The sequence below is a fragment of the Pistacia vera genome, unplaced genomic scaffold (assembly GCF_008641045.1).
Source record: "Pistacia vera cultivar Batoury unplaced genomic scaffold, PisVer_v2 Contig344, whole genome shotgun sequence".
NCBI lineage: Eukaryota > Viridiplantae > Streptophyta > Magnoliopsida > Sapindales > Anacardiaceae > Pistacia > Pistacia vera.
In genome coordinates, this window is record NW_022196162.1 from 2,501,353 (window position 1) to 2,644,600 (window position 143,248).

The following is a 143,248-nucleotide window of genomic DNA, read 5'->3' on the forward strand; positions in this document are numbered from 1 at the left end:
TCAACTTCATCATCACCATTGCATTCACCGGCACTTTCTCTTCAAAAGCCCCAACATCCTAACTGTCAATTGTTCGCCGATCATCCTCCCAAATCCTAGGGTTTTGGGTGAATAGGAAAAATATAAACCCAGCCTGTTGAAGCTTTCGGGTCCTAGTTGAACCGGTTAAACCGATCGGGCTGAGTCGGGTTTTAAAACATTGGCAGTAACACACCAGGGGGAGCGGGGTTAGGATGTTGGGCTCAAGCGGGGAGGGCATGTGACTGCAGTAGCATGCGGTTGGCGTCGCGCAACAAGGTGCCCCCTAGTGTCTTCGGGTGCGCGATGTCGTGCTGTGAGCCGCCAAGTGCGAGTTCATGCAAAAGGCAAGCACAACAATGCTTGGAAATGGGGCTTTCCACGGCTGGAACGAGGGGCATGGCCCACTAAGGGATGGGCGGCGGTCAAGTGAGGGTAGGGTTTGACTGGGAGGGGGCAAGAGGCAAGGAGCACTAGGAAAATGGTTAGAAGTGGTTGGAATGTAATGTTCTCTTTCTCTAGCTAGTATACTTGTAATTTGTAAATATACAGTAAAACTCACTAAATATATCTAGATATATATAAGAAAATATACACGTAGATAAGGATAAAATAGAGGGCCCATACTAATTTTTCTTTATATACAAAATTGTACATTAAGTAACACAATTACTCAAAAAAATAAACTCGACAGTATTGCAAGGCCCTTCCGCTTCTTGATGCTCCATCCAATCGCATCTTATCTACTACCTATAAAAACATTGGAAACAACGGGGTGAGCACTAATTGCTCAGTAAGTAAACCTGCTATGCTACCCTTCTATCTCCGTTGCTCTTATTCTGATTTTCTTTCCTTACATCAAACTTTTATATTCTTCTCTGCTCTTTCCATAACTCTAGTTTCTCACTACTCAGGATAGTAGAAATAATATCATGCATATGCACAAATGCATAGGATGTGCATTTTCTTTTCTCTGTTTTTCTTTCTTTCTTTCTTTCTATTCTTTCTTTCTTTCTATTCTTTCTATTCTTTCTTTCTATTCTTTCTTTCTTTCTGTTCTTTCTATTCTTTTCTTTCTTTCTTTCTATTCTTTCTATTCTTTTTTGTCGATCGGACTCGGTTGAGGCATGGATTCGAAACCCTGACCGTGTGAGTGAGTACAGTTCTTATCTACATGCACTTCTAACGGACTGTACAAATTCTTCTTTCTTATTCTAAGGCCGCTCACTAAAGGCGGTGTGCTTGTAGGTATGCTCTGATGGGTACAGTCCTCATCCACATGCACTTCTAACGGACTGTACAACTTCTTCTTTCTATTCTGAGGCCGTTCACTGAAGGCGGCGTGCATGTGGGGCTATTCTATTTCTCTGTCACTCACAGGTTCCTTTCTCTTCTCTTCTTTAAAAGTGTTCTTTATTAGTTCTCTTTTCTTTCTTTTTGTTCTTTAATGATCTTTAATGCTCTTCTAAGTATGTATGCATGTAGATGGGCTCATGCTTATTATTCTTTCTAAATTCACATGTTTAAATGCAAAAATGCAATATGGCATGTGAACATGTCATTCCCTACCATCTACAAACTCATATCAAAATAACACGTAAGCATATTCATGCATGCACTTCTCTTTGACATTTCATCAAACACTTTGTATGCACACACAAACTCTAATTTGGCTACACTTCCGTATCTTTCTTAAGCCACCAAAACTTGGAGCAAAACTTCTTGAAATCATCATCAAACCTGGCCAGGAATTACACTTCACAAATTCTACTCTAATTCTTCCATAATTCATCCAAACTCTCATCAAACACCACGTACACAAACACCACTTCTCATGGTGGAATTCTAACCATCATTCAACATCAATTCCATCAACAATTCTCATACAAACACATACATTCATAAAAGAAGTTTTCTACACCATATTGCTCCAATCATAACTAGGGTTGGATTTACTTACCTTATATGTGAACAATCCAAACAATTTAGTCTTCCTTTGATACAACCCTCTTTCTCTTAAACCCTATGAATACAAATCATAAGAATTCAACACTTTAAAAATTAAATCTCACATCTTAGTGCAAGAATCTTACCTAGAGATACTTGGGATTGAAAACTCACCCAAAGCGAACCAAGATCTATGAATTTCCTTGACAAGTGATTGAAGAAATTTGAGAGAACTTGGGTGAAAAGTGGCATGAATGGAAGGGGGAGAATGGCTAGGGTTTTATGCTTGAACCCTTAATATAACATATTCTTACTTATAGCTTCCCATTTTACCCTTGCACTTTCTATGAAATTCCATCTATATCCCTTAGTCAATTACCATAATATCCTTATTCCATTGCATTCTCCATGAAAATCTATCTCTTTTCACTCCCCACACTTTCAACTAATTATAGGTGGAATGACCATTTTGCCCTTGCGCAAGTTTTCCCCTGAATTTCACTAAAATTTTCCAGGAAGTTCTTCGCCCCGACGAAGCATGCATTTTTTGCCATGAATTTGGACAGAGAGTACATTGCCACGGCGAAGTTTGCAAAATTTTCCCCAAGCTAATTTCATGCATCCATCTTGGAATAAACACTACAACTAAGGGAAATAAGATTACGTACCTCGATGTGGGTGTTACATGGAATGTGGCTGGTGGTCAGGGATTTTAAAACAATGGACAAGGGTCTATTGGCCCGAAGAAGGCTTCGGTTCCCAGTCTAACCAATCAAAACGGCTGAGCCGAGTTTTAAAATAGTGCTTCAACCTCCAGCCACTTTTTTGGTTAACATTTTTGACATTGTTCGACATCCATACCTAGATTTTGTCAAAACCACCCATTTTTAACATCTCAAATAACGTAGAAGTTAATAAACTATAACAGCAACAAATCATCCAAAATAAAAACTTATTTAACATGTCTCCTAAACATACATGCCACTTATTCAAAATTTTAGATTTCGAACAACTTTCAAGTAACAAAACTTACCAGTTACCTCTTCTCCAATAATTTAACAATTCCGTTAAAAAATAGTTCCTTACGATCAGAAACACAATTCTTCCCTTGGAATTATAGACTAGAACCTTGGGTGTTGCGTTAAGGTTTAGGATTTCTCATTAGGAGCAATTTCATTCGAAAAATTTGTGTAAAATGAGATTGTGCTATTTCTTGACGCCAAGTTGCGAGTTCATGCAAAAGGCAAGCACAACAATGCTTGGAAATGGGGCTTTCCACGGCTGGAACGAGGGGCATGGCCCACTAAGGGATGGGCGGCGGTCAGTGAGGTTAGGTTTGACTGGGAGGGGGCAAGAGCAAGGACACTAGAAAATGGTTAGAAGTGGTTGGAATGTAATGTTCTCTTTCTCTAGCTAGTATACTTGTAAATATACAGTAAAACTCACTAATATATCTAGATATATATAAGAAAATATACACGTAGATAAGGATAAAATAGAGGGCCATACTAATTTCTTATACCAAATTGTCACATGTAAGTAAACGCTGATTTTATCATTATAACCCTCATATATTAAGGTTAATATGATAATTTCACACACACTATCTTTAAACAAGAAAAATTATATAAAATGGCACTATTTTTAGTAGGGAATTGAAAAGTTGAAAACTATCACTTTTTTAAAACCTTTTCAAGAAATAGCACAATCACATTATACCAAGGTTTTGAAACTCGACCAGTCAAGGGATTGAGTCTCGGTTTGCCTGGTCCGACCAGTTAAACCAGTGGTATGACCAAATTTTGAAATCTTGCAAACACACCCCTAAAAATTGAAGCAGTCCCAACAGGTTTAAAATCTATCAAATAGACCCCTACAGTCTAACCCTAAATTGATTTTTCCAGTCAAATTCAAGCTGATTTCAGCGGCCAAAATTTAATCTGACACCACCACCTAAACCATCGTCCTCCACTCTATAAAACCGTTCTAAGTCTGAAACTTGGTAGCCCCTCGTTCACCAGCCATGACTCGCGAACAACATCGCAATTAGGTTGATTTTTTCGGCCAAATTCTGACTGATTCCTGTATCCAAAATTCAATTCGACACCACCACCTGAACCATCAACCTCCACTCCCCAAGACCCATCTAACAGTGGCACTTGGTAGCCCCCCGTTCGTCAACTGTGACTCGTGTATTGGGTTGATTTTTCCGATCAAATTTTGGCTGATTCCAACGTCCAAAATCTGACACCACCCTTTGAACCACCGGCCTCCACTCTACAAAAGCCCTCTAACCCCGACACTTGATAGCTCCTCATTCGTCGGCAATCAGATTAGGGATTTGGTGAATAGTTAAAAATGGTAACTCAATCTCAAGAGGGTGTCGGTCATCAGTTGGACCGATGCGACAAACCGATCCAGTCCGATTTTCAAAACCTTGCAATATACACAAATTCAAAGGACAAAACTTCTCAAATATAAAAAAACCTTAATCATTCACTCATCTTCTCCTAACCCAACCTAACCATTCCCTTCATTAAAGACTTTGAAAACGCAACCTATAAACCAATTTTGCTATTCGATTTGGTCTTGGATTTCAATTGATTTGACTTGCATTTTATGGAGTTGTTGGTTTAGGATGTGAGATTGGGTTAATTGTTGTTTGATGGTGCGAATTTGGGTGGTTTTAATGGTTTTCAATTGTGAAAAATGATATTGAGAACCTATGTGTTTTGGCCGATAGGGGCTATTTTGTTGGTCTGAATGATTGTGCCAGCCAAAAAGTGCAAGTCATTTTGGAGAAAGAGAACGGGGGTTTTGTTCGGCCATGATTGGTTCTATCCAAACAGCTGAATCTGGCTGAATGACATGGTTTCGGCTATATTAAGCCATTTTAGTATGAAAGTGTATAATTGGCCGAATCTGTCTAATACCATTCTGTTTTGTCTGAAATTAACTAACACTGGTCAATAAGGGGTATCAGCCGAAAGGCCCGAAACCCATCTTCAACCTAATGTTTTTAAACTTGGCTCGCCCCTTGACCTAGTCAAGGGGTCAGTTCTCGGGTTGACTGGTCCAACTAGTTAGACTAACCCATCAAACCGATGTATCCAATAGTTTGAAATCTAGCAAACACACCCCATGATCTAGCCAAATGCAAGTTGACGATCGACTGGTTGGTGGCAGTAACCAATGTTTATAAATCCGGCAAAGTTATCGGGTCCCAGATTGACTGGTTTAACTGGTTTGACCAAAATTCAGCAAATACACCCCTAAAAATTATAGTTAAGTCCCTATAGGTTTGAAATTTAGCAAACACACCCCAAATACAAATCGACCGAAGACTGGTTGGCGGCGGCGACACCCCAAATGCAACCCCAATCGTCCCTTGAGCTCATTCCCCTTAAAATATACCCAATATCTGGCTGAAATAGGTTCGATTTTGGCCAAATCTCACCGACTAGTAATTTCGGCATTCCAGGCCAGATCTCATCAACGTCGTCATCGAAAACCCTCCCCATCACCCAGAAATTACTCCCTTCTTCCTCCCGATCAAAACCCACGTCACCCCACCCCCATTAGCCTTGCCAATCGGCAGCAAAAGCCAATTATTGTCATTGTAGTTTTGTTCGATTTTCGATCGATTTACTCACCGGAAATCAACTTCATCATCACCATTGCATTCACCAGCACTTTCTCTTCAAAAGCCCCAACATCCCAGCTGTCAATTGTTCACTGATCATCCTCCCAAATCCTAGGGTTTTGGGTGAATAGAAAAAATATAAACTCGGCCTGTTGAAGCTTCCAGGTCCCAGTTGAACCGGTTAAACCGATCGGGCTAAGCCGGATTTTAAAAAATTGGCAGTAACACACCAGGGGGAGCGGGGTTAGGATGTTGGGCTCAAGCGGGGAGAGCATGCGACTACAGTAGCATGCGGTTGGCGTCGCGCCATAAAGGCACAACAAGGTGCCCCCTAGTGTCTTTGGGTGCGCGGTGTCGTGCTGTGAGCTACCAGGTGCGAGTTCATGCAAAAGGCAGGCACAACAATGCTTGGAAATGGGGCTTTCCACGGCTGGAACAAGGGGCACAGCCCACTAAGGGATGGGCGGCGGTCAGGTGAGGGTAGGGGTTGAATGGGAGGGGGCAAGAGGCAAGGAGCACTAGGAAAATGGTTAGAAGTGGTTAGAATGTAATGTTCTCTTTCTCTAGCTAGTATACTTGTAATTTGTAAATATACAGTAAAACTCACTAAATATATCTAGATATATATAAGAAAATATACATATAGATGAGGATAAAATAGAGGGCCCATACTAATTTTTCTTTATATACAAAATTGTACATTAAGTAAACCACAAATTACTCAAAAAAATAAACTCGACAGTGGCAAGCCCTTCCGCTTCTTGATGCTCCATCCGACGCATCTATCTACTACATGCAAAAACATTGGAAACAACGGGGTGAGCACTAATTGCTCAATAAGTAAACCCTATGCTACCCTTCTATCTCCGTTGCTCTTATTCTGATTTCTTTCTTACATCAAATTTTATATTCTTTTGCTCTTTCATAACTCTAGTTTCTCACAACTCAGGATAGTGAAAAAATATCATGCATATGCACAAAGCATAGGATGTGCATTTCTTCTTTTTTTTTTTTTTTTTTTTTTTTTTGTTGTTTTCTGTTTCTTTTCTCTGTTTTTCTTTCTTTCTTTCTTTCTTTTCTAGTCTTTCTTTCTGTTCTTTCTTTCTATTCTTTCTTTCTTTCTATTCTTTCTATTCTTTTCTTTCTTTCTATTCTTTCTATTCTTTCTTTCTTTCTATTCTTGTTTGTTGATCGGACTCGGTTGAAGCATGGATTCGGAACACTGACTGTGTGAGTGAGTACAGTTCTCATCTACATACACTTCTAACGGACTGTACAAATTCTTCTTTCTTATTCTAAGGCCGCTCACTAAAGGCGGTGTGCCTTTAGGTATGCTCTGATGGGTACAGTCCTCATCCACATGCACTTCTAACGGATTGTACAACTTCTTCTTTCTATTCTGAGGCCACTCACTGAAGGCGGCGTGCATGTGGGGCTATTCTATTTCTCTGTCACTTATGGGTTCCCTTCTCTTCTCTTCTTTAAAAGTGTTCTTTATTAGTTCTCTTTTCTTTCTTTTTGTTCTTTAATGATCTTTAATGCTCTTCTAAGTATGTATGCATGTAGATGGGCTCATACTTATTATTCTTTCTAAATTCACATGTTTAGATGCAAAAATACAATATGGCATGTGAACATGTCATTCCCTACCATCTACAAACTCATATCAAAATAACACGTAAACATATTCATGCATGCACTTCTTTTTAACATTTCATCAAATATTTTGTATGCACACACAAACTCTAATTTGGCTACACTTCCATATCTTTCTTAAGCCACCAAAACTTGGAGCAAAACTTCTTGAAATCATCATCAAACCTGGCCAGGAATTACACTTCACAAATTATACTCTAATTCTTCCATAATTCATCCAAACTCTCATCAAATACCACATACACAAACACCACTTCTCATGGTGGAATTCTAACCATCATTCAATATCAATTCCATAAAAAATTCTCATACAAACACATACATGCATAAAAGAAGTTTTCTACACCATATTGCTCCAATCATAACTAGGGTTGGATTTACTTACCTTAGATGTGAGCAATCCAAACACTTTAGTCTTCATTTGATACAACCTTCTTTCTCTTAAACCTTATGAATACAAATCATAAGAATTCAACACTTTAAAAATTAAATCTCACATCTTAGTGCAAGAATCTTACCTAGAGATGCTTAGGATTGAAAACTCACCCAAAGTGAACCAAGATCTATGAATTTCCTTGAGAAGTGATTTAAGAAATTTGAGAGAACTTGGGTGGAAAGTGGCGTGAATGGAAGGGGAAGAATGGCTAGGGTTTTATGCTTGAACCCTTAATATAACATATTCTTACTTGTAGCTTCCCATTTTACCCTTGCACTTTCTATGAAATTCTATCTATGTCCCTTAGTCAATTACCATAATATCCTCATTCCATTGCATTCTCCATGAAAATCTATCTTTTTTCACTCCCCACACTTTCAACTAATTATAAGTGGAATGGCCATTTTGCCCTTGAGCAAGTTTTCCTCTGAATTTCACTAAAATTTTCCAGGAAGTTCTTCGCCTTGGCAAAGCATGCATTTTCTGCCATGAATTTGGGCAGAGAGTACATTGCCGCGGCGACAAAATCCCTTTGCCGCAGCGAAGTTTGCAAAATTTTCCCCAAGCTAATTTCATGCATCCATCTTGGAATAAACACTACAACTAAGGGAATGTGGTTGGTGGTCAGGTTAGGGATTTTAAAACAATGGACAAGGGTCTACTGGCCCGGAGAAGGCTTCAGTTCCCAGTCTAACCAATCAAAACGGTTGAGCCGAGTTTTAAAATAATGCTTCAACCTCCAACCACTTTTTTGGTTAACATTTCTGACATTGTTCGACATCAATACCTAGATTTTGTCAAAACCACCCATTTTTAACATCTCAAATAACGTATAAGTTAATAAACTATAACAGCAATAAATCATCCAAAATAAAAACTTATTTAACATGTCCCCTAGACATACGTGCCACTTATTCAAAATTTTAGATTTCGAACAACTTTCAAGTAACAAAACTTACCAGTTACCTCTTCTCCAATAATTTAACAATTCTGTTAAAAAATAGTTCCTTACGATCACAAACACAATTCTTCCCTTGGAATTATAAAGTAGAACCTTGGGTGTTGCGTTAAGGTTTAGGATTTCTCATTAGGAGCAATTTCATTCAAAAAATTTGTGTAAAATGAGATTGTGCTATTTCTTGATACACTTTCCAAAAAGTTTAAAAATATCTCTATTTTATTGTATAACTTGACTTGATCTGTTTTTGAATATTAAAACATTTTTTTAGTAAATTAATATTAGAAAACTCTTTTACATCTTATTAGACTATCTCCAACCACAAACACCAAATTGGTGTAAGTTTCATACCAAATTGGTGTGATTTTTAGTGTGAAATACTATTGCATCTCCAACCCATTGCACCAAATATTACACCAAAAAAAAAATTCCTTAGAATGTTCTCTTTCTTTTTCTTTCTATGTAATAATCAACAATTAATCTATTTTACTCTTTATTTTTGTATATATTAATTAAATATTGAGAATGATATTTTTATTAAATAATAATTACTTTGAAAATTATACTAATTTAATAAAATTAAGCATTTATTTAATCAAACAAATATTACATTTAATATAGAAAAACATTACATCTAATATAAAATGATACAAAAAAAAAAAAAGACAACAACAACATAAAAGTAAAATTTCATATTGATAGTAATTTAATTTTCTGAATTAGTATATTATTCCCACAAATGATCAATTAATGCATTTCGAAGAGCATGGTGAGTCTTTGTATTCTTGATTTGTTAATGTCGAGCAAGAAAATTTTAAAATTAGACATTTTCACCTACGACAATTTCAACTTCGAGAGTTGACGCTTCCATCTGATTCTTAATCGATGCATTAATATTAACCAAACAACTAACATACTTTTCATAAAATTTTACTCTTTTAAGCTCTACTTGTTGGCTAGGTGGGCCTGCATCCTACCATGGCGAAGGTTGGTGGGCTGAATCACCTCAAATCCTGAGCATTAAACAATATATCTAACTATTATAACCCTTCTATATCCAGGTTAATATGATAATCTCACTATGTGTAAATACTATATCGATATTTTGTAAATATAGTAATAATTATATGCCATAAATTAATAACATATGCGATGAAAGAAAATTAGGATGATAAGTGTGCAATGTTAACTTGTGTAATTAGCAATATTACTAAATGAGTTGAAGTACCTAACCGGCTAGTCCTTTTAAATTGTTGGTATTTGCATTTATGACTCCTCTAACATGTAAAAGCTACTTTGTATAACATGATTTAGCATATAAAATAAAACAAAAAACTTGTATCTTATGTCTTTAGTCTATTCAGATTTAAGATAAAAAGTACAAAAACAAACAACTAAAAGAATTATCTTGTCATGTAATTATAAAATGAATGTTTATATAGTGACATTTGATTGGATGGATGTTCACTAGTAAGATGATTTGAATTAGCTACCATATGACTTGAAATTTATATAAGAGTTTAACTCATATACTAATTGGAGTTGAAAGAGTGAAAGGAATTATGTATCATTATCAATGTGTCTCATCTTCGCTCCCTCTGTAGTTCTATAATTTGGTTGTTAAACATGTTGTGTGTTTCAACAGTGATTTTTTTTTTTAATTTATGTTCTAGTTTGTATAAACATGAATTTCTAAATTACATCAATGATTTAGATTTGGGTTTATGAGAAATTGGCGTTTGTGAATGGGTGGGTGTGATTCTGTGCTGACGTTAGATTTGAGTTTTAATCTTTCAACACATTCAACAAATAACAAGATCAGTTTAAATTGTTCTCCATCCACCTCAGAATATGTGTAATCACGCTCAAATTAGATATGGATTAAGTCAGTGATCATATTCCCAACATACTAAAGCTTAGTTTGGGATTGTTGTAGCTTTAAGTTTAATCAGTTTTTCCCAACTTTGAAAATAATCAGCTTTAGAAATATTTTTGTGTGTTTTGGTAAATGCTGCTTTTATAATTGCTGTGATTTTCAAAATCTATGATTGTTTGTTTGGTAAATTAGATTTTGAAATTGCTAGGTATAATGACCAAAAAAGATATTTTATTTTTTAAAATACTTTTGTAATTCTAAATTTGTAGTTTGATAAGTATTTAAAAATGTATTAAATTAATTAATTAATAATTTAAATATTGGATATGGCCGGCGGTGGTCAATTAACGGCTAACGTGATCGTTGATGGTGCGTTAATGCCACAACCGATCCCATCGGGATTGGAAACTCACGATCTATAGGAATCCAGTGATTTCACTAACTCCGATGTATATTTAGGTCGTAGAAGGCAACCAAATCTTTTGCCACCTTCTGCAGCCAAAATAAGCATTGGGATCCAGTGAAAACACTAGATTCTGGCATATCGAGAGTTTTCGATCTCGATAGGCCCTGTTGTTGCTTCAACATGCCAATATTGACTGACATTGACTAAAAAGTCAATAGCAATTGACCACCAACAATCCACTCCTATTTTTTTTAATTCATAAAGAAATTATGAAATTATTTATTTAATAAATTAAATGTTGATTTAAGTTTATTTTGTAATTTGAATAATTACGTATGGGTATATTTGACCTTTACAATATAAAATCACCTGTAGAAATAATCTTAATTGAATAATTTTTCAAATGTAAAGGGAGGTCAAGGCTGGTTTTTTTATACTTTGGGTGTGAGTGATCAAAACTGAAACTTGAGGGAGGTGTGGGATAATAATCCCTAACAATTTTATTGGTAGTATGCAGGACATTTGAAATTGAAGACTCATTAAATAGTTTTACAGTTTTGATGATGTTCATCATTCATTAGGGGAGAATAATACATTTTGGATGAGGGATTATTTCATTCGTTTATGAGAGATGATAAGTCTTAAATGTTAAAGCGGTTTTTTTAAACTACTGTATTAAATATCTTCTTATTTAGGAGATTTTATTCACATTTGTATAGGGATTTTGAAAATTTTAAGGGCCTCATTTGTATAATCTATGGATTCAAAATCTATGTATTTGATAAATTCTATTTTTTGGTTTCAATATAAAATCCATAGATTGTTGATTCAAATTTTCATGCACTCATATTTGGTCAAATGAATACAATCTATGAATTTGATAAATAATTTTCAACTTTATCCTCAATATCCAAAACCATCAAAAATTCAATTTTTGTTTAATTAAATACATATTAAATTATATTTGATAGAGAAATCCAATTATAATAAATTATTTTTTGTGATTCGGTAAAAAAAAAAAAAAAAGAAAAAGAATTCCAAGTTAATATAATATATTATCAACTATCTTCATTCATGATAATTTTAATAATTGAATAATTTCATATTAAAACATATAACATAATCATACTTATATAGAAAATTAGTGTCAATATAATGTATTAACATCATGCCGAAAAACATACGAAACTTGCTGGAACATTAGCAAGTTCCATCATAGCATATTAGTGTTACAAAGCACTAAGCATTACAAAATAATTAGTAACAAAAAAACATAGTCAATAAGTTCTTAGGGCATCTCCAACCCAACACCAAAACACCAAAATTGTGTGAAAAATGTGCTTCAACCCAACGCCAAATACTACACCAATTTGGTGTGTCATTGTTCATATACTATAAAATATATTTTATTTTCTTATTTTTGTTATTTGTATTTATGTTAATTTGATTATTAATTATGTTAATAATTATAATAATAAATTCATAATAATTATATAATTAAAAAAATAATGAAAAATAAAAAAATAATCGTAATGTTGATGCATCGATTGAGAATCAGATGGAAGCGTCAACTCCCGAAATTGAAATTGTTGTAGATGAAAATGTCCGATTTCAAAATTTTCGTGCTCGACATAGACAAATCAAGGATATAGAGGATCACCATGCTCTTCGAAATGCATCAATTGATCATTTGTGGGAAGAATATACTAATTCGGAAAATTAAATTACTATCAATATGAAATTTTATTTTGAGGAGTTGTTTTTTTTTTTTTTTTTTTGGGTGACATTTATATTAGATGTAATGTTTTTCTATTTAAAGTAATGTTTATTTGATTAAATAAATGCTTAATTTTATTAAATTAGTATAATTTTCACAGTAATTATTATTTATAAAATATCATTATTAATATTAATTAATATATCAAAAAATAATTAGTAAAATAGATTAATTGTTGATTATTAATAGAAAGAAAAAAAAAAGAATATTCTAAGAATATTCTTTTTGTGAATATTTGGTACAATGGTTGAAAAATGCAATAGTGAAATGCATCAAAAATCAACCAATTTGGTGTTTGTGGTTAGAGATGGTCTTAACCAAGTGTCCCCAATCTATATTTATGGGACCTATATTTTGCAAAAGGCTCGATATATGATGAGAACAAAAAGTCATCATCAATAAGAAGTAAAAAAAAAAAAAAAATCATCTGAGAAATTAAAATGATGAAAAAGTTTTTTCAAATAAAAATTGAAAATAATAATTAAGGAATGGAAACTCACAAGTAGATTATTTCTCTAGTATGCTCTGAAGATGTTGATGATGTAAATGGAAGAGCTCGAAAGAGAGAACACAAATATATTTCTTTTATTTAGGTAAAGATAATTATCTGATATTAAATTATTAACAAGGATAGTATTGAAAAGTTAAAATATTAATAAAACCCCAATTTTATTAAAATTGAAGTATAGTGGATTTTCCAAAATCCATAGATTTCAATTTTTTTTTTTTTTTTTTTTTTTTTATAAACCAAACAAGGATTATACCAAATCCATGAATTTAAGGAAATCATATATTTAAAATCCCTCTATCCAAACTAGGCTAAGGAGTTTTTCAATATTTTTGAATGTTTATTTCTCAAGTAATTTAAGAGGGATATGTAATTATATTAAAAAATTGGTAAAACGCTTGAAACTTAACATTATGGATGAAATTAATATTTTTTTTATGATAGCAAATATATTACTGTGTTATATATATATATATATATATATTTTTTTTTTTTTTTTACAAGAATGAATCTTAATACAACTCTATTTTCTTTGCAAAGCTAACTTCATACAGTAGATTGACAAGAAAAAAGAACTTTATAACAGATTATCACTCTTGGAGGGGGAGTCTCCACACATTATGCAAAATGTGAAAATTTTATAACCTCTCCTCACTTTCCAACTTCTGTGGGAGACAAACTGTGAACCAATCACATCAACAGCTAAATATGCAAAATGTGTCTCTCATTATTCATCAGATTCCTGAAATCATTCTATTCACGTATCTGAAACGACCCAGACCCACTAGAGAGAATCAACTTCTGTGGGAGACAAACTGTGAACCAATCACATCAACAGCTAAATATGCAAAAAATGTTTCTCATTATTCATCAGATTCCTGAAATCATTCTATTCACGTATCTGAAATGACCCGGACCCACTAGAGAGAATCAACTTAAGTTGCTGAAAAGAAGAAAAGATTGAACAGCAAAGCAACTATGGGGAGGATTCGATTGGTTGTATCAGATTTTATAATGTCTTTCTTGTGGATATGGTCAGGGGCTTTGATCAAGGTGTTTGTGCACAAGGGTTTGGGTTTGGGGCAAGAAACAAGTGGTGAGGTGATTAAAGGTGTTTTGGGGATTCTCCACATGTTTTTATTTGCATTCTTGACAAAACTTAGCAAAGGAGCTGCTTATAATCCTTTGACCGTTTTGGCTGCTGCTGCTTCCGGGGATTTCTCTCGCTTTCTCTTCAATGTTGGAGCTAGAATCCCTGCTCAGGTTAGCTCATTTTGTTATTGGAACAAGAAATGTTTTGTTTTGGGGTTGAATTCTGAGTTGGGTTCCAATCGTTTTAGTATAATTTTGGACTGAAATGCGAATAGCTTTACTTAATATGATCAAATGATAGATGTTTATTGAATTGGGTTTGAATTTCCATAGAACTTGCTGATCTATTTCAATTGAGTATTATTGGTTGATTAGTTAACTAGGGTGGGTCTCTAGTTCACTTAAAATATTTACTTCTCTTATATATATATATTATTGTTTTCTGGCTGATGTTAGATTCTGATCACTTGATTCAGCTTAACTGTGATTATGATTTGAACAAGTGTGATGTTATTGAATAGCAATTGGTTTTCATTTTGCGCAGTAAACTGGAGATGATTTGGCAGAATCTTTATCATTCTTTATTTTGGACTTCTGTTTGCTGAATAGGAATTTTATGTCAATGTCAAAGTTTTGATTCACACTTAATGTTATCATTTCATCACAATGTTCAGCTGTGTAGGATATAACATTCTAACAAGCAACAGGGGTGTCTTTAAGGTCAAAGTTTCGAAATTTGGATTTGCTCAAAGTATTGTTTTTATTATATATGTTGACTTTATGTCAATTTAAAAGGAAATGAATTTCCTTCTAACCCATTGCAGGCACTGTTTGTTTGAATGCTTTTTTTCAATCTGAAGAAATCCTTTAGCTTGTGGTTCTTGCAGTCCTGGAACATTAAGGAAAATAACCCTCGAATGATGGTTCTATGTTTGGCCTAATTAGGAATGATTTTTCCTGTGTAAATTGCCAGCAATTATCTGTGGCCTAAAACGGTTATATAACATTGACAAAACTTCTCTTTTGTTGTTTATTTATGTTGCTCTTCTTTAGTTTTCTCCAGGTAATTGGATGTATTACTGGAGTAAAGCTCATCATTGACACGTTCCCTGAAATCGGAGTCGGTCCTCGTTTGAATGTCGACATTCATCAAGGTGCATTGACGGAAGGATTACTAGCATTTGGAATAGTTACCATTTCACTTGGACTGGCATTAAAAATCCCAGGAAGTTCCTTGATGAAGACATGGATCTCAAGTGTCTCCAAGTGTGCTCTACATATTCTAGGCGCTGACCTGACCGGTGGATGTATGAATCCAGCTTCTGTGAGTAATCAAAACGGGTACTAAAAAATTTCGACATTCACAAAAATGATTGAATTAGTTAGTTTAAGATGTAAAATCTGCAGGTGATGGGATGGGCGTATGCTCGCGGAGATCATATAACCAAGGAGCATATACTTGTATATTGGCTCGCTCCAATGGAGGCAACTCTGCTGGCTGTGTGGACATTTAAGTTGGTAGTTCAGCCACTAATGGAGGATAATACAGACTTCAAGTCCGGAACAGAATGATGAAATTCATTTCCTTTTGTGTTGAAACTGGGATGGGTAAAATTGTTGGCTCTGGCCAAAGAAATTGTCAAGAGCCTATTATGGTAACTTATTAAAATTTAGAGTAAAATTTAGTTATAAATTATTGATATTGTAATCCAATGAATAGAGAGATAAATTGAAAGTAATTATTTTATTGCTATTTTTCAACGTTCATTACAATTGATTGTTACCTAGTATTGGGTGGAAGAGGAAAAGGAGGTGTTATGAGCTATTGAGTCCATCTAGGCATTAATAAGGGTGACAATTGAGACTCTTATCCAATTAGTAATTTCAAGTTTTAAAGGATTAGTTGCGGTGTGTATAAGATGATTCGAATACTTATGTGATAAAAAAATAAAATAAAATAAATACATAATTGATTATCCTCACTCGTTTCCTCTTTACTCACAATTCACTGGAGAGGGATCCTTTAAGAGCATTTTAAACTTGTATCATAAAAGTTTTTATTGTACAATAATTAAAGTTAAATTATTTGAAACAAGAAAACAATAATCATTTAATTTCTCGATCTCATTTTATAATATTCTTTTCGATATACATTTGTGAAGATTTTCAAATTTATTAATATATAGTTGATGCCAGAAACTATATAATAATACTTTTAAGTAATTTCAGTTCAAGACAAAATTGCAATATAGAACACAAAATGAATTGTCTTTTTTATTTCTTAAATCCATATAAAAGAAAATTCCACGCTTACGTATTGTTGCATTAATCAGAAGGAATAACGCGGCCGAGAAAAGAAAAGATAATGAAGAAAACAATTGTTGATTAAGGCGTAAAGAAAGTAAATTCAGTTCTAAAAAGAAGAGGAACTATGCGGGACCCTGCGTTAAATTAGCGTGTGGCGACCAAAGAATCCGACAACTGATCTGAAACTTCCATGAAACTACTTCTCTTATTCCGTGAACACAAACATTGTTATATCACTGAGGCCATGACCCAATTCACCGCTTGTTAAAAGAAAGAAAAGACTCAGAGAAACGTTAACATGGGTATGGCTAAGACTCGGTTGCTTGTATCCGATTTTATGATGTCTTTCCTGTGGGTATGGTCAGGGGCTTTGATCAAGATTTTTGTGCACAAAGGTTTGGGTTTGGGCCATGATCCGAGTAGTGAGATGATAAAGGGTGCTTTGTCAATTTTAAACATGTTTTTCTTTGCATTCTTGGCTAAGGTTACCAAAGGAGGGGCTTATAATCCTTTGACGGTTTTGGCTGATGCTGTTTCTGGGGACTTTCCTCGCTTTCTCTTTAATGTTGGGGCTAGAATCCCTGCTCAGGTAAAGTTAGCTGATTTGGTTATTTGATTGATTTTTTTTTTCCTTGTGTTTTGGGATTGAATTTTTGAATTTGGTTTTCCTTCTTTTTTTAGTTATTTGGTTATGTGTAGGGGGTTCTTTTGATTCAGATGGGAATAGTTTTAATTTATATGGTTAACAAATTTTCATTTTGTGGTCCAGTTAGTTTGATTGAATTGTGAACTGGGTTTGCACTTTTTGGCTGTTCAATCAGCATTTGATTTGTAATTTTCGTCTGGCTGATTGAAATGAAGTGGGTTTGCTTTTTATGGTGTTAGAAACAAGAAGAAAGTGAACTAAAGGTTTAGGTTTTTTCTAATCTTTGTTTCCATGTAATAATTATCCTCAAGAGAATAACAGGTTTGTTTTCCTAGGTCCCAATCGATTAAGTTTCTAATGTTTCATTATATTGAGATAATTTTTCCCAATGTTTCTCCCCCGAGAATTTGCAGGAACATTTGGTTAGAATTAGTATGTTTTTGGGTCCACTTTTGTTTATTTGTAGTTTGTAAAGCTAGGACTTGAATTGGAGTTTCAATAAGAAAAATTGTTTAATTGGTACTTTGATTGGTAATGTACATAGTTTACGTTTATCTTTTTAAATTTTGCTGTGCTGGTTGTTAAGCTAACTGGGGAGTGGGGTGGGCTCCAGTACAATTGAAATGTTGGTTGTTTGTTTTTCTGTTGCTTTATATTTTGGTGACTTGAATCTGATTACCAGTTTGTGCATGCATATCACTCTTGGATGGCAGTCAGCTTTAGTTTTCTGGAATTAATTCAACATGATTTGGAAAAAATTCATAAACATTCTTAATATTGGTTCTTTGTTTGTTACATGGGAATATTTATTAAAACATATAATAGGGTTTCAAGTTCTGTTATCTTGCTTGACACTTGAAATGGTAGAAGGACCTGCACTGGAGAGAGGTTATGCAAATTGATGTTTGATTGTGGTGGAGTCAATCTTGGTGGGATCAGTCTCAATGATTGAAAATTCAGATGATTTTTAGCTGAATAAGTTTCATTTTGTGACTATTTTTTTTAAGTAATACTACACCAACAATCCTTTCTCACAAACTTTCTCTTACAACCCTTATGTGGCAGCTCATAATTGATTAGCTTACAATTAATTAGTGGGACCCATATGGGACCCAGGTGGGACCCGTTGTGAATTGACCAATTGTGAGCTGTCACGTCAGGATTGTGAGATAAAATTTATGAGAGAGGGTTGTTGGTGTAGTATTATCCATTTTTTTTTTTTTTTTTAATCAATTTGGGCTATATTAATCTTTCTTCCCTTTCTCTCTCATTGATCTCCTTTGATCATTTGGGTTAACTATGTAATAAACAAGTAGTGGTTGTAGTTTGGTGTTTTGACATAATGAACTAAATAGGTTTGTATTTAAGTTGACTCATAGGATTTAATATCCATTTCTTTCTTAAAACAACCCAAGAACAAACCTTTAGCTTTGGTGCAGCATATCAGTCTTTTCCCTTGTTAGACCACCCATACACAAGGTCTATAAATCAAAGGGCAGGGGTAGGAATAGGCAATAAGGTGCAATGAGAGTGAGTTTGTTAGGAGTGTGGTGAGTTTGTTAGAGGCATGCCTCCGTTGTATCTGTAGCTCACAGCCCCGTCAATGGCCAAATTGGTTACCGTGGACTGAATTTTGGTACAACACGACATATCATAGATCAACCAAGATGACACCCTTCAAAGCCTTATATGGTCGTGACCCTCTGACCCTTCTTAAGTTAACCGATTATCCCTCCTAGGTGGATGATGTGAACCACCAGATCCGAGAGCGAAATGCCATCCTCTAGGAACTTAAACACAACCTAGAAGTGGCATAGGTTCACATGAAAGAACAGGCAGACCGCCACTGATGGGATATCCAGTTTTCTCCAGGTGATTATGTTTACCTTAGGCTCCAGCCCTACAAATTTAAATCCCTTGCCACACGGTTGAATGAAAAACTTAGCCCCCGGTTTTATGGACCTTTCCGAGTACTGGAAAAAATAGGTCAAGTGGCATACAAGCTGGAACTTCCCACTATAGCCCGTATTCATCCAGTTTTTCATGTGTCCCAGCTGAAGCATAGCCTGCATAGCTCAGTACCCGTTCAACCTTTGCCCTCTTTTCTCATGGACGACCTGGAACTTCTGGTTCAACTTGCAGAAGTCCTGGATGTGTGCACCCTTATGGATGGTTCCACAGAAGTTCTCATCCGATGGCACGATCTACCTGCTTTTGATGCCACCTGGGAATCCTATGATGTAATCAGCAGCCAATTTCCTCAATTCTACCTTGAGGACAAGGTGGCTCTTCAAGAGGAAGGGGGGGAGATGTATTTTTAGACCATCCATACACAAGGTCTATAAATCAAAGGGCAGGGGTAGGAATAGGCAGTAAGGTGCAATGAGGGTGAGTTTGTTAGGAGTGTGGTGAGTTTGTTATAAGAGAGGACACGTGGCTGACAAGTGGTTATAGAATAGAATAATTAGTATATAAAGAGGAGAGTGTTAGGTAGGTCTTTTTCATCAAGGAATATCTTCTTAGGACTGATTGGGAGGCCCCCAGCTCCTCGAACTGCTGAGAATCTGTCTATGAATGAATTTGTTTCTGTTAAGGGAAAACTCGATACTGATTAATACTATCTTCATTTTCTTCGTATTGTGCATATTCTCTGTTATTGTGTTGTGTTGCGGCTGTTGTTGATTTGTTTTACAGGATAGTTCCATCATCCCCTAACCTAGGTTGCACTTAATCATTTATGTTACTTTAAATTATTTTATGTTAAAAATTATTCTGAGGTTTAAGGCTCTTCAGTTCAATTGTTCTGATTTGGACCTATGCCCTGTTTCTTAAACTTGCAAAGGTTCCTCTTCTGTTTGCAGCAAGACATTTTTGACAAGTATTTTTGGAATCATAATATTAGATATCAATACGGTAGTCCAAGCAAATTGTCTCATTGTGGTGGATATTAGATTGCCCTCAAAATTTAGCCCAAATGGTCGGGAGTTAGAAAGGGATACAGCATGTTACATTCTTCCATTTAAGTAAACTAAAAAATTATCCAGCATTTATAGCCAATGTCCCTGATCATGTTTTGATAATTTGACAATCAATATTTTTGAGTTATGCTCACTGTTTATCATGAAATGAGAAATTTTATTTTTCTGTTCTATGGTAATTTAACATCCTAGCAAGCAGCAAGAGTATTTTCTTTTCCAGTTTTCTTTTGTTAGATATGTTTGGCAGCTTTATATAATTTAAATAAGCTTCACAACATGATATTTCTGAAATAAGTCTTATCAGATGTATTTTACTCAGGGAAAGACTAGAAACTATGAATTGTCTTCTCATTGATTGCAGCAAGGCTTCTGTTAATGAAATTTCTTGAGTTCAGCAATAAAAAGGAAATTAAAATTTGACCAATGGCTTCATGTTTAGCTTAATTCACTTGTTGAAGAATCTTTTGTTGGTAATGTGTTGGAAATGAATTGTGGCTTATAATTGTTGTCTATCATCAGTTTCTTGGTTTTTCGCTGTTAAAGATGTTGAGGGGTTCCCTTTAAAGTTGGTTTATTTGTCACTTGGCTGAGAGCCATTCTTTCTGCTACAGTTTTCTTTTTTGGTGGTTTATCTTCCCTTCACTCTTTTGGATATCTTGCATATTACTGATTTCTCTGTTTTTGTTTTGTCTTTTAAGTTTTCTACAGAAAGAAAATTCGGATCGAAATTAGATTCATGATGATTCTGTAAGAAAATTATTTTACTGAAACTGTCCGCCCTCTTATTTTCCAAGTTTTCGAATGATGTTCCAGATATAATAGTGAATATAACTGTTCCTCAGTTATAACATTCTTCCATCTTATTTTTGCTGATATGTATATTCTTTTTTTGTTCTCCAGGTATTTGGCTCTGTTACAGGGGTTAAGTTCATCATTTACACATTTCCTGAAATAGGACATGGCCCACGTTTGAATGTTGACATTCATCGGGGTGCACTGACGGAAGGGTTGTTGGCATTTGCAATCGTTACCATTTCTCTTGGGCTGGCCAGAAAACTTCCTGGGAGTCCGTTGATGAAGACCTGGATCTCAAGTGTCTCCAAGTTAACCCTTCATATTCTTGGCTCTGATCTGACCGGGGGATGTATGAACCCAGCCTCTGTAAGTAAACCACAGTCATTAATATATATATATCCAACAAAAATTTAAATGAGTGAAATTTATTGGATTGAAAATTTTCAAATCTTTTAGGTGATGGGATGGGCATATGCTCGCGGAGATCATATAACCAAGGAGCATATACTTGTATACTGGCTTGCTCCAATGGAGGCAACTCTGCTTGCCGTATGGACATTTAAGTTGGTAGTTCAACCGCTAACAGAAGAGAAAAAAGACTTGAAACCTAAATCAGAATGAAGGAAATCCACGTTCCTATTATGCTGTAATTATGTTGGTGTTGCTAATCTGTAAGCTTTGAAGAATGCAATTGTAGGTTAATCTGTATGAAATTTACTCCATTTTGCATATGAAATTCTTGGGGTCTATCAGTCTCTAATGTATTGTTCCTCTAATCTAATGTATGCTCTCTGTTTCTTGCCAATCCTATATCTCCATTCATTAAGCCTAAAGATCTATATTATATGTTAAAAATTAATCCATGACAAAATTACAATAGCTCGGCTAATTAAGTCTTAGATAAAGTAGCTGATTAGAAAGTGTTTAACTGGAGTTTGATTGTTTATTTAGTTTGAAGATGATAGCATATTTGGTTCTAGTTAAGTAGAAACAGCTAGACTTGTAAGACAGTATGTTAGAAACCATATTGGCAAACTATCAGACGGCATGAACATGATGAGAAAAGCCAAGAAACAATTGCTAGATGAATAGAAATAAGTTGTTCTGTTGTTACAAGAAAAAAACAAAGGGAAACTCTAAATAACCATTTTTCCTCAGTTCATACTAGAATTCTTCAGTTGTTGACAGCAGAACTCAAGCTCAAGTGCTCAACATGATATTAGAGGATTTTGACTCCTACAAAATTATCAATATACAAGCTGTGTCTCAAACTCAGCAAAATCGACAGATCCAGACTCAACAGGTGGCATTAGATATGCAGCCAAGAGCTCAGAAGCCAATGCTGCAATAAGTGGAATCCTCTTCAAGTTCTTCACCAATGCAATGTCATCGCTCTCCCCGACTGCAATAATCTTCTGGTTAATCTCCACCATCCGGTCCAATTTCCTCTTGAACTCTGGGTTCTCAACATCCAGCACTGCTGGGAAGATTCTCGCTGTTGTGCGGTTTGTCTGCACAGAAGGAATTTAATATAAATAACTTCAATCTTTGTTAGTACATGCAAGAATCTAAGATATGATTTCTTTCATTGATCTGTGCATAGTGATTAGAGGCCTTATGATGTTCTTCATTCAGATGCAAAATTAAGAAGTCAACATATTTATCACTGGCAATGTGCTGCCTGTAAAAACTGCAGACCACCATGTCTCCATATATGTAAAAAGTGAAATGATAATGTAGCTACAGACTCACCTCAATGAGGACATGCATGTCAAATTCTTTGGTGTTGAGCCCAATGCCTTCATAAAAAGCAGTCCGCTGGCAGTCATTGAGGTACATTGTCACGTATACCTGCAGAATACCATTTGAATTTATGAGACTCAGACAAATTTATGGGCATACTGCATATGGAGAAGAGAAAACAAAATTTACAACTGCAGATTTATCAGAAACTAATGTACAAACATTAGCATGCAATTGTAAGATCCACATCAAATTGCATACATAGAATAATCAAGTTTATAAAGCAAGAAATATTACCGAGAGGCAGAAAAATCGTGACCACAACTTTGCCTTCCAGTCATTGAGGAATTGGGGCTGTGCCTTGAGCAGTGCAGAGAAGAAATCACCATGACGGTTCTCATCCTGGCACCAGTTCTCGAAATACTTGAAAATGGGATAACATTGGTATTCAGGATTCTCCTTGAGATGTCTGTATATGGTAATGTACCTCCAATATCCAATTTTTTCAGACAAATATGTTGCATAGAAAATGAACTTTGGCTTGAAGAAAGTGTATTTCCTAGCCTTTGTAAGAAATCCCAAGTCCAATGCGAAATTGAAATCAGACAAACCCTTGTTTAGAAACCTGCAATCAATAAAACAAGAAGAAATTTTATGAGCAGCAGAATCATCACACAAGTAAATATACATACTAGAAAGATTTGCAGTTGCATGCTTACCCGGCATGCCTGGCTTCATCCCTGGACATAAGGGAGAAAATCTCAGCTACCACTGGATTGGTTTTCTGTATCATCAAACCTCAATAATTAATTAAACTAGAAACGCTGTCCTATAGAAAACATCTAATTGCCTCATAAATTAGGATATGCTCCCACCCCACCCCACCCCACCCCACCACACACCACACACCACCCACACCCCCACCCCCCACACACACCCACCACACCCCCCCCCCCCCCCCCCACCCCCCCCCACCCCCCCCCCCCCCCCCCCCCCCCCCCCCCCGGGGGAGGAAACAAAAAAAAAAAAAAAAAGGGTCATGCAAAAGAAAGGAAAGCATAATTTCGGACTATTCAGCCAAAATTTATTATTTTTTTTAAAAGAAAAATGAAAACAAACATTACATTGTACTTCGACAAGCAAATTAAAACAATCCACACACTTAAATAAACCCAGGAGCTAAGCTCAATTTCAATCAAATAAATGCTCTTACCTACAATTTAGAGATACTCATCACTATTCAAATTGAACCAAAATAAACACTATAGAAATAACAAGAGATGATATGCTTTCAATTAAACTAATAAGCATTCATAGCAAGAAAGAAAACCCATAAAATTGTCAAATTTAAGGTTAATTAACATGAGATAGAACAAAATTCGATTGATGACAATGAGATAAACCTTGAGTCTCCTTCCAAGCTCTTTGTAAAGAAGGAAGCCAGAGAATTCAGCAGTGCAAGACCTCTCCAAGAACTCAACAAAAATCTGCCTGAGGGGCCCTTGCATCTTATCAGCAGCTTCCTTGAACTCCTTGTTTCTCACAAAGTGAGTCTGGTTATAATCAGTCTTGAATTCTTGAAGCAGCGCCACAAACTCATCCTGGTTCAAGTTCTTGTTAATTTCAGTGTTGAAAAGGGTCTCCATCTCATCAAAATCCGTGGTGTAAAACCTCGGCGTCAAAAGGGTCTCTTTGATAGCAGTTTTGGCCGCTTTTTTGCCGGGCTTTTTGGCAGTTGCTGGCTGTGAAGTGGCTGACATTGTGACGGTGCTGAACTTCGGGCGCAACGAACATGTTTTTCTTGGGTTGCCAAACTTGGGAGTAGATGTTTTGGTGGTGTTGAACTTGGAAATGGGTTTAACGAGAGCCATTTCAGCTGCCATTTTCGGACCAAAATTTAGTTTCAGGAAGTGGGGAGTGAGGTTTAAGGGGAAACGAGATAAGCAGCGGGAAGTTATAATTGATTGAAAGTTGGATTGAATATCCAAGGAAATCTAAGAGCTAAGTGGGTGTTTGACACGTGGAGGATGATTATCGGCTTGCTTGATTGCTTGGTTGGTTATGGTAGTGATAATGCTAGTTTGGACAGGAGTTTGTGGCCATACTTCTCTTACATCTGATTTTTCTTTTTGGGTAAATAGATGCCATTAGTTAATCAAGTTTGTGGTCTGAAAAATCCAAAGCCCATTTTTGAAAAGAAAAAAAAAAAATGTTTATAAAATTTAAGGCAAATGTTAAGGTGTTGTGCTACTAAATCTATAAAACAGGATTTGTAGAATAGCTTCTTACATTCATATTGACAGTCATATGGCAATATTCTAATTTTTAAAATTAGGTTATTTTATCTAAAGATAAAAACCAAAGAGAGATTCATCACATTGAAATCATAAATAAATAAAAAAACATATCAAAGATTATATATTTAATATGAATGTAATGATTTGTTAGAGAGCTTACAGTCATGGCAATAGTGGTCCAATAAAAATGGTTGTTTTAAACAAGTTCTATCCATTCCAATATCCACAACCTTGATAGCACCAATAAAATATCCAATCAAAATATTCCAATTGATATGATTCAATTTTGTTATTCATTGCTTATTCTTTTTTGGCAAGTTTAAAAGTTGGACTTACAAGAATAAAATTCAAGAAGAGATTACAAAGCTCCAAGAGATGAATAAGAAACTGAAACAAATAGAAGAAGAGATTACAGAACTTCAAGAATTGAAAAAAAAAAAAAAAAACTGCAATCCATTATCCAATAAAAAGAACTTTTTAAAACCTCCACTTATTTGATATTTTGAAGTGGCTGTGAATCCAGTGGCGATTTTGAACTGGGATTCATTCTTTCCAACTTAGAACACAAGCAAAACTCCATGAATGTACAAACTAAAGATGATGACAACTTTCTCTTGCATTTTTCATAAAGAAAAGAAGAGTAGACAGTCAAGAAAATTATAGCAGCAGAAAGGGAGACAAGAAAGAAATTACATATTGTAAATAAATGAATCCTACTATTTATCACAAGATGATAATTAGGAAAAATTACAGAGATCCTATGAATCTATCCAAATAAATATAAAACCTGAATCTGAATCTGATTCTTGAAAGAGAAATTGCAAACACAAGAGAATATCAATCTACAACTCGACTCAGCTATTTTACGCTGAGTGTTCGTTCCTGTTGAAAAAGGTTTTCGGCATTATTTGGAGATAACATTTACAAATTGCAAAACACATGAATTAAATGTTGGATACATCTCCTGTACTTTCCTAGTACAAATAAATTTGTTAAGCATAAACTCAAACCTCTATATTCGAAAAGCTTATGACCCCATACCAGAAAATATAGTGCAATTACTGAGAAAAAAAGACCAGCCTTCACATCTGTTCAATATTTTTCAAGCCAAGGAAGAGATTTCCCACAGCAAAACCTGTCATTAAGACATGTTTATGATAATGGAAATAAATTAGAAATTAGAAATCATTATAATTTGAAGTAAAAAGATAAAGAATATAGAGCAAATTGAAGAACAATGAATGTATAGATGAAGATTAATGAAATTAAATGACAACTCAGTGAAACATACTCATCTACACAATGATCTAACAGGTATTGTTATTGAGAAACCAATATCAATCATAGCTTTTAAACTCTAATACATTGCTTTACAACATGATCGTACTTAATTATTGGACTTCTGATGTGAACTCAAATGCACAAACAATGGATAAGAAAACAAATGAACTTAATTTAACTAGGGTAATACTACAGAGCCAGTCCAATAACAATACTGGGTCGATACAGTCTTAGGGTCTTAGATCGAAGGGCTCTCAATTTTTTGAAAAAATAGAAGGAAAAATAAACACAAGTGGGCATGAAAGAAGTGACAGTTTATTGTTTTCCAGAAAGCTTTTTCATCGGTTAATTTACAATTTTCCATTCATTTAATTTCAAGCCAATGCTATAAATGAAACATCTATGCAAGAGTACTACCTACTAAATCTTTTTCTATAGTGTACCAATAATGCAGATTGAAGCTGTAACTTTATGATCATTCATCAATGAATATGTTGAATTCCCTAGAACCAGTTCAAGTGGTCCAAAACAATTAAAACATTATAGATTAATATCCGAGGTTTAAGAGAAGCAAGATCATCACCTACATCAGGTTTCAAATGGATTTAGAAAGTCATCAGGTTTCTCCAGTGCATTAGCCTCATCTCCAACAGTTGAGATTTGAACAGATTCGGTCACTACATCAACATTGAAGCTTGTATTGGAGTCTCTCGCTCCATCATTAACAACAGGATCTTGCACAGATTCTATCACTCCATCCTCAATGATGCTAATTTGAACTGAATCTTTTACATCCTGGTTAACTGACAAGAATTCAAAAGCTGATCTTCCTCCTTCCTCTCTCATCTTAAAACTTTCTTCTAGATCATCAAGATCCAAATTTCTCAGAATTTCAGGAAGTGAATAACCACTGTCCTCAGCATGCTTAGATCCCATTTCAATGTCAATTTTCTCCTTTGAGCCACCAATACCATCAGCAAGATTTGGTGCCAAAGATCCCATCACTGTATGGTCATCTTCCTCCACAAATGATCGGAAATTGTTCTTTGAAGGTGGGATCTTGGAGAAGAAAACATCTCTTAGGTTTCTTACAGTCCCCAGGTGATATGGGTTCTCCTTCTTATCATACCGGTACCGGAAGTTCTCATAGGTAGTCTGTATTCACAGAATTTGGATAAATAGATTATACAAAAACTAGCCCAAGTTCAATAAAAGAACACAGAAAAGGAGAAGCAAATATATATGTTCTAACGATCCGTTTGGGATTGTCAAAAACACCTGACTGGAGTTTATCAACCAAAAATCTCCAACCAATTTTTACACTAGACAAATGCATTAGCAGTCCAGCATGTGTAATATAATGAAAATTCAATAAAAAGGAAGAATACAACGCTTGCTTATGAAATAAGTCGATATGTAAATTTTCAACAATAAAAGCTAAAAGATTATAATGAATTTATTAATGGACGACAAGAAATTAGCATGAACTTTTAAAAGCAATTAGAATGGACTGGCACAACCCTAAAAGCAATAAATACACATTTGTAAGAGGAAAATTGAGAAATATTGTCATGGTACAGCTGCAATGTTCTCGAAGCCTCAGACCATCACAAAATAGTGAATCATATAAATTCAAAATCACACATTCACATTTTGTACGTGGAAAGAAAAAAAAAAAAAAAAGGGAATAGAGAGGTTCACTGGATTACTTCTTTGATTTGATATTTTTCTTTATAAGATATTTTCATGCAACAAGTAAATATTTTAATTATTAAGAAGACTGTTTAAAACTTCCTTCAATAATTTTATAGAAGAAATATTTTTTTTTTCATTTATCATTAATTTCAAAGAACCTGAAACAATAAGACCACCAGAAGTTTATCCAAGTGTAATTGATTATAAAAAGAGATTTTAAAGATTTTAACGGTAATTAATGTGTAATGTTTAATTCAAAGTTTTTAGTGTAAATCCGTGCCATAAATTCAAAATAAGAGAATTAATAAACTGTTCTAATCAATTAAACAAAGACAAATACCTAATCAACTGAACAAAATCAGTTAATAATCAAGACTAAATTTATAGCAATAATTTAAACAATTTATTACTCTATTATATTTCCTTAGAAAAGGATCTGATACATCATAATCATGCTTTACCATCCCACAGATGTATTTTCATAAATCTTTCCAATATGATAGGCAGAATAAAAGAACTTGCTTCTATTGAATCAACATCATTAACTAAAGCAAAAGGATAAATTCTTAAGAGGTTCATTCAGGGCTATGCAAACACCACAATTTCCACCCAATGAAGAAATACAAGAAAAATCAATAAAGCTTCATGAGATTAAACGATACATTGCATGTTAAAGCAAATTACAAAGAAAAAGAAATACATCATAAATGAAATGATTGACTTCTCTATACGTTGGTGGACAAATTAACTTAAGAATAATAGAGAGAAAACGAAGAAAATGTGGCGGAGGGTCGTGCAATTCATTCAATTATTTACATATTCACATCTCACAGCATCAAATACACAGATACGGTATGAAGAATATTTCTATATTTTGATTGACAATTGATATCTCAAGTACCGTTGAAATAATTAATCATTACCGCTGAACCTCAAAGTTATTGATGAATGTATCCGTGTCATTGGAAAACAAGGAAAACGATGATACTTTTCTGTCAAGTTTTTTTTTTTTTTTTTTCTTTATGAACATTTCAAAAGGTAAGAAAGTTACCTGGTTTGTGCAAATTAGATAGAAATGAAAAACCGAGAGGCCACCAACAAACCAAACAGCAATGAAGCAGTAAGCTATGAGAAAATCTAACAGTATCTCTCTCTTCATAGCATTCAAAACGTTCTCATGGTCATCAAGAATGGTAACCCAAGAAAACACAGAGACATAAATGCACAAGATGGTTGATGTTGATATGAACATGAAGAAGAACCGATAATTGCGCTGCAATCAGATCAACATGTAAGATCAATGTTAGTTTCCAACAAGTATGAAATAATGCATGAAATGCTTGTATACCAGATTAAATTAACATATCTATTTTGCTGACTCATGGCATATAAAATAATTCAAATGAATCAATTTTAAAGTTCTGGTTTCTCTTTTGACATTCATTAGTTTTATGGTTTTGTTTCTCTACCCAACAACACGAGGTTATAATTGTAGGATCTACAATAATGGATTTCAAATTTTTGTTTCTTGTACAGATTATAGTCTATATCAGTTAAAAAAAAAAATGTCCTCATCTTTCAATCATGGGTTTAATATCAGTCTTTGACTATCAATAATATCAGTGCTCTTCCTCAAAGATTATTACTTGACCCGCCAGATGGACATTCAAGACAATTGTCCCTCTTAACATATTTCATTTAAAAAATTGCTTTGTGAAGGTACAAAAGGAGCACAGTAGCTTCACAATAAGCAGGAAACAATGCCAGCGAAGGAGCAATGTGCTAAAAGAATGCAGCTCAAGGAAACAGCTAAAAGTGTCAAAATAGAAAGACAGTACATGATCAACTCAAAAAAATAACCATCTTGATGATTTTACCATTCTGAAACACAAATGTGGCCCACTTTATGATGTAAATATCAAAATTGAATCATACCATTTGGAATTGTTATAGCTAGCTAAGTTGATTTAACCATTCAAATGATGCAAATCCTCAAATGACAGCAGATTCATTAAGTTACCCTATAATTCTTTTTGCTTTTTTTAATTTGAGGAGTAAAAGAAAGAACCAAAGGCCAAAGACAGAAGACCATAAGAATATAACAGATTTTTACACTGTTTAAACCCATATGAAGACACTATGGCAACTAGATGTACCGACCCTTTTAAGAAGGAGATCTACTTTGGTAGCAATTAGATCATTGAAGGACCAGTCAGGAGCATATCAATTTAACTAATATTGAAACAATAGCTAAGTTCAGGCCACAACAGTTCTTTAAGATAATTAAGGAATAAGAGGACGGTAGTGACAAAAAAAGGGAAACGATCCAGCCTGCTTCCAAGACAAAGAAAATAGTGATCAAAGCAAAGTACATTTTTACTTCCATTGCTCTACTATTAAATTGATGTTCTTACAATTATGGTTGATATCTGGGTCCATTAAAGCACAAACAATATAAAAGATAATATTTAATGTTTACCAGTTAGAATTTCTGAAATACAGAGATCTCAGTCCTATTGGTTAGCAGGCTTATTACAGTGGTAGTACGGCTTAATAATGTTAAAAATATTTTACGCAGTCAAAAAGTTGCATGCAAGAAAGTTAAACTTACAACTCCGATGCACTGACCAACCCATGGACAGTGGTGATCGAATCTCTGAACACAGTTGTTGCAGATAGAGCAATGAGAAGCACGGGGAGGACGATAAAGCAAACAAGTGTCACAATACTTCACTTTGACAGTGTGGCCATTTACAATCACATCTTTCGTTCTAGGCAATTTGAGATGAGGAGTTCTACCGTTGATCCATTCCATAGATGGGGTTGGGGCATCAAATGATTCATCTGCTTCAGGTGGCTTTGTATTTCTAGGAACTATCCCAGGATCTCTACCAGAGGTCATGGAAAGAAATAACAAATCCTGCAAATATTTAAATTGTCTCAAAAATTGAGCAAACCATTAACTAAATGGCCACTTGTGAAAGGCACAGAAATAAAATAGTTCGATAATGGTTCCTAAAACTGTTTTCATTCATGATACAATAGACTATGAGTGGCCTGAAAAGAAAAAATCAACTCATTTCATAGGCCATTTGGAGCATAAAAGAAGCATTTGATCTGCACACTCAGTACAAACAGTCTCAATGTCCTAGTTTGTTCACTCCCTTTTTCTGCATTCAGGTACACCAGATAACTGAAGGAAAATACATGAAGAAATGGATTCTGAAAATCTCAGGACTTCTCTCACACAAATGCCTATCACACTTTCAGAAATTCGGAAAGCTTTTTTCTTGTCTACAATGGAATATAATGGAGAGGGAAACTGAAATTTTTGAGACATTTTTGGTTAAAAAAAAAATTACCAGAACAGTAAGGATGGCTCCCACAATTAGTGCCGGATAACGATAACCACCATGACCGTCTTCTATCTTCTGATAGATTCTTATACAAAAACCAATTGCAGGGCCAGCAACAAGGATAGTTGACAGAAATAATGATGCAACATCAGGACCAAAGATCAACCTCCCACCGCAAAAAAATCTCTGTCAAAACCAAGATTAGAAACAATAAAGCTCTATTATTGCATGCGTGTCTTATACCTGTCGACAAATTCTAATAATATTCTATTCAAAAGGAAAAAAAAAAAAAAAAATCATTTAAAACTAGGTTATCTAATCTAAGAAAAGACAATTTTTTAAATAATTCTCAATCAAACAATTTCATAGATTGCCATAGTAGGAGTGTCAAAACTGATTTACTGTGCCTATTAAAAAGAATTATGAATCTGCAATGAAGTGACTCTTCAGTATATGATGGACCTGGGGTATCCAAATGGTATTTGTGTAAGACAGGAAATGGAAGGAAAGGGCAAAAGGGGTAAAGCATATGTGGACAGGTGTCTTGTTAGTTATTAGAATCCTGGTGTCAGAATAAAGGGGAGGAATAGCAGAGGCAGGGGATATCTTTTGTTTTTGTGCATGAAGAGAGTCTGGGAGGTGCTGGCCCTCGAAGAACAGCTGGCGATACTATTTTATTCCAAAACTGAATGTCATCTTCTCCATTTCTCTTATTAATCAAGTCTGAATATATTACTCTCTTTGATATTGTTGTTTGCTAGGTTGCTTGTTACCTTTGTTTGTATTTTGAGAAGGATATTATCGTGTTGAGTTACGGCTATTTAGTGTGATTGGCGTAGTGTTTCAGTTGAAATAGTAGGATTCCATCAGTATATCATGTCAAACATAGACTTCGGATGCAAGATGGTGCATGAAGTCCAAAATTCAAGTAGCCACCTTAATCATGTCAAACATTATTTCAAGAAAGACTAAGGACTCCCCACATTAATCATACCAAACATTATTTAAGGAAAGACTAAGGACTACCAGTATTAATTATATAAAGCATTATTTACAGATTATGGCTGATAAAAGTATACAGACAAGTTCTGTGCCAAACTCTATCAGAAGATTTAATTTTATGCAGGTGGTTACCAAATCTAGAACTATGTGTCCTTGTCTCTAAAGGGGGGAAGAAGAAAGAATATATTGGACAACAAATTTTCTTTTCATTTTTGGGATGTGGCAGCTACTTTGTTGTAATTCCAGGGTCTTCTACATGAATTCTAATATCTGCTCTAAGGCAAAATATTACTCAAAATAAATTCAATACTTTCTTTGCCTTCTTCTATCACCACAGCCCCAATAAATATTGTGTTGCACAAAAAAGATGAAGCAAATGATAATATAGCTCTTAGATGCACAGGCAATTTCATCAATTCTCTAAACCAAAGCAACTTCTATTACCTAAATTAATTTATTATTAAAAAAAAAATCTACGAAAATCAATGAACAGATAACTTATGAAACACTTTGATCAAATGGTAATCTAACAAAAAATCCTAGTAATTTCCAAATAAACCAAGAAGGCAAGAATCAGATGTACTCGCAAACAGGAAAATAGAAAAAGGCCAGTTTAATTAACAGAGTTGTACTGCTTATGCAAAGTGGAATTCAACACAGAAATGAGGAGTCCATAGTAATAGCAATCAGTAAGATCAAAATCAGCTTCAGTTGAACATTTCTGCAAGTCAAATGATCAAACTCAATAATCCAAAAAAAAAAACAAGATTAGGCATTAAATACCCATGATCAAAACCATAATCAAGCTTCATTTTTGACAAATACCCAATTCAGTAGATGATCAAAGAACTCCAAAACATGTTCCCAACACACAAGAGAGACAGAAAAAAAAGAAAGAAAAAGAAACTCACATTGCTTCCCTTCCAAACTTGATAGAGCCTCTTGGGTTTATCACTATTAGTATTATGACGATGACGATGATGATGATTGTGAAGAGTCTGGGCCATTGAACCCAGATGAGAAGTGAAGAGACCAAGCACAGAAGCAGAAACCACCAACCACCTCCTCTCTCTTTCTACAAAAATAGTAAACAATCCATATAGATGTCACACTCTGAATAATACACAATTGGAACACTTATGCAATTCCTTAAGAAATTTCAGCTTCTTTTTGTGGAATGAGAGAGACGGATCCTATCAAAACGACAACAACCACAACCACAACCACAACCACAACAATCTCTCTCTCTCACAAAGGATGTCAGTTAGTTCGGGCGGATGTTTCAATTTCTCCCGGGTCTGTAATCAACTCTTTTATTATTTTTATTGTTTTATTACATGAGCTGTGGCCATGTTGCACTCCCAATCCCAACTCAGTCCTAACTAACATGATGGGAAATTATCTCCATACCCATGCCAAAATTATAATTAAAAATACCCCCTTGTAAATATCATCAGGCCCCCTTATTGAGTGGTGGTTAGGGTGGTTTTAAAAGTCATGGATGTTAAGAGTAATTATATGGGGGTGAAGATGTAATTCATGGAACGTGCTGTCACAGTTTTTTATTGAAGTGAAGAAAGAAAGAAAGAAACAGTCATCCCCACGCGCTTCGTTTAAATAATAATATAATATCTTCAATGGGAACTGTTAACAGTTTTTATTTTTGGGTAAGTCAGTTGAACAAAGCGTTAGGTGATAATATAAATAGATTCTATATTAAATAAAATCATACAATATATAAGATGTAAATTATAGAATTTATCATCACTATAACAGAGAATTAAAGTATTAAAAAAGAAACATGGAAGGGAATCTTGAATGCAGAACAAATATTCGGACATCCTGGTTGTAATGGTTGTCTTGTCGTTTAGAATTAAAAAAATGTCCAATTATGACCAGCTTCCACGACGTTGGACACAATGTCCATTTCCAACTATTATCAAACAAATATTCTTCTCCAAATCTCTTCACACTTGCCACATTCTATTATTTTTTCTTCAATTTAATTAAATATTATTAGAGTAGAAGATGGTTTCAACCCGTAAAGACAAATGGAAGCTAATTAACATTGCTATTGTTGTTGAGAGGATCCATTATCATTGTCACTTGTCAGCCCAACACCAAAATAAAAAATGGGCTCACTATGCATTGTATAAATGCTCAACTAATTGCCAAATTTATTATCTAATACTACTTCTACTTTAGGATAATCGGGGTGTCCAGATCAGTTTACATGCGTCTTAATTAATTCTTAGGATTTATTGAATACCTGAGTATTTGGATAATTTTGCACGCATCTCAATTAATCTCTAAAATTTATTTAACACCTTATAAACCCAAAAGACTAGATAATTCATAATGTTATTTTAATATGTGACTTTAAAGTTTGAACCCAGAAACTTAAGAAAATGAGCAAATCTCTTTAACCGTCAAACCAACCTTTTGGAGTTAAAAAATACTACTACTTTGTGTTATGCACTCCTTAATATATTGATCCATGAAGTTGGGTCTTGTAGGCTCCAAAACTTTATACAGGAATTTAGAAAATATAAAGAAGAATATTAAAGTATGTTGTATTCACTTACTGGTATCATGTGAAAATGTGTAATTTAATAATAAACAATATGTAACATTTTAGGTTCTTTTGGAATGGCTTTTTCTAGTAGAAATTATCGCAACCGAATAGAGTACTTTTATTTCAAACTTGTTAAAGGTTTGGTTATAAAAATGTAATAGTAATTTATAGTCTTAACTAAATTACCAAGAAAAGCTTTAAAATATAAGATGAAAAAAGTAAAAAAATCTAAAATAATATGGAGATATTTCTGAAATTTCAACACATTAAATAAACTTATAAAGAGTTAATAGAAAAACGTTCAAATAAAATAGATTAATTATAATCCTATAAATACTTTTGAGATACAACCAAATAACCTAAAACAGTTCATCAAGTATTTATAATTTTAAATAAGCTTTTTCCGTCAAATAGGCTTGAATTGTTTGAATGCAAAAATTACGCTAAAGGACGGTAGGTTACACATAGTTTGAAATGGAAAAAATTTATTTAAGTATATGGTGATATTGTAAAATTATATAAATGCAATGAGCATAATATTGATATATATCAATAACTCATCAAACCTTATTGTGTTATGGTTTGAACCAAATTTAGCAACTCAATGTTATTTGCGTATGCAGTGGCTTATAAACATTAAGATACCTGACGTTCTTATATATTGTTCATCCCACGTCGGTATATACAAATTTACATAATCAAAGAAAAATAAATAAATAATAATAATCTAGTTTTTTTTCAGAAAGAACTACCCACTTTGCACTCAGCATTTAACATTAATCAACACTCCACCAATTCACATATGCACGCAGTTTACAATTCAAAGTTCCTGAAAGAAAAACCAAAAAACATAACATAAATAAAAGAATGAGGCAACCATTCTGTTAAATGTCTTATGCTATCCGATTTTCCCAAATTACAACATGCTGTAGATGATAATATCCTTACATTTTCTAAAATGCGATACAAAGTTCAACTCTGCAGGAATGGCTTTGGCAATCTGCTTCTCTTTGTTTACATCACTGAATATTTGTTTTTACTTCTCTACATCCACAATAAATTCACATTATTTATAAGCTTCTCAATTGCCAAACTACATTCTTGCATTCATCAAAATAACTCAAACCTGAAACAACATCATATTTACACATGACAATACAAGTTCCAAACGACGTTCTAGAAAATTAGATCTAACTTGTCGATCAACACATAAACTTTTTCGCAAAGGAATTATAAACTAACTTATATCAAATTCTTATATTATCTTGCTGAGAAAAGTTGGTAAATTTATCACTACATAATTCTTGCTCAACTTATTAATTATGGAATTTTTCAAGCAAAAGTGTACAGGAGAAAGACTACCTTCAACTCTGACGAATCAGTGATGTACTTGAAAGGGATCTAATTGGTCCTCTTATCAGTGGAGCAACGTTGTGAATATTTTGGTGCTCCATGATTAGGTGAGAAAAATGGATCAAAAGTTGCAGTACCATCTGCCTCCTTCTTCTTCAAATCACCATCAATACCATTGTAATCCAAATTCTGCAAAATATTTGGAACTTGGCTATCAAAATTCTTCCCAATACTCCCCATTTCTAGGTCAAATTTATCTTTTGGATTAATGAAGTCTCCACTAAATTCCGAATGAAAAGATCCCATTACTGGAACATCATCTTCTGTTGTCCATTCTCGGAAATCGATCATTGAAGGTGGGATCTTTGTGAAGAAAATTTCCTTAAGATTCTTTGCCATCCCTTTATTGAAGGGGTTTTCCTTCTTATCATACCGGTACCGAAAATTTTCATAAGTTGTCTGTGAAAAAATCAAATACCAGAAAAGAAGAACTAAGTCCAAGAGTAGAAGACTGCGGATTTAGTTAATGTGCATCAAAAATCTTGTGGGCATGTAACTTGAAACTAAACTAAACTAAACTTTGATTTAGCAGGATTCATTATGAAGAGGAAACACCATTTACAAAATAAAAATACAATTAACTATCATAAGAACAAAATTAGAGATAGATTGAAGAAGAAAGAATTCTTCTCTCCCTCCCTCTTACCTCCTTTAATCATTATTCATCCTCTTATACATCCAAATAATATATAACATAAACTAGATACCAAGACAGGTAAACAAAATATAGTTATGAACTTCATCTGCATAATTCATCAAAAGTAAAGTATAAACTCAAGAACCTTGGAATTCTGTGTATGTTTTTAAACAACAGGAGAAGTAATTTCAAGAGCCAACTCACCTGGTTGAAGCACATGAGATAAAAGTGAAAAACTGTAAGCCCACCGACGAACCAGACTGCTATAAAGCAATATACTATGAGAACAACTGATAGTATATCTTCAGACATGATCATCAACAAACTGCCCTCCTGACGTAGGACATTCATGCAAGAAAAGAAAAAGACATATATGCACAAGAATGTCGAGGACGATATAAAACAAATGAAGAATGGATAATTGCGCTGCAGTCATTTCAACAAGAAAAGAAAGATAGTTAGTATCTTCCAACAATCAAATCTAATAGTAGACTGATTTTAAATTCGTTTAATTTCATGAGAAATATAGACAATCAGTGAATGTAAATCAAAGCAAGAAGAGGTTGGGGGAAACACATACTAGTCCAATGCATTGTCCCACCCAAGGACAGTGGTGATCAAACTTCTGAACACAGTTGTTGCAGATTGAGCAATGAGAAACTCGAGGTGGACGATACAACAAACAAGTGTCGCAGAACTTAACTTTAATCGATATGCCATTAATCATTACATCCCTAGTCCGAGGCAATTTCAAATTAAGATCTTTGTTGTTAACCCACTCCGTTGATTGAGTAATTTTGTCTAACGATTCATCCAGTTCAGGTGGCTGTACATTCCTTGGGATTATCCCCGGATCCCTACCTGAGGTTAAGAAGAGAAAAGAAAAATCCTGCAAGCATTCAATAACGTCAGAAAACTTCCTTAAACCAATAAAAGATTAAACTTGATTTTCATAACACAAAACCCACCAAAATCGTAAGAAGAAAGGCTCCAACCAATACAGGATAGTGATAAACAGGATTTTCCCGGTTGATTAACAACAACATTTTCAAGCAAAACGCCATTGCAGGACCTCCAATCATAATTGATGTTAAAACTAAGGATGATGCATCTGGACCAAAAATAAATCTCCCACCACATAAAAATTTCTGAGATCACAGAAAACAAAAACAAACACAAACCCGTATAAATAAATCGTCTAAAAACAAAAATCTCATAACCAAACAGCATCAAATATATAGAAAATGGGAAAATTCAAAATGATTACATTGTTACCCTTCCAAAGCTTATAGAGCCTCTTGGTTTTGGGTTTGGGAAGAGACGTATCATCATTTTCACCGGAAAAAGAATCATGAACCTGGGCATTTTTCTTACTCATTTTGTCTGCAAAATCTTTACATGAAAATAACAAATGCAGAAAAGAGTAGCATCCACCTAATTCCTACAACACAAAATCAAAAACAAAAACATGAAATTTTCAATTAAAGCGAATGAAAAGATATCAAACGCTTTAATTTTCCAACTGTTTTGTTTTGTTTTGATTTCTTTTACATTTCTCTCCGACTATATTTAATCAAAACATAAAACATAAAAATTAAAAATTAGCTCTGTTCAGTATTCCTTACCAGCTCGATTCTCTAACCAATTTTTACATTGTAGCGAGATTTTCGCGGGAAAAACCAATAAAATATTAATATAATATACCTATCTGCCGTTGACACCAGTCTTCGACATTATATTCGTGACAGTTATTTCATAACAATTTCCCAATTATTAAACTAAGAACTCATTTTGTTGGTTTGGTTGAAATGAAATGAACGGAAAATTGTCAAGTAATTAACAGATAATTATGGAAAAGAAGCAATACTTTCTCCAGATCCATAAACAATCACTTCACTTCTTCCAATTACTTGATCATATAGCATCAAATGAAATATCAATCATACTTTTTCTTTAAGAGTAAACGACATGTTCCCACCCAAGGTTTAGCGAACTAGCAAGCTTCCACCTATAGTTTCATAAATTCCAGATTTCCACCCTTAAATTAACACCGTTTTGTTCATTTAACAGTCAAAGGATAAAAACGTCATTTAGTAAATTCCAGATTCCGATTCCATGCACTCTTTTTTCCTTCACCGTGGCTCTCTCTCCCTCTCTCTACACTTTCATATAAAGATTTGTTTGTGTAAGCACTGCGTGATTCATATAAAATTTAATGTTTTCTTTTGAAAAGGATGGGGTGTTTGCCATAAATGGAACAAAGAGGGAGAGAGAGCCGCGGCGCTCGCCCGCTGGGTGGTTTGCGTGGTTGGGCAATAGGGAGTTGGTTGGGGAAAAAGTCGAGCAGGTGGTGGGTGGGGTGCAGGTGGAGGGCGTCGGCGGCAGTCGGGCCTTCTTAATCCAAAAACCAAATCAACACAACAAACACTCCAACAATCAATTAAAATCACAACCCAAACTGAAAAATCAATCAAACTCCGGCATCCATAAAAAACCCAAAAAAATCAATATATGAATCCTGTCAATGATGTTGACCTGTTCTTATGATGTTTTCTTAACAGAGCATTCCAGCGGTGCCAAAAATTAGAGATAATTACAATCCGGCAACATGGATGTTAGAAGTCACTTCGGTATCTGTTGAAGCAACACTTGGTGTAGATTTTGCTCAAATATACAGGGGTTCTGCTTTATATGTGTGAGTTCTATTACTATAGTTATTGACTGTTGGTATATTGTACATTCTCTCTTTGGCTAGAGTTGTTCAATCAAAACCTTCGCTTATTAACAGTAACTGGTGCCTGGAAAAAGGCATGTTTTTTTCATAAAAAAGATTTTCCAAATGACATTTTTCTTGTACACCTTTTATAGGAATAATAAGAAGCTTGTAAAACGGTTGAGTGCTCCACCTCCTGGTTCAAGAGATCTGCATTTTCCTACATCCTTCGCGGAGAATGGATGGGGACAGTTCAAATCTTGCTTATGGAAGCAAAAACTTGTCCTATTGGAGAAGTCCTTCATATAATTTCAGTGCAGGTGGCGGTCGTCGGCGGCAGTTGGGCCCTCTCAATCTAAAAATCAAATCAACACAACAAACACTCCAATAATCAATTAAAATCACAACCCAAACTGCAAAATAAATCAAACTCCGACATCCATCAAAAACCCAAAAAATCCAGTCACTTGCGAAATCGGCAACAGTGGGGATGTTGGCAGCGGGGAGTGTGGTCGGCGGTAGCTACCAGACGTTGAGGAGATGAAGAAGGTCTAGTCTCAGTCATTTTTATGTTTTCTTTCAGGAGAGAGAATTTTCTTGGGGACTGGAAGACAAAGAAAAAATGGAAGACGGAACTGGCGGGGAGAGTAGAGAAAAGAGCAACATGTTCCGGTTGGTTGGGGATGAAGTTCGAAATCGTAATATAAGTGGGAGGGTAGTTTAGTAATAACTCCTTTTGAATCTGTATCAGAATCTAACCTCCGTTAACAATGTTAATATAAGGGTGGGAATTGGAATTTATGAAACGAGGGGTGGAAATTCATTTCGCTTAACCTTGGGTGGGAACATGTTATTTACTCTTTCTTTAAAACAATATATTTAATTAAGTAAATTATTTCAAGTCATATAAATTTTAATTTAATTAATTCAGTTAACCAATATTATTTTTATAATTTTATGTAACTATATAAAATTAAAAAAATATCATGTAAATCGTTTTATAAAATTTGATTATTATTTTATGTTTTTGTATAAATATTTTTATTTTATCTATAGTTAAACTTAATATATAAATCTTTCTTTAGAGAAAATACAACTAAGCGAGGATTCATTCATTGATTTTGCCTTAACAAAAATAACTATGTCCAAATTGAAGAACAATTCCATAACGTTTTCACGTAAACAGAACATTATAATTGCATCTATTATTGATGTAAACTCCAGAGTTGAACATTGCAAATTTCCAGCATGAACTAACTCTAATTAATCTAAAAACAATCAATCTAATTCTAAACTAAACACATATGAAATGAAGCCGATTTCCGGGTTTGTTGAATCTTTCATGAGCGCAACAAATCATATGAAGTGAATGAATGTGGAGAGACTACAACTTCCATATTCTTGTCAACATAGTTTAAAATAATTAATACTAAGTTTTAAAAGAAATAATCCAAGAATTTTAATAACAAATGAGTGATACCTTGTTTGGCTGGTTGAAGGAATTTTCATCCATCAATTTATCAGATGTGAGCAGAGTCTCTGTTGATCCAGATGAGTTTATGGATCCATCCACTGATATCTCAAGTTTTAATTCATCATCACTCCCGAAATTCACAACCTGCAGGTAAAATTTTCCACAACAATCAAACATGTCCAAACACATAATCTTCATTTCCAACAGCAACATATCTCAAGTCAAAAGGTTCAGGAAGTCCCATAGCGCTCGTTTAGAGCCCCATGTAGAGCTTTTGCAAACTCAAGACCATCAAGTGCTTCCTGCAGCAATGGAAACATATGGCATCAGTTATATATATGTTATTGCTTGTTGATGCGTGATTCTTACACCAACTAATCGACACGTGTGTAACGTTGATTGGTTAGGAGACACACGTGATTATGGATAGAAAATGTGAAATGAATGCAATAAAAGCTTTTTAAAGTGGTTCAGATGCTAAGGTAGCAAGTCCTACGTCCACTGATTTGTATTAGTAATGTGGGTCAAGTCGCAACAGCGGACTGACTTACAAATGATTAGGAAAAGTTTGCAAGAGAGAGAGAGAGTTCAAGTGTAAAAATGGCCGAATCCCCTTAATGAAGGGGTCTTCTCCCTTTTATAACCAGATGAGGGCGTGTGATCATCATTAAATCCATGGATTGGTGTGAGTGTCAGGATATAATCTGGCTTTACGTCCCATTGCCCCCTTCCCAAGCTGATTTCACATGATTTATTGCCGGGAAATGGACGCGTGGGAGCTCCATAGCGCTTGGCAGGCCTGACGTGTACCTATCTTTCCACGTCAGCCCTTGTTTTCCCAGGCATAACAGAAGTCCCCTAGTTTTCAAGGTTTGAGGATCGAACCTTGGAAACTAAGTCATGTCACGATTGGAGGTTCTGGTTATTTCGACCTGAACGGAAGAAGCTCGGGACACGGCCTTTTGCGAACACAACCTCGCATTCTGCCCAAACGACCTGACAGTCATCATCCTAGCGACCTAGATTCGTCGGACGTTTCTTATCGTGCCTTAGGGTTGGAGATTCAATGAACCTGTTTCCGCACTGTCAGGCGCTCTGCACGTGTCAAAGCGTCTGGCAGGCGCATTAAATGCGCTGTGTGTTGACCCAGCGTTGTTTTGACAGCATTAATTACACGACACATTTGAAACGATGACCATCATCACAGCATTGAATGCGACGTAGGGCGCATTTAATGCGGAGAGAGAGAGAGGGCTGTCCTTTCGATTCCGAGAGGTGGTAACCGTCGGTTCGCAGTCCATATAAAAGCCCAAACTTTTCAGATGAAGCCACCAAAATCCCTTCTGCCTCGAGCGACAAATTTTTGCAAACCGAAAGTTCTTCTTTTCCGATTGGCGCCTCTCAGATATCTGAAACAAGATCTGTTCTTGGTCATGCCCCCTAAAAGGTAAGGTCTTCTTCTTTCTTCCCCCCTCTTTTTTTTTTTTTTTTTGTTTGGTTGGTGGGCAATGGCGTTGGGTCTCCCGGTGTTTCACCAGAGACGCGACGCCGTCGTCGGATTCGAGCAGTGGATGGCAGCTCGGGTTACTGTTAGGGTTTAAGGGATTTGTCCCATGCCGCCGTGCGGGACATGCGATAGCTAAAATGACCTGTCTGTTGGTGTTGCAGACTCTGGAATGGAACCGTCAACGTCCAGACCCAAGGAAGCGGCCAGTTCGTCCTTGCGGGACGTTCCCGAGGACGCATCCCTTGATGTCTTCTCGGTTCTCACCCAAGAAGAGTTCAATAGGATAAAAAAACAGTTCGACGTCTGCGCAGAGGTGTTCCTCGACCACACTCGGTCGTCACGGCATCCTTCCGAAGGCCTCGCTGCGATCTCTGAAGAGATCTTCAAGGGTGGAGGGATGATTCCTTTCCATCCTTTCATCAGGTCGGTCCTGGATCACTTTGGGATCGCACCGATGCAGTTGACGACAAACGCGTATGTCATCGCCGTCGCGATGTACATCGCGTGCCGTGAAATGGCTTGGGCGAGCCAACGGCGGTGGAGCTCGGTATCGCCTACTATCTCAAAAAGACTAAGGACAAGGATTCCTATTACTTGTCCCGGCGACCTACCATCACCGAAGGGATACATAGCTATCCCAGCAACGCGGGGGCCTATAAGACAAAATTCTTTTTTTTCTGCTATGACGGCCACTGCCGTTTTCAGAAACCAAGTAGGTTCTTCTTCGCTAGGTTCATTGTCTGTTTGTTTGCTTTCTCATAACGACCTGCCTTCTTTTGCAGTTAACAAGATGACCAGCCAAGACCTGCTTGACGACCCAGACAGGCTCGTGTCTTTTGGAGTCCTTCCCAAGGAAAGCCGGGACGCGAGGAAGCTCGTGACAACCGCGAACTTGCGGAAGTACGGTTTCATCAGTAACAATGTGTCTTTGGAGCCCCTAGAAGGTAAGTTACACTGATTCCCTTCTGGTCGCAGAATAACTTTTGCTTACTAATGTACTTGCATGCAGCGACTATGCCTCCGAAAGAATCCAAGCAGCCTCACCGAGCACCGTTTGTCTTCCCTCGATCGAGGAGAGAGAGAGCGACCGAAGCTGCTCATCCCATTACAGCATAACCGGTGCGAACAGCCGTGCCTTCCCAGCCCCGTCCTGTGCAAGAAGCGACCAGGACATAACATGTCGCTCAGACACCACCTGCTCGCCCAAGGCGGAAGGCTCCAGCCCAGAGGTTGAAGAAGAGGAAGCAGATTCAGGTCGACGAGTCAGAGACCGAATCTGAGGAAAAACCCTTGAGGTCGCGACATGACTCAAGAAGGAGGTCGGGCAAGGAACCCGCAGACGAGACGATCACTGCCGACAAGGCGAAGGCACGCTAGTGTTGGACTCGTTGGGGAGCCTGCCCGAATACCTGCAGCCGATAGTCTATTCTTTGCTCGAGTGTGGGCTATCGGAGTTATATGATGAGTTCGTCGATACGGGCGACGACTTGATGACCACGTCGTTTCAACATCTAAGCAAGGTAAACGAACTGCTCTTAAAGCTTCTCCACCGTTTTTATTCTAATTCACTTCTTGCTCGCAGGCTTTGCTTGCGATGAGGATGTCTATGGAGAAGACTCAGCTAGGGGCCGCAAAGGGGGCAAGCGACCTAAAGGAGGAGGTCGCGAAGCTCAAACAGAACCTGGAGTCCGTCGAAGCGGAAAGAACGCAAGCATTCGAAGCGGCGAACAGGTACCTGAACCAAAAGGATGCCGCTCTACGAACAGTAGACTTCCAAAAGGCGGAGCTTGAGCGACGTGCGGAGGAAGTAAAGGAGCTTCAGAGGACAACTGCTAGGCTCTCCAAGGAGGTCGGAGAGAAGGACCAGGAGCTCCAGACGACCTCCATATGGGCTCAGCGAGCTGAACAAGAAAGGGAGGCTTCCGAAAAGGAAAGGCTTGCTCTGGAGGCCGAACTTCAGGAGAGTCGGGAAAGAATCGCTTCACTGACTGAAGAAATGCGTATCCAGTCAGAGGAGATCGAGGATAAGGACGCCGACTGGGCAATCGGGTCCATCTATGCCCTGCGACCGAAGAACCCAGATCTGGATATTTTCGACCTCCCAGAGGGGTGGCAAGAGACCTTGCGGATTCTGGCGGAGGGAGATGATCAGGCAGCAACGGCCACCCAAAGATTTGACCAGGCAGAGGGTTCTGGTCCTGCTTCGAAGGATCCCCCCGACTAGCCATAGTGCAATGAGTCTGACTCCATTAGAATAGGATCTTAATTTTTGTTGTGAATAAATAAAAATACATTTTGCTTTCAATTGTTGTTCGCTTTATCATATATAAGTGCATTTTACAATTCAGGTTACATAGGCGATATTACATGTGAATCGTTACAAGCGAACAGAATAAATGCGAACTGCTTAAGCGAACAGAATAAACTTTACAACAAAAAAGGGGGAACTAACAAAATCAAAAAACTGATCTATAATGAGAGCTGAGTTCGGGATTACTGATAGTATGGCTGGAGGTGCTCGGCATTCCAAGCTCAGGGTACTTTGGAACCGTTCAATCTTTTGAGATGGTAAGTCCTCGGTCTGATCACCTTGTCGACCCGGTACGGTCCTTCCCAGTTAGGTCCTAGTACCCCCGCACTTGGCTCCCTGCTTCCGAGGAGAACTTCTTTTAGCACAAGGTCTCCGACCTGGAAATCTCTTCGCTTGACCTTTGAATCGAAGAACCTTTTCGCACGTTGCTGGTAGGCTGCTATCCTTAGCGAAGCCTTGTTGCGGTGTTCTTCAACGAGATCAAGACTTGCCCTCATAAGTGCTTCGTTTTCAACCTCATCGTACAAGTCTCTCCGAAGAGAACCAGTTCCCACCTCCATGGGAATCATTGCTTCACAGCCATAGGCTAGCGAAAAGGGGGTTTCTGAGGTAGAGGTTCTTGGAGTTGTCCTGTACGCCCATAAGACTTCGGGGAGATCGTCAGCCCAATTTCCTTTGGCTGCCCCAAGCTTGGCCTTCAGAGTGTGCTTGATGGTCTTGTTGACAGCTTCAACTTGGCCATTCGCTTGCGGTCTGGCGACTGAGGCGAATTTTTTATGGATGCCCAGCTCGTCGCAGAACTGCTTGAACTCCTCATTATCAAATTGCTTTCCATTATCCGAGATGAGGGTGTGGGGAATTCCGTAGTGGCACACTATATTCTTGAAAACGAAGTCTTTCAGCTTTCTGGTCGTGATCGCGGCTAGCGGTTCAGCTTCTACCCATTTTGTGAAATAATCTACCGCGACCACAGCATATTTGACCCCTCCCTTTCCAACTAGCATGGGACCGATAAGGTCGATCCCCCACATGGAAAATGGCTAGGGGCTAGACATCGTTATCAGCTCGTGCGAGCAGGCTCGCGGAATGTTCGCGAACCGCTGACACTTATCACATTTCTTGACAAAATTGTGCGTATCTTCTTGGATTCGGGGCCAATAATATATCTGACGAACAACCTTGTTCGCAAGAGATCGAGCAGCTGTGTGATTTTCGCAGATCCCTTCGTGGATTTCCCTCATGATGTAGTCTGCTTCTTCACTGGTTACACATCGGAGGAGAGGGGCACTGAATCCTCTCCTGTACAGCTGGTCCCCGATGAGTGTGTAACGAGCAGATCTTGCTCGTAGGACCCTTGCCTCGACCTTGTCGCTTTGCAAGGTCCCGTCCTTGAGGTACTGGACAATGGGAATCATCCAGGAATCCTGTTGAGTCACATTTACGGCCTGTTCGGTTGAGCTGATAGTTGGAGCATCGACGAAACGAACAGGAATGTTATCTGGAGCCTCTGAATCCAACGATGAGGCTATCTTTGCTAGGGCGTCCGCTATAGAATTGCTCTCTTTGGGGATCTGAGTGATTTCAAAGTGCTTGAACGACCCGAGAGCGGTCTTAGCTTCTTTCAGGCAGCGGACCATGTTCTCTTCCTTGGCTTGGTATTCCCCTAAAATTTGGTTGATGACCAGCATAGAGTCGTTGTAAATGCTGATCGCGGTTGCACCCATTTCTTTGGCAAGTCGCAACCCGGCGAGCAAGGCTTCATACTCAGCCTCATTGTTGGTCGCCTTAAACCCGAACCGGAGAATACCATGAATTCGAGCCCCCTCGGGGCTTACAAGGAGAAGACCCGCACCGGCTCTTTTCCTGTTTGATGACCCGTCAACGTAGGGATTCCAGGTCGACAGGTTTTGAATACTTTCCTGCATGACTTTGCTAGGTTGTTGCTCGCTTGGGAGATAGGAAAATTCTGAGATGAAATCTGCAACGGCCTGCCCTTTAATGGTCGACCTGGGCTTGTACTTCAGGTCGAACTAGCTTAATTTTATGGCCCATTTGAGCAGTTTACCCGAGGCTTTTGGTTTCTGGAGGACCTGCCTTAGGGGATAATTAGTCATTACGTGGATCGTATGGGTGTAGAAGTAAGATCGCAGCTTTCTTGATGCGATCAGCAGAGCAAAGGCTAGTCGCTCCATTTCCAGATACCGCATTTCGGCATCCGACAGGCGCTTGCTCGCATAGTACATTGGCCATTGCGCCTTTTCCTCTTCCCGTACCAGAGCTGCACTGACCGCGAACTGAGATATGGACAGGTAGATGAGCAGGATTTCCTGTGGAAGAGGCTTAGAGAGGAGAGGTGGCTTCCCGATGTGTTCTTTTATACTCTGGAATGCCTGTTCGCATTCAGGAGTCCATTAGAATTTCTTATTGGCCTTCAAAACATTGAAAAATGGCAAGCAGCGGTCTATTAGCCTTGATATGAAGCGACTAAGTGTCACTATCCGCCCATTTAGACTCATGACCTGCTTCTTGCTGGTCGGGCTCTCCATATCGAGCAGAGCTTGGATCTTTTCGGGGCTTATTTCTATGCCCCGCTGATTAACCATATATCCCAGGAACTTTCCTGACGATACCCCGAACGAACACTTGAGAGGGTTCAGCTTCATTCTGTACAGTCGGAGGATGTCAAACATCTCAGTGAGATGTGCAATGTGTTCTGAGGCGGTCTGGGATTTGACCAGCATGTCGTCCACATAGACCTCCATTGTCCTTCCGATCTGGTCGGAGAACATTCGGTTAACCAACCTCTGATAGGTCGCGCCTACATTCTTGAGGCCGAAAGGCATAACTTTGTAACAGTACAGCCCCCGGTCCGTAATGAAGGACATATGCTCCTCATCTGGCCCATACATCGGGATTTGATTGTATCCCGAGTATGCATCCATGAAGCTTAACAGCTCGTGCCCCGAGGTGGCATCAATGAGCTGGTCGATTCTCGGCAGGGGGAAGCTGTCTTTCGGGCAGGCTTTGTTGAGGTCGCTGAAGTCAACGCAGGTCCGTCACTTGCCGTTTGGCTTCTTTATCAGGACCGGGTTGGCAACCCAGGTCGGGTAGAGAGCTTCTCAAATGGACCCATTTCTGAAAAGGTTTTCCACTTCTAATTTTAGTGCGGCGTACCGCTCTGGATCCATCGCCCTTCTTTTCTGGCGAACCGATTTGGCTTCACTGCTGACATTTAATGAGTGGCAAATAATGTCCGGGTTGATCCCAACCATATCTGCATGCGACCAGGCAAACACGTCAATGTTTTCCCTTAAGAAGCTTATCAGCTCGGAAGCGAGCTGAGGGCCGAGACAGCTTCCAATCTTCAACACCCGGCTCAGCTCTTTTGGATCAATTGAAATTTCGAACAGATCCTCAACCGGGCCACTGGGAGGGATTTTCTGGATTCACGGATCTATGTTATCCTCCGCTGGATCAGGCTGTGGTTCGATCCGGCTGATCGCCATAACCTGGCGAGGCACACATCGCATAATGCTCTTTCCCTTGCCTGCCATCGCACCGCTTTTACGAAGCATTCGCGAGATGCGCTCTACGATCCGCTCACTTCCCCTATCCCCGTTGGAGTGGGGAACTTCATCTTGAGGTGATATATAAAAGTGACTGCCTTGAAGCTTCTCAACAGAGGTCGCCCCAAGATTCCATTAAAGGCCGATGGGCAATCCACGACCAAAAATTCGGTAACCCTAGTCACCTCGTCGTAGTCGCCGAGCGTGATTGGTAGCTGGATCGTTCCTTTGGGGATCAGGTGATCCCCCGTAAAACGGTAAAGAGGCATCGAGGCTGGCTTCAGGTCGGCCTCGTCTAGGTTCATTCTATCGAAAGCGGCCTTGAACAGGATGTTCACAACGCTTTCGTTGTCCACAAGCATTCTGTAGACATTATGGCACCCTATCAAGGGCCTGATTACCAGGGCGTCCTCGTGGGGATGGTGCAAGCGAGCTGCTTCCTTCTCGCAGAAGGTGATCGGCTCCTCCTTTCGAGCCTTTTGCGGTCGCTGCGAAGTGTTCATTACCCTGATCAGGTCGTGATATGCTTCGTGAGCGTACCTTTCTTATGCACCTCGCGTGTTTCCCGCGAGGTGCGGACCTCCGAAGATTATGTTAACACTGTTGTACCCGCTGCGATTACGACGCTTTTTCTTCTGCTCCCCTTGGTTCTCTTTTGGAGAGTCATCAATATACTCTTTGAAGTGCCATTTCTTGATGAGCTCCTCGATTGCCTGCTTTAGAGCTCGGCATTCATCAGTGTGATGCCCGTTATCCCGATGGAAACGGTAGTATTTTTTGCTGTTTCTGGCCGTAGCAAATGTTTTCATGGGTTCCGGTTCACCGAGCAGGCTGGCCTCCTCGGATTTGTCAAGGATTGCAGATATGGACACGTTCAGCGGAGTGTATTGACTTCTGTCCCGGTCGCGACGAGGAACAGGAGCATAAGACTTCTTGTGCTCATAGCGGGGTTTCTTCCCTTTTCGCTGATCATCAATGTCTCCTTTGCGATCAGCTCTCCTATTTTCTCCCCGACCAGACATATTGCTCGAAGTGCCGTGATCGCGATGGTAGAGTGCCGCCAATGAATTCTCTATTCGGAGATACTTTTCTGCAAGGTTGTAAAATCTAGTGAGGGAAACATCGTCCTCAGCCTGCAGTTCTTTCCACAGGTCGGTTTGCAGGCGAACTCCAGCTATTATAAGTGTTCGGATGGACTCTTCTGGGGCATGAGCCACCTTGTTGAGTTCCCTGTGGAAACGGTCGATATAAGATTGCAGGGATTCGTCTCTTTCTTGTCTTATGTTGCTGAGGTAGCTCAAAGGCATCGAAAACTTTCGATTAGCTTGGAAATGCCGTAGGAATGTCGTGCTCATCTGAGGCCACGAACTGATCGATCCCGCTGGGAGCGACCTCAACCACCGCTTAGCGTGAGAAGTCAGCGTCACGGCCAAACAACGGCATTTTGCAAGATCCGAAACCTGGTGGAGCTCCATCAGGTCGTTGAACTCATATAAATGATCCTGCGGATCATGGTTCCCATCAAACGGCCGCATATCGGGCATTCTGAACCCCGGTGGGAGTGGAGCAGCTAGCACTTCGGGAGAGAAAGGGGATGCAGAAGTGACCTGGACCTGTTCGTTTTGCTGCTCGCTTAACCTGTCCAGAGCTCGCTGTAGCTCCTCAATTTGTGGTAACGGAGCCAATTGGGGATTGCTCTCACCCATGCGAGTCCGGCCTTCGCGATTACGGTTCAGGAAAGTCCAGAGGTCAGACTCCTCTTCGCCTCGGCCGGTATTTTCTGCAGCACTCGACACACGCTGACTAGAGGCGTGTGAAGGCGAAGGATTGTGCGGGGCGTTTTCACGACCCTCGCGGTGGTACGAACTGCCCCGCGAGGTGTGGGGACCACCCGCATGATAGCGATTAGGATCGTTCTGCTGGTGGTGACAGGAATCATCGCGCCCGGCACCTTTGCTTGGGTTCACCTGCGACGTGGCATGGGACAGCTCGGGATTCACTTTTTCGTCGAGTCTCAGCTTTGTCGGCACCCTGCTCGGGGCGCGGTTTGTGTTCACTGGTCCTTGGAAGCCCGTAGGCTTACTTTTTGCCACTTGCTTACCCTTACGCCTACGCGCTGCAGTGCTCGCGGCACGGGTTATTTCCCTTTGCCTCGCTTTCGCGCGACCTGCAGGCGTTTTTGGCGGTTGCACCGCCCCAGCTGTTGTAGATGACATTCCTTGGTCCAAACGGTCCAGCCTCTGGTTGACCGTCTGGAGAGTATTATCGAACCTCTCCAGGTAGCTTCTGATGGCGGGGTCAAGCTGCGAAGCTACCGAGATATCCCCCGCAACATTTTGTGAAACTGGAATTATCCTGGAAGGGGTATCCCCTTGGGTCAAAAGGACTCATTCAGTGCGCTGATTAGCTTGCTCAAGTTCAAATTGGCGGGCCGTTTGTTGCTGTAGGACCAGTAGGTTGAAGATTCTCCTGATGAAGGATGAATACTAAATCAGGCCCTCCTTCTAGCGCCAAACTGTTGATGCGTGATTCTTACACCAACTAATCGACACGTGTGTAACGTTGATTGGTCAAGAGACACACGTGATTATGGATAGAAAATGTGAAATGAATGCAATAAAAGCTTTTTAAAGTGGTTCGGATGCTAAGGTAGCAAGTCCTACGTCCACTGATTTGTATTAGTAATGTGGGTCAGGTCGCAACAGCGGACTAGCTTACAAATGATTAGGAAAAGTAAATACAAAGTTTGCAAGAGAGAGAGAGAGAGAGTTCAAGTGTAAAAATGGCCGAATCCCCTTAATGAAGGGATCTTCTCCCTTTTATAACCAGATGAGGGCGTGTGATCATCATTAAATCCATGAGTTGGTGTGAGTGTCAGGACATAATCCGGCTTTACGTCCCATTGCCCCCTTCCCAAGCTGATTTCACGCGATTTATTGCAGGGAAATGGACGCGTGGGAGCTCCATAGCGCTTGTCAGGCCTGACATGTACCTACCGTTCTGACGGGAGCAGGTCACACTGCACCACGTGACTTTCCACGTCAGCCCTTGTTTTCCCAAGCATAACATTGCTCAACCAACATATTTCAGTTACATATATGCTATCAATCATGTAAGTAATTGATATGAAGTGGCAAAGTGTAGCAGTTCAGGATGTTGATATTGCCAAAGTATGTTGAGAGAAGAGAAAAGAGGAAAAGATTTCTGTATAAATCTATATAGTGCTAATTTATACACTTTTTGTAATTGTAAAAATGGAAAACAATGAATACAATTAAATATAATTATTCAATCAATCACATAAATTATGGATTGATTGAATGAGATAATTGCTCCAGTATGAATCAAGGAATTTGTGCATTCCATATTTCGTCAAATCAAACAACAAAACTTGCAGACTTACTTGTACAAAAGGTTGGAGATCGTCGCTATGGGCGATTCCTATCAAAAAAGAAAAAAATAGAAAAAGAAATGTAACAATAAAGGCTAATAAGAGGATCATAAACAGTAAAGGTGATTACCCATGTTAAATACCCAGATTGGCAATGTACCAAGGTCTTCAGTTAGCTGAATAAAAGATTATTTTATTAGCTATATATCATAAAGAACATATAATGAACGTAAGAAGTAAATTAGTAAAATTAACTCAAGGAGGATGACCTACTTGAAGAAACTCAAAATAACCCATTCCATCATCAGTCTAATACTTCCATACATCACCATAATGCCCAGGCCTCTCCGCCCATGGTCCAACTGTTTCTTTCCACCGTAACGCATTTTTCATATAATCACCTTCAACAAAACACCCACCTGGAAATCTCATGAATCGTGGTTTCATATCTGCAAGCATTCTAGCAAGATCTTTTCTAAATCCATGTCCCTGTGTCTGTGGGCATGGATCGATCCATATGACCCCCTTTTGCGAAGTTGTCAATTGAAGTCTTGCTTTTGGATCTGTTTCTTTGGCTTCCAGAGAAGTCCCCATCTTGTCCAATTTGAAACGTCTGAAGCTACAGCACTGCAAGGAAAAGAAATTAAACTCTAAAACGCATGAATAAACAAAAATCTAAAGCATAGAAAATTATGGAAAATTATAATGCTTACATAATGTTAGTCGTGGCCAACGTTTGCGACCCATTTGAGCTTTTGTATGTTCTAAACGAAACAATAGAAAATAATAGTAAGATTGATTGAAAATAACATTAATCACACATAATAGGTAGATTTCTTACCATTCCCCAAAATCCTGGGTTATAAACACCAACTCCTCCTTCTGGACACGTATTATTGCCTTGACTATCACAAAGCACCTCCAATTTTAGTGCAATCTTATTTTTCTCGAAGCATGATGAATTATTAGTTGAAACTTGAAGAGATGATTCATCCCCAATAAGACCCCAAGGGGTAATATTTATGGATGTGTCTTGGCTTTCAGCTTGAAAACCTGAAATAAATTAAACCTCATCAAATCAAATAAAAACAGTTGTAATATATAATGAATAATGGCTAATATATTGAAAAATTAAATTAAATTAAATTTAAGAATAAGAAATTACCTCTATTGCTCACAAGCTCTGCCCACAATCCAACAGTACCAGCATGATTGATCTCCTAAAGAGAAAAAGGAAAAAAGAAAAAGACAATAATAACCAGCATCTACAGATAATTCTGCAGGTGTCTGATTTGCACCAGCGGCATCAACTCTAAACTGTCTGGCGGAGACACAACAAGCTCCAAGGAAAAAATAAAGCAGGAGAACACTGCGAGCCATTTTGCTAGAAGCCATAACCTGATTAATATGATAAGAGTACTAAGAAACCTCTTATCTATGGACTGGATAAACTACCGCTTTAGCTGGGTAAGTGTAACAAAATTAGAAAAGGGATCGCATGAGAAGTTTTTAAAACTGTTCATTTATGTAGTTATTATAATGATAGATAATTACAATTAATTGTGTCAGATATGTATGGTTAAATTACTATATTTTAATTGATGACATGCTATTATTTTGAATCAGATTACATTCCTTTCTATACACTAGGACGACAATTCATCTTAATTCTGAAGAAATCTACTGTTACTGCATGGGAAATGGGGAAAGTATATTGTTACTGCATGAGAAATATAAAATAGAATCTAACACTGTTAACGTTCTCCAGAGTCATGGAAGAAAATTTAGAATTTGACTATTATACTTAGATGCCATAAAAACCCATTCACCTGACAAAAAACCAATTTATCATCTGTAACTTTTAATGAGGCCAGTACCTTTTCTCAGAAAATTAGGTATATCAGTTATTGTTCAGCCAAAAAATAAATAAATATATTTATCTTTGAGGCTTCTGTGAAATTAATTGATTTCTTCTTGTACAACCTATATCTGGTTTAACCAATTATTGTGTTAGGATGTTTGACTTGGATCTATGAGAAATTCACCTTATTAGAACAGTTGTCATCTAAATAAATATTCTTCAAACGACTTAGTTGCAACCCAAGTCTCAATGCTACATGTGTCTTTAAGAATTTATTGGCTACATGAAGACACCATTGGCAAAACCAATTCAAGAAATCCCCATCTCATATTTGAGAAAGCAAAGAATCGCATTTGGTGGATTAAATCAATGCTTAAGAAAAAAAGAAACCTGGAAACAAATAGGAACAAGTATACATCCTTGCTTGAAACAATAGATTTTAAGCAGGAACTAAGAAAAGAAACAAGAGCATTTGTAGATAGATCTGGTGGCTTGAAACATAAGGCATGCAACAGATATTATTTACACTAACCGTAGGTATATAGAGTCATTGTGATTATTGCATACAAATACATTTATTCCTAATGTGTACATTTATTTCTTAAATAGAGGATCTTGAGAATGAATCAGTTTCTTCCATCTTGAGAGAGACTGATTCCTTTAACAAATCGAATGAAGTGAACGAATGTGGAGAGATAACAACATCCATGTCCTTGTCAGCGTTTTCAAGTAGTATGCGGTTCGGCACCACCTGCATAAACAGAGTTGAAACCAAAAAAAAATTAACACTGTTGACAGAAATAACTCAGCCTCTTGATAAATTTTATTCCTTAATAGTCTATTTGGTTTTGAAGAAGTCAATGCCACATTCAAAAATTATAGAAACGTACTAATACAAAACTAACCAGTACATAGAGAGATATATTGGCAATGCAAAACCAATTGTTGTGAGAAAATTAATCTAACTATTAGTGCAGACCAGAATGAAATCATTATATATGCGGTTTATATGAACCATAAGCAAGTATGATATTCTTTTATCCTCTGTGATATTAAGATATCAGTAAAACATCAGAGGAAGAACCTGGAATCTATTTAGTTGGACAGAACAATCTATTCTTATCAGTTGAATTTCTTCGGTTTTTCTGTTTCAGTAACATTTTCATTTTGCCTTTTCTAAAAGTAAGTGTCATGACCCTCATTGGCTACAAAACAAAACAATTTGTGCAATCAACACAACTGATCAGGATACGGCCATTTCTTCAAATCTTAGACTTAAGCCTTGTTAGTGAACTGTTCTAAATGTGCAAAGCACCCAAGTTCAGATAAAATCGAATTGATGTATGGATAAACAGATTCACATTAATTGATGCCAGCTCACCATCCACTCAAAACGGCTTATCATTTCCTTCATTAACCCTAAACCCGAAAGTACATAATAGATTAAAGGTAAAGGTAAAAATATAACCAGGACCAAATTTAGAAAGCAAATATATACCTTGTTCGGCTCCTTGAAAGAATTCTCATCCATCAAATTACTAGATGTGAGAACAGTCTTTGTTGATCCAGATAACTTAATGGAGTTTGGGTCTAACCCATCCACAGATATTTTGAGTTTTACAGAATTGTTCCCAAAGTTGACAACCTGCAAGTTATAATTTCCTGAAAATCAGAACTAATCCACAGGAATTAAATACAACTACATCCTCATTTTGGTGGAGGAATTTGGAGGTTGGGTAACTTAACAAAGATTAAGAAAAATACGGATTAACATCATTAAGAATCCTACACAGTTTGGTTAAAATGATGGAAATTGCCAACCAAGAAAAGAAAATGCAAATTCTTAAAACAAGCATGTTGAATGCAAGGTTTGATATCAAATGTGGTACTGATTGCTAATAACTTATCGGTATAACTTAATACAAGCAGTTTGTTACTGTTAAATAGAAGATACTACATGCACATGCAGAAGCCTCTAAAGAGTTCTGTAAACATTTTCGCAAAGAATATGACTAGATATGAAAAGGACACATATAGTGGATTTAATATAAATCATAAACTGAAGATTGTTAAACAGAACATAAATTGTAATAGAAAAGACCTTTATTGTCAAGTAATTTTTCTCATCCTCCGAGTTTTGCCAAGCAATTGCAGATGCAATAATTGAACTAGAGGAATTTGTTTGGAGAGTTGCATTTAGAAGAGTTGCACCACTTGACTCTCTAAAAAATTGTTGCACCCAATAGCTAGGAGTTCCATAGACATGAGAGGAGTTAAAGACAATCGCATCTGGATTCCACCTACGAAAGGGTTTTGCATTGTCAGAGTAACCCACAGAAGAAAAAGATAATTTTGTTATTTCTTACTCATAATTTAGAGATGAAAAAACGAATGTAGAAGTACCGCCTGTCATTGGAATTCACAAAAAGTGGTGCATAGCTTGCCATTGAAACAACATCACTGTAACAAAAGAAAGCAGTCATCAAAATATTGTCATCATTTTAATGAGCTTTCTGCAAAAGAGCTCCTCTTGGAAACGATGATAAGTTGTCAAACTTGTGAGGTAGATGTATGTTTCTAAAACAATCGTTCATGCAAAACAATTCCCAAAAGTAGGGGCCAAAAAGAGTCACACTAAGAGTTTTATGATTATTAGCACACCTGTTCTTTTCTAGACCAAGAAGGAACCCAGCTTCGGCAAGTGCTGCCAAAAGGCTTCCCGTGCCAGCATCTTTTCCAGTCACAGCATATTCACTAACAAAAGCCTACATAACATTGAATCACAATAAGATTCTCATGTATTAACCAAATCCAAATTCATTGGTCACAGAGAGGCAAACACCTTTGGACCATCGCGTGATGTATGGTCAAATTGATGAGCCATAGAGAACAAGCTACTGGCAGATGTATAAACCTAGTTAAGAATCAGAGAAAAAGGATAAGGTTAGTTCCATGTTATTGAATAAACCCAGACATCTATGTCATAATCCGAAAAAAAAAAAAAATTGTGAAATTAAAAGCAAAATCATTTGTTATATAAACATTGCATCAAGGATTTTACATGAAAATCATAGAATTCAGCAGGATGGTCCAACTGATGAGAAGATCCATCACAATTTGAAATCATTCCTATGTCTGGATAAGCAAGTTTTATAGCTTCATAAAACTTGAGGTAGTTTCCTGGCCAAAAACAAAACATAAAAACAATTAAAAACATAAAAACAATTAAAAACATAAAGATCATAAACAGTTTATTGAATCATATGAGAATGCATCACAGGCAAATAATTATAGAAATTGACAAAAGATCATTTAATGAACATAAAACATGATAATGGAAAGTAATCATTCAACTCAAAAGCTTTAGGTTACAGGTTAGTGGCCAACCATTGAATTAACAACCCTTGTTTGTATTGAAATTATTACCAACTTTCGTTCACATTAGGTATCTATAATTATTCAATCCATAAATACATTTTTCCTAATGTGATAATAGTATAGTTCAACCACCCATTATGATGACACACTTTTCAATGATTGATCAACTTGAAATTCAATGATTGTGAAGAGTAGAAATAAATAATAGAAAACAAAACAAATTAACTAGAAAAATATGCAAACCTCTATAGTTCTTTTTCCCACAATCTTCATTCCCAATAGCAACATATCTCAAGTCAAAAGGTTTAGGGTGTCCCATTGCTGCCCTTACAGATCCCCATGTAGAGTTTGGGTCACCTCTTGCAAACTCAATACCATCAAGGGCTTCCTGCAACCGAAACAAATAGTATAAAAAATGTCTTTTTAACCTAAAAATTTACAAGAATGATTGTAACAGAAAAAAGAGAGACTGAGAGAGAGAAAATAATTTATACCATATGAAAGGTGCTACTGAAATCAATTGCACATATTACGTTATAATTAATAAGTAATTATCTGAAATGGTTATTGCACTCAAAAAAAGAAAAGGGACTACTTTGTATGTCATATCATTTCTCCTCAACAAACTGGGATAGAAGGAGATTTAAAATTCCTAACATCAAACTAGAAACATTACTGGCACATCTCTACTCATGCATGTCCATTATCTGAATTAAATTGTAAAGAGCACATTCAAGTGAAATTTAGTCACACTCAAATCCTCAACCATGCATTAAAACCTAAAAATGAAGCAAGTCAAGATCAGTACTTTAAAAGATCCAAATATTACTTTATTTTCGTCATATTTTTTAACTGCATTATTTTTTTAAGAAAAAAAAGAAGCACCAATGGATGTAGTTTTTTGAGATTAATGTCATATTATGAGCACAAGATAAACCCTACGGGAAAAGAATATGAATGTTGTAATCCACCAACATGCCTTACTCTACCGTACACCAACCCACAGCTTGAAGAAACATTAAAGTCCATTCTCCATCAGAAATGAACAAGAACCCTTATGCAATGCAATTTGAGTTCATTGGTTGATTGCTAATGTCAAGTCACAAACACAACAGTTTATACTTATTTGTTATCTTATACTCACAAAACAGATGAGGTTATGTGGTATCAGATCAGCTTCTTTTGCATTTGTAGTAATTCAAATAAAAATATAGTTGTCATGCAACAATCAAGCAATTGCACACAAACCTGAACAAATGGTAGGACACTAGAAGTATCAACTTGATCTTGATGACTGATTCCTGTAAAAATTACAAAACACAAGAGAAAAGAAAATAAATCAATCAGTCTAATGGGAGGAAAAAAATAAGGTAGTTGGGAATTCAAGCATATGTATCATTACCATTGTTAAACACCCAAATCGGCAATGCACCAATGTCTTCAGATAACTACATGAACAAGTAATTTTATTATATTTTCTAGTTAAGCAACATGAAACTCTTTCGAGTTATAAGAGGTCAATAAAAACTTCATCTACAAAAAAAAGGACATAACACCTACTTGAAGAAACTCATAATAACCAATTCCATCATCTGTCCAATACATCCAAACATCACCAAAGTGTCCAGGCCTCTCCTCCCAGGGTCCGATACTCTCTTTCCAACGAAATGCATTTCTTAACCATTCACCTTCAACAAAACATCCACCTGTTGCAACATAATTGGAAAATACAGCATTATTAAAATTTCAACTTTTATGCTGAATTTCTGTGAATTTAACAAAAATAACTACAACACCTGAAAACACACATGAAATAATCCCAACTGAGCTGAGAACTATATACACAAATAAATTCTTAAATACCTGGAAATCTGAGGAATCGAGGTTTAATATCAACAAGCATTTGAACAAGCTCATTCCGAAAACCATGTCCCTGCACCAGGATAAAGATGCTGAAACTTATATACATGCAGAATGTAATTATTAAGTCATAGTAAGAAAAACTTTGAACACAGTACAAATAAAAGCAAATCTCTAAACATGTAGTGCTGCATTTGATTGTTTTCATATATTATTCAACTTCAAAAGAGACTAAAGGCGAATTAAAAGTTAGTTTGAAACCAATTTTATGCTTAATAATAACATTAAGGAACTCCAAGAAGAATTCACAACAGCATGTAGAACACAAGAACCATACAAGGACAGCATCAAGAAAAAGAACAGTTAAAAACCACAATTTGAAATCCAAAAACTGCACAAGCAACCAGGAAAAAGTAAATATAGTGGAAACAGTGAGCCAAAAAAGTAAAAGAAAATTCATTAACATCTCCATCTTGAGAAATTAATAGAATGTTCTCTGCAATCCCTCTCCTCCACAAATGCTGCGACAAAAATAAAGGAATCAAACACAAAAAAAATAGCTATCTAATTATTCCCAGATAATCCATTCCAACTAGCCAATAGTTCAATAACCACCATACCACAGTGAATTAAGGAAAACATCTACCAAAACCTCTTGTGTATGCTTGTGTTCAAATATTTTGTTGCTAACTTCCCTAGGTAATTAGCATTCATAAACATCAATTTCAAATCAACATAAGTTAGATAAGTTCTAGGCCATATGTCACATAACAAGACCAATTGTGGCCATCAGGTATAAAAGCCAATGGTTAATATAATATGGGAATGGTACTAAAAAAGGGAATAGCTAGGTTGAAAAATACATAATCCCCTCATAGAATCAAATGCGCAATCTGGATATATCAACCAAAATAAAAAGCCCCTATTATAAACTCTTCAGCAAATAGAGTTTAACATCTTTACAACATGAAGGGATTTGTACCCTAACTAGTTTATGAAGAAACTTTAAAGCCACTCCTGGTAAAGAGAACTCAAATGAAAGCAAAAAGCTCGTGACACATTGGAGCACAATAGCAGCAAAAGTTAAAAGGCAACAAGACAAGTTATACCTATCTATACCAAAGAAATGTTTTCTAGCATAAGTCTTTTCATTTAATGAGGCAAATGAGTCATTGGAAACAGAAAAGTAAAATTAGTACCTTGTGGGTGTCCAAAGGCATAGCTGATACTTGATCAATCCATATCACCCCTTTTTTGGTAGTTGTCAATTGCAGCCTTGCGTTATGATTTGTTTCTTTGGCTTCCAACGAACTTTCCACTTTTGTCCAGTTTGAAACATCAGAAGCAGAAGCTCTGCAAAGGAAAAAATATAAAATCTAAAGCTTGCATGGACAAGAGTCTATAGGAAAAAGAAAACCATTGTACTTACATGATTCTGGCATTAGCCAGCGTTTGCAACCCATCTAAGCTCGTCAGTGACAAAGATAGATTAACGGATCCCAAAGAACGGATATAAAAAACTATTTTGTAGGTCTTGCCTTGTTTGATATCCTGAAGGAAACAAAAAGAAAAAGAAGATAGAAGAAATCAGACCGAAGATTTATAAAATTACTTAGCAGAAATTAAGAGGAGAGGTTAGGAGTACTGTTTCCTAAACAACTAGAACTCAACTGACATAAAATAATGTTGACACTAGAATGTACAAAGAAAATGATTTTATTCCAACCATATGAAATATACAAAACATGAGAATACGAAAATAATATTTTTATACAATAGATGTCAATTCATTCTCACCATGCCCCAGAATCCTGGATTATAAACACCAACTCCTCCAGTTGGACAAACTTTACTACCTTGGCTATCACAAAGCACCTCCATTCGAAGTGCAATCTTGTTTCGCTCAAAGCATGAAGAGCGGTCCGTTGAAACAATTAGAGATGACTCATCCCCAATAATAGACCATGGATCAATATTTGAGGGAATATTTTGGCCCCCAGCTTCAAAACCTGAAATAAAAGCTTCAAGAGAATCCTCATACACAATATTTGAAAACAGTTTTGATATAATAAAAGGCTTAATAAGCATTATTTATATTATAACTCCAATAGACAATGGCTTCCTTATCGCTACTACAAAATTGATATACTTTCTTAAATCCCTTTTTCAATGAAATTTCCCAGCCTTTAATAATTTTAAAAATCACCAAGAAGATTAGACACAATTTTCTAATGAAATTCAAATAATGTTTATGGTATGCAAACAAGAGAAACTACAAACAGTGCAAAGATAATGTTGGTAAGCATCAAATCTGAGAATTTGATTAGTGTTCAACCAAATTGTTGACTGCTTTCAAAAACCCCAAATCACCATAAAAACCAAAAAGTAATGGGGTGGTTGCACAAATATAACCTCCAAACGTTTAACCAAGGTAATAATGGGTAAAACAAGGAACTGCTTGCATATAAGTGACACTAGGAATAAAACATCCATCAATCAACAATCAATTTCTACTGACACTCTGTTAAAAACCAAAATATGTTCACAATTCTTTGTGTAAATCTAAGGATATCAAGGTGTAATGATTAGCATGGAGAATTCTTTATAGACAAAAAACATATTCAAAATATAGATAGCACTAGAGCAGACCTGTAAACTATCTTTTTGGTTTACAATGATGAATCTCAAAGTTGCTTTATATCTCAAGTTATGAAATTTAAACTTAAAACATCAGAATGTACTAAGCAACCCTCCTCTTTTTCTTATGCACGAAAAATCGTCAATTAACCACATAACTTAAGCAGCCAAGCATTCAAACTATTACAGAAAAGTTATTCTTTTTTATCAATTTTCAGAAATAGAAAAAGATTGGAAAATGACCTCTGTTGCTCACAAGCTCTGCCCACAGCCCACCAGCACCTGCATGGTTGATCTCCTGAAGAAAGACAAAAATCAGAACAATGCTAACTCTAAGAACAACATCCCATCAACCATTGGAAAAGAATTCTAAATAAACTTTAGTTCAAAAATTAGTTCCTATCAAACTGACAATATTTTTAGCAGCATAATAAGGTAAAACCAAGAGGCATAGAGTTCATGTAAGCAATAAAGATATTATATGTTCAAAGCAGGCCACTGCAATTCCTCACTGAGTATATAATTTCGTGCCCACATGCTTATAAATACAGGCATACACATTAATGTGTAGCGTATGTGTGTCTTCTCACATAAAAAGATAAAAGATATAGCATTAAACCAAAATCAAGATGCACAAAAGTAAATATAAAAATAGGAAACAAGTTATAAATTCTAAGAGCAACTAAAAAACCAACTTTAAGTAAAAGTAATTTTTCCAGCAGGAAAAGCAATAACTAACCTCAAAGAATATTCCAAATAGTGTATCAGGTATTGGCCGCGTTTGCGAAGCATTTACAAACAGTCTTGCTGTCTGGTTTGCATCAACTCCAATTGCAAAACACTGGGACAGCAAACAAGTTCCAAGGAAGAAGCAGAGCAAAATAACACAATAAGGGACTTTGGTAGCAGCCATTACTCACCACATTCAATTGCAATGTTTTCACAACAGCCTAATAAAGCATGATAAAAATACAAATTCAGTTATCGTAATGACAAAACAGCTAATGCAGTTATATTTATCAATTACAAAGACAACCCCACAACCGAAAACAAAAGGAGAAAAAAAAATAATAATAATGTGATCAATCGCATAAAAAGCAGCATGCTCTGTTTATACTCACACAAACTGTTATAACCAAACAGAGAAAATATAAGACTGATGTCATCATCATAAAATTTGAAGTCAATAAGTCAAGTGTATTAAAAAAAAACATGAAAAATCAATCATTAATCACAATTAGAGTGTTTGATAGATAGTTAGAGAGCAACAAAAGAATCAATAAAACAAACCCAGATGAAAAACAACTATCAAAGTAGAAACAACCGAATAGAAAACGGTAAAACTAACAGAAATGGAACAAACCCAGAAGGAATAAACATGAAAGCAATGATTTTTGAATAAAAGTAAGAAATAATTATGAAGTATGAAGACAAAAGGTGAACCTAAATGATTGAAGTGTTGGTTTGCGGTGGTGTTGACTGGTGGGTAATTGACGAAGGAGGTTTTGAAGTTGGAGTTGGAGTGGATATAAGACAGATTAAACATTTATATATATAAGACCTCGTTTTGGATTGTTGCCTTGCTTGGAAGTAAACAGAAAACAATAATCTACTCCGACTTTGGCAGTGGATTACAAGGAACTTGTGACACTTGTGGACCCTTCGCTTACCATTCTTATCTACGTCAATACCACAACTATAAGCTCAGCTTTAGTTTACTGTTTTTACCACACATTTTCATATAAATTTCAAGATACAAAATTTTTGAAAATTATTCTGAAATATGTTTTTTCCGTTTTTCATGGTGATTATTCTTATCAACAGTGTAAGCAACTATTTTTGTTTTTCTTTTCAAAAGTATTTTCTAACAATTTTTTATATTTTAAATTCTTAAAAATAATATTTATTTTTTTATTTATCTTAATTCCAAATTATGAAATCGTATCATAATATAAATTAGTGAGCCACCGCTAGTTTTAGAAATATGACCTAGCCCCTGTTGGTTTCGAAAATGCGACCCTAGCCCCCGTGTGTTTAGCCTTATTTTTGCTATTTTCGGAAATGCCATCAATTCAACTTTCAAATTCATTAACAATTTTATTAATTTAACCTCTTAATATTGTTAACAAATTTTGGTAAAAATGTTATTTTTTTTCAAACTTAAATAGAATAATCTAGTGATCTGTTAAAACAGAGAGTTATGATTACATTTCTAAAACAAACCACAAAAAAAGGTCAAATACACAAGGTTTAAGGTCGAATTTCCAAAATTAATGGGAGTTTACTAGCAAAAAAACAAACATATGGGGGTTGAGTATCTAAACCTGATCTGTAGTTGTGGACGTAAAGATAAAAAATTGTTTCCAATAAACAAGGCTTTACAGGGTGAGTTCCTTTTTTGAATTAAAATATGGAAAAACAATTTGATAATTTACTTAAGAAAATAAAAAAAATTATATTTCAATTAAATGTAGGAGATATCAAAGATTCAAAGGTGATGATTGATCATAAGGACAAAGCAATAGGAAATTCTATATAAAGTTAATTTTATAATGGGCTCAAATAGAAATAGTTTTTGGTGAAGTGGTGCAACAATCTTTAGCTGAAAAGGATGGGGAAACGACTTACACCTACCCAAGGTTTGGCGAAACAATATTGGTACCTAAAAGGTTTCAAAACGATAAATAGGTACCTTCTATTAGTGAAAAGACTAGAATGCCCTTTGAGAAATATTAGTCTATTTTTTAATTACTTTTAAACCCCTTAAGTTTATTAATTCCATCAAATACCCCCACAAAAAAGTTTAAAAATTAACAAAAACACCCCCACCCACCCATATTTGCCAGATTTCGACGGCCACCAGCGGTGGTAGTCGGAATCTGTCACAACGGTCTACGCCACCACTAGAAATGGCCGGTAATTCACTGATCTGGCCTTTTCCGGCCAGATCTGGTGGTCAACGGTCGCAACACTCCATCTTTGGCCGTCAGCAACGACGGCCATTTCTTTGGCCGTCAGGTTCCGACCAGATCTGGCCTTTTCACGTTAAATCTGGCCTCTTCCAGCCATATCCATGGTGGATCTGGCCGGAAAAGACCAGATCTGTGAATTACCAGCCATTTACAGTAGTGGCGTAGACCGTGGTGACAGATTCCTGCTACCACCGGTGGTGGCCACCAGAATCTGGCAAGTATGGGTGGGTGAGGGTGTTTTTATTAATTTTTAAATTTTTTTCTGGGGCTATTTGATGGAATCAATAAACTTAAGGGGACTAAGAGTAATAAAAAAAATAAACTAATATTTCTCAAAGGGCATTCTAGTCTTTTCACTAACGAAAGGTACATGTTTGTCGTTTTGAAACCTTTTAGGTACCAATCGTCGATTTGCCAAACCTTGGGTAGGTATAAGTCGTTCGACCGAAAAGAATTAGGGTTTCTTATGTCATCGCAAGGGCAATAATCATTATGTATTGGAAAGTGATATTTTCTTTTCCGGAAGTTTAAAGCAACAATATTTCCAACTCTATTTGATTTTATTGGATAAACGTACAAATGCATGAATGAACATATTCTTTACGTGTTACTAAATTTTCCCAACCAATTTAGCATAACAATACAGCAAAACAAAAAAAGTAATGGAGTTGAGTGCAAGCATGGCTATATATCATTATCACCTTCTTAAAGATTGTCCAAAAACAAGCGGTATTTGTATACAATTTGTGGACCAATAATACCAAAATAACGTGGATTCCTCTTTTGTGTTGCATCGCCTCCACTCCAAGGCATAGAAAAGCAGAAAATGAAGAGGTTTCTTTTCTTTATTTACGTATAATATATTTGTACGATTCATTCACTTGCAAGTTATAAATATAGCTAAAATTGCAAGCTTTTAGATTTTGTGCTGCAATTCCTGAATTGTTATGTTTCCATTGAATAACAAAAGATAATTAAGGTTTAATGATCCCTAAAATCATTCAATTATTGTCATAAAATAATGGTAGCTTATATTATATATTAAAGTCGATAAAATATTATGTATTTCTGCATAATTCATTATAAGAAAAAATTTATTGTGTCAGAGGTGGAGAATAGGGACATAGCCTGAAAATCATATTAGGGGGACCGTAACAAAAGTTTAAATTTTTGAAGTAAAACCAAGTGATTTGATTAAATTTTTTTAACGTTTCAATCAACAAAAATGGCGCTCTTAATAGGTTTAGAAAATGAGAAGGGAGAAGAGTTTGAGTTGATAAGAAAATAGAAAAGAAATTAATGTGATGTTTCGGGCATTGTATATATAATTTATGAGGATGTCGTTGTTAATCTTGTAATTGAGTCCTATGTGTGGATTGGTAGATTTTCAATGATTTGGTGAATAGTAATAGGGGTGGTGGGTTCGAGTACATATCCAAATCCATTGAACCAAACTGGAACTAGAATCGGAACCTCTGATCGTTTTTCGGTTCCTAAATTACTGTAACCGAACATGTAACCCCCCACTTGAGTACGTATTTAAGATTTGATGAATGTGGTCGAATGTTATCGATTTATCCTTAGTTGAGTCTCCATATGTTAATATTGTTTGGTTTATCCTTGGATGAAAAGGTGTCTTGGTTTGGTTGAGTGTTTTTCTTGAAGGTTTGTATGACTTGGCGAAATTTTAGGGTTACAGTCTTTGCCGGGGCGAAGAAGATTTGTCGCCGCGCGATGAGGGAGTGCTTCAACCCGGGTGGCCTCTGTGATTTTTCGCCGAGGCGAAGAAATAGCTTCGCCGCGGCGAGACCCGGCTAAATGTCCCCCTTGAGTTTTTGAGATTTCTTTCTTTTGAGACTCAATGACCATTCTACCCTTTTTTAGCGGGAAAGTGGGGAGTGAATTGTGAAATTCATGGAGAATAGTTGATTGGGGTTGTGTTTGCAAAGAATGAAAGGTCTTAAATGGAATTTCAAGAGAGATGAAGCGTATTTTGAGAAAGAGTGAGAAATATGTGATATAAGGGTTGCTTTAGAAACCCTTTCATTTTGTTTTCTCACCACCGCTCTTTCATCCCTTATTTATCTCAATTTTCATCCCAAGATTCCAGGATCTTTGAAGAGCTTTTGACTAGAATTGTTACAAATTGATCCTAAGCACTAAAAGGTGAGAATCCTTACTCTAGAAGCAAATTTTTATTTGTTGAAAGAGTGGGATCCTTATTAAGTTTTTGTATTGAAGGTTAAAGAAAGTGTCAAGCCATCAAGAGTGAGAGTTTAAGTGGTTCTACTTGTGTCCAAGGTAAGTAAATTCACCAAGTTGTGATTTACTTGATGAATGATGTATAGGAGTTTAGATCTATGCTTGATGCTTGATTTCTATGTTTAAAATGGTTGATATTTAAGGTTGTTATAAGAAAGATTTCCACCATGAGAGTGTTGTGTTGTTAAAGTTGGGAAGAAGTGAATAGAATTAGAAGGATTTGAGAAGATTATTTGAAGTACTTTTCCTTGCAGGTTGTATGATGTTTTAAAGGAGTTGAACTCCTGCTTGGGAGATTAAGAAAGAAGTATAATTGAGTTAGAATAGAGTTTAGTTATGCACACTGTGTTGTTTGATGAATGTCTAAAAGAAGCATGAGTAGAAGTAGAGAACCTTACTTATGCAACATACATAATTGCATGTCCTGAATGCATATAAGGAGATTTTAGGCATGAGTCATCCATATGCATATGTTTAATTGAGTAATCACATGAAAAAGAAATATGAGAAATGAGAAAGAAACACTCTAGGAATAGAGATAAAGAAAAAGATAAATTCTCTTAAGTAAGAGAAAGAAAAGAACTAGCACTAGAAGATAAAATGATTCTTAAGTGCATAGAAAAGAAAAGAAACTAGGTTTCGATGGGGACTCGTGAGTATAGAGTTACCCTCATGTAAACCGTTAGGAGAAAGAACGATCTCCGCCATGAAGAGCGAAATGCATGTAAATCCTATGAGAAGGAGCGATCTCGCCATGAGAGCGGAATGCATGTGATCCGTTATGAGAAAGACGACTCCGCCTGAAGAGCGGAATACATGTAAACCACTATAAGAGAGAGAGAGAGCGGTTCCCGCCATGAGAAAGCGGAATGAGATTGAGGAAAAAAAAATAAAAAAAATGAGAATTTGAATTAGAAATTTGATAAGAATACAAAGAGAATTGTGAGTAATGCACGGGGATGATAGCGTAGAGACTGTTTTACTTACTGGCATCTTTGTGCTCACTCCGTTGTTTTCTTTGTGTACAGAAATAGGTAGGACTTGGTCGGATGGACGTCGGCAAGCGGGGAGACTTGGCTACACTGTCCCTTGTTTCGTTTTGTTTTGAAAGTCCTTGTACATATGGTTTTTGTTTTGTAGAAGGTTATTATTAGTAAAGAAAATTTTTGGGCCCAACCTGTTTTTGATAAATATGCTATCTTTTTATTAATCGATATTACGAATTGGTAGAAGAAAGTAGTTGTTACTTTTGGTTACGACTTTGGTAGAAAGAAAGTAGTTGTTACAGAACATGAGTTTCAGTTCCAGTTCCCCATACCCAATAAAATTTTCATACACCCCTATTAGTTACAAAAATAACAAATAAACCCTATAAAATTACAAATACACCCCCATCTCACAACGAATCTTTACCGTCAGATTATAATGTACCAATCACTATGAAAAAACTTTTTTATATTGAAGCAAAGGCCAAACCAAAACCCTAAGCGCCACCACAAACAACAAGTCAAAATCTCTCATTTTTCCTCTTATCACAAGGTAGCCCTAAAACCTGTCTCTCTTTTTGTTCCTTCTTCTCCTTTAGTCTAAAGACTATCTCTTTATGATTCAAAGGCTAAATGAAACCGTAAGCATCGCTACAAACAAACAAGCCAAGTTCTCTCATTTCTTCTCTTATCTTTTTCGTCCCCACACAAAACCCTGGCCAAGGTAACCCTAAAACCCTTCTCTCTATATGTTCCATTCTTCTCCTTTATTCTAAAGACTATCTCTTTATTATTCATTTATTCTTTGTACTTTGATTTTTTTTTTTTTTTTTTTTTTTTTGGTATGAATAATGAAGATTTTTTTTTTCTTATAAATAGTTTAGCAAGTTGTCACCTTAATTTGTGGTGGAGGAAAATTAAGAATCTTGAATGACTTGGTCCCATGCTTTTTAGCAAACATTATTCAAGGGGAAATAAGGCGATAAACCACAAATTAAGAAATAACTCCCATTTCCAACTTTTATACCCAAATCTCAGTTCCGAATCCGTTTCCCAAGTTGGTTTAGGTTCCATGAACCGTGGAATTGGTACCGAAACTGCAAATACCGGTTCCACCTAATAGGGAATTGGAGCCCACCCTATGAGGACCGATTCAGGGTAGGAATCAATCGTAACCCTGAAAACCCATCGGTTCTGATTCTACCCTACTAAATTCTTGCACACCCCTAAATAGTAGTCAATGGGTGTGATTTCTCATTTTTATTTAGGAAATTCCCATGAGAAAATAAATAAAAGGATAAAGAAATAAATAGTTCTTGGTTAACATAATAAGTTAGCAAAAAATTTGCTAGCAAGCAAATAGAAACGTAAGAAACACAAATATCTTGTGAACATTGAAAGCAACCAAGATACCCCCATACTTATTTATTCGATTTTAGTTTTTCAATTTTAAATTTAAAAACTAAAAAAATTAGATAAAAATTTAAAAATTTTCAAAGTTTAAATATTAAAAATCATAGGAAAATAAGAAAAATACAATAGAAATATAAAGTCAGTTTCAAATTAAAAAAAAAAATTCTGACAAAAATTTTAAATAAAAGAAAGGATAACCTTTTTATTTTAAATTTAAAAAAAAATATAATATATATATATATATATATATATATTATATATAATATTTGTTTATTTTTTAGACAAATGTCAACGTTTTATTAGATAAAATTAGTTTCGTAGACTTTATTTGGCTTTTATTTTCTATAAGTTATACAATTACTTATTTGCTCTCGTTTCCATTAAATGTAATTGTAATTAGTAGCAAGTTGCTCTAAATTGAACAAATTGAAACTTGTGTTTGTTTTGTCGCTAACTTGGACAAAATTATTATTTTAGGATCCTTAAATTGAACAAATTAAAATTGTCCGTTTTTTAGTATTTCATAAAAAAGTTATACCTACGTTGATAATATCCTACTAAAGCAATTGTTCTTCTATAAAGTACTTTACAATAATTTTATTTAGAGCAAACGACATGTTCCCACCTAAGGTTTACCGAAATCCAAGGTTCGGACCCTTGGTTTGATTTATTCCAGATACCCACCCTTAATCTAACTCTGTTTCTTTTATTTTAAAGGTTAAGGGTAAAAGTGTCAAAACCATTTCTCTCAACTCACCACCGTTGACTGCTTTCCTTCTTCTTCTCCTCTTTCTTTTTCCTTTTCCTTTTCTTTTTCTTCTCTCCTCTCTTCCAGTTCTTTCTCTTTTTTTCTTCTCTCTTTCTTCTTCTCTTCTCTCCACCAACGGCTTCCCCTCTACCACTGTCGGGGGAAATGGAGGTTTTGGAGGTGAAGGGTGGTGGTGTTTGTGGTGATGATGAGGACGCCAACAAAGCCGAGATCGCCAAATGGGACTGAAATCGGGTGGTGGTGAGGGATTGCAATGGCGGTAGATGGGTGGAATGGTGGTGGGCGGTGGTGGCGGTGGCGACTTTGGGTTTTGGGAGGGAGAGAGGAGCGTGGTTATGGCTATGGTTGTGGCTGTGGAGGGAGAGAGAGTGGCAGAAGAGAAGAAGGGAAGAAGAACAAAAGATGGGAGGGTAGTGGACCGAAATCGGGTGTGGTTAGGGATTGCAATGGGATAGATGGGTGGAATGGCGGTGGGTGGTGGTGGTGGTGACTTTGGGGAATGCGTGTGTGGTGGTGGTGGTGACTTTGGGGTTTCGGGAGGGAGAGAGGAGCGCGGTTTGTGCTGTGGGAGGGAGAGAGAAGCGGCAGAAGAGAAGAAGGGGGAGATGAAGAAGAAGACGAAGATGGGAGGGTAGTTTGGTAATTTTTCCTTTAGAATCCAACAGTGACTAACACTGTTAGTTTAAGGTGCAATCTGGAAAAATTAAACCAGTGGTATTACTTTTGGATATCGTCAAACCTTGGGTGGGAACATGTTGTTTACTCTTTTATTTATGGTTAAACTAGTCACAACAAAAAAGATATATAATCCTTAAATTCATGTTTAAATACCATTGAATTCATCATCATTGAACTGAAATGATATTTTATAGATAACTCCAATGGTAGTTTAACATAATCCTCACTAAATTTACATAAGGACACCCTTTTTAAAGAATTATTATTATTATCGTTATCATTATTATTATTATTCTTATTATTATTATATGAGGTTTAAATACCATTTTTTTTTTTTTTTGTTACATTTAAAAAAGAGTAAACGATATTTTCCCCTCCACGGTTTGGCCTAAAGACACTTTACCACCAGAAAGTTTTAAAACGACACTTTCCCACCCATCCATCCAATTTTTCCATTAATTTTAACAGCAAAAGAACATAATAGTAGTTTCAAAAAACAATTAAAGGATAATTGTGTCATTTCATCCCCTGTATATAAACTTGAAAAACATAAACCCAATTTTTTTTCTCTCTCTTTCCTTCTTTCTTCTCTTCTTTCCTCTCTCAATCGCACTTTCTCTCTTCCCTTTCCTTTTGTCTCTTCTTATCTTTCCTCTCTCTAGCAATGGTTGTTGCTAGACTTGGCAAAACAGGCGGGTGAGCCGAATACAGGCTCAAAACGGGTTGGTTCTAAAGGGTCCAATATTTTGAACCCAGACCCTACTCTATGCGGGTATGGGTGGACCCACGTTCACTCTAGTTTTTAATTTTGATAATTACACCCCCACAATTCTTTTTTACAATTACATCCTTACGATCAACTATCCCAAATTAAGAAAATTAATTAGTGAAATTAAAAACAATTAAGGGCACGAGGAGAGACTCCTCTTGTGAACTATAATATATCCTTAATTAACATATACTGTAGTTTTATTAAGTTAAAACACAAACCAGCTTGTGACAGTAAACTGGTGATTCAATTATAATTCCAAAAGTAATTTTCATTGGATATATATGTATATACAAATAAACAATTAACTTTGTCTTGGAATTCTGTTCAATCTGAAAAAAGAATGAACTAATACGGGCCCAGAACATTGTCCTATACTTTATTAGGAGCCAAACTCAAGTAAACACAATTAGACCCCAAAATGGAATTGGGGACAATGAAAACGAGGAATCGAATCCCCAGATGACAAAAAAACCACAAATGACTTATACTCCGGCAATTTCCGATGATTTTCGAAATCTAAAGGGTTATTTTTAAGAAGAAAAAAAATCAAAAGGCCCCAGTAAGTTCCTCTTTTAGCTTTAAATTTAACCCAACTGCTTGTCAGTGTCCATCTCTCCAGCATTTCACAAAGAAGAAAATCTTAGGGTTCATTGGTATGTTTCTTTGTTAGACCATAACTATAACTTTCATCTTAAAGCATTAACTTTTAAAATATAGTTTAAAAGTCGGGCAAAATGATTTTGCTTACCTGCCGATTGTCGCTTTTGATGGAGAGTGCTAGAATTAGTGACGGTGGCTCTATAGAATGAAACGTCGTTAGCTAGAACTAGAAACACCAATCAAATCGAAGGTAGGAACTAGGAAGGGAAGGTTCGAAGGTGGAGTGGAGAGAGAAGTTAAAAATTCAATTAGGGATTAAGAGAAGTTGAAACGGCTACTGTTTTGGTTTAATGTTTTTTAGAAATTTTTTTTTTTTTATTTCAACGGGTACCAGGCATACCCGCCAAAAAGGACTCGAGCCGAGTACAGGTAGGAAAAAAAAGCCCATTTTATGGACTCATACCCTATATTATTTACACGGATATGAGCCCAAATTGTTAGGTCTAGCTGTTGCTGCCGATCAAGCCAGCACCTGAGGCTTTTGAGTTGGCCAAAGGCACGACTCAAGAGCCACATGTCGGCTTGATCTGTCAGACCAAGAAACTTAATTTTCGGCCAAATTGAGTCAAACGAGTTGATCAAGAGAAGACTTGATTGTTTGATTGCTTTTTTGATATAATTTTTCTTGATTGATGATTGTTTTGGTTGCGGTGATTGTGTTGAAAAGAATTGAAGTTTAGTGGTGTGTTTGGGTCGGTTTTGCTCACTGAAAAGGTGACTAAGCAACCACTATGTGATCGAGACATGATTGTCGTTACTTGCAGTATCCATGGAAGTGCACAGACAACACCGAAATAGCACCAACCTATGATTGGTGGTTTACGCAAGTTATGGAAGAAGAGAGGATAGTGGCTGGCGACAGGTGGTGGTTACAGAGGTTATGGAAGAGGAAGGGATAGTGGCGACGACAGGTGGTGGTCACAACAGGTTATTAACTTTTTAAAGAAAATAAAATACTGAATTTACCATTTTGTGCTACTGCAGTTAAAATTAACGGAAAAATTGGATGGATGGGTGGGAAAGTTGTCTTAGGCCAACCTTGGGTGCGAAAATGTCGTTAACCTCGTTTTAAAAAATTATATAATAAGAATTATGTTAAATAGATGTGCTCTTATTGGACACCACTTAATGAATTTGTCCTTAGATGAATAAGGTACTAAAATAGATGAGAGGTAATTAACATAACTCTCGGGGCTTTTGGATTATATAATGCTTTATTATAGAAGATTTGTATTCGAATGAAAGATCACTTAAAATTACTGGGAATGTTTAGAAAATGTGTTTGGTTTGTTCGAATATTGGTGAATAATATGTTTGGTTGGGAGATAAATGATGGGTATGATATAATTACTAAATTGCTCTCCTTTTTATATATTAATATAACATTATTTTTTATTATTTTTTTAATGATTCTTTTAACCCCTCACTTTTTAGATTTAGCAAAACCCTAGCAACCAAAAACGTTTTAAACTTAATAAAACACCCCTACCCACCCCAGCCACTGCTGGCAGCCAGCCCCATTGCTGGCGATCATGCAGTGCTATAGATCTGGCCATGACGTGGCAGTGCACAAATCTGGCTATGAAATGGTCAGGTCTTCGATCGTGAAACGTCGACCGTTCACTACCACTCTTTTGTTGTGAAATGGCCATGGATTTGGCCGTCTAACAACCATACTAGCCCTTTTCAACCCATGGTCGAAAAGCCTCACCGACACAGCGCCACCATTACAGCATTGTACCCAATTATGGCAACTTTTGCAACCTCTGGTGACGGTCATGGTGGCTGGCGGTGGTGGCTAGTTCTAATGACATTTCATAAATAATGACAATAACAAGGTAATGTCATTTGAAAATTTAAAAAGCGATGACAAAGTGTCTACATGAGTGAATTGAGTGTTTTGTAAATGTTACAAATATAAAGTAATTTGGACCAATGCTCAATGTTTAGGGGCAACATAGGAAACAAAATTATATTACCAGGGGTAAGTTTTAATAACCGCGCACCCCCCCCCCCCCCCCCAACAAAAAAAAAAAAAAAAACCAAGTATTAAGATTCCCGGTAATATACCCTCTAAATGCTATTGTTTGTCATAAAATATTCAAGAATAATTTTTTACAAACCAACCAAATATCGTCATTTGCTCTTTAAAAAATATTACCCGTATACTAATATTAACCCATCCAAACGGCCCCATCCAGTATAATAAATTTACCAAATCATGAAAGCTTTAAAGCATATTGATTGAATTTATAAAATTAGTGCTTATAAGGTAATATGACTTATAAGCATTTGAAATTTAAGCTTTTACGTATTTGGTTAAAGTACTTATAAGTGAATAAGTGATTGATAAGTATTTGACGCGGTTTGGTAAAATGTGGCTTATAAGTACATTTTATTATTAAAATGACTAAAGGATACTACCCTATTTTATCAATATAAATTATATTAACTCAATTTTTTACTATAATTTATCAAAATATATTTCGATCATATTACATATAATTAATTTTAGAATTACATAAGCAAATACTTTATTAAAAATTTATATGAATAATTTCTAGATTCTTTATACAAAATAAACTAATGACAAATACAAGAATTATAATTATATTAAAAAAAATAAAATTGAAATCAAAATAAGGTTTTTGCAGGGAAAGATTTTTGCAGTGATATTGATAAAATCGGTAGTTGTTTGAAATATAAAATAAGGTTATAGATGAAATTTTAATAATAGAGATAACGTGATAATATACTTGGTTAAAGTAACTTAATAAAGTGTTTATAAGCCAAAAAAAAAAAAAAGATAGGTTTCCCCAACTTATTTTTTGGCTTATAAGCCACAAAGTTATAAACAGCTTGATTTTAGAGTTTATAAACTGGTTTGACCAATTTATATACTTAAACAAATACCTCCTTAGTCCAATAGATCACATTGGCCTAGTAATTTTATTGGACCACCAACATTGCAATCTACCACCTCTAATTTGGTGTGGAGTTAAAGTTAAAAAGTGATCAACCCAAAATATATATCAAGTAAAACCTCTCAATAGTCATAATAGTGAGATCAAACTAATTTATTACTATAAGGAGATTATAACTTAATAGATGTGTAGTTACGAAAATGACTGATTTGGTTCTTTTTTATTTTATAATTCACGTTTTAGTAGTATGTATTAGGATTTCAATAATTGTTTTAGTAGCAATTAGATAAAAGAGAAGGAAATATCATAAATGATAGTATGAAAATACAAAAAGTTTTGTTCCAAGAAACTCTAAACATGATTGAGAAGCTATAAATATTTGACTTAACAAGAAAGTATCATGTTAGCAGGTTATTACGTATCCGTAATTAAAAGATTGGATAATAACTCTAAATCATAAATCATTGTCCTAAACAACTTTACATAAATATTTTATTTCATCTTAAATTTTTAATATATATAACATATATTTTTTTGTAATATATAATAATATTATATGTGAATGCAAATTTCTTAAGACAGAAATTGAAAAATTATAACTTTTACAATATGAAGTTTATTCTTATTATAACTATCCCAAATTGAAACTGAAATTTTTTATAATTTATAAAGTTATATATATATATATTTTTTGTAATATTATAATTATTATTATGTGAATGCAACTTGATAAAAATTAGAGAAATTATAACTTTATTATATAGAGTTTATTCTTATTTAATACAAATTAAACTGAATTTTTATAATTATATAAAAGTTATATTATATATATATTATATATATATTATTAATATATATATAATATTCTTTGTGTTTGAATTTTGTTTTAGAAATATCATTGTCCGTATATTATCAAATTTCAAATCTGAAAATCAAAATCGGGTATCTTCCTTACTTTTTTTTCACGGTATTTCTATTAAAACTTAACAGTTTCATTTTCATTTCATCCGAAGACAAATATATAATATCAAATTCCTTTTCTCATTTATTTCTCTGTAACCGAACTTTTTTGGATCCCTTTGTAAACATGATTTGCAACCCATCCTAATTTCGGTGCTTTCTTTTTAATTTTACTTTTTGGTTATATATCTAACTTTGTATTGGGACCATGTGCATGTTGCAGCAATTCGTTCCTTTTCATCAGACTCAACCAAATTTGCAATCTGGGTATGGCTATTTTTGTTTCTGGAATTTTTTCCCCATTTTGTGGCATAATGTTGAAGTGAATGGTAGTGTTGTAGGTTAAGAAACTTATTTCAGCTTTGTTTAGGCTGTAGACATGTTTTTGTATGAAGAGATATGAAGCTTTAGATAAGTGTTGATATGTGTAGGAATTGGTATTAGAGTGAGGGTTTCTGTCCGCGAAAATTAAGTTGCCAGGGTCTGTTTTAATGGATCAAACCTTTAGGCAAGACTCGATTCCTGTTTCTGAGTCAGTGGATAAGTCTAGTGTTTTGGAAATAAGACCATTGCGTCTTCTTGTTCCAGTTTTCTCTCCTCCACCAAATGCATCTGGAGCTCATTTCTTTTGTGTGAACCCGTACGGTCCTTTCCCTTCTGAGGTTACTCCATTCTATCCGTTCTTTGGTTATGTGGGGTCTCAAAAGCATCCTGAACAGAATCCACAAACCCCGGTTGGTGTCCCGAATCAGACTGCAGGTTCTGGGTACAGCAATCCAATTACAGCTGCTGTTCAGATAGCTCCTTATAGGACAGCACCACCCACAGCTCAGGTAAATGGAGATACTAGTGGCACTAGGAGTAGTGGTCGATCAGAATCCCAAGGTGGGTTTGCAGAGGAGGATGAGTATAGTGACAGCCAGAATCACGGTGCCGAGCTTCTGAGTAGTTTTAATATGCACATTTCCGGTCTGGAGGATACTGGTAAGAGTAAGAGACCAAAGAATAAGTCCCAGAAGAAGACGAGTGATAGTCAAGAAACCAATGTTAACTTGTCAGATGCTGATGTGGATTCAATAGTTAACAATATTCTCTCATCATTTAATCTCATGGAATTTAATATGGTCCGACAAGCTGATGGTGACAGGAAGTCTGTGGGATATATACTACTGATTTATGATTTGCTCCGAAGAAAACTATCACAGTTTGAAGATACAAAAGAAGCAACTGCTGGGACTATTAGACGGCCTGATTTGAAAGCGAGTACAGTCTTGACGAATAAAGGAATTCGGACAAATATCAAGAAGAGAGTTGGAGTTGTCCCAGGTGTTGAAGTGGGGGATATTTTCTATTTCAGAATGGAAATGAACTTGGTTGGATTGCATTTTCCTTGTATGGCTGGGATTGACTACATGGGTCTGAAAATTAATCGAGAAGAAGAGCCGGTAGCAGTTAGCATTGTTTCATCTGGAGGATATGAGGATAATGTAGAGGATGGGGATGGGTATGTGTTAATTTACAGTGGACAAGGTGGGAATATTTTTAGGAAAGATAAGGAAATAATGGATCAAAAGCTTGAAAGAGGTAATCTTGCTTTGGAGAAAAGCTTCCATCGGGGCAATGAGATACGAGTGATCCGAGGTATAAAGGATTTAGCAACTCTAAATGGTAAGGTATATGTATATGATGGTCTTTACAAAATTCAGGAGTCATGGGTGGAGAAAGGGAAGTCAGGTTGTAATGTATTTAAGTATAAATTGGTTAGGTCACCCGGGCAGCCTGAAGCATTCATGACATGGAAATCAGTTCAACAATGGAAGGATGGTATTACTTCTAGAACTGGGGTTATATTGCCAGATCTTACTTCAGGGGTAGAAAATATACCTGTTTCTCTTGTAAACGATGTTGATAATGAGAAAGGGCCTGCACATTTTAAGTATGTTCCTAGTCTCAAGTATTCAAAACATGTAAATTTAGTAGAATCATCTGCTGGCTGTACTTGCCGCAGTGGATGTCTACCTGGTAATCCCAACTGCCCTTGCATTAAAAAAAATGGGGGTTATCTTCCTTGTATAGCACATGGAGTTCTTGTTAACCCAAAGTCCTTGACACATGAGTGTGGTTTTTCTTGTTTGTGCCCTCCTAATTGCCGGAACCGGGTAACTCAAGGTGGTCTGAAAGTTCATTTGGAGGTGTTTAGAACTAAGGATAAAGGTTGGGGTCTTAGGTCCTGGGATCCCATCCGTGCTGGCGCGTTTATATGTGAATATGCTGGGCAAGTCATTGATATTTCTAAGATAGAAAATGGAGATGAAATTGAAGATGATTACATTTTTGATGCTACCCGTACTTATCAGCCAGAGGATTATCTGCCTTGTATTTTCAATGAGGCTGCAAAGATTCCATTTCCCTTAATTATAACTGCAAAAGATGTTGGGAACGTAGCTCGTTTTATGAACCACAGTTGCTGTCCCAATGTATTCTGGCATCCAGTTTTCCGTGAGAATAAAGAGGGGTATGATGTTCATATTGCATTTTATGCCATCAAACATATTCCTCCTATGACAGAGTTGACATATAATTATGGGTCAGTCCTGCCTGACAAAGCAGTGAGAAAGAAAAACTGCCAATGTGGGTCATCAAAGTGCAGGGGCTTCTTATACTAATATTTACTCAACCGTTGATTTTGGATGGCAATGGCAATGGCCCTTGCTTAACTCATGCACTACGGGAAAGGTAAATTTATCTCTAGCTTCCTCCTTGAGTGCTTACTTACCCTAACGTGAAACATTTCTCATTGTCTTATTTAGCTGCGAAATAATTAAGTTTCTTGTAAATTTACTGGACTTTGTAAGGTATAATGGAAACTTGGCATATGATGAGATTTAGAATTTAATTTACAAGTATGCTATGAAAATTTTCATGGAAAGAATTTACAGGAGCAATTTGAACTTAGAAGCTGTTTTTGGTTGAAGGCTTTTTGTGTGTGGGTGTGGCTGTCACAGGCAACAGACCTCGTATATTATTTTTAATCTCTTGGTTTTTGTTGTACTTACTGATTTGGTAGATTATTATTGATTATTCAGGCTAACCTTTTTCGTAAAAAAAAAATACAACTTCCTAACCATCTTGTTGCTTCTGCCTGTGGGGGTGCATTTGAGTCATGCACTGTCGATCTAGTAACTCTTGCTTTCAAATATAATTTTGAGAAACATCTGGTAATTGACTCCTCAAATCCTCGAGGACAATCCCTCTAGTTTCCAGCTTACTGATCAAGTTTTTATCTTTACACCCCTATAAAATTCTAGGAAACGTCTTTGTATTACTATCACCTTTGAGGAAGGCCTTAGCTTTCTGACTCTGAAAAAATTATTCTCTAAAAATTAACAGCTACTCCTTATTTCAGCTTGATTTCTCTTCATGCAAAGGCTGTCATCTGTCAAGCCAGCCCATTCGAAGCTGTCAATTTCACAAATCTTCTTTTCTTTCTTTAAATTCCCCTACACTATCTTATTTCAACTCTTCAGCCTAAACTTCTCTTTCTGAACTATCTTTCTCATGATTTTATAGCCTGTATATACTGAATATTGCTCCTCTTTCCACCACTGCTAAACACTTATTGTATTATGCAGGCACGTATTTCAAATTTTAAAGGCAGAGGACCCTAAGTCCCTAACCTATGTATTTGGAGTAAAATATTATGATATAATGATGAAGTAGTTGTAGGTAGTGTGTCTGTATGTATGTCTGAGCATGTGCTTGTCACATGAACATGTTCGTATTTTAATCTTTTGTCATATAAAGAGTTCAGTTTATTTTTACTTTTTTAGTTTATTATTACATTTTGTTTGTTCTATACCTCTTTTACTGAAAGTTACTAAATATTATGTTCTGGACATGAAAATAAAATCAGTGATGCTTTGTAGTGGGTTTCAAGCAGGTGCTCTATGGGTATTGACTAAATACCGGTTCAGTGCTTGGACAATTGTCACATAATTTTACATTCTTGGTTCTATCTCACCATCTGCATCATCTTTTTCTGAATTTTGGTGCAGTTTGTTCTGCATTACGGTTGATTATATTGAGTACATATGTTGTAAAAATATTTATTCTTTTCCAAATATCATTACCCTGATTTTCAACCACATGTTTTTTTCCCTGAAATTTGGTGCAATTTTGATTAGTTTGGCTGATTGATAAATAATTATATTGTTGGAAAATAAATAAGTTGTATCCCTTTGAAGAATTTAAGTACAATTTTTCAGTTTTCAATAACTAAAAGATAATAAAATGCGATGTTTTCAAATGAAATCCAAAAGTTTTTAGTACAAATTTAGAAAATGAAAAAAATATTCGTTATCATCTTTTCATATTTTTTTAAAACTCTCTTTTTCTCTCTCACTGAAATCAATGTCTTTCTCTTTCCCTCGTTGCACTCAAGTCTCATCTGTGTACACAGCCATTTTCATATGTAATGATTTGTTATGTTTGAAGAAGGGGGGAATTTCACTAGATGCTTCACCTTTGTTCTAAAGACTCAAACGTCCTTGTGTTTTTGAAAATCATCATAATATATTAAATAGATTAAATTTTGTGAACGTTGCTGAGACTCTAGTGGTCACAATTGGACATAAACTGGCTTTTCAGGTTTTAAGAGAAGCATAGTATTGTATTCCTTTGAAGTTTTTTTTGGGTTTTGGAATTTGACTAATTTGCATTTCCTTGGAAATTGATGAAGAAGATACCTATTTTTTAGGAGGAAGAGAAGACAGGATAGCTTAGAAAATTATTAGAATGGAAAAGAAGGTTGCAAACTAGCTGTTTGTGATGCTGATTGAATTTGTTCCTTACGACCATAGAGATTATCTTTTTAAAATTATTCGTTTCATGCTTTTAAGTAATAACATATTTCATTGTATTATTCTAACCTGTGGAAAATTTATCTTTAGAAATGCATTAAAATACTTATTTATTATATACTGTCGAATTGGTTTAATTAAAATCTGTATAGCTCACTCAACCTTTTGATGCTAAACATGTTTCAGATTTTAGTGTGATACTGTAGTGACTACAGTGTAGTCACTTGATCAGGAAATAAAATATATGTTTGAATGATTTGTTTGTAAAGTATAGGAATTATGGCTTTCTTTATTTATCACTGAATACCCAGATTATATTGCATCAGATCGAGAATTTGAGTGGTCCCTTTTTTAGATACTGATGAATGCTTACATCAGATTTAGCATTATATTGCGGTTTAATTCGTGTTTTGCTATAGCTGCAGAAGCTTTGAAGTCCACAGTGGGATGTATATAGCTGGAGAATGCATGTGTTTTTGTTGAATGCATTGAGAAGTCTCTCCCGTTTGTTTCTGTAGCAAGAGATTTTTGTTGAAGGTTGTTAGGTGGTAATTGTAACATAAAATCTAACAGGAAGAGTTCTCATGTAATGTAAGTGATATAAAAGACAAAGGTCATATGTATAAAAGAATAGTTTCTTAAATTTGAGGTTGTCCAACACAGAAATGGTAGTGATCTTTAGTTTAGCCCCCATCATCGGGGTTAAAAGTGTACTACTCAACTATTTAAACAAAGTAAAAGCCCATCTACCCTTAAACATAATTAAATCTCAAAATAAGCCATCTTGAATTTGTTGCTCATGTGCATTGGGTGCTTCATAACGAGTAAAATACAAATCCTATTTGAATTTTGAAGTTGTATGCAATGTTTTAATAACCAATCTGGGGTGAAACCTAACAAAGTTGACGAGTCTCGGGTTGACCGGTTTAATCGGGTGTCAAAAAGTTTAAAATTTAGCAAATATACCCCTGAATTAAATTCTACAGGTTTGAAATTTAACAAACATACCCCAAATGCAAATCAGCGATTGATTGGTTGGCGGCGACGACACACCAAATACAATCCAAATCATCCGTTGAGTCCATTTCCCATAAAATCTACCCAAGATCTGGTCGAAATTGAACTATTGACAACCCTCCCCGTCATCACGAAAATACTCTCCTTAGCTCCCTAACTAAAACCCATCTCACCCCACCTCATTCACAGAAAAAAGCTGACTGTTGCAGCTGTCGATTTTTCGATTTTTGGTCTATTCACTCACAAAAAATCATCTCCGTCGCCACCATTACACTCATCGACATTTTCTCTTCAAAAGCCCCAACATCCCGACCTTTAATTATTTGCCAATCATCATCCTAAATTCTAAGGCTTTCGGAATAGGAAAATTGGTAACCTAGCCCGATGAAGGCCCCAAGTCCCAGTTGAACTGGCCGGGTTGGGCCGAGTTTTAAAACATTGGTTATATATATAAATAAATACAATCAAAGCTTTGAAGTTTTCATCATAATCTGAACTTGGGTTCAAGGATGGAGACGTTTCTAAGAGAGAATAGTAATAAACATTATTCAGCATTTAAATTTAAATTTATTTAAATTTATCTCTTTTTAATATCAGTAAAATGGGCCTTTCAAATTGACGTGCATCTATAATAATAAAAATACAAAAGAAAGTGATATAGCGCACGAAACGTATTTGTAACCGAAACGGCATTTTATCTGTTTATGTCAGCGGGTCTGCGGGTGAAAGGAGAAACAAATATTAGTCTTATCCAGAAACAAAATGCAGTAAGAGACCTCCAGAGTTTTTGACAATGGCTCTCCTTGTTTGCTTCAATCCCCTCCCTTCTCTCTCTCCTTCTCCTTCTTCACATTTTGTATCATCAACCCTTGCCATCACTGCTTCCCCAGGTAACAATCTCTCTCCCTTCGCTTACTCGAATTCTTGGTTAAATTTAGCTAAGGATTGTTTTATTTTTAAAATATAAAGAAACTCAGTTGTGAACCTTTGTTTTCTAAAAGCATTGTAGCGTTTACCTCTAACTTCATACTCACTTGGGACTTTCATCGAACACTTAGTGAGTTACGTTTTTTTTTTGTTCTGTTATAATTAGTTATTTATTTATCTGAATCTTTTCTTGATTTTCAGTTTCCAGGTTGCACTTCAAAGCCATTGATGTCAGCCCAAAGTCATGCAATAGAGTTCAAAACTTTTTGCCTCTCATTGCTACCAAAAGAGGTGCTGTAATTGTAAAAGCCTCTTCTGACATTGATGGAGCAGCTCCACCGGAAGGCGCTCAACCCTCCTCTAATAGCAATGAAGAGGTTGTATCAGTTGACAAACTTCCATTGGAATCGAAGGAGAAGGAGAGGCTGGAGCAGAAATTGAGAATGAAATTGGCAAAGAAGATAAGGCTTAGAAGGAAGCGGCTCGTTCGAAAGCGCAGAATGAGGAAGAAGGGCCGATGGCCGCCTTCTAAGATGAAGAAGTTAAAGAATGTCTGAACTCTTCCTCTAGTTTGCTTGTAGGTTTGGTTCTGACCTTTTCCTGATTCCTTATGTCATTTCAATTATTTGTTTTTGAAAGTGGAAATCATTTTGTTAATTTCAATGTATCTTAAAGATCTCCATGGATCTATTGTTCTTCCATTTAATTCAGAATTGAATTATAGATGTTGCGGAATTGCATTTCTTTATTCAACTTGGTAGATGTAATGTGTGCAAATTTGTGATTGAACTGTCGTTACATCTTGAAATATGCCAGTTGTAATTGAATGTGATCTTCAATTCTGTTCTTAGTAATGTAATTATTCTTGAAATATGCAACTGGTTCACTTCTTTCAGGCTGTATTCAAGTAATTAACCTTGAATGGTGGATCAGGATTAAATAAATTCTAAATCATATTGTTTGGTGTTGTACATAAGAGTTCAATGCTTAAACTTAGGAAAGTTAGGAAGAGATATTTTGCTTCCATATAATGCTGTAAAATTATGTTAATTGCTTTTACGCAATCTCTCTGCATCCCACTAGTTTATATTTACATAATCCAGTTTACAAATCCATAGAACTGACTTTTTGGTGGGGGCCTTTATTCAAGAAATAGAGGACGAAAGGGTTCGTAACCTGAAAATCAGTCTCTTTGTAGGTTTTCTGGTTGTACAATTTTTTCGCGCTGCGGTGATCTGAAATTTAAGATAATCGAGTTCTATACAAAATCATGAGTTTGCTGCACTCAAGCAGTGGGAAGAAGCTACGAAAGAGAGCAATTAAGTTTGAGGGCACTAATCTGTATATCATAAGTTGAATGAGTTCATCAGTAAGGGTGTTCGACTTGCTAAAAAGGAGTGAGATGTGGCTGTGATAGGATTGATTCTGTGAGATGGTGCTTTAGAACACTTGGTACTATTATCTATATTTTGAAGTTTCCATAAATGATGTGTTGCCTGGTAAGGCTGAGAGGTAGAGTGTGAAGTGTTGGATAGGCTGCTGCATCGCCTGATTAGTGTGTTTTGGCGGGGATGAAGTAGAAATGTTGGTTGGAGAAAGGCAATGTTTAGAGACACTTGAATCTCACGAGAGGCCTTGATTGGAAATTCTAAGAGCACATCATCCACCACATTCTAAGGTTTGGTAAACGGTAAATAGAAATACTCTATATGGGACGTTTGGTTCAGGGAATGTTGGATTACTGGGAATATTGGATTATTGGAAAGATAGATTACTGGAATGTTATAATCTTTGGGAAAATGCGTTTGGTTAATTGGTGAGTATGTTATATTAATATGTTTGGTTGAGAGGAATAAATTGGTGGGTATGTTATTTAAATTATTGAATTGTCCTCTAATTAAATATTATTATTATATTATTTTTTAATATTGATTATTATTTGGATTATTATAACCCCCTTATATTTAAAAACTTAGTAAAAACAATCCTATAATAAAAGATTAAAAAATCAACAAAGCATCCCCACCAACCCAACCACTACCGGTCGTTGGCAACCACTATAGGTCGTCGGCAACCTAACGGTGCACGGAAGGCAAGAAATGGCCTCCGTGAGCCGTATGGCCATTTTTGGCCGTCAACGACCAAATCGATGACGGATCTGGCTGTCAACGGCCAGATCGATGGATTTGACCTTTGATGGCTAGACGGCTAGATCTGGCTGGAAATGACCATATTGGCGCATGATGGCCATTTTTGGCATTTCGTGAGTCGTTCTGACGGCAGTTGGCCGCGGCGGTGGGTGCCGGCGACATGTCGGTGGGGGTGTTGGCCTGGGTGGGCTATAATTTGTTTTGAATTTAAGGATAATTTTGTCCAAAATGTTAATTAATTGGGGTGAAATAGTAAAAGCTATATTTATGTAAATAAATTAAAAAATAAGGGCATTATTGTCCTAAATTTTTATTAATAAGAGATATAATTATAACAAAAAAAGATAATCCTATTAATCTTAGAATACCTAAAAAAATGGAGATAATTAGATTACCTCCAATACTACCGATAGTAACCACTATTGGTATTTGAAGATTGTCAGTATCTTATATTACTTGACAACCAAACATGGTAATTAAATAATATAAGATGATTTAACCCCAATAATCCTCGATAACTCCCAACCAACCGCCCCCATAGGGTTGTGATATTTGTGACTTAAATCTTTGTAGATTTTACTTAAAAATTGTGACTTATTGATTTTTTATTTGAACGAATAGTAGAAAATTTATAGAAAAATATGTGAATGATTTCTTCAAAAATAACATTATTTAATAAAGAAATTAAAGGAATAATATTGTGTAAGTGTTAACAATTTTCTCTGCTTAGTTTCTTTTTCTTTTCAAAACTTATAAATAATCCAACATTCATCAATTAAAAAAGGACAGTTATGCCCACCATCAATCTAAGCTCATGTATTTAAAAAAAGTCCATCTAAATTAACATAATGCGGCATAATTTTTTTTTTCTGTGGCAAGCTTTATATTTATAGAGAATTTCATGCAGATGATATACTAGAAAGATTGCTGAAGGGCAGATAAAATGGTATTAGAGGCTATCTCCAATCTTTTTCACACATTCACAACATAACGAAATATACATATACCATAAGCTGAGCTCCAAATTGAAATTAACATTTCTATTCACAAAAAAAAAAAAAAAAAAAAGAAAAAAGAAAAAAAGAAAAAAGTGTTCTGTAGAAAAGGATGTCCTCCGAATTTTGTTCTTTTACAATCAGGTAAGACGATCAAAAAGAAAATGATCGATTAATTAGCTAGAGTGTAATTCATGAACAAAGATGGTCAAACCAAAGTATCACCACTGCTGCGGATGTTAAACTTGCAGACAGGGCAGGTTGCATTGATATGGAGCCATTTGCTGATGCATCTGCGATGAAAATGGTGGTTGCAAGGTAATCTATTCAGCTCTACACCATCTGCGTATTGAGAAAGGCAAATACAACATTCCTGAAAGTAGGAAAATCCAAGTTACTTATCAAGATAACTTTCATTTCATCATAATGTGCATCAAATAACAAAGCGATCATGAAAGAGCCACAGCCACATTTGCCTACATATACCATAAAATTATATTGGACTGAATCAAAGCCACTTACCTGTATTGGCTTCCCTGAATGTTGATATATATCATACTTGCCTTGGGTACTTTAGTTGAAACATAAGATTTGAAAAACAACATATTCTCAAAAACTATTGTTGAACTAAAACAACTAAAAAAAAGAAGATTCGAACAATACAAAATCTTTTTTATTGCACCAAAAACTGTTTCAGATATTAGTACTACTAAGTGTGTTTTTCAAAACAATATTGCAAGACTAAACCAAACAAACCCTTACATACCTGACTATTAATTGTTGGCCATCACTAAAGATCTACCGATTATTTATGGTTTCTTTGAGAACTTTAAGGTTCCTTATAAACCAATTTCTTGTTTCTATAAATATCAGAACTAGTTTCACCTTGCTTTGCTGCCAACTATAGTGAATTCTGTATTTTTAATTAATTGCTCCATTGAAGCCAATTACCAATATGTATATGTAAGTTTTGGGAAACATATGAATGTAATGAATTCCTTCTGAGTAGGCTTATAAAAGTAAGAACAGAATGAAAATACGATTCAAGTTATAAAAGTCAGTAAACAGATTGGAAAAAAAATGCAACTGAAAACTGAGAGCAGAAGAGTAAAGATGCTCACAGAATCCTCTTGATAAAGAGCAAGTTCATTGGAGGAGTTGCTTGACCCCACCCTAGCATCAATAATATCTTGCTTCTCAGCATTTTCAGATGTCCCTAAAGGACTAGCCAAGCGATACGTATACTTGGGAAGACTCAGAATTTCGTCTTCTGATGCACCTTGTCTGGTTGCAACAGCATATGCAATTGCTACAAGCGGAATGCAGCAAAAGACAGCGAAAATAAAGATAAATGCCATTGTGATGCAGAAGAATGCAAAGGATACATCAAAGGCCAGAAAGACCACTGTCAACCTGCAGTTTATACGTTGGGGTTCATCATTAAGGTTCCATATGTTTGTCAACAATGCAATGATGAAAATAACTAAAAATCCACCATTGCTGGTTGGTCACAGTCATTGGCTGCATTCCGCTGTACATGAACAACCACTTTAAATGATGATATAATAACAGTTATGTAGTTTTATGATACAAGCACTACTTGTCAATAAAGTGATGCTAACCTGCAGTTTATGTATTGTGGATTCATCATTAAGGTTCTATAAATGTGTCAATAACGCAATACCTGAGCAAATTCAAATCTAGCACTACTTGGTAGGTCAAGTCAGTGGTTATCAATCACTAAGTCTAGTAATGGTATAAATTACAGTTCTGAAGGTTCAAAAAACTATAACAACATTTACATGAAAATGTATTTACCGCAACATGCGTTAAAGAAAACAAAAAATTAGGAATTTGTTAGAAAGCAAGAGAAATGGTATCCTAGTTTCTTTTCTTTGGTGGCTGGTTCAGGAAAAAGACAATGTTTTTTTTTACTCCTCTTTTGGGGTGGGAATGAGGGTTGGGATAATAAGAGGGGACGCTCATCCTGTGAATTCCCCGCAGGTGGCATTAAATGGGTAATGGTAAAGTCCCGAAATTCAATAACAAAAGACAATCACTAGCAAAGACTGAAAACATTTTCCATTGTAATGACCAAGTAATCAAAATAATGTCCCCACAATAATACATAAAACTGTTTAGATTTCAATGCATGCTTTTAATTACCGTGACTGATTTAACTCCATGTAAATTCACCATAACCAATCGCTACTTATACATTTGCAGAAAGCAGCAAAGAAATTCCAAAGCTTACAGATTGCCGTACTCATTATCAGATTTAGGGTCAAATACTTGAGTGCATGTTCAAACTCTACCAGTAAACATATTCTGCAAGTTAATCATCAAGATTGCAGCAGGAAGAATCACGGGAAGAAGATGTCAGAACTAAAAGCAAGACAAGTTTTAAGCCTCAAATCGGGGCTCTTACCAGTAGAGTTGAGGAGAATCCTGCAGCAATGCTTGACCGCCAGCAACAATCCAATAGAAACCAGTAATCCACCAGACGAAGGAAATCATTGTATCAATTGACTCCAACCTCTTCAAAATTCTGAAAAGCAACACATTGAAACTAGACACTAGACTTTTAACATTGGCATATGATATCCTACAAAGCCAAACTATTTCCCACTCCCTTCCCCCCCACCACCCCACCCCCCCCAAATAAAAAAAAAAGAAAACAAAAATTACTAATAACTTAAATACCGAAGAAATGCCCATTTCGGTAGAGGAGAAACCTTTTCCTTCTCCATAAATGAAATATTCCACAAAGCACTAAACTTTTGAATATTAGGTAGCTAATTAAACTACAGCAAGCCAAATCAATTGAACAATTATTACCTGTAGTGAGTGATATTCTTGGCAGAAAAGGTGTCCTTCCTCCGACGCTGAAGATAGAGAAAACCCACATGCAAAAGGCACTGCAAAGCATACCCAGAAACCCAAATCCTCAAAGGAGCGGATGGTCTCTCCTTACGAGCTAAAACCAACACAACCGCTGAGACCAAAGCAAAGGCCAAGTTCCATATCACATCAATACACATTATTGCCTTCCCGTACTTTTTCTTGTTTGCAAATGATAATGTTCGGCTTATCACCCATTGCCGCTCCTCGGAATCGCCCCCGATGTTCAATGCTGCTTCTTCTTCTTCCATCTTCTTTTTGGTTGAGGCGAAAGAGTGGAAAGGGGAACGAGTATAAATCAGCTGTTTCAGAACTAATACGATGTTGTTTCGGTAGTGTTTGTGTTTGACAGTTCAGCATATTTGATTGATGGGATCTTTTTGACGTACCGAAGGTTTTAGTAAAATTACAATGAAATCCACTATTTTCAAGAACACACACTTTGCCCCGTAAAATTGACGAAGATTTGCTGTTTCGGACAAAAACGGTACCGTTTCTCTTTCTTGGGCATCAAGAAAAAAATTTCCTATTTCCACAAGGGTTAATTATAAGAATAATACAACAAATACCAACTACTCATATAATCCCTAATGTGATTTGATAATTTTAAATTAGAAAGAAATTTAACAATTTAAAAGATAATTTGTTGAACATACAAGATTGTCACGTCAATTTATAGAGAATAATTTATATAATTAGTTTGTATATTTAATATAACTCTAATTATAATTCCTTTTCCGATAAATTGTCAAAAATTTTCTGTTTGGGAAGGGATATAGTGGCCTTTGGCATAAAGAAAAAATTTCCTATTTTCCGTAAGGGTTAATTAATAATTCCCCCAAAGTTTAATTGAACAAAAATATTCCTCAATGGTTTATGTGATAACAAAAATTCATGTAACATAAAGTTTTAAGTTTGGCTTCTAATGTAGCTATAATTCATGCTAATAAATGAATTAATCCAAATGTCAGTAGATAATAAATAATAAATTATGTTAATATAATGTTGTTAAAAACTTTGGACAAAGTCTATCATATCATAAATAGCATATAACTACAAATGATTGATTTCATATTAAGAATTAGGTTAGCTATCATATACTATTAATACTTTATATCAATTAATATATTAAAGAAAGAGTTCATTGCTAATCTTTTGAAACCTTTACTATATATTGAATTTTTCTTTCATGAAAAATAAAACCAATTACTCCCAATTCTATTATGTAACGCCCCACATGAGGTACGTTGTTATTGTTTCCTCTTTTGCTCTTATTTGAGTTGGTTTTTGGTATTATTGTTTGATTGAATGTTGTGTTGAATGCTTGCCCTGAAATTGGTTGAAAATAGAAGAAGTTTAGTATGCCAAGCTTCGCCGGGGCGAAGTATAATCTTCGCCGCGGCGAAGATGTGTTGAAACCTCGGGGAAACTCTCTGGACAGTTTCGCCGCGGCGACAGAAGTTTCTTCGCCGCGGCGACAGACCGTGTAAAATGTTTGTTGAGTTTTAGATATTTTCTTCCCTAAGGGCAATTTGACCATTCTACCCCTAATTAGCAGGAAAAGTGGGGAGTTAATTGTAAGGATTTTTCATGGAGAATATGTTGATATGGGGATGAGTTTGTAATGAATCAAAGGATATAGATGGAATTCCCAAAGAAGAGTAAGGGCAAAATGGGAATGCTTTGGTATAGATTTCATTAAAAGGAATTAAGAATTAGCAAACCCNCCCCCCCCCCCCCCCCCCCCAATCTTCTCTTTTTTCCATTCCTTTTAGCAAGGAAATGGAACCAAGCGGAGACTAAAGAAAACAAAGAGAGCAACCAACCACGGACATCCTTGGGTAAGGTTATAATAAGATGACCAGTAGAAAATCAAATTTCCATGGCTTCATATGGATAAATAGAAGTGGTGCCAAGAATTTAGAGGAATAATTAGTTGACAAGTGATGACACAAGATAATAAGTTGGTGAGTGCAAAAGAGATATATTACTCTATGAGTAACCATAAAAGTAGATAAGAATGGTTAGCCCGAATATATGCCGGAAGGATAGTCAGGATATTCGACATACCCAAGGAAATAGTACGTTGAGCCCCGGAAAGACAGAAGAGTTATGCATACTTAAAAAAAAAAAAGAAGAAATGTTGAATTCCAAGTGGGTAACAGAGTTTTTGTTAAGAATTGCCCCCATAAATATGTCTTAAGATTCAGCATAGATAAGAAAATCATTCTAAGAAATTTAAGCCCAATTGAGATATCGCAAAGAATGGACAAGGGAACCTGTAGATTTATTGTAGTACAAATATGATACTTGATCTATCCCATGTCGTATAGCTTGGCAAGTTAGTGAGTGATCCTTTGTATGTATCGAGGACAATGAAGTAGAAATTAGAAGAGAATCTAGTGTATACAGAACAACCAGTTCAGATACAGGACAAAAAGATAATAAAAGTTTGAGATCAGAATATTCCACTAATGAGAGTCCTCTGAAGGAATCACAAAGTAGAGAAGGCTACGCGATGGGTAAAGCAAGAGATGAAAGAATATGTTCCCAAGATAAGTGCTAGAATTTCTGGGACAAAATTCTTATAAAGGGGGGAGAAATATAATACCCACATTCAGAAATATGGTAGAGATTATTTTATAGTCATAGTGAATATATTTAACTAGTTTTATAGTGGAATTCTATAAAAGTTTCAATAGGGGCAAAATGTTCATTTCACACAGAATCACGTGTTCAAGTAAAAAATGAGTATGATAAATATAATGTATTAAGTGTGCTAGCCATGAGAATAGAGTGGTAGAAAGATTATGGAAAATACATGTGATGTGATGCCAAGATAAATATGTTTGTAAAACAATAGAATGAAATTAAAGAATAAGGGTAAAATAGTATTTTTACTCATAGCTATATGAAAAAATGGGGAGTGAAAATAACCAAGAACATGTGTTAAATCCATTGAAAAGTTAGGGTATATCAGTAAATGCATGTATGACATAATTGAAATTATCATAAAAGTGTAAAGGCAAAATAGAAATATATATATTATTAGTTATAAGGCTTCAATTGACAAACCCTAGCCATTCTCATCCCTTGGGCACGCCACCTTCTTCCCCCATTTCTCCTCCATTTCTTCAAAGTCTTCCAAGAGAATTACATGAGAATTCATGCCTAAGTGAATATATGTTCATTTTGTGGCTTTCTAAGGAAAGAATTTTAGCAAAAGTTTGTGATTTGTGTTTTATAAGTATGAGTTCTCATGAATTTATGTGTTTTAGCATGAATCAATGGAGAAAGTGAGCAAAGAAAGCAAAGAAAATGATTCTTGCAAGAAATACAAAAAAAAAAAAAAAAAAAAAAAGGTCTGTAGAAAAGTAGTGTCCTCCAATTTTCTTTTCACATCAGGTAAGACGATCAAAAGAAAATGATCGATCAATTAGGTAGAGTGTCATTCATGAACACAGATGGTCAAACCAAAGTATCACCAGCTGCGGATGTTAAACTTGCAGACAGGAGGTTGCATTGATCTGGAGCCATTTGCTGATGCATCTGCGATGAAAATGGTGTTGCAAGGTAATCTATTCAGCTCTACGCCATCTGCGTATAGAAAGGCAATACAACATTCCTGAAAGTTGGAAAATCCAGTTAGATCCTCTACTGCTGTTATTATCAAGATAGCTTTCATTTCATCATAATGTGCATCAATAACAAAGCGATCATGAAGAGCCACAGCCACATTTGCCTACATATACCATAACATTATATTGGACTGAATCAAAGCCACTTACCTGTATTGGCTTCCCTGAATGTTGATATATATCATACTTGCCTTGGGTAATTTAGTTGAACATAAGATTTGAAAAAACACATATTCTCAAAAACTATTGTTGAACTAAAACACTAAAAAAGAAGATTCGAACATACAAAATCTTTTTTATTGCACCAAAAACTGTTTCAGATATTATTACTACTAAGTATGTTTTTCAAAACAATATTGCAAGACTAAACAAACAAACCCTTACATACCTGACTATTAATTGTTGGCCATCACTAAAGATCTACCGATTATTTATGGTTTCTTTGAGACTTTAAGGTTCCTTAAAACCAATTTCTTGTTTCTATAAATATCAGAACTAGTTTCACCTTGCTTTGCTGCCAACTATAGTGATTTGTATTTTTAATTAATTGCTCCATTGAAGCCAATTACCAATATGTATATGTAAGTTTTGGGAAACATATGAATGTAATGAATTCCTTCTGAGTAGGCTTATAAAACTAAGAACAGAATGAAAATAACGATTAAGTTATACAAGTCAGTAAACAGATTGGAAAAAAATGCAACTGAAAACTGAGAGCAGAAGAGTAAAGATGCTCACAGAATCCTCTTGATAAAGAGCAAGTTCATTGGAGGAGTTGCTTGACCCCACCCTAGCATCAATAATATCTTGCTTCTCAGCATTTCAGATGTCCCTAAAGGACTAGCCAAGCGATACGATACTTGGGAAGACTCAGAATTTCGTCTTCTGATGCACCTTGTCTAGTTGCAACAGCATATGCAATTGCTACAAGCGGAATGCAGCAAAAGACAGCGAAAATAAAGATAATGCCATTGTGATGCAGAAGAATGCAAAGGTACGTCAAAGGCCAGAAAGACCACTGTCAACCTGCAGTTTATACGTTGGGGTTCATCATTAAGGTTCCAAGTTTCTCAACAATGCAATGATGAAAATAACAAAAATCCACCATTGCTGGTTGGTCACAGTCAGTGGCTGCATTCCGCTGTACATGAACAACCACTTTAAATGATGATATAATAACAGTTATGTAGTTTTATGATACAAGCACTACTTGTCAATAAAGTGATGCTAACCTGCAGTTATGTATTGTGGATTCATCATTAAGGTTCTATAAATGTGTCAATAACGCAATACCTGAGCAAATTCAAATCTGCACTACTTGGTAGGTCAAGTCAGTGGTTATCAATCACTAAGTCTAGTAATGGTATAAATACAGTTCGAAGGTTCAAAAAACTATAACAACATTTACATGAAATGTATTTACCGCAACATGCGTTAAAGAAAAAAAAATTAGGAATTTGTTAGAAAGCAAGAGAAATGGTATCCTAGTTTCTTTTCTTTGGTGGCTGGTTCAGGAAAAAGACAATGTTTTTTTTTTTTTTTTTACTCCTCTTTTGGGGTGGGAATGAGGGTGGGATAATAAGAGGGGACGCTCATCCTGTGAATTCCCGCAGGTGGCATTAATGGGTAATGGTAAGTCCCGAAATTCAATAACAAAGGACAATCACTAGCAAGACTGAAAACATTTTCCATTGTAATGACCAAGTAATCAAATAATGTCCCCACAATAATACATAAAACTGTTTAGATTTCAATGCATGCTTTTAAGTACCGTGACTGATTAACTCCATGTAAATTCACCAAACCACCGCTACTATACATTTGCAGAAAGCAGCAAAGAAATTCAAAGCTTTCAGATTGCCGTACTCATTATCAGATTTAGGGTCAATACTGTGTGCATGTTCAAACTCTACCAGTAAACATATTCTGCAAGTTAATCATCAAGATTGCAGCAGGAGGAATCCGGGAAGAAGATGTCAAACTAAAAGCAAGACAAGTTTAAAGCCTCAAATCGGGGCTCTTACCAGTAGAGTGAGGAGAATCCTGCAGCAATGTTGACCGCCAGCAACAATCCATAGAAACCAGTAATCCACCAAACGAAGGAAATCATTGATTAATTGACTCCAACCTCTTCACAATTCTGAAAAGCAACACATTGAAACTAGACACTAGACTTTTAACATTGGCATATGATATCCTACAAAGCCAAACTATTTCCCACTCCCTTCCCCCACCACACCCCACCCCCCCCAAATAAAAAAAAGAAAACAAAAATTACTAATAACTTAAATACCGAAGAAATGCCCATTTCGGTAGAGGAGAACACTTTTCCTCTCATAAATGAAATATTCCACAAAGCACTAAACTTTGAATATTAGGTAGCTAATTAAACTACAGCAAGCCAAATCAATTGAACAATTATTACCTGCAGTGAGTGACATTCTTGCAGAAAAGGTGTCCTTCCTCCGACGCTGAAGATAGAGAAAACCCACATGCAAAGGCACTGCAAAGCATACCCAGAAACCCAAATCCTCAAAGGAGCGGATGGTCTCTCCTTACGAGCTAAAACCAACACAACCGCTGAGACCAAAGCAAAGGCCAAGTTCCATATCACATCAAGACACATTATTGCCTCCGTACTTTTCTTGTTTGGAAATGAAATGTTCGGCTTATCACCCATTGCCGCTCCTCCGAATCGCCGCCGATGTTCAATGCTGCTTCTTCTTCTTCCCCTTCTTTTTGGTTGAGGCGAAAGAGTGAAAAGGGGAGCGAGTATAAATCAGCTGTTTCAGAACTAATACGATGTTGTTTCGGTAGTGTTTGTGTTTGACAGTTCAGCATATTTGATTGATGGGATCTTTTTGACGTACCGAAGGTTTTAGTAAAATTACAATGAAATCCACTATTTCAAGAACACACACTTTGCCCGTAAAATTGACGAAGATTTGCTGTTCGGACATAACGGTACCGTTTCTCTTTCTTGGCATCAAGAAAAAAATTTCCTATTTCCACAAGGTTAATTATAAGAATAATCAACAAACAACTACTCATATAATCCCTAATGTGATTTGATAATTTTAATTAGAAAGAAATTTAACAATTTAAAAGATAATTTGTTGAACATACAAGATTGTCACGTCAATTTATAGAGAATAATTTATATAATTGTTGTATATAATATAAACTCTAATTATAATTCCTTTTCCGATAAATTGTCAAAAATTTTCTGTTGGGAAGGGATATAGTGGCCTTTGGCATCCTTGGCATAAAGAAAAAAATTCCTATTTTCCGTAGGGTTAATTAATAATTCCCCCAAAGTTTAATGAACAAAAATATTCCTCAATGGTTTATGTGATAACAAAATTCTGTAACATAAAGTTTTAAGTTTGGTTCTAATGTAGAGAATTAATGTCATCAATGAAAATTAATCCAATGTCAGTAGATAATAATAATAATTATGTTAATATAATGTTGTTAAAAACTTTGGACAAAGTCTATCATATCATAAATAGCATATAACTACAAATCATTGATTTCATATTAAGAATAGGTAGCTTCAGTCTATATATTATACTTATATCAATAATATATTAAAGAAAGAGTTCGTTGCTAATCCTTTGAAACCTTTACTATATATTGAATTTCTTCATGAAAATAAAAACCTTACTCCCAATTCTATTATTTATCTTAAATAAAACTTTATGTTTTCTGGTAGTAGAACTCAAAACATGCATTTTTGCCTCTTCCTTTCTCTTATTGAGTAACAAAATCAGTCTGATAAAAAAGCTCGTTCATAAGCTTCATTGCTAAGAATAAAAATCAAATACTATTAAACAAATTACAAATGAATTGATGAAGGATGGAAATGTGTTATTGTTTTAGCAAATGATTGATGAGAGGAATTTTGATTATAAAACAAATTGATATATAATATTAGGAGGAGGGTATACTAGAAGAGAACTAGGAAAGTGACCACAATTAAATTTTTTTAATGATTTTTAATCATAATATATATATTTTTTCTTTTGGGTAAGTAAGTTTTATAGAAAAGGAGAAAAGAATGTACAGAGACTTAAAAAAAGGGCCATCCTATCTAGGACAAGCCCTGACTTAGGATCAAAAGAATGATTCTATCTAAGACTATCCATAATCTTTTGTTTTTCCATTCCTTTAGCAAAGAAATGGAACCAAGCGGAGACTAAAGAAAACAAAGAGAGCAACCAACCACGGACATCCTTGGGTAAGGTTCAAAAGAATCCAAACACAACCAAAGCATTAGCAAAAATAATAAGGATCACTCCAGATGTGTATAGACCTCGAACTGCACCCACCCCCCCCCCCCCCCAAATCTTCTCTTTTTTACATTCCTTTTAGCAAGGAAATGGAACCAAGCGGAGACTAAAGAAAACAAAGAGAGCACGGACATCCTGGGTAAGGTTCAAAAGAATCCAAAAACACCACCAAAGCATTAGCAAAAATAATAATGGATCACTCCAGATGTGTATAGACCTTGAACTGCCCTGCCGCCCCCCCCCCCCCCCCCCCCCCCCCCCCCCCCCCACTAGAGGACGAAGTGGTTTGTAACCTGAAAATCAGTCTCTTTGTAGGTTTTCTGGTTGTACAATTTTTTTGCACTGTGGTGATCTGAAATTTAAGATAATCGAGTTCTATACAAAATCATGAGTTTGCTGCACTCAAGCAGTGAGAAGAAGCTACGAAAGAGAGCAATTAAGTTTGAGGGGACTAATCTGAAGATCATAAGCTGAATGAGTTCATCAGTAAGGGTGGTCGACTTGCTCAAAAGGAGTGAGATGTGGCTGTGATAGGATTGATTCTGTGAGATGGTGCTTTAGAACACTTGGTACTATTATCTATTTTTTGAAGTTTCCATAAATGATGTGTTGCCTGATAAGGCTGAGAGGTAGAGTGTGAAGTGTTGGATAGGCTGCTGCATCGCCTGATTAGTGTGTTTTGGCGGGGATGAAGTAGAAATGTTGGTTGGAGAAAGGCAATGTTTAGAGACACTTAATCTCATGGGAGGCCTTGGTTGGAAATTCTAAGAGCACATCATCCACCACATTCCAAGGTTTGGTAAACGGTAAATAGAAATACTCTATAGGGCGTTTGGTTTAGGGAATGTTAGATTACTGGAAATATTGGATTACTGGAAAGATATATTACCTTGAAGATTATTGGGAGTCCTTAGGAAAATGTGTTTGGTTAATTGGTGGGTATGTTATATTAATGTGTTTGGTTAGGAGGAATAAATTGGTGGGTATGTTATTTAAATTATTGAATTGTCCTTTAATTAAATATTATTATTATATTATTTTTTAATATTGATTATTATTTGGATTATTATAACCCCTCTACATTTAAAGACTTAGCAAAAACAACCCTATAATAAAAGTTTGAAAAATCAACAAAGCACCCCGACCAACGCCACTGCCAGCAACTACCGCAGGCCGTCGGCAACCTAATGGCGCACGAAAGGTAGGAAATGATCTTCGTGTGCCGTATGACCATTTTTGGCTAGAGATCTGGCCGGAAATGGCTAGATCGATGAGATCCATCGATCTGACAGTCAAGATCTAGCCAGATTTGACCATTTTCGCCCTTTTGTGCGTTGTTTCGGTGGCGGCAGGTCGATGGGGGTGCTGGCCTGGGTGGGTTGTAATTTGTTTTGAATTTAAGGGTAATTTTGTCCAAAATGTTAATTAATTTGGATGAAATAATAAAAGCCATATTCATGTAAATAAATTCAAAAATGAGGACATTATTGTTATAAAATTTTATTAATAAGAGATAGAATTGTAGCAAACATAGATAATTTGGTAATCTTAAAATATCTAAGAAAATAGAGGTAATCAGATTACCTTCAATATTACCAATAGTAATCACTATTGGTATTTGAAGATTATCGGTATCTTATATTATTTGACAATCAAACATGGTTGTCAAGTAATATAAGATGACTTAATCTCAATAATCTCAGATAATCCTCAACCAAACGCCCCGGGTTGTGATATTTGTAACTTAAATCTTTTTAGTTTTTACTTAAAAATTGTGACTCATTGATTTTTTATTTGAACGAATAGTAGAAAATTTATAGAAAAATATGTGAATGATTTCTTCAAAAATAACATTATTTAATAAAGAAATTAAAGGAATAATATTATGTAGTGTTAACAATTTTCTCTGCTTAGTTTCTTTTTCTTTTCAAAACTTACAAATAATCCAACATTCATCAATTAAAAGAGGACAGTTATGCCCACCATCAATCTAAGCTCATGTATTTTAAAAAAGTCCATCTAAATTAACATAATGCGGCATAATTTTTTTTTTCTGTGGCAAGCTTTATATTTATAGAGAATTTCATGCAGATGATATACTAGAAAGATTTCTGAAGGGCAGATAAAATGGTATTAGAGGCTATCTCCAATCTTTTTCACACATTCACAACATAACGAAATATACATATACCATAAGCTGAGCTCCAAATTGAAATTAACATTTCTATTCACAAAAAAAAAAAAAAAAAAAAAAAAAAAAAAAAGGTCTGTAGAAAAGTAGTGTCCTCAATTTTCTTCTTTCACAATCAGGTAAGACGATCAAAAAGAAAATGATCGATCAATTAGGTAGAGTGTCATTCATGAACACAGATGGTCAAACCAAAGTATCACCACTGCTGCGGAGTTAAACTTGCAGACAGGGCAGGTTGCATTGATCGGAGCATTTGCTGATGCATCTGCGATGAAAATGGTGGTTGCAAGGTAATCTATTCAGCTCTACGCCATCTGCGTATTGAGAAAGGAAATACAACATTCCTGAAAGTTGGAAAATCCAAGTTAGATCCTCTACTGCTGTTACTATCAAGATAGCTTTCATTTCATCATAATGTGCATCAAATAACAAAGCGATCATGAAAGAGCCACAGCCACATTTGCCTACATATACCATAACATTATATTGGACTGAATCAAAGCCACTTACCTGTATTGGCTTCCCTGAATGTTGATATATATCATACTTGCCTTGGGTAATTTAGTTGAAACATAAGATTTGAAAAACAACCTATTCTCAAAAACTATTGTTGAACTAAACAACTAAAAAAAGAAGATTCGAACAATACAAAATCTTTTTTATTGCACCAAAAACTGTTTCAGATATTATTACTACTAAGTATGTTTTTCAAAACAATATTGCAAGAACTAAACAAACAAACCTTACATACCTGACTATTAATTGTTGGCCATCACTAAAGATCTACCGATTATTTATGGTTTCTTTGAGAACTTTAAGGTTCCTTATAAACCAATTTCTTGTTTCTATAAATATCAGAAACTAGTTTCACCTTGCTTTGCTGCCAACTATAGTGAATTCTGTATTTTAATTAATTGCTCCATTGAAGCCAATTACAATATGTATATGTAAGTTTTGGGAAACATATGAATGTAATGAATTCCTTCTGAGTAGGCTTATAAAACTAAGAACAGAATGAAAATAACGATTCAAGTTATACAAGTCAGTAAACAGATTGGAAAAAATGCAACTGAAAACTGAGAGCAGAAGAGTAAAGATGCTCACAGAATCCTCTTGATAAAGAGCAAGTTCATTGGAGGAGTTGTTGACCCCACCCTAGCATCAATATATCTTGCTCTCAGCATTTTCAGATGTCCCTAAAGGACTAGCAAGCGATAGTATACTTGGGAAGACTCAGAATTTCGTCTTCTGATGCACCTTGTCTAGTTGCAACAGCATATGCAATTGCTACAAGCGGAATGCAGCAAAAGACAGCGAAATAAAGATAAATGCCATTGTGATGCAGAAGAATGCAAAGGAACGTCAAAGGCCAGAAAGACCACTGTCAACCTGCAGTTATACGTTGGGGTTCATCATAAGGTCCATATGTTCTCAACAATGCAATGATGAAAATAACTAAAAATCCACCATTGCTGGTTGGTCACAGTCAGTGGCTGCATTCCGCTGTACATGAACAACCACTTTAAATGATGATATAATACAGTTATGTAGTTTTTATGACAAGCACTACTTTCAATAAGTGATGAACCTGCAGTTATGTATTGTGGTTCATCATTAAGGTTCTATAATGTGTCAATAACGCAATACCTGAGCAAATTCAAATCTAGCACTACTTGGTAGGTCAAGTCAGTGGTTATCAATCACTAGTCTAGTAATGGTATAAATTACAGTTCTGAAGGTTCAAAAAACTATAACAACATTTACATGAAATGTATTTACCGCAACATGCGTTAAAGAAAACAAAAATTAGGAATTTGTTAGAAAGCAGAGAAATGGTATCCTAGTTTCTTTTCTTTGGTGGCGGTTCAGGAAAAAGACAATGTTTTTTTTTTTTTTTTTACTCCTCTTTTGGGGTGGGAATGAGGGTTGGGATAATAAGAGGGGACGCTCATCCTGTGAATTCCCCGCAGGTGGCATAAATGGGTAATGGTAAAGTCCCGAAATTCAATAACAAAGGACAATCACTAGCAAGACTGAAAACATTTTCCATTGTAATGACCAAGTAATCAAAATATGTCCCCACAATAATACATAAAACTGTTTAGATTTCAATGCATGCTTTTAGTACCGTGACTGATTTAACTCATGTAAATTCACCATAACCAACCGCTACTATACATTTGCAGAAGCAGCAAAGAAATTCCAAAGCTTTCAGAGCCGTACTCTTATCAGATTTAGGGTCAAATACTTTGTGCATGTTCAAACTCTACCAGTAAACATATTCTGCAAGTTAATCATCAAGATTGCAGCAGGAGGAATCACGGGAAGAAGATGTCAGAACTAAAAGCAAGACAAGTTTAAAGCCTCAATCGGGGCTCTTACCAGTAGAGTTGAGGAGAATCCTGCAGCAATGCTTGACCGCCAGCAACAATCCAATAGAAACCAGTAATCCACCAAACGAAGGAAATCATTGTATTAATTGACCCAACCTCTTCACAATTCTGAAAGCAACACATTGAAACTAGACACTAGACTTTAACATTGGCATATGATATCCTACAAAGCCAAACTATTTCCACTCCCTTCCCCCCACCACCCCCCCCCCCCAAATAAAAAAAGAAAACAAAATTACTAATAACTTAAATACCGAAGAAATGCCCATTCGGTAGAGGAGAAACTTTTCCTTCTCCATAAATGAAATATTCCACAAAGCACTAAATTTGAATATTAGGTAGCTAATTAAACTACAGCAAGCCAAATCAATTGAACAATTATTACCTGCAGTGAGTGACATTCTTGCAGAAAAGGTGTCCTTCCTCCGACGCTGAAGATAGAGAAAACCCACATGCAAAGGCACTGCAAAGCATACCCAGAAACCCAAACCTCAAAGGAGCGGATGGTCTCTCCTTACGAGCTAAAACCAACACAACCGCTGAGACCAAAGCAAAGGCCAAGTTCCATATCACATCAAGAACACTTATTGCCTCCCGTACTTTTCTTGTTTGGAATATATGTTCGGCTTATCACCCATTGCCGCTCCTCCGAATCGCCGCCGATGTTCAATGCTGCTTCTTCTTCTTCCATCTTCTTTTTGGTTGAGGCGAAAGAGTGAAAAGGGAGCGAGTATAAATCAGCTGTTTCAGAACTAATACGATGTTGTTTCGGTAGTGTTTGTGTTTGACAGTCAGCATATTGATTGATGGGATCTTTTTGACGTACCGAAGGTTTTAGTAAAATTACAATGAAATCCACTATTTTCAAGAACACACACTTTGCCCCGTAAAATTGACGAAGATTTGCTGTTTCGGACATAAACGGTACCGTTTCTCTTCTTGGGCATCAAGAAAAAAATTTCCTATTTCCACAAGGGTTAATTATAAGAATAATACAACAAATACCAACTACTCATATAATCCCTAATGTGATTTGTAATTTAAATTAGAAAGAAATTAACAATTTAAAAGATAATTTGTTGAACATACAGATTGTCACGTCAATTTATGAGAATAATTTATATAATTAGTTTGTATATTTAATATAACTCTAATTATAATTCCTTTTCCGATAAATTGTCAAAAATTTTCTGTTTGGGAAGGGATATAGTGGCCTTGGCATCCTTGGCATAAAGAAAATTTCCTATTTTCCGTAAGGGTTAATTAATAATTCCCCCAAAGTTTAATTGAACAAAAATATTCTCAATGGTTTATTGAAACAAAAATTCATGTAACATAAAGTTTAAGTTGGCTTCTAATGTAGCTAAATCATGCTAATAATGAATTAATCCAAATGTCAGTAGATAATAAATAATAAATTATGTTATATAATGTTGTTAAAAACTTTGGACAAAGTCTATCATACATAAATAGCATATAACTAAAATCATTGATTTCATATTAAGAATTAGGTTAGCTATCATATACTATTAATACTTTTATCAATTAATATATTAAAGAAAGAGTTCGTTGCTAATCCTTTGAAACCTTTACTATATATTGAATTTTTCTTTCATGAAAAATAAAAACAATTACTCCCAATTCTATTATTTATCTTAAATAAAACTTTATGTTTTCCTAGGTAGTAGACTCAAAACATGCATTTTTGCCTCTTCCTTATTCTCTTCATTGAGTAACAAAATCAGTCTGATAAAAAAGCTTCGTTCATAAGCTTCATTGCTAGATAAAAATCAAATACTATAAACAATTACAAATGAATTGATGAAGGATGGAAAATGTGTTATTGTTTTAAGCAAAGGATTGATGAGAGGAAATTTTGATTATAAAAAACAAATTGATATATATATTAGGAGGAGGGTATTACCTTAGAAGAGAACTAGGAAAGTGACCACAATTATAATTTTTTTAATGATTTTTAATCATATTATATATTTTTTTCTTTTGGGTAAGTAAGCTTTTATAGAAAGGAGAAAAGAATGTACAAGAGACTTAAAAAAAAGGGCCATCCTATCTCAGGACAAGCCCTGACTTAGGATCAAAAGAATGATTCTATCTAAGACTATCCATAATCTTTTGTTTTTTCCATTCCTTTTAGCAAAGAAATGGAACCAGCGGAGACTAAAGAAAACAAGAGAGCAACCAACCACGGACATCCTTGGGTAAGGTTCAAAAGAATCCAAAACACCAACCAAAGCATTAGCAAAAATAATAATGGATCACTCCAGATGTGTATAGACTCTCGAACTGCACCCACCCCCCCCCCCCCCACATCTTCTCTTTTTTACATTCCTTTAGCAAGGAAATGGAACCAAGCGGAGACTAAAGAAAACAAAGAGAGCCAAGGACATCCTTGGGTAAGGTTCAAAAGAATCCAAAAACACCAACCAAAGCATTAGCAAAATAATAATGGATCACTCCAGTGGTTATAGACCTTGAACTGCCCTGCCGCCCCCCCCCCCCCCCCCCCCCCCCCCAATCTTCTCTTTTTCCATTCCTTTTAGCAAGGAAATGGAACCAAGCGGAGACTAAAGAAAACAAAGAGAGCAAACACACACGGACATCCTTGGGTAAGGTATAATAAGATGACCAGTAGAAATCAAATTTCCATGGGTTCATATGGATAAATAGAAGTGGTGCCAAGAATTAGAGGAATAATTAGTTGACAAGTGATGACACAAGATAATAAGTTGGTGAGTGCAAAGAGATATATTACTCTATGAGTAACCATAAAAGTAGATAAGAATGGTTAGCCCGAATATATGGAAGGATAGTCAGGATATTCGACATACCCAAGGAAATAGTACGTTGAGCCCCGAGAAAGACAGAAGAGTTATGCATACTTAAAAAAAAAAGAAGAAAAAGTTGAATTCCAAGTGGGGTAAAGAGTTTTTGTTAAGAATTGCCCCCATAAATATGTCTTAAGATTCAGCATAGATAAGAAAATCATTCTAAGAAATTTAAGCCCAATTGAGATATCGCAAAAGATGGACAAGGGAACCTGTAGATTTATGTAGTACAAATATGATACTTGCTATCCCATGTCTATAGTTGGCAAGTTAGTGAGTGATCCTTTGTATGTATCGAGGACAATGAAGAGTAGAATTAGAAGAGAATCTAGTGTATACAGAACAACCAGTTCAGATACAGGACAAAAAGATAATAAAAGTTTGAGATCAGAATATTCCACAATGAGAGTCCTCGAAGGAATCACAAAGTAGAGAAGGCTACCGATGGGTAAAGCAAGAGATGAAAGAATATGTCCAAGAAAGTGCTAGAATTTCTGGGACAAAATTCTTATAAGGGGGGAGAAATATAATACCCACATTCAGAAATATGGTAGAGATTATTTATAGTCATAGTGAATATTAACTAGTTTATAGTGGAATTCTATAAAGTTTCAATAGGGGCAAAATGTTCATTTCACACAGAATCACGTTCAAGTAAAAATGAGTATGAAAATATAATGTATAAGTGTGCTAGCCATGAGAATAGAGTGGTAGAAGATTATGGAAAATACATGTGATGTGATGCAGATAAAAATATGTTTGTAAAACAATAGAATGAAATTAAGAATAAGGGTAAAATAATTTTACTCATGCTATATGAAAAAATGGGGAGTGAAAATAACCAAGAACATGTGTTAAATCCATTGAAAAGTTAGGGTATATCAGTAAATGCATGTATGACATAATTGAAATTATCATAAAAGTGTAAAGGCAAAATAAAATATATATATATTAGTATAAGTTCAATGACAAACCCTAGCCATTCTATCCCTTGGGCACGCCACCTTCTCCCCCATTTCTCCCATTTCTTCAAAGTTTCCAAGAGAATTACATGAGAATTATGCCTAAGTGAATATATGGTCATTTTGTGGCTTTAAGGAAAGAATTTTAGCAAAAGTTTGTGATTTGTGTTTATAAGTATGATCTCATGAATTTATGTGTTTTAGCATGAATCAATGGAGAAAGTGAGCAAAGAAAGCAAAGAAAATGATTCTTGCAAGAAAAAGACAAGTAAACCCAATCTAAGCTTTAATTTGAGTAATATTGTGTAAGTTGATTCTTGAGTGTTTGTGTTGATGTATGATAGAAGTATTGGTTGTTTAGATGGCTTGATGGAGAATAATGTGTAGAAGTTAAGCCAAGATGAGTAGTTATGTAGATGTGATGTTTGGTTGAACTTTGGATGAAATTTGATGAGTTGATGTTGTAATTTGGAAGGTGAATCCGGCCAGATTTGAAGTTAAGCTTGATGAGTTTTTTCTCCAATTTGTGGGATTTGGAGAGATATGGAAGTGTGGCCAACCAAGTATTTGCATGTGCATGTGAATGTTTGATGAAAATCAAAGAGAAATGCATGCATGAGTGTTAAATCTTATTGAAGAAATTCTTTGAGAAAGGAAAGAATGGAGTTGAAAGGTTATGTTAGGCTAACCAAGTGTAAGTTTTAGTATTCAAGAGTGCATTTTGTTATGCCAAAATTTAGAAATCACTGGTCATGTTAGTTTAGTGAAATGAATGACCTTTAGTGCATGGTTCAAGTTGCTTGAACTTTTAGATTAGTTTGAATGGCATATTGTATTTAGTCATTGATATGAGTTTTGAAACTTATGACTTTAGAAAGTGATGACAAGAATTGCATAGTAAATTGTTGCAATGTGTAGTTTGATGATAGTAAAAGATGGGTGATTTATTATATATTACAATATGCCACAAAATTGTCAAGCTTGTATGCTTGAAATTAGAAAGATCATTCAAAGAATGGCTTGGCCAAATGAGTATGTTGCTGTTTCTTGTTTTGAAATTAGTTATAAACAATATGTAATAAGTGATTTTATTGTATAAAGAATAAAAAGCTTTCCCAAGTATAAATATCAAAGAACCATCAAAGAAATAGAAGTTTAGTTTATGTATTAAATACATGACCATTTTAGAAATTGATTGGTATGAGTATAGTTTTCATGCCTTATTATATATTACAAGCTATAGAATTGTGCTAGAAGATCTTGAAAATATGTTGTATTGGCCAAAAGTTTAGTTAAGAATGTTAGAAAGAAATTAAAATTTAGCCAAAGTATATATATTGTGCCATATGTTAGATTGAATTTATAATGATTAATATGACAATATAGATTAATGTATAGAATGTAGCCAAAAGAAAAGAAAAAAGAAGGGCATGTGTAACAATGTTGATGGTCATGTTAAGAGAATGAAAATTTATAGCATTAAGATTTGTATTTAGAAAGTTGTACAAGGCATGTTTGTTACATCAGAAAATGTTAGAGAGTAGAATTTGTGAGAGATAATGTAATTGTGTACGTTTACATTTTACGTAGCATGATAGAATTGAAGAATTACAAAATTATGTAGAAATTATAGAATCGCGTACGTATACACGATGCATAAAATTTAGAAATAAAGAATAAAATAGAAAATGTTTAATTTAAGTGTGTTACTCGAATATAACTTTGGGCTTTCTAGAAAAGTATAGAAATAAAAGTCTTAGAATTAATAGAATACATGACAGAGTCAGACACATATTTTAGGATCATGCTTAGACAACATATAAATGCATGACATAGCATAACATATATTTCAGAAATTTTAAAATTATTGGAAAATGTCTAGCTAGTTATTTTGCAGATTTACAGAGCATGTTTTCAGAGGACCGTTGTGATGGGAAACCTGTGAGTATTCGCTGTGTTAGCTAGTGGCAACAAAGATACATAAGTTTCCCACATGCATGCCGCCATCAGTGAACGGCCTCATAATAGAAAATAGAATTGTACAGTCCGCTAGAAGTGCATGTGGATAAGAATTGTACCCAAAAAGAATTTCAGAATACGCTCACATGACCAGGGTTCCAAATCCATTGCTCATCCTAGTCCGATCGGCAAACCAGAACAGAAAACAGAAAGAGTTTCAGAAAGAAAGAAAAATAGAATAAGAAACAGAAAATAAAAAGAGTTTCAGAGAGAAAGACAAATAGAATAAGAAACAGAAAACAAAAAGAGTTTCAGAAAGAAAGAAAAATAGAATAAGAAATAGAAAACAAAAAGAATTTCAGAAAGAAAGGAAAAGAATTTCAAAAAGAATTAGAAAGAATTTTCAGAAAGAATACAAACATGATCATTTGCATATGCATTAGACATTTTATGTGCGTTGCATCTTATGCATTTATGCATAGATTAAAGAGTTTATTTTATTATTGGGTGTCTGACTAGCCAAGAAAAGAAAATAGAAGCCTGTGAAAATAGAGAAGAAAAGAAAATAGATACCCTTGAGAATAGAGAAGAAAAGAAAATAGAAACCCATGAGATTAGAGAAGAAAAGAAAATAGAAGCCTATGAGAATAGAAAAGAAATTAGAGATATACAAGAAAAGAACAGAAATTAGATACATGCTAGAAAATAATAGAAATTAGATATGTGCTAGAAAAGAGCAAAAATTAGAAACATGACAAATAGCAAGGAAACTTACCGATGTGTTGAGTAGAGAAAGAAACAAAAAGTTATAATCTAGTAGAGAAGAGAAATAAAATGATAAAGAATAGCACACCACTAGAAGGATTTAGAAAGATTTGAGAAAAATAGAAGACTGCTAAGTAGTACGCCTGAGAATAAAGAGAGAAAGCAAGCAGAAATTTAGAAGCAGTAAAACGAGAATAGGGACAACGGAGTAAGAGCATAGTTAGATTTGGTTTACTTACAGAGCATTTATAGCTCACCCTGTTGCTTTCTTTATTTTGTAGCTATTAGATTGTAGTGGTCGGGAGACGTTAAGCTGGCAAGAGGATTGTACACACTGTCTCAGTGAAGAAATTAATGTGGATTTATATATGTGAGAAATAGTCATTGTGTAATAGTATGTTATAACTAGATTAAGGATAAAAAATTTAGATGAACGCCTTTTTTTTAAGCTAGCAATTCTCTAGATTCTCTCTATAAGATACTCAGTGAATATTTGCCTAGTGAGACATTACATTTTTGATGACATTTACAAGAATGAGCCTAAATCTATCACAAAAATAAAAAAACTAATTCATTATCGAAAAGGTTCCAAGAGTCGAGAAAGACTCTTGTAGCACAACCAATCTCTAAGAGACACCCCACCAACACCAAACTCCATGGGTAACCCATCACACCTAATCTTCCATGAAGCGAAAAGAGGACATCAACTCCCATCAACAACTAACACCAAAGAGAACAATCAACCCCAAGCACCTTCTCAACCCCACCAAACACACCAAAGCCGAAACAACCATCCATCAAACAAAGGAGGTAGGGGACTCAAGCAACAAACCTCCAAAAGCCAGCCATCAATACATGCACAACCCTACTTAACTAAAGATAGATCTTGGAAGGCCCATTTCCGTAGCAAGCTTAGTATTAGAAAATGACTTTTGCACTTTGGAGAGATCCATAGCCCTTTCCCTAACAACCCTTTTAATTAAATTTACCAAGCAAGTGGCATCTTGACAATCCTTCCCAAGGAACCTATTGTTCCTTTCTCTTCAAACATGATACACTGTAGCTCCCAAGCACATCTTCCCTATAACATACTTGAGCTTCTTGGCTTACCATTTACTAGTTAGGTGGCTTATGTACTCTTGCCAAGGCCGAACCACATAACCAAGATGTCAAATATCAAGCATACGACACCAAATGTTTCTTGTAAAGGAACAAGAGAAGAAGAGATGATCCATTGTTTCCACTTGACCATTATAAAAACAACAAGTACCAGTAGAAGAAACACCATACCACACTAATTTATCCTTGGTTTGCATGTGGTTTTTAATGGCCAGCCATAGAATGAAGGAGTATCTCAGGACTGCTTTAGGATACCATAAAAGATGATGCCAATCCAACCTATCCTTGTGCATTCTAGTGGCCTCCCAAGTCGACTTAATGCTAAACACACCTGAATGCTCAAGCTTCCATCTAATACTATCAACATTGCCCAAGGGATGAAAGTCCACCGAGCCTTTTACTTCCAATAGCACTGAAGAGTTTTCAACTGGCCATTTCCAATTTGTTCCTTCACAAATCTCCTCTACCTTAGTATAATAGGGTAAACTTGAATCATAAATAATTCGAGGGCCATACCTTCTAATGAGAGGACCTTTGGGGTGCTAATTATCATGCCATAAGTGAGTTCCTTCCCCATTGCTGATTATGTATATGAATCTATCCCTAACCTCACTTCTCAACTTTAAGATACTTTTTCTGGGCCCAAGATGCATTACAAGGAGTTTTAATATCTCAAAAGCTCTTCTTCCCAATGAAATACTCTTTAACCCACTCAACCCATCTAGAATCACTCTTGTCTTGGATTATATTCCATATGTGCCTAGTCATTGCAGCTCGGTTCCACTCTTTGCTTCTCAAAATCCCAAGGTCGCCTTCCTCTTTTGGAACACAAACATCCTCCCAATAGACTTTTGCTTTACTTTTCTTCATATCCAAACCCAACCAAAGAAAAACACTCAACATGGCATCTAAATCTTTACAAGCTTAGAGGGAAGGATAAAATCGATGACCAATGAATGCTAGAAAGGATGGATTTGATAAGTATAACCCTAACAGCATAAGAAAGGAACTTACTTCTCTATGAATTAACTCTAGCTAAAATTTTATCCAACAAAGGTTTACAATCAACATGTTTGAGCTTCCTAGTGATAAGAGGCACACCTAAATATTTCATTGGCAGCCTACCTTCCTCAAACCCAAAGATAGAAATGAGCTCTCTCTTTTCTTCCTCAAGAGCCCCAAAAAAGAAGATATTACTTTTAGAGTGATTCACCTTAAGACCTGCCGACTTGGAAAAATTATCAAGATCACTCTTCAAAAGAGCAAGGAGAGACCTTATTAGCATGGCAAAACAACATCAAATTATCTGCAAAACAAAGATGGGTTAGTTTTAAATTTTTGCATCTTCAATGGTACTTAAACTCCTTTTTGTCAGCCACTCTACCTAATAATCTAGAAAGTATTTCCACTAAGATAACAAATAGGTTTGGAGATATAGGGTCCCTTTACCGTAATCCCCTGGCCCTTCCAAAGAAACCCATAAGCTCACCATTGATAACAATTGAGAACCTATGTGTAGTAACACATTGTTCCACCCAAGAGATGAATAAAGGAGGGAACCCAAATAATCTGGAACTTCCAATACAAACTCCCATCTCACCAAGTCATAAGTCTTCATAAGATCAACCTTTAACGCACATTGCTCTTCCTTTGCCAACCCTCTATAATAGTGATGCATCAACTATTGACTAAGTAACACATTATCCACAATCTCCCTTCCCCCAACAAAGGCCGCTTGAGCCTTATTGATGAATTTAGTCCTTTAATTCTATTGGCCATGATTTTAGATATGCATTTATTAATGGTATTGCAGTAAGAGACAGACCTATAATCATTACAAGACGATGCATTTTCACCTTTTAGCATTAGAGCAATTATGGTACAATTCAACTCCTTAACAAGCTTTCCAGAATTAAAGAAGTATTGAATAGCTTCCACCACACCATTACCAACCACATTCCAAGCTCTTTGAAAGAAAAAAACACTAAACCCATCAGGCCCCGAGGCTTTGTCCTTGTTCAAATCAAACATGGTCTTAGTTATCTCTTCGCTTGTAACATCGGCCACAATACCATTAGCCTTTTCCACTGAAATGGTTGGGTCAATTAATCCCTACAGGCCATCAAAGTGCCTGCAAACTTCCTTGTCATCAAAGAGGTTTCCATAGAAGTTGATAAACTCTTGCTTGATTCAGCCAACATCACTAGTAACACTTCCATCCCCCAACTTCAAGGAAACAATTCTATTCCTATTCCTTCTACCGTTGACCGACTTGAAGAAGTAAGAGGTGTTCGAGTGTCCTTCCTTAAGCCACTTAATTCTAGACTTTTGTTTGGCTACCAACTTTTCCACCTATGAGAGCTTGACAAGCTTAGCAACCTTCACTTTCTCCTCTTGGATTATATGATCATTGAACGGATCGTTCCCTAACTCATTTTGGATACCCATAAGTTCCTCCTTATCTAACCTCACCCTTTCAGAAATACTTAAAACTCTTTCAAGTTCAGCGCATTTAAACTCTTAAGTTTGGAAATCAGCTTGTACATAGGGTTACCTTGCACCTCCATCTTCCAAATTCTCCCAACCATTGGAATAAACAAATTTCATTATCAGTCCAAAAGTTAAAGAATTTGAATGGGGTTTTCCTACCTTGAGACACTAGCCCACAATCAAGAACCATATGACAATGATCCGAAATACTAGGAGGATGAAACATAGCATAAGAAGAGGGAAAAACCAACCCCCATTTTTCATTAACCATAACACTATCAAGTTTACACCAAATTCTTCTATCGACATCCCCTTTATTGCTCCAAGTAAAAAATTCCCCCATGTAACGAAGATCTTCAATTTCAACCCCTTTACAAGCCTTTTCAAAGTCCTCACTATGAGACTTCCAACCCTCAGCCCCTCCCATCCATTTCTTTCACAAACCTTGTCACACTGAAATCTCCCAATAAAACCCAAGGCTCATGGCAAAAAACACCAGCTTTGCTAATTAAATCTTTCCAAAGATCTCTCATCTCCACAAAACTATTGAGACTATACACAACTACAATTATGACCCAAAACTTCAACTCTACAATGAATAGCTTGCATCAAACAAAATAACACTCTTACCTTCACCACCTCATCATCCCAACCCACCCAAATTCTTCCTCTCTCACAATCCAAGTAGTTATTCTCCACTAACCATTTACCAAAGACAATTTTTTTCACCACATCAATTTTTTTTTTCCTTTAACTGTAGTCTCTAAGATGGCACATAGACTAATATAATTACTTTTAACAAAATAACTAACCTCCTTTTGTTTAGAAGGGGAATTAAGACCCCTTATATTCCACAAAGCAGTCTTAATCATGGTGGGCAGATTGGTTTGAAAGTTTTCTCGCCTTCTTGGCTTGTTTCTTCTTTTGATTACTTGTCAAACCGAAGTGCACCATTTCCTTGCTCTCTTTCTCATAAACTCTTATAATATTACCAAATGGGACTATGGCTAGAGAATATGGATCTAATTCGGCTGCCTCTCCCTCTTTCACTGCCGACTTTCCTTCACATATCTCCTCTACCTTAGCATAATAGGATAAACTTGAATCATAAATAATTCGAGGGCCATACCTTCTAATGAGAGGACTTTTGGGGTCCCAATTATCATGCCATAAGTGAGTTCCTTCCCCCATTGCCGATTATGTATATGAATCTATCCATAACCTCACTTCTCAACTTTAAGATACTTTTCTAGGCCGAAGACGCATTACAAGGAGTTTTAATATCCCAAAAGCTCTTCTTCCCAATGAAATACTCTTTAACCCATTCAACCCATCCAGAATCACTCTTATCTTGGATTATATTCCATATGTGCCTAGTCATTTAAGCTCGGTTCCACTCTTTGCTTCTCAAAATCCCAAGGCCGCCCTCCTCTTTTGGAACCCAAATCCTCCCAACAGACTTTTGCTTTACTTTTCTTCATATCTGAACCTGACCAAATTATCAATCAATAAGTATGATTGATTGCACGAATCTGATTATTATTATCATCTTAATAACAATTGAATTAGTGTTGTATTTGTATATCATAAGGAAACAATCCTTCAACATTTTATTATTTATAATTTTATATTATCTATTCTTTAATTTTTAGTTCAAAATCACCAATGAATATTATATGAAAAAAAAAAATAGCCTTATATTAAGAAGGTTTCAATAGAATGGTATGAAAAAGAAAATAAGGAAGCAATTATCTAATCTAGCCCTAAGATTAAAATTCCATACTAAATAGAAAGACTTTATCCACCATGAGGTTTCAATCAATTATGGTCTAGGTCCTGCGTCTTAAAATACTAAGATTTAGGTCTCTTGAATTTAATAAACGTTGACATAATTGATTAATTGGAAGAATTTTTATTGTTTACAAACCAGAATACCCCTTATTTTGATATTGTCCTGGTATTAAAAGCCCAATTTTTGTCCTTAACTGTCTATTTTTTTTCTTAATATTTGTTACAATTAGGGGGTATATCCCAATACTTTAAACTATTCGACTTAGATAATGAACCTAAACCAAAGGGAAAAAATAATTAATTCTACTAAAGAAGATTAATGTGTTGTAGTGTAGTCAATATTTATTCTAAAAGCATCTTAGTAACATATTCATGATCTCAAAAAATTATAACTATATAATTCACAAAAATATTGTTGTCTTCATGACTTTATGAAACTTGTGGATGTGTTAGTACTTATGCAAAACCTCATGGGTGAATAAAACTTCCCTAGAGATGCCATACCATGAGACCAATTGTTTTGTTTGGCATGGAATCTAGACCCATTGTCTCATTTGTGCCAAGCATGTGGCAAATGATTCGATTTTGCGATTCTTGAGTTTGTATATCTAGTATTATTCAATTTATAATAATTTTTAATTAGATGTAAACCCAAATGCTTTCATTGTAATGGAAAGTTTGATGCAAAATTGTTTTTTTTTTTTAAAAAAAAAAGAAGTTATGATAGGAGCTTAAAGAAATAAAAAGTTGAGTAAAAAGATCATTTGTGCATTTTCATTCAATAATATTTTGACTTTTGGACCTAGAAAGCGTGTCACCTAAGTACTTGTAAATAAAATTAATCAAAGTAACTAAGAATTATCCATCAAATAAAATATTTCGATATGTTACGAGAGCTCCCACAAACTTTCATGAAGACAATATTTCTCGTGGTCTTTCTTCGCGAAAACAGTGGAAAAAACATGATTAGAAATACGTTGTAAGATCTTATAGTTGTCTTCCACAAAGACAATCCACGAGTTAAACCTTTCAAAAGACATGTCAAATATGCATGCACTGGTGCGTGAGAGTTTGGTGAAAAAAGAAAGTTAAATAAAGCATAAATATTATTAAACTATAACGTTTAATCAATTTACAAAATAGATTTTATTTAACTTGTTAATGTTTTTTTTTTTTTTTTCGTAAAACTACCTCGGCTACATCCCAAGCAAGTCCTCCCACAAAGATGCCCCTCGATCTTGGGCGAATGGTCTTTTACCTAGGGAAATCAATCTTTTTTTTTTTTTTTTGTTTTCATTAAAAAAACATTTGAAAGTACTATAGTGCTGTTACTATCTTTAGGCATGCATTGATAGACAATTAAAGCGTTCATTATATTAAATATCAGTGTTGATAGCCAGCTCCAAAGATAGTAAAATGACGTTTACAACATTTTATAATTGACTATTTTGTAACTTATAATTTGATTTATAATCACTCAATTGCAATTTTTCATAACAAGAGAAATAAGAAGCTAGTGAATGTACTGCAGTTTAAGCAAGGCTAGCAAATACACCAACTAAAGGTGCAGGAGTTACAGTTGTAGTTTCACTTAGTTGGTAGTTGGACCTAGAATCTGAAAACTTATCATTTTCATCTGGACCTCCCACAATTGCACCCTCCAAAACATTTTGGTTAGGCTCATTTTTATTGAACCACGAATCAAACCCACCTTTGCAACTCACGGGTGTATGATCCTTCTTAATTGATACAATAGAAGCTCCTCTGTGATGGGGTTGAGTAGGATATTTTGACCCAAATCCAACCATGTAGCTCATCCCCATAGGGTTTTTACCTAAAATATAGTCTGCTTGTACACGGGTCAGGGCCATTAAATCGGTGGGTTGAACATTGCCACTAGGACATTTGAGGGTGGAATTTGCAGCTTTTAAATACTTGGAGTACACGGTTGCAATAAAAGTTGCGGTTGCTGTGTATTGAAGGTTGTTCCAAGGCATAAACCATAACAAGCCCCCTGAAGTCTTTTTTACATCGCCATTTTGAACACATGAACATATGAATTGCTCAGCTTGGCTCTTGTACTCAGCCCATTTCCCTGAGTTGGGAGCTTTGCCCATGAAAACAAGCCTGGAAGCTAGGACTTGTGCACCAAGAAACTTGTCATCCCATGAGAAGGAGGTTCTTTTTCCACCAGTGTTAGTAAATTTTCCTATGAAATCTAGGTACATTTTTTCCTTTGTAGCCCGTTGAAGCCATGTAGCGGCCCATAACAATTCATCCTGCAAGAGTTGAGAAATTGCATGGCATTAGTTGTTATAGTTTGATTTAGGGGTATTGTTAATGACCTCCCTCGAGGTTTTAGGTTTCGTTAGTGACACCCCATGTGCATCGAAAATCCTCAATGACCTCCCCCCCTTGGATATCATCTTTAGTCACTCGTCTCACTTGGATAAATTCAGGAAAGGTGAGTTGAGATCTCATGAATGTATTCTAATACACCGACGTGCCACTGCAAAAGACCTGAAACCTCGGACGAGATCGGTGATAATAGCCCTTTAATTTAAATAACGTATTACACATTTAATTTGAATTCTTACCTCGCATCCACTGCTAGAGTAAAAGTTTCCAGCCCCGGGTATGCTGTTTTGGTACAAACCTGGATTATTTCGAGCAAATTCAAAGAGTTGTTTTGCATGGGTTACAAGTGTCTCAGAATATTTACGATCAAAATTCTTGAAAGCAATGGAAGCAGCAGCCAAAGCAGCAGCAGTTTCAGCAGCAAGATCAGCTCCCGGATGCTGAGCATCAATCTTAAATGCAGTTCTTGGCGTGGTCATGTCTTCTGGTCTTTGCCAACATGCATGATCGGAATCGCCATCTCCAACTTGACCGTAAAGCACGTCTGGTTTTGGATGTGCTTTAAGAAAATAGTCTGTGCCCCATTTGATGGCACTCAAGGCGTTTCGAAACTCTTTGTTTTCTGCAAGTTTGGCTTTGAATTCGATGGTGCTCCATGATAGCATTGTGACTGTGAATGCCATTGGAAATCCAAACTTTACGTTGTCTCCAGCATCATAGTAGCCACCCACAAGATCAACCTATTGTATTGTATTCATATGTGTTGATATTAGAAATGATATACTTGGGCAAAACAAATATGTATGATACCAGAGTGTGGTTTGTAATCCGAAAATAGTTCTTTGAAAACTAAGATATAATTCAAAAAAATTGACTTGTATGTCAATATGTTTGAAATCTTACAGTATGTTTGATATAATATGCTGAAACTATTTTTAGAATAAATAATAACAGAAAATTAAGAAGAAAAATACAGACAATTTTTGCTTTTAACTACTATATCCAAAAACCGTTTTGAAAACGTTTCAACCCATTTCAACTAAACGTAATCGAAGAATTTATTGTATCCTTTGTTTTGACGTTGAAAAGCTTTATTTAAATTTTATATAAATCGGGAATCTGAATTAATATTTTAAATGTAAGTTACAATTCAAATTTTGAGTCATAACTCTTTATTTTTTATATTCAAAGTGTTTTTGATATGATATTCATAGTTAAGAAAGGTAGAAAAGTATGAAAACACTTTTGTCCCATTTTATGATATTACATTGGTTTTCAAGATTGAATGCATAAATTGTTTCTAAAAGTATTTCAACTCGTTTCACCAAAACACATTTTCATAGAATTTCTTCTATATATCATTGTTTTCGAAAGGCGAAGAAAGATATATTTAAACTAGTTATATCATTATCTCGTTATTTTTCAAGAATGATGATCATTACTTCTTATACCGCAAAGCACTAGTAAAAGAAAAAAAAAAAAAAAAAAAGAAAGAAAGAAATTTACAGAAAGATGATCATCTTACTCCGACATCGCTACCATCTTTAAGGGCAGAGTCTGCACGCCACGTCACTCTCTGGTCAGGAGGCAACTTTCCGGACCTTTGAGCCTCATAGAATAACAAAGACTTGCTCAGTGCTAAACCATAATCTGTCGAAACAGCTTCATGAATAAATAAAAAGATGGAAAGAGTAATAAAAATAAAGAGATTGCTAGAAGACATGATTCTTTAAGTAAGCTTTTTTTTTTTTTTCTTTTGGGTTAAAAACAATATTGGTGACTCTAATTTATAGTGATGAATATTAGAGGAACTAGAAGTGAAGTAGTTACGGTTTTTATACTAAATTCTATAATAATAGACCTAATTAGTTGATTGCAATATTGCCTACCATACATAATTTTCCTTTCAATTTAATTAACTAACTAATTGCTCTTAACCTTACATAATAATTAGCCATTTTTAAACTCTTAAACAGCCGCATCAGAAGCGAAAAGCATGATAAGTACTTTTCATTTGAAGATGAATATATTTATTACAGAACAACAGTTTAATATTACATTTATTCGTATAAATGATAGCCTTAAATTAAATTTTTTTAAATATTATAAAAATTGTATATTATATTTTATTAAATAGTAGGGTTAATGTCACTTATACACTTTGAATCTACATATACTGCGATTGACCCATTTCTATATGATAGGAACCGTTGAAAAACTTATTATGTGCTAAATGAACACCTTAATTATATACTAACTATCAATTTATAAAGCTCTAATTAACTCAAATACGCATGATTATATATATACTTAAACCGATATCAAAGAATTATCGAAAACCAACTTGCATGATTATATTTTATGCAACAATCCACTTAACTTAACTTCATGGGTGCGTTTGGTTTAGGATCATATAAGATTACTTCGATAATCTTCATTTAATTTACAAGATTCCCTTGTTTGGTTTGCAAGTAATAAAATATTATAGTAATATTTGCAAATAGTATTTTCTGTTGGTAATATAGGGGGTAATCAGATTACCTTCTCAAGAAGTGTTATTTAAAGTTTATCGAGGTAATATGAATTTTATACCTATTTTGTCTTGAATTAAATATCATTTTGGACATAATTATCTTCAAATGTCTACCAAATAACCATTAGCCCAAACCCTCTAAATTTAAGAATTTAGCTAAAAGTGTAAATCTTAGAGAGAAAAGTTGAAAGAAGTTGAGAATTGAATATGTATTTCATTAATTGATCAAAGTTTTACAATAAAAAATCTCTTTTATACAGTGAACTTGCAAGAGAGTAAAGTAGATGAATGAACTGATGAAGAAAGTTAGCTAAAGAGAGTAGCTCGATCAGCTTAACTGAGGAGTATTACTGAAACGACATCGTTTTAGTAATATTACAAAGAGGCCACATCTTTTGATAGTTGGACAAATTAGTCCTTTTATCAAACTTATTCTTACATTCCCCCTTGAGCTAGACTGAGTGTGCCTTGAGTATGTTACCAGTTTGTTTTGCCCGTATATTGACATTTCCCCTTAAATTGGACTGTAATTCTGGGCTTCTTTTGCTGTGACTAATCCTTTGTGGATTCTACAGATTTTGTAAATAGGCACAGTTTCAACAACTTCAATAGCTTCAACAACTGCAAGACTTCAGTAACTTCAGTAGTTCAACTTCAGCATTAGCCATTCAAATCTGCAAACTGAATTTTCAACACAACTCTGCTACTCAACAACTCAAGAGAAAACTTTAGGTAATGACTACAAATCATTTTCAGCCCATTTTCAGTTCTGCATTTTCAATTGCAACTCTGCTACTCAAATCTACAAACTGCTCTACTACTCAAAACTACAAACTGTGCTACTCCAGTTTGCAAATTCTACTACTAAAATTTTTTGCTCAAATTGGCAATATTTTTCTGCTCAAATATGCAGCTCACCAACTCAACAATTTAACATAACAACCAAACAACAAAAAATGATGCTGCATCTGCAACCAGATTGAACCTGCAACTTAAATCAGCAAACTAAATCTGCAACTCAAATCTACAAATTGCATTTTCAGCTCAAAAATCTGCAGCTCAACAACTTAACAATTCTGAAAACATAACAACCAAACAAGAAATACTGCATCTGCAACTCAAATTTGCAAACTACATTTTCAGCTCAAAAATCTGCAGCTCAACAACTTAACAATTATGAAAACACAACAACCAAAGAACAAGCGCATTTGCAACTCAAATATGTAAACTGCAGTAGTAGCTCAAAGTAGAAGAAAAATTGCATCTGCAACTCAAGTTCTGATCTTTTTCAGCTATATGTTTTCTTGACTTACAACATTCAGCTTGTTCCTAAGTTCTATAAATTGAGTAACTAATAGTGCTTTAGTTAAGACAACTATTTGGAGCTTGGAAGGGACATACTGTATGAGCAGTTTTTTTGGCAAGAACTTGCTCTCTAATATAGTGAGCATCGATCTCAATGTGTTTGGTTCCTACATGAATAACAAGATTAGTTGCTAGGGCCCCAGCACTCACATTGTCACACCAAATAACAGGAGTGACGTTAACTTGTAAAGCCAACTCAGTGAACAAACTTTGAAGCCATGCAATTTCTGTGGTTGTATGAGCTAAAGCTCTATACTCAGTCTCTGTGGAAGAAAATGCTACAACCTTTTGTTTTCTAAAACTCCACTGGATCAAGTTGGGCCCCATGTATACACAATAGCCACTTGTAGATCTTCTGTCCTCTAGATTGCTTCTCCAATCGGCATTAGCATAGCATTCAACTTTTAAAGTGCTGGCCGGTTTAAAATGTAACACATAGTGTTGTGTTCCCTTGATATACCTTAATATTCTCTTGCAAGCCTGCCATTGGACCTCTGTGGGTGCATCCAATAACTGACTCAGTTTATTGACAGGAAAACTGATGTCTGGTCTTGTAAGAGTTAAGTATTGAATGACTTCTATGGTGTTGCGATAAAGGCTTGGATCAGCAAAGAGTTCACTATCAGTAGAGCAAAGTTTGGTGCCTACAGCCATGGGTGTAGAGTAGGCATGAAAATCCAACATCTCAGTTTTAGACAGTAGATCTGAAGCATATTTGCTCTGCTTCAAATGAATACCAACGGCTTAAAAACTTGATGTGTTGTAACTACAACATGCATAAATAGCAAGTGCACTAGTCGCACAAAGTAATAAAGTGATGAGTGAGTATCGTTCCCACGAGGATTGGTTGTTAAGCACTAAATTTCCTAATTATTTTCAAGTTGGAGGAACCGAATGTGTTTGGATTAATGGGAGAGATTAAATCTAAAAATAAAACAAAACTTACTAAGTATTAAAGACTAATTAATGAAAACAAGAATTTAAAAGCAAGAATAATATCAATTTAACAAACGGTTAGGGTTTTGACTTCATTCAGACTCTATGGATGAATTCTACGGACTATGTTAATCCCACACTCACATGCACAGATTGTAAATCGAATTCTCTAAGTTGTCAAACATACCTTCTCAGGCTATGAATTCCTACTTTTTCCTATTAAACTTCCGCACCCAACAAATTGAAGAATAATAGATCCAAGTTCATTAAGCTAACGGAATCCTAGATTGATTCATTGATTCTCAAATCTATCTTTAGCATTCAATAGTACAATGGTGATTACGCAAGAAGCTCAACATGATTCATTTCTCAATCTCATCATATTCATCAAATAAATTCCATTAAAAACAGAATAACCACACAATCATTGCAATAGAATATGGAAATAGCAATAATGAATTCATTAACCCATAGAAATCCAAACTTAATCAAAACCCTAACCCAAAATGGGTTAGTTCATAACTAAATCAGAATACACAACAAGAAAAACAGTAAACGTAGCATTCAACATATTGAATTAAAGAGAAAAAAAAAAGATATCTCCCCTAGTTGAAGAATCCATGAGGTTTAATCTCCAATCTTCTCACTTTCTTAACAAACATGTCAAATCTATTCTAAGGAAAAATGAAAACCAAGCGAACTCCGACCATCCTTCTCAAAATGGTAAATTTTTCCTTTTATAGTTCGCCCAAAAACCCATAACTTTTCTAAAATAAAACCGTGTGTTTTGAAGAAAACAAAAATCCGCAGACTTTGCCGCGGCGAAGAAAGACTTTCGCCGCGGCGACGAGGTAAGTTAGAATCTCATGTTTCATTTCCTTAACCGCGGCGAAGAACAGAACTTCGCTGTGGCGAACCTTCATGAAGAATTCTGAAATTACAGAATTGCCCTCTGCTTGCTTCTTTGCTTGAATCTTCGATCTCCGATGCTTTCTCATTGGAACAAGCTTCATAGTGCTTCAATCTACTTCAGAACTCCTCCAAATTCTGAAATCCGCTCACTTTTGGGTCCAGAAACTCCAATTTGCTCATTATTTGCTCAAAATGTCCATTTTGGCTTGAAACACAAAATGTAAAGAATTAAGTAGCAATTCAGGCAAAAATGAACTAAGAAGTATCTAAAATCTGGCTAAAAAGCCTAATAAAAACAGTATATTTCTTGGATTATCAGCTGTTCTAGTTGTTTCTAACCCTAAAAAATATTGTGAAGAGCCAAGAGTCTTAAGAGAGAACTCATCATTTAGATCTTTCATAAGTTGAGTGATAAAATACTTATCTGATCCGGTAATAAGAATATCATCCACGTAAACAAGTACATAGGTGAAAAATGAGTTGTGACAAAGCACAAACAAGCTAGAATCAGAAACTGAATTTTGGAACCCTTTGTGATATAAGGCAGTCTTTGGCTTATCAAACCAAGCTCTTAGAGCATGTTTAAGTCCATACAAAGCCTTATTTAACTTGCAAACATAGGAAGGCCTGGCAGGATCCTCAAAACCAATAGGTTGACTCATGTAAACTTTTTCATTTAAGGTCCCATTCAAGAAGGCATTATTAACATCCACTTGTTGAATGTCCCACCCATTTGTGACAGCTAAGGTGAGGATTATCCTAATGATAGATGGCTTGATAACTGGACTAAAAGTTTTAAAATAATCTAGGCCTGGAGTTTGTTGAAAACGCTTAGCAATAAGTCTAGCTTTGTACTTTTGCAGGGAAGCATCAGCATTATAGTTTGTTCTAAAAACCCACTTGCTGCCTACAACATTTTTATCAGGAAGAGGGGGAACAAGGATCCATGTGTCATTTTTCATTAATGCATCAAATTCACTTTGCATTGCCCCTTTCCATGCAAGACTATAGAGGGCTTCAAATACAGTGTTAGGTTCAAGAACAACAGCTGTGATTTCTGAATTAAGAGCTATGGAATATACTGTGTTGAAAGGAGTTGCTGCTGCTTTGGATCTTGTAGTCATAGGGTGTGTATTTGAGGTAGATGATTTGAGACTCATGAAATCAATAGAATTCTTTAGTGATGTGAGATCAACCTCAAGTGAGCATGAAGGTAAATCAGGATATTCAGAGAGGATAGGCAGATGAGGGGATGAAGTGTTTGGGTCTGTCGGCTGGTGTGTGGAGGTGTTTGGGTTTGTAGGTTGGTGTGTGGAGGTGTTTGAGTTTGTAAATTGTGTGGAGGTGTTTGAGTTTGTAAATTGTGTGGAGGTTTTTGAGTCTATAGGCTGGTGTGTAGAGGTGTTTGAATCTGTAAATGGAGATGTGGAAGTGTTTGATAATGATGACTTGGTTAAAGGTCCAGGTTGAGATGTGAAATTATAGGGTGTGGAATTATAGGGTAATGTGAGATCAACTTCAAGATTACAGGCTGGTAATGGTTGGTTTGGTGAAATGACAGGAAGAGAATTACCTGAGGTGTTTGGGTATGCAGATTGGTGTGAGTGTGTGTCTAATGGTTTGAACTATGTTGAATTGAAAGTAGGTAAGGAAGTGTGATGTGTAGTATGTGATTTTGTCGAATTAGCACTAGCTACTGCTATTAAAGAATCAGACTTACTTGAGGAATTAGTTACAACAGAGGGATCTTTAGAAGGCCTTTGTGGAGACTTAGGAGAAGGTACATGTGTGAATGGAAAAAGTAGAGATGTACTAGCTGTAGACTGAGTACGAGAGGACTTAAAACTAGATTCAAAATTAGATTGAGGAACAAATCGAGGGTGAAAAGTGTTAAGAGAAAAAGGAAACTCTAGTTCATTGAATTTAACACTAGGTGAAATAACTAGTTTACCATTAGGTTGTAGACATTTGTAGCCCTTATGAACTAAGCTATACCCAACAAAGACACATTTGGTACTATGAAAACTGAATTTATGGCGATTAAAAACTCTAAGGTAAGGGAAACAAGAGCATCCAAAGACCCTTAAGCTTTCATAGACAAGAGATACTTTAAACAACATTTGATAAGGTGAGACATTGTTTAAAACAGAGGTAGGCATTCTATTAATTAAATAAACAGCAGTTTCAAATGATAACCACCAAAAATGAAGAGGCATTGAAACATGAACGAGCAAGGTTAGTCCTGTTTCCACTATGTGCCTATGTTTTCTTTTGCTTCTACCATTTTGTTGACGGATATGGGAGCATGAATGTCTAAACCGAATGCCTAAGTTTGTGAGATATGTATGAAGTGCTATGAATTCCTCTCCTTGTTCAGATTGTAAACATTTTAATTTGTAACCAAATTGTCTCTCAGCAAGATGATGAAATTTAATAAAGATGGACTTAACTTCAGCTTTAGTTCTAAGGGGAAACAACCAAGTGTATCTATTGCAGTTATCAAGGAACTGTATGTAATACCTAAAACCTTCAGAAGAAGGTAAAGGGGCAGGACCCCATACGTCACTATGAACTAATTCTAATGGAGCAGTGGCATGAGAAGAGGAATGAGGGAAATTGGCATTCTGAAGTTTGCCTAGTTGGCATGCATCACAGAATAAAGAGGAAGTTTGTGTGTGTGTGATAGATTTTGAGTTAGTTAAGTTGGATAAGATTTTATGTAAGATGATGGAATGTGGGTGCCCTAGTCTTCTGTGCCATGTTATGTAATCCTGATCAATTTTATTAACAGTGAAACATAAATTTTTAGTACCAGAAAGAGCTAAGGCAGTATGCACATCAGTACTATTAGTAAGACTATCATTTTTAGGCACATCAAGAAGATTAGGCACAACAGTATCAGAATGCATATAAGAAATTGTAGACACGACAAAGGCAGTATATACATCAATAAAATCATCATTTGTAGGCACATCAATATGTTCTAAACGCACATTAGAAGTTGTAGGCATAGCAGAGGCAGTATAAGCATTAGTAAGCACATCAATATGTTCTTTATTTATTAGATCATTGCATATTACAGGATTACAAGTATTTGAAACAGAGGACAAAACATCAGAATCAAGCTTACAATGCTCTTGAGTGAGTTTTGGACTGAAAGCAATAGTGGTATCTAGGACATTTTGATTACAAGTATTATTAGAACAGTGAGAAGACAAGTCATTTTTTACTACATTATTGCAATGTGAAACATAATTATTTAGACTAAAGTTTTGACTGTGAGATTGTGAGGGTTGTACAGAACAAACAGGTTTGGTGTAGGGAATATTCAGCTGATATCAGCCTTCTTTAAGATCCCCTTGCAGTAACATTTCCCTGGTTATTTGATCCTTAANGCGAAATAAGAAACATTAGCAACGTACCTCAAGTGGGGCGTTACACTAAGTTGGATATGATTTTATGTAAGATGATGGAATGTGGTTGCCCTAGTCTTCTGTGCTAGGTTATATAATCCTAATCATTTTTATTAATAATGAAACATAAATTTTTAGTACCAGGAAGAGCTAAGGCAGTATGCACATCAGTACTATCAGTAAGACTATCATTTTTAGGCAAAGCAGTATCATAATGCATATTAGAAATTGTAGGCACAACAGAGGCAGTATATACATCAATAAAATCATCATTTGTAGGCACATCAGTATGTTCTAAATGCACATCAGAAGTTGTAGGCACAGTAGAGGTAGTATAAGCATCAGTAAAATCATCATTTGTAGGCACAACAATATTTTCTTTATTTATTAGATCATTGCATATTACAGGACTACAAGTATTTGAAACAGAGGAGAAAACATCATAATCAAGCTTACAATGCTCTTGAGTGAGTTTTGGACTGAAAGCAATAGTGGTATCTAGGACATGCTAATTTCAAGTATTTTTAGAATAGTGAGAAGACAAGTCATTTTTTACTACATTATTGCAATGTGAAACATAATTATTCAGACTAAAGTTTGGACTATGAGATTGTGAGGGTTGTGCAGAACAAACAGGTTTGGTGTAGGGAATATTAAGCTAATATAAGCCTTTTTTAAGATCCCCTTGCAGTAACATTTCCTTGGTTATTTGATCCTTAAAAATGCAATAGTCAGCATTAAATTCAACAATCACATTATTGTCTTTTGTAAATTTTGAAATGCTAAGTAAGTTTTTGGTAATTTTGGGTACACATAATATGTTTTTGAGATGTAAAAATTTAGAATGGAAATGGCTGGGTAATAGAGTGTTACCAGTATAGGAGATGTCAAGGTGTTCACCATTGCCTACTTGAAGTTGATTTCGACCACAATAATCCTTGCTAACTTGTAGATGACTTAAATTTGAAGCTACATGATCAGTAGCTCTAGAATCCATGTACCATATGGGGTCAGTAGGGGTGAAACGTGTAGTAGTGGCTGTTTGTGAACTTTGCAGGTTTGGACCATAGTGTGCAACAGGGGCATAATTTGAGGCTGCTAGAAATGCCTGATTAGTGCTTGTTGATTGTTGGCTTGGCACACCAAAAACATTAGAAGAACCAGCAGTATTGTCAGAACTAGGAGATATAGGAATGTTGCCTGAACTTAGAGGTACATTTGTGTAACCAACAACTCCAAAAGAAGGGCCAAACTGAGATGGTTGCTTGGAATCAGAACCAGAAGCAAGCTGATGAGTGTTAAAGTTTTGAAACTGTTGAGAATGTGAACTAGGAAAACCAACGAATTGCAAGGAACCATACTACAAAACTCCATTATAGGCAGCATTAAACCTGTGATAACACTGCACAGCTAAATGCCTTGTCTTGTTACACAATTGATAGATAAGTTTGTTCCTGTTAGGACCGCGACCCTGCCTCTTCCATAGGACACATAACCAAGAGGTCTAGGAGTAAACATCTGATTACTAGTCTGTTGAAAAACTTGATTATGTGAACCAACTGAATAGGTGCCAGATGGTGTTGTATACGTCTGATGATGGTTTGGATTACCAAGGGAATTGAGAGAAGGAACATTATTGTTGAACAAGGGTGAGGTTAGGGACCAGTCAATTGTTTCGTTTTATGGGAATTTTGAATTGTTTCTTGCACTTCCAGACACATTTGTGATAGCTAAATGAGCAACATTTGTGACAGCTAGATGAGCAGAGTTGTTATATAGGTCAATAGAGTTGAACTTCACCAATCTAATTTCATATTTTTAAAGCAGAAACTATGCTTCTTGAAGTGTGACAGAATCAATTTTTGACTCCAATCTAGAAGTAAGGGTTACTACTACAAGGTCATATTCTAGTCCTAAACCATCAAGGACATATTGTAATAAATCCTCATTTGAGATGATTAAGCCACTAACTGACAGACTCTCACTTATCTCCTCCATTTTCTTAATGTAATCTCCAATGCTTAGATTACATTTTTGTGTTGTTTGCAACAAATTCTTAAGATGTAGAGCAAGAGCTTTGGAATCATTAACAAATTCATTCTCTAAAACTCTCTAAATCTCAGTTGGGTATCTACATTTTGACACATTACCAAACATACTTTCTGATATAGAAGCTGGTAGCCAACTAACTAAAAACTTATCTATATGTTTCCACATAACATAGTTTGGATTGATTTTGTCAGATTTAACCCTAACATCTTCCTTGAGCTCACTTAGGTCATCATCAATTGACGATTCTGCAAGAATTAAAGGTGGAGGGCAAGAAATTTTACTGAGTAAGTGATCTTCAAGTTCATGGGAGCCGACAGCAAACAAGACCTGTGAGCTCCAAAATCGGTAGTTGTTGCACATGAGTTTAGGACTGATTACTTGTAAACTAGACGCAAGTGCAGAGATTGAATGATTGAGTGATTCTCTAAGCATTTCCTCAATGCGATTAGGCAAGACTGAGGAGGAGGGACCAGGTGTTTAGGCCATTTGACGCTTGTCAAGGCTCTGATACCATGTGAAAATTAGAGAGAAAAGTCGAAAGATGCTGAGAATTGAATCTTGTATTTCATTAATTGATAAGAGTTTTACAATCAGATCTCTTTTATATAGTGAACTTGCAAGAGAGTAAAGTAGATGAATGAACTGATGAAGAGAGTTAGCTGAAGAGATTAGCTCAATCAGCTTAACTGAAGAGTATTACTGAAACGACATTGTTTTAGTAATATTACAAAGAGGCCCACATCTTTTGATAGTTAGACAAATTAGTCCTTTTAATCAAACTTATTCTTACATTCCCCCTTGAGCTAGACTGAGTGTGCCTTGAGTATTTTGCCAGTTTGTTTTGTTCGTATATTGACATACTCTAATTATGTATGGAAAAACAGGCTAACTGACTTTAACTCCTCATTACAAGCAAAAGAATTTCCACAAGAAAATGTATGTTTTATATCGGAAGAATTTGTCACTTCTGCTGCAGCAAAATATTGTTATATATATATATACACCATAGAATATCCTTTTACCATAAAATCAATTTTTTCATGTTAATTTATTTTTACAATGCAAAACGTATTGTAAAAGGTCTTGATAGAGCAACCGAATAGGATAGGCACTACATAAGCACTAGTTAATGGTTTGAATCTGCCAAAGGGCTTCTTGAATCAATAAGAAAATAACAATGTTAGATGTACAAACAAATCTTACAAAGATTTGTGTACAAGCTAATATGGCGGAAAATGAATGGAAGAATGAATATGATGAGTTTGACTTTTTATATTCACTTTTCCATTCATTTTTTGTCACATTAGTTTGTATAAAAATCTTTATAAGATTTATTTGTATATCTTACTCATAGAAAATGCCAAATCCATCGCAAAACAATTCACAAGTACAGTTAAGAATTTTATCAATAAGTCATTGTTTTTCATTTGTAGGATAAAACAAATTTATATACTAAACTAATTACAATACTATTTGAAAATGAAATTATGATAAGAATAGAATAACCCCCTTCCTAACTAAAATCCTAGATAACTAACCTTCTAAATGTAAGATCCTAATTAAAATTTGAAAGTCAAATAACAAAAAATCCTAATCTATAATTTTTTTTTTTTTTTTTTTTGAAGTAAACGACCTGCTCCCACCAAGGTTTAGCAAAATGGCAAGTTCCCACCCTTGGTTCCGTAAATTCTAGATTCTTACCCTTAAGGTAACATCGTTTTCTTTCTTTTAATAATTAAAAGGCTGAAATGGTCATTTACTATAATTTGAAATTGAAACGTCAAAGTAACCCCCACATCTGAAATTTCTCTAAACCTCTTCCCCATCTCACCACCTCCAATGTCGCAATCATTTTTTAGCCAATCTAATCTGATTCTGGCACTGTTGGACCGCTCCAATGCCACCATCATCTTCCTTATAACCTCCTCTTCAAAACCCCACCCACCACCTCTCACCAACACTCACCAATCGCCGACCACTGCCCTTTGTTGATTTGTGTGCTTCAAGTGAAATTCAGGTCACTCCTAGCATCGAAAATCAACCCCATTACCACCAATAGCTTCATCCACATCCCACCTAAAAAACCCCCTAACAACCCGAATCCTAGTTTCCCGCTGGTTGTCGTCCATCGCTTCCCTTAGGGTTTTACAATTTTGGTGAAAATTGGGTTTAATTGGGGTCAGTTCAGGGTTTTACAAGGAGTTTGTGGGTTTGTGATTTATTAGAGATTGATTGTGCTTGTTCATGAAGTGTTTTTTTTTTTTTTTTTTTTTTTTTTTTTTTTTTGGTTGGATTGATTTTGGGTGGGTTTGGAATGGGGTGGTTTGGTTGGCTGTGGCGTCCGGTGATTGGGAAGCAACGGTTTGGTAAGGGTTTTGTTCTGGAGGAAGTGGAGAGCAAATGGTGGTGAATGGTGGGATTTTAGAGCTAGAAAACCACCAGAATTGAGCCTGATAGATTACGACTGTGTGAATAAAAAAGTTGCAGTGGTCAGCAAACGGCAATAACACGTGGTCAGAGATGAGAAGAGTTTTGGAGAGGGAGATGAGAGGATACTGATAGTGGTGTTGGATTGGTCAATCAATGCCAGAATCAGGCCAGATTGGGCTTGAACGGCGGTCAAGTGGGTTTGGTGGGTGATGGTGGTGGCTGGATGGTGATGGTGGTTAGGTGGTGGTGAAATCAAAAGTCAAGGACAGCAGGGTAATAGCACAAGTAAGAAGTCAAAATTCACTAACAGTATTGATTTAAGGGTGAAAATCTAGAATAAATGAAACTAGGGGTGGAAACTTTGCCATTTCACTTATCTTTGGGTGAGAACGTGTTGTTTGCTCTCTTTTCCTATATCACGACTTTGTATTGGAGAAGAAGAAGATGAAAAAGAGTAAGAGCCCATCCCCATCTCTCCTTTTATCATCATCTTCAAGCTTTTCTATGCAATAAAAATCAGTACTTTGTACCAATGAAGAAGAGTAAGAGCCCATACCCATCTCTCCTTTTATCATCATCTTTAAGCTTTTCTCTACAATAAAAATCAGTACTTTGGACTGATGAAGAAAAAGATGAAAAAGAGTAAGAGCCCATCCCCATCTCTCCTTTTACCATCATCTTCAAGCTTTTATCATCACCATCTCTCCTTCAACACTTCTTCTAAAATCTTTAATTAATTCAAGGTTTTTTCAAGCTAAAATCATCATCACATAATCAATGATCGGTACAGAGATTAGATAATTAGGATTTAGGGTTGTTTATGTTCTAAATTGAAACTTGATTTTTACATATTTAGGAATGGGGGTGTTTGTTATTTTTGTGAAGTGGTAAATTTTGTAGACCCCTTAGTAGTTGCAAAAATAGCATATATCCCCTCGCATTCATTGAAGTTCACGAGTTAGTCGAGTCAAGTATTGGCGCGATCCCCTCAACACTGTAGCCGAGCCGCTTGAGCTCAAGCTTTTCCCTAGCCAAGGCAAAGTCGCTCACGAGCAACTCGGCTCGGCTTACACCCTTGTGAAAAACTATAACTTAAAATATAATTGTAAGGGTCATTTTGTAAATAAATAGAGTTTATTAGACATTTAGTTATGTTTAAAAATTTTAATGGGGTAAAATTGGAGTTGGAGTTTATTAAAATAAATTATGAAGGACCAATAGCATCACTCATTCAAAAAAATAGATTGAATTAATTGCTTTCAAATTATTATGAACAAGGCACAGTCCATGCCTACTGTGGAGAGTTAATTAATTAAACAAATAGTAGCTTAGTCGGCAACTGACTTCTTCTAATTCCTATTTTATTTTAAAGTCTAAATAATGTTTTTTCAGTTACTTATATTTTCCTAAAAAGTCTATTATTTTTCTTGCATTTTTTTTAATTCAAGTAAAAAATTATTTGTCTAATATATGTTTGTAGGTGGGATGGCAACTTAACATAATATCAGAACCAATGGTCTCAAGCTTGAATCCCTAGATACAAACTAGATAAAGAAAATGAAAAAAAAAAAAATCCAAATTTGATGCGAGCAAGCCTATCTATCTATATATTTATATAATCCTAAGACATAGGCTATCTGATTGCCATGTAAGACTTTTAAAGCTCTGGAAGTGCTTCATTTTGACATGTTGGGAGATTGTCTGACACATGGCTGCATGTGATTGGTAATGATGTGGTATTTTTTGTTGAAATTTTTGTCAAAGTTATGTTATGGTGACGCATTTTGCCAAGCGACGTTTTCTCTTTGTTGTCTTGCCCATCAAGTTTATTTTGATTCATGATATTCTTGTGTAAGCTAACTTTACATGTGTCACAATTTCCTTATGTGGTCCTAAAAGGGTATAAGACTTTGTTTGTGGTCCTGCAAGAAAGAGAAAAGTTATGTTTGTGGTCCAACAAAAAGTTGGAATTCCTTTTGTCCTCCACGTGTTCAACTGTCAGGCTTATGCCTTTTGCTTTATCATTTCATGTTTATGCACAATGGATGTGTGCTTGTACACTTATGTCAGACATATGCATGCTGCATTTCGTTTTGCATTTTATTTCGTGTGTGCACACACCTTTCTACTATGCTAACATCGCATGTCTGACTCATTTTTCATAAGTTACATTTTTATCCTTAATAGCTAAGATATTTTCTTTGCATCTTTTGTGCTGTCATTTGGACCACTTACAGGTGTCCCAATATCCTTTAGTGGTCCAGGGAAAATCAGCCTTTTTCCCCTTTTGGTTGTGGTCCTAAACTAAAGCTGAAAACATTTCTATTTTTGGACCAACACATGCTAAAACTTTCAAAGAGTTTTTTCCTTAAAGGTTCCCGATATGTTTTTGTGCTAAACACTTATTGTCCTTCATCTTTGTTCAGCTACAAGGAAGTTCATCTTCTTCCTTATTTGTTTTTCTTTTTGAACCTAAATATCTAATTGGTTGGTGCTTTGAACTTTTCAGAGAGTTGTTCTTGGTTAGGTACCTTTATATGGGTTTGTGCAAGAAACTTTCTTATTTATCTTCATTATTGAATGGTGGTTGGAACGTGGTTCCTTTCCTGATGCTGGAGCGTGTCTTCAATGATTGAAGCTTGGGTGGAGCTCAAGCATTTTCCAAGAGTGAACCTGATGTGAAGAGATCTGTGGTGCAACAAGACATTAGAGATTCAAAGGGTGGTATTTAGTGTAACTAGAATAGGGAGTTCTCTTTGCTGTAGCTAAAATCAAGTTTGAACTATATCTTGTAATGTTTGTTGATTGGTGGATTTGCTTTGATTTGGACGAGGTCTCATAGAAGTAGTCTAAAAATGGATTTAGCCGAACCATATATATGTTGGTGTGCTTTACACTTATAGCTTGTTATTATTTGTGATTTGTTCTAATTTGACTTGCTTAAACAACTTGTAAATCATTTTGCTGCGTCTTTAAAAATAGGTACCTAAATGTTAAATAGAGTTCAATAATTCTAACATTTTTATATTTGGTCGCATGTTGTTGGTGATGGTGTGGGATATGTGAATGAATAGGATTTGTTGTTATATGTAACTTAATGTAATTGGTGTTTGATATTTTTTTAGTATTAATAGCACATATTGGACATCCAAAGGTCTAATTAAAACTTGATTAATTTCACATAAAGATAGACCATTCACATTCACATTCATATACAAATGCTTCAAATTGGCTAAAAGAGGAATCGTCATTGTTTCTACTTTGATTTTCCACATCTGAACTGAATCAGAGAGCCAGAAGTTTTCTCAATTTCTCTTTGTTTTTTTCTTATTTTTCTTTGTTTTTATTCTTATTGAAATCTAGGGTCTCTTTGATGATGTTGTAATTTCAGTCAAAATAAATTATAAGGAATTTGCAATCCTGAATCACACAACATCCCTTTGTTACCCATTGATTTCTTCTTCCACCATTCCTCTCTCTTTTTGAGATACCCAATTCTAGATTTATTCACCTTCATGAACTCTTGTGTAATTTCATTTTAGGTTTAGCTTAGATGATTCGATGTTTACTGGAATTGCATGACCAATTTTAGTAAATTACGAGGTTTTGATGTGAATAGGTCACTAAAATGGTGGGTTCCCAGAGTCCAATGGGTCCTTCCTCACAAGAAATGAAGAGATACGGAATCACCAAGCCAATCTCTGTAGCTGAGCCCACCAAGGTTGATTTTCAGCGTAATAGGGATTTGGAGAAGGTAATTTTCTTTTTAATGTGTATATGTTTGTTTGTAATAAACTTCGTTTCAATTTATTTATGCTGGATTTTGAAATTTTGTTTGTATGTTGGAAGTTTTGGTTGATTCGAGTTTGTATGCGAGCGAAGAAGAAGATGCAAAAAAAAAAAAAAAGTTATTGGGTGCCTTGATCAGGTAACTTACTAGTTTATTTGAGTTGTTTTGTTGTTGGCCCACTTATTTTCAAAAGACAAAACTCAACTTGGAGATTTTATCCAACTGGATAGGTTTAATTTAATAAACTTTCATGTGATGCTGCTTGGAGATTTCTAGGTTGTTTCAGTCTTGATTTGTTTATTTTGTTGTGAAAGTTTTAATGAAATTTACCAAGTGATTAAAACTTATGTAGAATGGGTTACTTGTTCATATGGTGCACATGAGTTGTTCACAGCATAAATGAAACATCCATCAAAGGAAAAAAAGAATACACTCATTTTTAAATGGTTTGACAACATGCCTACATCCATGATACCAAATCCAGAAGAAGCAAATCCACCATGTAAACTTATGAGTTCAAATGCAAAGCAAGATAAACAATAAAAAACACTCCTTGTTTTTAACGCATCAATTCTATCTTCTTTGGTTGAACTTCAAGTCACCATTACAAGCTTTTTGAACACGAGACTTCCAGGTCAAACTTGAGCTCCTCTCAGGTTTTAGAAATGAAGAACAATCTTTTGACAAGTAGCTTCCACACGAGCAGCCATCGTCATGGAACCAAGTTCCAAAGTCATCACAATAAGGTCATGAAGAGATGGTAATTTGAAGCCTACCAAAACATAGAAAAAACCTTAACAAAAACAAAAACCCTCAAAGAATATTCAGAGATGAAAATGAGGTAACCAAGTTTCTTAGAGAAGACCCTAGAAAAGAATGAATTTATAGAGAGCAAGGTGCCAAGGGTTAGGGGACAAAAAAGCAAAAGTAAGCTTTTGTGTTTTGCTTTTTTGCCAAGAAGATTCTTTGGACCACAACAAAAGTAAAACAACTTTTTAGGACAACGAATAGCAATAGGACATATGGACATGTACCTCAACTGAAAATCAAGAATGAAATATTTTTTGTCCCAACCAAACAGGTGTGAATTGTGCATTTGAGAAAATATCTGCCATAAGCATTGTGACCACACAAACTCTAAAGTGCCCGCACAAATGAAGGTGGTCACATTTTCATAAAGTGGTCACACTGGCAGACATACATAAAGATTGTCCAAGGCAACGTACAAGACTCCAAGACATAAGTTGACAAACACTTACATGTTGGTTTGGGGGGTGGAAGTGCATATTGGAAGGGGAGGGAAGGTTAATTCTGGGGGAAGTTAATTTATATTGTTATCTTTGTGGACGGCATCATTGGACAAGGTATTTGCCAGACTGGTAGTCAAGCAGATTCAACTAGGAAATAGACAAAATAATGTTTTTGACAAGAAAACATGGAATCATATTTGTGATGAGTTCAACAGGAAAACAGAACTCAACTTCAATAGCAACTAATTGAGAAAGCACCTAGATTTTCTACGGACATGCTATTATATTCTGAAGTTTGCTTATAATCAAAACGACTTTGCTATTGACGTTATTTACTTAGATTGATAAAGTTTGCTATATTTCTTTCATGTTGCACCTTATGAGAGACTTACGTTAAGCAAAGGTTAATTATTTACTTTCAGAGTGTATGTATTTTCATCCTTGAACTCCTCAACTTGGTGTTTGATTCATATTTATGTAGCATTTATTTGATGATTCTTATTATGAAAGATAGAGGACCTTTTTGAATATTTTGTTTCAATATACTCTAATTTTCTTAGAGTATTTCTTCTCTTAAGGTTCAAAGTTCATTTCCATATTTGTGCCAAAACCTCACCATATCAAACATGTTATTGATGGATCCTAGAACGTGGTTCCTTTGCTGATGCTGGTGCATGGCATCGGTGGTTGAAGCTTGGTGGTTCACAAGTTGTTCACGGGTGTGTTCCCAGCGTGAAGAAGGTCTAAGGAGTTGCTACACATTAAGGATTTAGAGTGTGGTGCTAAGTGTAAAGTTGAACAGGGAGTTCTTTTTACTATAACTTAGATCAGTTTTGAACTATATCTTGTAATGTGTTTTTAACTTACTGGATTGCTTCCATCTGGACAAGGTCCCATGGATGTAGGCTAAAAGTGGATTTAGCCAAACCATGCATATGGCTGTGTTTTTTATTTTTTGTACTTGTATTTGACGTGTTCAAATTGAAAATGTTTAATCTACTTGGTAATTATTCCACTACACTTAAAATGGGTAATCATGTTCTCTAATGTGAGTTAAATCTTTGACTCTCTCCCCAACATGGCAAAATAATTGGAGTGACTATAATAGATGCTAGAACAATAGCAAGGACAAGAACCGAATTTAATCTTTTAAGTGTTAGTCAAGAAAAAGACTGAGGTAAATGCTATCAGCATTGTAATTATTGACACGTAGAATGCTGAGAGTCCGATCATCAAATTAAGTGGCAAGGACTTGAGAAAATCATCTTCTGCACAGTGTAGTGTAAAGATGGACCAAAAAATCAGCATCAAGATAAAAGAGCAAAATAATGCGATTGCATCTGCGATCACAAAAACCTGGTATAATTTCTCCCTCATATTGATTGATCTTCCTATTTCACCATTGTTACCTACAGTCCTGAAGGTTGCTGCAAACATGACAATAGTTACAAGTGATGCAATAGTCATACATGAGCTGGCTGTCTTCTTCGTTGAAACTTTTGCTCTTTTCAATAACTCTGAATATTCAATGGTGAATAACTGGCTAGGTGTTTTGCCCTTTGAATTTCTCATTTCTTTAAACGAAGGCTTTACAATCTTTTCAACTAAAACATGCACAAATTTTCAAATTAAAATGAAAACACCATAAATTGATGTCAAATAGAAAATTATAATAATAAATATTATAAAGAAGTAACTTACAAAATTTGTTACCTTAAACTTTAACAATTCTCGCTGCATTTCTAGAGTTGCATCTGAAACAGTATTGGCTAAACTTGGATGTTGATGTTTTGCAGCTAACTATAATATGTTATTTCCATGTTTATCTTGGTAAGTCGCTAACAATTCCTTAGCAAAGTCGATTTCATGAACTAGATCCAGTATATTGGTATGACCATATAAAACAGCAATGTGAAATATGGTTAGATCATTTTCATCTAATTCATGGACCAAATCAGGATAAGAGCGAATAATCTCAGCCAAGAATGCAAATTTCCCCGATTTTGCAGCATTGAACAATAAATTTGAAGGATTTCTTATGAGTACCAAAGCATCGACATCATCTCGTTGTATTGTCTCTCTCCAAAGACATTAGACTAATTTAAGTGCTGGAGTTGAAGTGAAGTAATTAGTATCCTGAGTAAACTTCATTCCTGAGACTAAGAGTGAGAATTAATTAATTACAGCAGCAAGTTCATTAAAATTAAAATTAGTTTTCCATGGTTTTCTTTCTTTTGATTAATACATTTATGGAAATTTAGAACAGTGGCATTGTCAATATTGAGTGCGAGAATTAGTTGAAACTAACATGAGCTGATAAGTCTCTTCAATGGTCCTGTGCTTCTGCAAACGAATGTTGAGGGGTTTTGAGCCAACATATGCAAGGTAGTCCTAAATTGAACATGACGAGCTACGGCTAGCTCTTTATCATCCTCTAGCAATGTCAGGGCGAAATTTGAGGAATTCATCAAGTCCCAAAGCTTATACATGTAAAATTGAAAGAAAAGCAAGATAAAACTTGATTCTAGCTGAATGATTCTTTGTATTTGATTAACTAACTTGTTACAATACATTGGCTGCTTTCATACTTGAATGAAACAAGTGAAGAAAGTGTGAAAAGAGTAAAGTTGCAGCAGCTAACAAACACTAAGTAATCGTTTAAGAAGAAGACTTTTACATATAAAGTAAAACGACATCGTTTGTGAAACTTTTTGTCAGGTCCTCTCATTTTGAGAACTTGCAGTTAGCACCATGAATCTTTGGTCAACACTTCCTCTCAAGCTAAGCTGCTTCTCTTTTCCATTATATCTTTAACATTTCCTTGCAAACTAAATTGATTTTACTTTCTATCAGTAAAGAACTTGACTCCTCTTACTACTCTTAAGTTGCTACTCTGCTCCATTATATCTTCAACATTTCCCTGCAAACTAAACTGATTTTACTTTCTATCAGTAAAGAAATTGACTTCTCTTACTGCTCTTCTCCAAAAAAAAATTCTCCAAAACTACTTCATTACTTTTGATCTGCTGCATTATTTTTTTGCACCACCAAAACTGCATAAAATCTGCATTAACAACACCATAACAACTTATTTGCTGCATTACTTCTACATCATCAAAAACTGCATAAAAATTCAGCATTAACATCACCATAATAACTAATCTGCTACATTACTTCTGCATCACCACATCAAAAACTGCATAAAAATTCTGCATTAACAACACCATAACAACTGATCTGCTGCATTACTTCTGCATCACCACATCAAAACTGCATAAAAATTTTGCATTAACAACACCATAACAACTGATCTTTTGTTCAGCTTCGAATTATGACTACTAATATGCTATTCAACTGTGGTGTTAACAGATTTGCTAATGCTTAACCTTTGCAGTCATTTTTAAATCAGCAAAGGCATGGCAAGAACATTCAATTTCTGTCTCAGTTGTTGAAATTGAGTTACTGATAGAGCCTTGGTTAGCACATATGCTATTTGTAGCTAAGATGATACATACTGAACTGCAATCTTCTTTGCAAGAACTTGATCCCTAATGTAGTGAACATCAATTTCAATGTGTTTGGTCCGTGCATGGAAAATATAATTTACGGCAAGAGCACCCGCACTCACATTATCACACCAAATAACGGGAGGAGTTTTCAGGTTCAATCCTAACTCTGAAAACATGCTCTACATCCATGCAATTTCAGTGGCTGTGTTAGCTAATGCCCTATACTCAGCTTCGGTTGATGAAAGAGCAACCACCTTCTGTTTTCTTGAGCTCCATTGAATTAGATTAGGACCAAAGAACACACAATACTCACTTGTAGACCTTCGGTCATCCAAACTACTACCCCAATCCGCATTAGCATAGCATTCAATGCTAAGAGATGCTACTGGCATGAACTATAGTCCATAGTATTGAGTGCCTTTTATATACCTTAAAACCCTTTTGCAAGCCTGCCATTGGAGCTCAGTAGGAGCTTGAAGGTACTGACTTAGTTTGTTTACTACAAAGCTTATATCGAGTCTAGTAAGGGTAAGGTATTGAAGAGCTCCTATGGTGCTCCTATAAAGACTAGGGTCTTTGAACAAAGGGCTATTTGTAGAATAGAGCTCTGTACCAACAACCATTGGGGTAGAACATGCATGAGAATCCAACATTTGTGTCTTGACAAGTAAATCAACAATATACTTAGTCTNAAAAAAAAAAAAAAAAAAAAAAAAAAAAAATCTCCAAAACGACTTCATTACTTCTGATCTGCTGCATTATTTTTCTATACCACCAAAACTGCATAAAATCTGCATTAACAACACCATAACAACTAATCTGTTGCATTGCTTCTACATCATAAAAAACTGCATACAAAATTCTGTATTAACAACACCATAACAACTGATCTGCTGCATTACTTCTGTATCACCATATCAAAATTGCATAAAAATTCTGCGCCATAACAACTGATCTACTACGTGAGCATTACTTCTGCATCACCACATCAAAACTGTATAAAAAATCTGCATAAAATCTGCATTAACAACACCATAACAACTGATCTGCTGCATTATGTCTGCATCAACAAACTGCTGATCTGTTAACATAACTATTGGTCTACTATATAATTGCATTGATTCTGACCAAACATGACAACTAATCGGTTGTTCAGCTTCAAATTATGACTACTGATCTGCTATTCAACTGTGGTGTTAACAGATTTGCTGTAGTCATTTCTAAATCAGCAAAAGGCATGGCAAGAACATTTAGTTTCTGTCTCAGTTCTTGAAATTGAGTTACTGATAGAGCCTTGGTTAGCACATCTGCTACCTGTAGCTAAGATGGTACATATTGAACTGCAATCTTCTATGCAAGAACTTGATCCTTGATGTCGTGAACATCAATTTCAATGTGTTTGGTCTGTGCATGGAAAATAGGATTTGCGGCAAGAGCACCTGCACTCACATTATCACACCAAATAACAGAGGAGTTTTAGGTTCAATCCTAACTCTGAAAACATGCTCTGCAGCCATGCAATTTCAGTGGCTGTGTTAGCTAATGCCCTATACTCAGCTTTGGTTGATGAAAAAGTGACCACCTTTTGTTTTCGTGAGCTCCATTGAATTAGGTTAGGACCAAAGAACACACAATACCCACTTGTAGACCTTCGGTCATCCAAACTACTACCCCAATCCGCATCAGCATAACATTCAATGCTAAGAGATGCTATTGGCCTGAACTGTAGTCCATAGTATTGAGTGCCTTTTATATACCTTAAAACCCTTTTGCAAGCCTACCATTGGAGCTCAGTAGGAGCTTGAAGGTACTGACTTAGTTTGTTTACTACAAAGCTTATATCAGGTCTAGTAAGGGTAAGGTATTGAAGAGCTCATATGGTGCTCCTATAAAGACTATGGTTTTTGAACAAAGGGCTATCTGTAGAATAGAGTTTTGTACCAATGGCTATTGGGGTAGAACATGCATGAGAATCCAGCATTTGTGTCTTGACAAGTAAATCAACAATATACTTAGTCTGTTTTAAGTGAATACCAACAGGTGTTCTTGTAGCTTCTAACCCCAAGAAGTATTTGATAGAACCAAGTGTCTTTAAAGCAAATTGATCATTCAATTCTTGAACAAGCAGATGTATGGATGTAGAGTTGGATCCAGTAATCAAAATGTCATCCACATATATAAGAATATATGTAACATGATTAGAATTTTTGCAAATGAACAAACTAGAATCAGAAATAGAATTCTGAAATCTTTTGGCAATAAGTGCAAACTTTAGCTTGTCAAACTAGGCTTTAGGAGCCTGTTTTAGACCATAGAGAGCCTTGTTTAATTTGCAAACATAAAAGGGAACAGCAGCATTCTCAAATCCATTAGATTGCTGTATGTAGACAACCTCATTCAAAGTACCATTAAGAAATGCATTATTCACATCCATTTGTTGGATGCCCCAACCATTAGTTACAGCAAGGGTGAGAATGATCCTAATGGTGGAAGGTTCAACTACATGACTAAATGTTTTAAAGTAGTCCAACCCAGGTGTTTGTTGAAACCCTTTAGCAACCAATCTAGCTTTGTATTTTTTCAAAGAACAATCAGCATGAAACTTGGTCCTAAACACCCATTTATTCCCAACTACATGCATGTCATTAGTTCTTGGTACCAAAATTCAGGTGGTGTTGTTCTTTAGGGCATCAAATTCCATTTGTATAGCTTCTTTCCACTCAGCAGTAGCTAACGCCTCTTTCACAGAACAGGGTTCAAGAAGGACAGGTGTGTTATCAGATAAAATAAGTGCAGTTTTTCTGGAATGGTTAAGGGTAATTGAAGAGTTGGTTTTGGACCTTGTTAACATGGGATGTGTGTTTATATTTGGAGGCTGATCAATTGATATAGTGAGAAAATGTGAGGGTGCCAAGTCAACTACAAGTGGGCAGTGAGTAAGATCTTGAGCAGAGGATGATTGAGAAATAACAGGAGGATTAAGAGGTGGATAAGAGGTCAGATCTATTTCAAGTGTATGGTTTGAGGTTTTGGAATCAGGTTGCTTATAGGGAGGAGGTATTAGTTCAAGTGAGGGATTTTGAGGATTGGATACTGGATTTGATGAACTAGGTACTGAGTTTAAAGGATTTGGAGAGGAATCAGTAGGTAAATTGGATATGTTTTTATGAGCAAGGGCAAACTTATAGGATGGTAATGGTGAGATAGAATTTGATACTCCAATTGTTGAAGGAGGACTAACTTGAGAGCTTAGTTCTGCTAGAGACTTTTTTGTTGGACACAACAGGTGGTTGAACTTTAGAATAAGGAAAGTTAGTGTGTGACTCATTGAAATATGATTCTCTAGGAGCTGAAGTATTAGGCTGACCAAAACCAGATTTAAAAGGAAACTCTATTTCATGAAATTTAACATTAGGAATAATGTAAATTTTTCCTTCGGCACTTAGACACTTATAACCTTTGTGAATTAGGCTATATCCTACAAACACACACTTTGAAGAGTGAAAGCTAAGTTTATGTTGATTATAATATCTCGAATAAGGGAAACAAGCTGACCCAAAGACCTTTAAAGAATTGTATAGGGGTGGTCTACCAAATAGCACCTGATATGGTGAAATAAAATCCAAAACAACAATTGGCATTCTATTTATTAGAAAAGCAGCAGTGTCAAATGCAAACCACCAGAGATGCATAGGCATGGATGGATGTGCTAGCAAGGTTAAACCTGTCTCTACTAAGTGTCTATGCTTCCTTTCACTACATCCATTTTGTTGATGGACATGAGCACACGAGTACCTGAACTGGATTCCTGATTTTGTTAAGTAAGGCACTAAACCTCTATACTCACCCCCTTGATTAGATTGTAAACAATGGATTTTATGTTGAAATTGTCTCTCGGCTAAGTGATGGAATTTGATAAAGATAGATTTCACTTCAGCCTTGGTTCTTAAGGGAAATAACCATGTAAATCGGCTATAATCGTCTACAAAATGGATATAGTATTTGAACCCTTCTAAAGATGCAATTGGAGCAGGACCCCATATATCACTATGAATCAATTCTAATGGTTTAGTGGCTCTAGAATTAGAGATAGGAAAATGGTTTCTATGTACTTTACCAAGTTGGCAGGCATCACAAAAGGATAGGGCTGGAATGGTTTGTGATGAATTTGAGTGCACTTGACGCATGATTTTATTAAAAACTATTGAGTGTGGATGACCTAGACGATTGTGCCAAAGTGAGGAAACAATTTCTTTGTTGCTAACAGCTTGTAATGCTAAGGATGGGTAGTCAGTGATGCTGGACTTAAAGTTAGAAGTAGTAGAAATAGATGCATCTACATTAGACAAATGATTTCTGTATATTTCAACATGATTTGTATTTAATGAAGTTGCAATATCAGATACATGAGAACCATAATCAGAGATAGTATGTAAGGGAATATTGACAGTACATGCTAATGCATCAGACATATCAGAATTGCTATCAATGATAGCATAACCATTAGCTTTAGCAACACCAGGCACATGGAAACAATATGCTGATGCTTCAGGTATATGAGAATCATTACCAACAATAGCAGAACAAGATGCATCAGGTATATAAGAATCATTATTAATAATAGCAGGTATATGAGAATCATTATCAACAGTAGCAGAACAAGACGTAACATGTATATCAGAATCATTATTAACAATAACAAAATAATTAACCTTAGTAGTTTTAAAACAATTATCATGAGTAGTATTTGATGATGCATTAACAACAGATATGTCAGAAATACTAGTACAATGTGTCAAAGTAGGACCATCTTTATTGAAGGTAATAGAATTACAATTTTTCAAAACAGATTCACTAGCTATTTTATTACTGCTATTTTTGGTACTGCTATCCTTAAGACAGTTTGTGGATTTGTTCTTAAGTCTAGACACGGTATTATTGCAGGTAACAAGACTTGAGGTTTTAACATAGCTTCCTACAGACTCATTATCAACAACAGCAGACTTATTCTTAACATTAGACTCAGGTTCAATAGGAGTTACTTTGGTAGGTTCAATTGATGAGACAAAGCTTTGACATTTAAGAGGTGCAGTAGAGTGATCGAAGGAAGGTAGAGGACTGACGGAGGGAAGTCTCAACTGATAGAGTCCAGCATTAAGTTCTTCCTGTAGTAACACTGCCCTAGAAAGTTTGTCCTTAACAATGCAACAATCAGAGTTAAATTCTACAACAACATTATTATCCTTAGTGAAGTTAGATATACTGAGGA

General features: G+C 35.6%; 11 protein-coding genes and 1 long non-coding RNA gene across 18 annotated transcripts in view; 4 read left to right on the top strand and 8 right to left on the bottom strand.

Annotated features, from left to right (window-relative positions):
• Positions 1-13,987: 13,987 nt before the first annotated feature.
• LOC116138914 (probable aquaporin SIP2-1) lies at positions 13,988-16,052 on the top strand. Its single transcript, XM_031424589.1, has 3 exons — positions 13,988-14,488; positions 15,381-15,641; positions 15,725-16,052. Exons 1-3 carry the CDS (start codon positions 14,204-14,206, stop codon positions 15,887-15,889), a joined length of 711 nt encoding a protein of 236 aa, XP_031280449.1. The 5' UTR covers positions 13,988-14,203; the 3' UTR covers positions 15,890-16,052.
• Positions 16,053-16,642: 590 nt separating this feature from the next.
• On the top strand, positions 16,643-21,848 carry LOC116138856 (probable aquaporin SIP2-1). The gene is made up of 3 exons (XM_031424515.1): positions 16,643-17,213; positions 21,149-21,409; positions 21,500-21,848. The coding sequence occupies exons 1-3, from the start codon at positions 16,923-16,925 to the stop codon at positions 21,662-21,664; spliced, it is 717 nt and encodes a 238-aa protein (XP_031280375.1). The 5' UTR covers positions 16,643-16,922; the 3' UTR covers positions 21,665-21,848.
• A 249-nt stretch (positions 21,849-22,097) lies between these two features.
• LOC116138854 (magnesium-protoporphyrin IX monomethyl ester [oxidative] cyclase, chloroplastic) lies at positions 22,098-24,742 on the bottom strand. Its single transcript, XM_031424514.1, has 5 exons — positions 24,190-24,742; positions 23,506-23,570; positions 23,084-23,411; positions 22,796-22,894; positions 22,098-22,554 (listed from the first exon to the last, which is right to left on the bottom strand). Exons 1-5 carry the CDS (start codon positions 24,667-24,669, stop codon positions 22,291-22,293), a joined length of 1,236 nt encoding a protein of 411 aa, XP_031280374.1. The 5' UTR covers positions 24,670-24,742; the 3' UTR covers positions 22,098-22,290.
• A 1,015-nt stretch (positions 24,743-25,757) lies between these two features.
• LOC116138904 (probable protein S-acyltransferase 4) lies at positions 25,758-33,635 on the bottom strand. Of its 2 annotated transcripts, none has more exons than XM_031424578.1 (6): positions 33,329-33,635; positions 31,422-31,601; positions 30,671-30,979; positions 29,111-29,332; positions 26,952-27,519; positions 25,758-26,218 (listed from the first exon to the last, which is right to left on the bottom strand). In XM_031424578.1, exons 1-5 carry the CDS (start codon positions 33,422-33,424, stop codon positions 26,953-26,955), a joined length of 1,374 nt encoding a protein of 457 aa, XP_031280438.1. In that variant the 5' UTR covers positions 33,425-33,635; the 3' UTR covers positions 25,758-26,218; position 26,952. The 2 variants fall into 2 exon arrangements, with proteins under 2 accessions (XP_031280438.1, XP_031280437.1); XM_031424577.1 differs by having other exon boundaries at positions 26,948-27,519.
• A 2,330-nt stretch (positions 33,636-35,965) lies between these two features.
• On the bottom strand, positions 35,966-42,355 carry LOC116138848 (probable protein S-acyltransferase 1). Its single transcript, XM_031424508.1, has 8 exons — positions 42,302-42,355; positions 41,236-41,373; positions 38,310-38,483; positions 38,011-38,190; positions 37,623-37,931; positions 37,247-37,468; positions 36,355-36,804; positions 35,966-36,036 (listed from the first exon to the last, which is right to left on the bottom strand). Exons 1-7 carry the CDS (start codon positions 42,353-42,355, stop codon positions 36,394-36,396), a joined length of 1,488 nt encoding a protein of 495 aa, XP_031280368.1. The 3' UTR covers positions 35,966-36,036; positions 36,355-36,393.
• Positions 42,356-51,929: 9,574 nt separating this feature from the next.
• Positions 51,930-53,009, bottom strand: LOC116138940. Its single transcript, XR_004129369.1, has 4 exons — positions 52,846-53,009; positions 52,718-52,768; positions 52,278-52,631; positions 51,930-52,180 (listed from the first exon to the last, which is right to left on the bottom strand). It is a non-coding gene; the product is annotated as an uncharacterized LOC116138940 (long non-coding RNA).
• A 1,229-nt stretch (positions 53,010-54,238) lies between these two features.
• On the bottom strand, positions 54,239-63,364 carry LOC116138870 (alpha-L-arabinofuranosidase 1-like). Of its 2 annotated transcripts, none has more exons than XM_031424535.1 (18): positions 63,184-63,364; positions 62,480-62,690; positions 61,984-62,038; positions 60,901-61,112; positions 60,533-60,654; positions 60,303-60,456; positions 59,107-59,176; positions 58,804-58,949; positions 58,646-58,691; positions 58,492-58,544; positions 57,487-57,631; positions 56,927-57,045; positions 56,708-56,779; positions 56,527-56,630; positions 56,269-56,325; positions 55,967-56,165; positions 55,364-55,510; positions 54,239-54,616 (listed from the first exon to the last, which is right to left on the bottom strand). In XM_031424535.1, the coding sequence occupies exons 2-18, from the start codon at positions 62,651-62,653 to the stop codon at positions 54,467-54,469; spliced, it is 2,025 nt and encodes a 674-aa protein (XP_031280395.1). In that variant the 5' UTR covers positions 62,654-62,690; positions 63,184-63,364; the 3' UTR covers positions 54,239-54,466. The 2 variants fall into 2 exon arrangements, with proteins under 2 accessions (XP_031280395.1, XP_031280396.1); XM_031424536.1 differs by lacking the exon at positions 63,184-63,364 and adding an exon at positions 63,104-63,160.
• A 12,758-nt stretch (positions 63,365-76,122) lies between these two features.
• LOC116138928 (histone-lysine N-methyltransferase, H3 lysine-9 specific SUVH1-like) lies at positions 76,123-81,660 on the top strand. Of its 5 annotated transcripts, XM_031424608.1 has the most exons (3): positions 76,123-76,143; positions 76,360-78,872; positions 81,415-81,660. In XM_031424608.1, the coding sequence occupies exon 2, from the start codon at positions 76,628-76,630 to the stop codon at positions 78,800-78,802; it is 2,175 nt and encodes a 724-aa protein (XP_031280468.1). In that variant the 5' UTR covers positions 76,123-76,143; positions 76,360-76,627; the 3' UTR covers positions 78,803-78,872; positions 81,415-81,660. The 5 variants fall into 5 exon arrangements, with proteins under 5 accessions (XP_031280468.1, XP_031280467.1, XP_031280469.1 ...); XM_031424607.1 differs by lacking the exon at positions 76,123-76,143 and having other exon boundaries at positions 76,197-78,872; XM_031424609.1 differs by lacking the exon at positions 76,123-76,143 and having other exon boundaries at positions 76,197-78,872; positions 81,421-81,660.
• Positions 81,661-82,731: 1,071 nt separating this feature from the next.
• LOC116138915 (50S ribosomal protein 5, chloroplastic) lies at positions 82,732-83,812 on the top strand. Its single transcript, XM_031424590.1, has 2 exons — positions 82,732-82,902; positions 83,141-83,812. Exons 1-2 carry the CDS (start codon positions 82,806-82,808, stop codon positions 83,494-83,496), a joined length of 453 nt encoding a protein of 150 aa, XP_031280450.1. The 5' UTR covers positions 82,732-82,805; the 3' UTR covers positions 83,497-83,812.
• A 2,370-nt stretch (positions 83,813-86,182) lies between these two features.
• LOC116138900 (E3 ubiquitin-protein ligase At1g12760-like) lies at positions 86,183-89,321 on the bottom strand. Its single transcript, XM_031424574.1, has 4 exons — positions 88,923-89,321; positions 88,513-88,632; positions 87,206-87,497; positions 86,183-86,457 (listed from the first exon to the last, which is right to left on the bottom strand). Exons 1-4 carry the CDS (start codon positions 89,234-89,236, stop codon positions 86,293-86,295), a joined length of 891 nt encoding a protein of 296 aa, XP_031280434.1. The 5' UTR covers positions 89,237-89,321; the 3' UTR covers positions 86,183-86,292.
• Positions 89,322-114,963: 25,642 nt separating this feature from the next.
• Positions 114,964-122,659, bottom strand: LOC116138849 (endoglucanase 15-like). The gene is made up of 6 exons (XM_031424509.1): positions 122,000-122,659; positions 119,724-120,407; positions 118,804-118,891; positions 117,315-117,451; positions 116,029-116,529; positions 114,964-115,710 (listed from the first exon to the last, which is right to left on the bottom strand). Exons 1-6 carry the CDS (start codon positions 122,657-122,659, stop codon positions 114,964-114,966), a joined length of 2,817 nt encoding a protein of 938 aa, XP_031280369.1.
• A 17,985-nt stretch (positions 122,660-140,644) lies between these two features.
• LOC116138850 overlaps positions 140,645-143,248 on the bottom strand; it is a 3,852-nt gene continuing 1,248 nt past the window's right edge. Inside the window, exons 3-4 of the mRNA XM_031424510.1 lie at positions 141,582-143,174; positions 140,645-141,274 (exon numbers count right to left, since the gene is read on the bottom strand). Of these exons, the coding sequence (XP_031280370.1) occupies positions 140,645-141,274; positions 141,582-143,174 (2,223 nt within the window). The remainder of the gene's footprint in view (positions 141,275-141,581; positions 143,175-143,248) is intronic.

What these genes read in the sequence shown, in the direction of transcription:
- LOC116138914 (XM_031424589.1), top strand. Translation starts at nt 14,204, where the DNA reads ATGGGGAGGATTCGATTGGTTGTATCAGATTTTATAATGTCTTTCTTG. An exon ending in GAGCTAGAATCCCTGCTCAG is followed by an intron (nt 14,489 to 15,380) that starts GTTAGCTCATTT and finishes AGTTTTCTCCAG; the next exon opens with GTAATTGGATGTATTACTGG. An exon ending in GATGTATGAATCCAGCTTCT is followed by an intron (nt 15,642 to 15,724) that starts GTGAGTAATCAA and finishes TAAAATCTGCAG; the next exon opens with GTGATGGGATGGGCGTATGC.
- LOC116138856 (XM_031424515.1), top strand. Translation starts at nt 16,923, where the DNA reads ATGGGTATGGCTAAGACTCGGTTGCTTGTATCCGATTTTATGATGTCT. An exon ending in GGGCTAGAATCCCTGCTCAG is followed by an intron (nt 17,214 to 21,148) that starts GTAAAGTTAGCT and finishes TTTGTTCTCCAG; the next exon opens with GTATTTGGCTCTGTTACAGG. An exon ending in GATGTATGAACCCAGCCTCT is followed by an intron (nt 21,410 to 21,499) that starts GTAAGTAAACCA and finishes CAAATCTTTTAG; the next exon opens with GTGATGGGATGGGCATATGC.
- LOC116138854 (XM_031424514.1), bottom strand. Translation starts at nt 24,669, where the DNA reads ATGGCAGCTGAAATGGCTCTCGTTAAACCCATTTCCAAGTTCAACACC. An exon ending in AGCTTGGAAGGAGACTCAAG is followed by an intron (nt 23,571 to 24,189) that starts GTTTATCTCATT and finishes TTGATGATACAG; the next exon opens with AAAACCAATCCAGTGGTAGC. An exon ending in GATGAAGCCAGGCATGCCGG is followed by an intron (nt 23,412 to 23,505) that starts GTAAGCATGCAA and finishes TATTGATTGCAG; the next exon opens with GTTTCTAAACAAGGGTTTGT.
- LOC116138904 (XM_031424578.1), bottom strand. Translation starts at nt 33,424, where the DNA reads ATGGCCCAGACTCTTCACAATCATCATCATCGTCATCGTCATAATACT. An exon ending in AAGTTTGGAAGGGAAGCAAT is followed by an intron (nt 31,602 to 33,328) that starts GTGAGTTTCTTT and finishes TGGTTTTGACAG; the next exon opens with AGATTTTTTTGCGGTGGGAG. An exon ending in GAGCCATCCTTACTGTTCTG is followed by an intron (nt 30,980 to 31,421) that starts GTAATTTTTTTT and finishes AAATATTTGCAG; the next exon opens with GATTTGTTATTTCTTTCCAT.
- LOC116138848 (XM_031424508.1), bottom strand. Translation starts at nt 42,355, where the DNA reads ATGCGCCTGCCAGACGCTTTGACACGTGCAGAGCGCCTGACAGTGCGG. An exon ending in AGCTTTGGAAGGGTAACAAT is followed by an intron (nt 38,191 to 38,309) that starts GTAATCATTTTG and finishes CTGTGATCTCAG; the next exon opens with AAATTTTTATGTGGTGGGAG. An exon ending in ATCTCATGTGCTTCAACCAG is followed by an intron (nt 36,805 to 37,246) that starts GTGAGTTGGCTC and finishes ATTTTTTCACAG; the next exon opens with ACAACTTATGAAAATTTTCG.
- LOC116138870 (XM_031424535.1), bottom strand. Translation starts at nt 62,653, where the DNA reads ATGGCTGCTACCAAAGTCCCTTATTGTGTTATTTTGCTCTGCTTCTTC. An exon ending in CTGAATTCTATGATTTTCAT is followed by an intron (nt 56,780 to 56,926) that starts GTAAAATCCTTG and finishes ATTCTTAACTAG; the next exon opens with GTTTATACATCTGCCAGTAG. An exon ending in CTTGGTCTAGAAAAGAACAG is followed by an intron (nt 56,326 to 56,526) that starts GTGTGCTAATAA and finishes CTTTTGTTACAG; the next exon opens with TGATGTTGTTTCAATGGCAA.
- LOC116138928 (XM_031424608.1), top strand. Translation starts at nt 76,628, where the DNA reads ATGGATCAAACCTTTAGGCAAGACTCGATTCCTGTTTCTGAGTCAGTG.
- LOC116138915 (XM_031424590.1), top strand. Translation starts at nt 82,806, where the DNA reads ATGGCTCTCCTTGTTTGCTTCAATCCCCTCCCTTCTCTCTCTCCTTCT. An exon ending in TGCCATCACTGCTTCCCCAG is followed by an intron (nt 82,903 to 83,140) that starts GTAACAATCTCT and finishes CTTGATTTTCAG; the next exon opens with TTTCCAGGTTGCACTTCAAA.
- LOC116138900 (XM_031424574.1), bottom strand. Translation starts at nt 89,236, where the DNA reads ATGGAAGAAGAAGAAGCAGCATTGAACATCGGGGGCGATTCCGAGGAG. An exon ending in GATTCTCCTCAACTCTACTG is followed by an intron (nt 87,498 to 88,512) that starts GTAAGAGCCCCG and finishes TATAAACTGCAG; the next exon opens with GTTGACAGTGGTCTTTCTGG. An exon ending in CTCTTTATCAAGAGGATTCT is followed by an intron (nt 86,458 to 87,205) that starts GTGAGCATCTTT and finishes TCCTACTTTCAG; the next exon opens with GAATGTTGTATTTGCCTTTC.
- LOC116138849 (XM_031424509.1), bottom strand. Translation starts at nt 122,659, where the DNA reads ATGACTACAAGATCCAAAGCAGCAGCAACTCCTTTCAACACAGTATAT. An exon ending in ACAACTCATTTTTCACCTAT is followed by an intron (nt 120,408 to 121,999) that starts GTACTTGTTTAC and finishes CATTTGAAGCAG; the next exon opens with AGCAAATATGCTTCAGATCT. An exon ending in TATACGGGCAAAACAAACTG is followed by an intron (nt 117,452 to 118,803) that starts GTAACATACTCA and finishes TTATTCATGAAG; the next exon opens with CTGTTTCGACAGATTATGGT.